A 144,179-nucleotide genomic window follows, 5' to 3' on the forward strand; every position below is an offset into this window, starting at 1 on the left:
TGATTTTCTTTGGCCAAATGAATGTTTGTGGACTTCTAAAAAGTATATTAACTTAATCCAGAACTTTAGTTTTTCCCTATTTATATGTTTTTTCTTCTGGCTTTGCTAACTTCTAATTTTTGTGTGTAGACCTGGCTTGTTAATTATGATGACACTATATAGTCTCTTGGGGAGGGCGAGAAATTGCCATTCCCTCCCATTTCCATAGAATAGGGAGTCTGATCCCCTCCTCATGAATGATCGTTGTTGGAGGGTAGGCTTCCTGTTTCTCTCTATTCCCTGATATTTGTGACTCCTAAAAGAAGGAAGGTATAATCTGATATTTTGGAGATCTCATAACCATCACATAATCACATCTCTTTCCCAAGAGAAGAAAAGATCTTTGTGCGCCTTTGCTAGAAAAGAACATATATAGAAGAGGTAAGAACATATACCTTACAGAATCTTATGCTGAACGCTTTGAAAGTTTCCTTGCTTCTTTTGTTTCCAATGGGTACTAGAGAAGGAGGACCCCTTAGCTCTATGTCATGAATACACAGTTACTTCCCAAAGGGACAGTAAATAGTAAGATCAGATTACTTTCTACCCATTTCCTTCCTCAAAAGCAAGAACAAATGCCAAGTTGTTCCTATAAAGGTTAGCTGTGAGCCCTGAGCAGACATAGACACAGAGTCCATCCTATACCTATCTACTCCATGACCAAGAGCGCTGCTCAGCTCAGATGTCCAAAGGAACCTTGCCTTCCATATAGATCTGGAAGCAGGCAACAACTAAATAGAAATAAACTGATATTTTAAAAAACCCTTTGGCTAATCTGTATACCAAAGAAGAATAAAGTGACATTTTAAAAAATCCTTTTGGCTCACCGTTGGAGTCTTGACTCTCAGTTTACTACATTGAAAGGGGGTTTAAGTAAGCTTTAGCCAAGTGAAGGAAGGCAGTTTCAACACAGGCTGGTTCTAAGGCGTGGCTGGACTGGTCACAGTCTGACATTCACTGGGCTGTGTTTTCCTAGTGGGTAGAGTTACATGCCACAAAGGCAGAACTGGTCAGACTGTTTATTTTTTCATTTTTTCATTCAGGTATGACAAGCTATTCTTTGCTTCCTGTCCCTAGGTGGTAGTCACCCATGGGCACAGCCCACAGCTTGCTTTGGAAGGCCTTCACCATCCTCTCTCATTTTTTCTCTGACTAAATTTGAAATATTTTCAACAAATGTAGAAGTATGCTAAAAAGTTTCGTTCCTGTGACAGAAAAAATGAAGAACATATTATTACAAACACAGGGTAAATTTATTTTGGCCTATAAATGAATAGCTACAATGGCATTAGTACCTGCAACATCAAACTGCTTTTTTTGGAGGTAGAAATACAATTTAATGACTTTGACTAACCTTCTTTGGGTGATCAGTATAGAAAATTCCGTGTTCTGCTACAATCTGTTATTTAAATTTTTCTGTATGGTTTAGAGATATTTGGTTCTTATTTTTCTAAGATCTTGAGGAGGGAACTTTGGTTATTGATTGGAGATAGTTCCTCTTTCATATTGTATACATTTAGCTATAAACTTTTCTCTTAGCATTGATGTAGCTGTGTCTCACAATTTTTGACCTTTTATATTTTCATATTCATTCAGTTCAATGTGTGTGTGCGTGTATTTAAATTTCCCTTAAGACTTCTTTGATCCATGAGTTATTGGAAGCATGTTGTTTAGTTTCCTAGTATTTGGAAAATTTTCTGTTACCTTTACGTTTTGACTTCTAGTTTGAACCGATTGTGGTTGGAGAACATATTCTGTGCAATTTCAGTTCTTTTAAATTTGTTGAGTTTTGTTTATGGCTCAGGATATGGTTTATATGTCCCATGGACATTTGAAAATAACAAAATGAATGTGCATTCTGTTGTTGGGTAGAATGTTCTATATTATTGATAAATCCTGTTGATGGTATTGCTGAGTTCCTTTAAATCCTAGCTGATTTTCTCTCTAGTTATTCTGTCAACTGTTGAGAAAGGGGAGTTGACATCTCTAACTATGACTATGTGTTTGTCTATTTATTCTTTGAGTTCTAGGAGTTCTTTCTTTACAGAAACTCAGCTTTATTACTAGGACATACACATTTAGAATTACTATGTGTTTTTGGTGATTGGCTATTTAATCATTATATAACACCTCTGGTGATTTCCCTTGCTCCAAATTCTCCTTTATCTGGTGTTAATATATCCACTTCTGCATTCTTTTGCTTAACATTTACATGATATATTTTTCCCATTATTTTACTTTCAATGTGCCTATATCATTATATTTGAAATGATTTTTAGACAGCCTGTAGTCCTACAGTTGGGGTGGATTTGTACCATGTCAACTTTCTCTAAGCTGGAATCATAATTCCTAGGACTCCCTTTCTTGCACATGGGAGCTAGGGTTTCCCGTAAGGGTGTGAGGGAAACAGAGAAGTCAAAGATAATTCCAACGTTTTTGGTCTAATCACCTGGAATAATGGAGCTGTCACCAAATGACATGAGGAAGACTATGTGGGGGGAGGTGGTATTTGGAGCTCAGTTTTGGAAAGGCTAAAATGGTGGTGCATATTGAACATTTATGTAGAGAAGTTGCATAGGCAGATGGACATGCTGGTGTGGACTTCAGTGGAGAGGTCTAGGGAAAAATAAATTTGGGAATTATCAGTTCTGCATAGACATCTACTGAATGATTAAATATTTCATAAATAAGCAATTGGCTAAATTTGGAAATCTGGAAAGAATGTCTTAAACTCCTTATCTAAAGTGATTTGCTAAAGCTGTCACATATTGTATTAAAGACTTCAGTTCTGTACTTCAGAGAACTGTAAGTCAGCATATGTTTTTAATTTTTATTTTTTTAAAAGATTTTATTTATTTATCTGACAGACAGAGGTCACAAGTAGGCAGAGAGGCAGGCAGAGAGGGAGAGAGGAGGAAGCCGGCTTACCCCGGAGCAGAGAGCCCGATGGGGGCCTAGATCCCAGGACGTTGAGATCATGACCTGAGCTGAAGGCAGAGGCCTCAACCCATTGAGCCATCCAGGCGCCCCAATCAGCGTTATTTTTAAAGAGTATGCTCTGCATTATCCTTGGACACGGTACATAAAATAGCTTCTTTAGTACTTTCCTCATGTAAATCCTGCATGCAATCAATAATAGCAAAGGACTATTAATTTTCGTTATTCTGATTAAAGTTCCTATAGTCTAATTAATTTCTGTATATTCTAAGTGGTTAGAGACTGCTACCTAAAATTACCTAAAACAAACTACAATACCAGCTCACCGCTAATAACAGGATGACGCTGGACAAATCTGTTTCCAAGTATGTGTGATGGGAGTTGTACAGCTCTTCATAGTTTAGAAGATTGGGAATGGGGATTGATTAAAAAAAAAAGTGAACTCGTTTTTAGGTGAGAAGCTACAATAAACAAGAGCTATAATGTTGCTATGGTCAACTGACTAATGGCGACTGACTAAACATATGGTTGAAAAGATTCTAAAAAGTCTAATTTTGTCTCAAACCCTTTGGCGAGAAAGAAGCCGCAAAGGCAAAACGGTCATGCGCAAAGAATTACCTCCGCGAAGAAGGCCAGGCTGGAAAGGAGATGCGGGGCGGAGCTCCGCTCCGGCTTTTCCTTCTAGCTCCGCCCCTTGGACTGTGCGTGACGTCACGTAAAGCCCGGACTTCCGCTTCCGGTCACTCACGTTTCTCTTTTTTCCTGTCTGGCTGGAAAGATGGCGTCCCGCAAGGAAGGCACCGGCTCTGCTGCCACTTCTTCCAGCTCCACCACCGGTCCGGCGGGGAAAGGCAAAGGCAAAGGCGGGTCCGGAGATTCGGCTGTGAAGCAAGTGCAGATAGATGGCTTGGTGAGTGGGGTTCCGTTTCCCCAGGCCCACGTGGGGAGCTCAGTCCTTAGTTCAGTCCCGCCAGAAGCGCTGCTTGGCAGCCTCCCCCTGGGCCGGGGACAAGACTGGGACAAGGTTTTCTCCTAAAATCTCTCTCTTTCATCTTCACTTTTTGCTGGGAGGCACAGCAGCTTTCTCTACCACCTGTTGGTGGTGGTGGGGGGGTTGAGGGCTGAGACAGGGAACAGAGGCTAGGGGTGTGTGACAGATTCCTGGGGTCTTGTTTTGAGATGTCTGTATTTGGAGAAAGACTCTTCAGGAGGACAAATAGGTGAAGGAGATGTCGAGAAGGATCTGCGAATCTAGGGCTTTTGGAAGGTGGGTAAACTTCATTGCTTCTCAGCTGGGACCTGACATCCTTAACTTCCCAAGTGGAGATTTACTTTATAGCCACTTCGGAGTCTGCTGGTTCAGCGTTTATCTGAAACTACGTAGTGGGAATAAACCTCTCTTATATGGGCTTCTCCTTTCCCTCTCTGGGAATGTTGGAATGCCTCGAGATTTGGGTTTAGGCATCCTTCTATCAGGTCTCTGCTTTACATGGTATACCAAAAGTAGGTAAAAGCACACTGCTGGAGCCAGGCTGCTTGGGTTTGAGTCCTATCTCTAAAATTAGCTGAATGACATTAGTTAAGTTAATCTTTTTATACTTATGTTAGTTGTTTTGAGGATTGAAATTGGCTGCATATGTGTCAATAACTAGAACAGTGTTTGAGTCATAGTAAGTTACCATTTAATCTTAATTGCTTCAGTGTTATTATTGGTGTTACAAGAAGTTACAGTAGTAGATCCTCAGGTTCCTTTCTTATGGCTTTAAATGTTATTTATATTCTGATAATCTTTAGTTTTTATTTCTTGCCAGACTTGGTTTTCGCTTGCAATTCTTAAGTACCCCTGCCTTCCTGACATCACTGTTTGGGTATCTTATAGGCATCTCAAATTTAACTTGACCAAAATAAGATTATTGCCATCTTCCCTTTCTTCCTCTCTCCCCATCCTTGGTGTTACCTTAGGCTCTCCTGTCTTAGTAAATGGAACTACCATCTAACCATTTGAACAAGTTAGAAAACCTAGGCAGTAACCTACATTTTCCCCCTCAGCAAATCCTGTTGTTTCCACCTCCGAAATATATCAGATTCATCTGCTTCTCATCTATCTGTGTGCGATCAACCATATCCACTTGGAATAAAATACAGACTTCTTACCATCTTCTTAAGGTCCTGGGACTCTTGTCTCTTTCTCCAGACTCACCTCCTGCTTCATTCTAGGCTTCATTCACAAGTATTTTAGTTGTTTCCTCTTTTTGAAATACTCACGTATTCTTCCTACTTGGTGGCTTCTTTTGATTCTTTAGGTCCTTGGCTTAAATGCTCCATGTTAAGAAAGGCTTTGCCTACCAGCCCTGTTTAATGTAGCGCACTCCCCATCATCCTCCATCATAACACTCTGTTTCATAGCATTTTCCACTGACTGTAACTGTCTTATTTGTTTTTTTGTTTGACTCCACACCAGAATGTAAGCTACTGATGGCAGGCAAGGGACTGTGCTTTTTCACGTGTTATGTTTTCAATGCAGAACCTTTTAACTGATACATAGAAGAAATATAGAATATATAGAATAAATATACAATAGATGAATGAACAAAACATTTTGTTTTATTTTTTTAAATATTTATTTATTTATTTTGGGGGGATGTGAGCAGGGTGTGGGGGAGGGCGGGAGGAGAGGGAGAGAAGGAGACTCCCCAGTGAGTGTAAGCCAGCCATGGGGCTTGATCCCATGACCTCAAGATAATGACCTGAGCCGAAATCAAGAGTTGGACCCTTAATCCACCTAGGTGCCCTTCATTTTTGTACTGCTCCTACTTCCATGTCCTGATATTTTTTATAGATTGTTCTAATGGTGTCTTGATTTGTTCTGTTAGCCCTGTTCAGTCTATTAATCATTCTTCAGTTAAAACATTTCACTTACTGTGAAGGTTTAGATCTTGTTAACTTCCTTCCTGAAATGTTTACAGTGATATTGCAATGAATTCAAGGCCTACCAAGATTTTAACTTCCTGCTATTTCCAAGCCTCATAGGAAGTATACGTTTCAGCAACACAGGACTATTTGGTTAGTCTGATGTTTAATCACATTTGTTCCTGGCATCTTATTAGTGGCCGAGACCTGTTTTTCTTCTTGTATCGAACCTTTCCTTTCCTACCTTTGGTTCTGCTTCACCAAATCTTTTGTATCTTTAATATCATCTTCTGCTTAACATGTGAACATTGTCAGGACTTTACCATATTACGATGTTTAGTTCTCTTTTTCACTTAATAGCTCTGTGTTCCATTCTTAGTTGCCACTTTTTTCCTCTTGAAGTTAACGGTTAAAGAATTATCTGTAATTATGGTTTTCCATTATTTATTCAACTCACTGTTGTTAGAATCTCCATCACCAATAATTCCCTGATTTAGGTTTTAGAAAAATTATTGATAGCATTAGCAAAGAACTATACAGAATATTAGAATATATCACATATGCAAAATAGTATCTATGATACATAATTTAAGTAATCACAAAATAAACGAGTTACCTGCCATTCAGCGTGAGAAATAGAACATTGTGAGTATCTTTGAAACCGCTTCCCCTCTTTCATCCTTTCCTCCTATCCCTAATCTGCACCCTGTAATCACTATTGTGAGCCTTAGTTCAGAGATTGGGTTTTCTTTATAGTTTGACCATACAGAGTATTTCTAAATAATTTGTTTTGTTTTGCCTGTTTATATTAATAGTATGAATGAAATATGAATTAAATTGTAGTACATGTTCTCCTGTGTCTTGAGTCATAAATGCATATCTCACATTGTTTTCAAGATTAGTCCCTTCTAGACTGTAGCTATCATTCATTCCTTTTCATTACTATAGAGTGCCTCATTGTATGAATATGGCATAATAGTCCTCATCTGACCATTAATGGACAATTAGATGGCTTGTTTTTCCTGTGTGAAATGGTATTTCCCCAGAATCTTTTAATTGTCTCTTCCATTAGACTTGCCAATGAGATTTTTACTCCTGTGTGGAGTCAGTGCTCAGTGTATCTGTCCTCTTGGAATGGAGGAGTGGCTCTTTTTTTTTTTTAATTTTTTTTTTTTTTTTTTTAGGAGTGGCTCTTCTTAGCACTCAGGTGATCTCATTGTTCCTAGAAAAGAGCAAACTAATCTTTCCTGTTGAACTTTTCATGTAAAACCCATGTCATAAAAAAAAAAAAAAAACAAATAACCAAAACCATGTCAACAGGGGAGCGCTGAGACTTGAGCCAGACACAAGGCTTGATCTCTACCCAGAGACCACGACGTGAGCCAAAACCAAGAGTTAGATGCTTAACCCACTGTGCTACCCAAGTGCCCCAAATTGTAAAATACTTGTCTCTTTCATAGTTCAGTGCTTAAAACTGATTACCATCGAATTTTTTTCCTTTTAAATTTTGTTTTTCCCTTTATGTAAAAAGTTATCTTAAAGTTTACAATTGTTAGCTACCTCATTCTTCCTTTATTGGATTTAAGGTAAAGTATGTTATTAATAAGTGAAAAAGTCAGAGTTCTATATACTTTGTCATTTAGGTGTGATTCACATGTTACCTCACAAGTACTTTCCAACTGCTCATTGACTCTTTTATCACCCAGTCAGGCCCTTGTTACTGTTGAAATTCTCTTACTTATTTGTTGCTTGTCTTCTCACACTAAAACTTCAACTTCCTGAGAGCAGGACCAATGTCAGGTCTGTTCACTGCAATATTAACAGTGACTGACACATCGAAAGCACTCAGATACTGTGAATGATTTAATACAATTCTTGGTACAAGAAATTTCCTTGAAAATGAATCATGAGGAAACTGTGTCAGTAAATGCTTTGTAGAAATGGTGTGTTGGTGAGAAACACAAGAAGTGAGGCTGGGAGACCAGTGAGCTTTATAAATTCGCTCAAATTTTTTCCTTTTTTTTTTTTTAAAGCATCAGTGTCTGTTCTATAAGAAAAATCACTAACGTTAATTGAGCACCTGCTGTTTACAAGACCCTGTGAAGGAAAGTTTGGTTAGATTATGTCTGATTCTTACAACAGCTCTAAAGGTAGATGTTATCTGCCTTACCTCGTGATTATTCTGAGCTGATGAGAAAATACTGGTGGAAGTGCTTTGTGAACTGAAAGGAATAATTCAAATTTGTGAAGGGCTTATACTATGCTATGACCTATATCACTGTGTATTTTGTGTGTGTGTGTGAGAGAGAGAGAGAGAGAACACGAAGTTCTAGAGACTGTATAGTAGCTTATGGAATGGAAGCCCTCATCTAAAATCCCAAGTTTCAAGTAGAATACAGTTTGGCCTTTTATTGTTTAAACAACAAAAAAATTATGTGGCTCTTGGCTCCCTCTTTCAGCTTTCTGACTTCAATAGAGAGTTGCTTCACATGTGTGGGTGTTTCAGTCAGATAGCTTGAAATTCTTTCAAGCACCAAAATTTTTACATTTTAGCCATTTTAATTGTAAATCTTTCTGAAGTGTGTTATGTAAATTACTGCCTGTTTAGTCGGAGAACATTGGACACAGATTTAGCCATGTTTTGAAGCTGTAGTATTATCTTTAAGAACATAATTTATTGCCCCATATTGGACAGTAGTCCTGGAGAATCTCTTTGGGTGTTTACATCTGTTTATTTCTATAATGTCACCTGTCTTCGAGGTACCTTGAGTAATTTGTCTTTCTAGTTGGCTTTTTTTCCTGCTGTTTTGTTGTTAAACTTTTATAGGTCTTTTATCCCTTTTATTTCCAGCCTCTCATTTGCTATGGTTGGTAAACCAGATAAGCAATCTTGTTAGCATTATTTTTAACATGAGGCTAATTTTTAATATGAAGCTAAGTATACTCTGAATGAGGATTAAATTGAGTATGCAGTCTCAATTTTTTTTTTTTAAGATTTTATTTATTTATTTGTCAGAGAGAGAGAGAGTACACGCAGAGTGGCAGGCAGAGTCAGAGGGAGAGGCAGGCTCCCTGCGGGGCAAGGAGCCCGATGTGGGACTCGATCCCAGGACGCTGGGATCATGACCTGAGCCGAAGGCAGCTGCTTAACCAACTGAGCCACCCAGGCGTCCCTGCAGTCTCAATTTTGACCACTTAGTTATATTTTTGTTTTGACAAGTAAGTTGTTACCAATTGTAAGTAGTAGTTTTTTAAAGTAGATAAAAACATTTGACATATGTTATTATATCCTAGGAACTCCAGAAGCTGATAGAACTGGATTATTAGCTGGATTATATGTATGATTCAGTCACTCCTAGAAGATGAGTGGCTTTTCAGGGGCATAACGTGAATTTATTCTAGAGTTCGGACTCAGATCACAAATTGCTGTCTTTGATTCATTTTGCTTTCTATTACTGTAACTGCTTCATACATTGTAAGGACTCAGTAGATGTTAGCTCTTACTATGTGCCAGGTACTATTCAAAATACTTTATATGTATTATAGCACTGAAGCTATATAACAACTCTGATTAGGGAACCATTATTATCCCCCATTTTACAAATGGGAAAGCTCATATACATATAGATTATGTGATTTGATGAATGTCAGGATAAGGGAAATAGAAGTAGTGTTCACAAAAGCATTAATCCAGTGTTTCTTGTTCAAGCATCAGAAAGTGTATTTTCCAAAGCTTAGCTCTCTTACAGACTTAAAACTTTAAAATGTGCAAGTAAGCAAATATGTCAGAATCTTTATATTTAACAATCTGTCATATTTGAGAAGAAGATTTGTAGTTAATAGAAATCAATTTAGTAAATATTTTCGTTTGGAAAAGGACAACTTTTAGCTACTGGGTTGCACAGATATAAGATATTGGGGAATCAACATTGAAGAAAATAGGAGGTAAGCTAAAGAGAATTGAGGAGTACCGGTAGGTATTCTTAAGTAAGTCAGTTTACTTGCCTTACTTGCCTGTCTGTCTCACTTCTCAGGATGCTTTTAAGATTCTTATAACCCTGGAGACATCCTGGACTTTGTTCCTTTTCCTTAAGGTCAGAGGTCTTGTTGAAATCTGTTGCCTTTTTGAGAAAGCTTTCTGATTGTGCTTCCTGTGTTTATGGCATATACATCAGTGATGACGAACTGTATTAATGTTGTTTCTTGTAGCTATCTTGGGATAACTTAAGGAGCATAGCATATGTGGTATTTCTCATGGGGGAGATGATTTAATAAGTCAGTTAGCATCTCTGGGCCTTAGTTTCTTCTTTAGTAGGAGGATAATGCATGCCCTTCCTGCTATAATAAATAGAAGTTTAATATACATTATTTTTATTGATGTTTAATTATTGTAGTAACAGGTTTAGTAGTTGGTATTGATTTTAATAGTGACAGGGGGATTCCAAACTCAATGCTTTACCAAGTAAATGGAAGATAGTGAAAAATCTTAACTTCAGTTGTAGCTTATCTGGCCCAGATGAAATGGCACATGTACTCTTCACATGCCTATTTTGATATTAAAGGGTATGGGTGCACAGTATTTACAGGTTTCTTTTCTTGTCACCTTTGGGTTCAGCTAGCTCCTATGTATTATAGATTCTGATCTTCAGTTTAATATCCGAGATTTCCAGAGTTTTGCTGAGTAACACCAGGGATCTTAAGTCTTCCTAGCATTTTTCTGGACTTTTAGGTCAGTCCTAGCTTTGATACTGGGGAAACAAGCTTCTACAAAGCATTAGCCTTTGTTTGGGGTCTTTGCCAGGTCTTATTTTGTGGTCAAATACTCTCACTTGTACTTCACCATGTCTGCCATAGTTCCTTAGATGAAAGCTTCTGATTTCAGCACTTACACGAAAGCTTGGTTGCATTTGCTTTTCTCTTGGAGATTAGTTCATAATTTTTCTTTTGTAAAATACTGAAATTATGGTACTTGGATATTATTTCCTTTGGTAATGAATGAGGAAATATACCTCAGAGAAAGTAACTTTATTTTTTCCCATAAACTGTTTGTAGAAGATCATTTTGTAAAATGGTTGTATCTTGTAAAGGTTAGATTTAAGAGCAAAAAGTACAGTGTAATGTACCTCTCCATCTATATGGTGACAAAGTGTTCTTGTTTTGTTAAAACTGAAAGAGCCGAAATGGACACTAGCGTATGCAAGAGCAGTACCCTGTATTTTTGCTAATGTTGGCACCAAGCCCAAAAATAGAGGAGAAAAAATTGATTCAGCAAAAGAGTGGTAACTCAGTATTAACTTAGTCAAAATATAGAACTTTTTTACTCTTTGAGTCTGAATTCGTCAGCTGTATTTTGACATAATATTTTAAGGCTTTTGTTTTACTCCAAATAATACTTAAACACCACAAATATTCATTGTATCCTGATGATTAATAATGAATGTTGTTTTCTTAGTGTCTTCTATACCTTTATACCTGTCCCCAGCTAGTTTCATATGGGACTATAGTAATGTGCTAAAATACAATTTTTTAAAACAAAAACCGTATGTATTCATTGTAAGGAAAGTTTGGAGAAATTGAGCACGGATGCACGTGGTCTCTCTCTCTCTCTTTCACACACACACACACCAACCAGAAAGAAAATAACTTGGTTTATAAACTCATAACATGAGGGTGGGTAGGATAGCACCATTAAAATTTGGGGGTTTACTTTTCTAGTGTTTTTCCTGTGCTTTAATAAATACCTATAGTTGAAGTTAATGGCTTCAAGGTTATGCATGGTTTTAAGCATGTTGCCAAATTGCTCTCCAGAATAGTTTATAATAGTTTATTTTCTCGGTTACAGAATATTAGAGTGCTGCTTCTTGGCACCATTGCCAAAACAGTAATGATCTTTAAAAATCTTAGTCTTTATTTTTAAAATTAATGGTGTCTGTTAGTATGCTAACATACTTGTTGCAATGATTCAAGTCAGTACAGAATTTCTTGTCCTTTGTTAGTGATACCGTATCTATCCAAGTCACCCAGACTTCTGGTATCATCTTTGATTGTTCTGTAGGGTTTCCCTTGGATTCTCTTAGGATCACTTACATATTTTGTGAGTCTATAATTGTGTTGTCTGCACTATTCATTTCTCACTCTCCTTCTGAATTATTGCAGAAGTCTCATGTGGCAGGTCTTACAGATTCTGTTTTGTATTTGGCCATCACACACAATGATGCTGAGTAAATAGTTATTTTATAGGACAGCTGTAGTCCTAGAATACAGAAACCCTTTGGAAAATCCCCATTATACAAAATCAAATCAAACTTGATAAACTGACTGTTTTTAGCCTCCAAATGAAGGCTTGTAGGTAACTGTTTCCAAGTTTGGTTTAAGGATAGCCTTTAAAACAATTAAAACCAAAATATTTTCCTTTGAATAGAAGAAACCCCCTGTTTTACATTTTGTGCAGAAATGTATAATCTTCAGTTCGATTCTGAGAGACCTCTTGAGAAAGAAAGTGAATAATCACCTTCCTCTGGTGTTACTGTGGTGTGCTTTATAAAAACTGAAGTCTTTTTAATATAATAACCTTATTTAATTAAACAGCTATTTGGGTACCCAAGGTACATAAATCAAAAAGCAAAAAAGAGTATGTAGTGAAAAGCTCTCACTTTTCATCCCTGTCTTTCACCACCCTCTTTCCAGAGGCAGTCACAGTTACTCTTTTTAATGTTTCCTTCTGGACTTGTTTTAGCAAGCACTGTCTCCTGTGAAGGAAGCAGAAACAGACTATAATTGAAGTGCCCCCAAATCACCTAAAGGCTTTCTAATTAAGCAGTAGTCCATGCTTCTCAATATAATAGACTTGAAACATGTTAGGAGTAGATAGCTCATAACAGTTTTGAAATTTTTTGGTTTGTTTTGTAAGAGAGAGGAAATTAATTTTGTCTCAGCAGAGTTTTTTTTTTTTTTTTTATCACTCATTTTAATTTGGAAAAACTACTTTCCAGCTGTATGTGGGAAAATTTGCAGATGGGTTATGTGTATTGAGTTGGTAAAGTAAAAACTTAATGTTAAGAATAAAACATCATCATCACTTAACATTTAATTCTGATTATACATTTGTATATTTGATTACATCATTGAACCATCATTGAACTATCTCATGACGAATTTTTATAAGGAGAATTTCTTGAATTTCTTGAGACTTTGCCCTTTTCCTCCATTTCCCAACAATTATTAGTTGATTTAACTTTAAAATTTTGGACCATTGATGAGCATTAGATCCAAGAGAATAATAATAAAATATGCTCTTTCAACTGAAATATTATAGATGTGATATTGATTAAGTGTTTTGGAGCATTGCAACTAATCCCATATGTGTCAGGAGCAAAATATCTTTTTTTTTTCCTTTTTTGCTATTGAAGTTACTTAAATTTCTTTCACATCAAAACTGAACAGCAGTGATTTAAATCCTATTTATTATTTGACTCAGCCAGTTATGAAATGGAACCCCTATCCCACTTGAGCCATAAAATGTGTTAAATTTAAGACTAATGCTGCTTTCTGCTTTTTGAATTTACATTTTGGCAGTAACTACCTTCTTTGTTCAGTGTTAGAAAAAAAATCATCTAGGCTTAACCAAATAAGAAAACTGCCAAGTTCACAGATCAGTCAGTGAAAGAAGCCAGAATTAAATGAAAGTCTAGTTATTGACTTTACAGAATATGCTAAGGGGAGATTCTGTGGCATTACAGTTTCTTTGAGACTAAAATTCTTCTATGGTAATAGCTGTTCTTTGACAGTGATTGATGTGAGAAATTCAGGCTGTGGACCTTACCTCCCAGAATCTACAAAAATGGAATGAAGCCAGCCTAGGAGTCATGCATCCTGCCTGACCTCTTCTCCAAATGGCCAGCAGACTTTTAAGACACTGTTGAAGTGGATCTAGTCTTTATTTTTAGCAGGATAATGATGTTTTTAAGAGAACCTGCATACATAAACACATGTATACACCACTATTCTGAATAAAGACCATTTACTCTCAACTTTGACTTTTTGATGCAGATTTTAAAAATCTTGTTCTGAAATCCTGTGGTATTGGCTGTCATAAGAAATAGCTCTAGATCCACATGACTGATAAGTCTAAACAAAACTGGAAGTTTTTGGTGTCAGGTGGTTGATTTTTCGTAAGTTATACTTACATCTTAGACTGAAAAAGATCTCTGAAGAATAAATTGAAGATTCTGGGAAGGCAAGTGTGTCAATGCCATGAAGATACGTGGCATATTCTAGCCACTCACTAAATATTTGTTGGATAGGTGGATGGATGAGCCAATGGATTAGGTGAAATATTTATTATAATAGCCCAATGTGTTACTGAGAATTTATTAGGCACTGTGTTCTAGATACTTTGGGTGGATTAACTTTTAATCCTTGTGATAGTGTTGTGAGATAGGCACTTACTGACTTAATCTCTAAGGAGATAGGTGAGGCTAGGATTGTTAAGACACCTTATGTAAGACCACAGAACTGGCAAACTTTATTTTGGATTCCAGTGCTCCAGCCTCTAAAACTATGCCATACGATTTTCCTGTTTGTACAGACCAGAGGTTCACATTTGTGTGTACAGTCAGAATTAATTTTTAAGGTTTTATACTAAAGCTTTCTTTCTCACTTGAACATTATTTTTTTCACAAAGAAATAAAGGTTAGTTCTAGAGTTATCATGTACAACAAATGGAAGACAGCAAATCAACATTTGAATGTTGGTACTTCAGCTGGGCTCACTCACTGGATAAATAATTCCCTTTCTTACTTCTGTCTTACAGAGCTTGGGATTTAAAGTGGGGTCCTGTTGGGGCGCCTGGGCAGCTCAGTGGGTTAAAGCCTCTGCCTTCCGCTCAGGTCATGATCCCAGGGTCCTGGGTCGAGCCCCACATCGGCTCTCTGCTCAGCGGGGAGCCTACTTCCCTTCCTCTCTCTCTCTGCCTGCCTCTCTGCCTACTTGTGATCTCCGTCTGTCAAATAAATAAATAAAATCTTTAAAAAAACAAAGTGGGGTCCTGTTGCTGAAATAAGTTTTTTACCTCTCTTAAAAATAGAATGTTCAGATTGGAATCAGAGCTAAGAGAATAGCGGTTTGACCTCCTCTGTGGAGTATGCCTGTCCTCTCCTGTAGAAGCAGCATAGGGTGGTAGAGGAACTGTAGCCACACAGTTTGGAGTTCACATCTATTGAAATATTGTCATATTTTGAAAGAATTCATATCAGTAATGTAAATTAAGAAGTGTTTGATTATAAAATATGAATGTTCAACTTTTGGACTTAGGAAAGAATGGTCTACCTGCTTAATGTTACAGCTTCTGTAAACCAGTGCTACCTAAGTATGGATAAGGTTTGTGAACTGTTCATTGTCTGTATGAGATAAGCACAGGATTGTGACTGAGTGTTTAGACACTTTTATAGCAGTATGATATTGCTGTGATAGCCAAGAGCGTGATCCCAAAGCTTGTATTTTCTCTTTTTTAAAAAAGTCACTTTTCTTGTAAGTTATTTTTTTACTGTAATACTGGTCTGTGAGGGACTGGAAGAAAATGAGTTCTTCACCACGGATAGTCCGAGAAGCCCTGTTACAAACTATTTGCATACCTGTTTTAGCTAATGGCGTCTTCCTGTAACCAGAGTCTAATAATATTTAATAGAACCGTATATAAAATACTACTGTGATTATTAAGTACCACTAGATTTACCTTTTTATTATTGGCTTTAGTAGTAAAACATCTAAATACTTTCAATATTTCTTTTTATCTATGAGCTGTTTAAAAAAGATGAATAAGTGGATTTAGTGTTTTCTTACTCTTGGTGCACAGCACTGGTTGCAACCTCTGAACATTCCCTACAAATTTGGCTTTATATAAGAAGGTTAAAAATGGTGGTGTATTTCCAACAGTTTAAAACTACGTATGTCCCTAATTTTAACTGGGATTTCTTTCAACAGATCCTTTTTATGTCTACTACAGGGACAGTAGGAAACCTGTTGCTTTTCTTGGTGAAGATTTATTGCTGTTAGTTTGCTCAAAGTTTGAATTGATGTTTTTGCTCATTTATAATTGGCTTATGTTAGGCTTCTCTTAAACAGATCTCTCTGCTTGTTGAAAACCAGTCTGTCTATCCAGAAGTTACCTCTTTGACCTTGGCGGTGTGTACATATGAATATTGTCTAGTCATTTGTGTATATGAATGCAGTGATATCTGTGAATAGAGGTGAAGAGTAACCATATCAACAAGAGGTTAGAATTTAAAGTCAGCAGGTGCTCAGGCTTATAGTTGTATTGTTTCATTTTCTCCTCCTTTCAAAGCCACTTATTCACCCCCCCCCCTTTTAACATACCTAAAAGAACATGCTAAAGTCAAGATACGTCCTCATCATTTTGTCAACTCACTGATGTTGTCAAAAAGAAATTAGTGGTTTTTTTTTTTTTTTTTTTTTTTTTGGCGAAACTTGATGTGGTAAATTGTTGTAATTGCTGGGTTTTAAAATCTTTTGACTTTTTCTTAACTTTTGATATTTTTTGAATTGAAAACAAGTACATGCTTATTATAACTAAATAATAACAAAGATTCGTAATAGATATGTCCTTCCATACCATTCTTGTTCGTGCAAACATAAAAGCATAACTGCATGTATGTAATAAATTTTTATTACTATTAAGTTTCAAAACTGTAACCCTTTGTGTGTTGCGGCTCTTTGGGACTCTGACAAATGCCACAGACCTTTCTTCCAGGAAAATGCCTTTAATTATATAGAAATTATCAGTAAAATACCTAGTTAGTCCCATGAAATTCCAGAATATTTTAAAATAATGGCAAAATTCTAAATCTTATACTCTTTTGGCTCCTAAAACAGTACAGTTTAATTTATTCTTGATTGCCTAGTCTTATTAAAAATATGAGTTATTATAAATTTGAGTTTATATATAGTTATATAAAACATATGTTATACATAATGCAGGGATATAGCAGTGGGTTTTTACTTAGTTCCTTATAAGCATTTTAGGAGATCTTTGAACTCTGAATTGAGAAAAATTGGTTGTGGGTTTATATATATGAATTGTTTCTGCTGCTTTTCAGAAATGAGTATAGGTTTTTAAAATTAAGGTATTATTTATACAGAAGAAAATCCACCTATTTTAAATGCATCATATGATGATCTTTTGTAGTTGTAAACAACTGTACAGTTGCCGCCACATCAAAGTGTAAAATAGTTGCTTCACCTTGTAGAGTGTGCTGATCTGCAGTCAGAATCATCCTCCTTACCTTGACCCCAGGCAGCGACTTAGGAGTTTTGTTTTTCCTTTTCTAAAATTCCATATAAGTGAAACCAGATAGCATATAGCATTTTGTTTGATTTCTTTTTGTTAGTATTAATGTTTTTGAAATTCCTCTCTGTTGTACTGGTATTTCGTTCCTTTTTATAGCTGAGTAATAAATAGTAGATAGAATGGACATACTACAATTTGTTTATCTATGTTTGGTGGCCTTTGGGTTGCTTTCAGTTTTTAGCTGCTCTGAATAATGCTGTTCTGAGCAATGGTGGACATACATTTGTGTGGGTGTATTTTCATTTCTCCTGCTGAATTCCTAGGAGTAGGAACTTGGGTCATGTAGTAAGTTTGTATTTAACCAAAAGATGCTGCAATTACTGTTTTCTACCTTTCCACCAACACTTTTCACGAGATTCTAAGTTTTTGGAAAGGTGTCAGGTTCCCCTTTCCTGACTCAGAAATTCAGGACACCATCTTTTGATTCAGGACGGAGAATGGATTGCAATCCAGCGCATAGCTCTTGGGTTTTTTTTTTTTTTTTTTTTTAAAGATTTTATTTATTTATTTGACAGAGAGAAATCACAAGTAGATGGAGAGGCAGGTAGAGAGAGAGAGAGAGGGAAGCAGGCTCTCCGCTGAGCAGAGAGCCCGATGCGGGACTCGATCCCAGGACTCCGAGATCATGACCTGAGCCGAAGGCAGTGGCTTAACCCACTGAGCCACCCAGGCGCCCCAGCTCTTGGGTTTTATATCTAGGTCTGTTGTACTTGTGGGTAATGCCGTGTTAACTCTCAAGGTTAATACTCTGGTTGTTGGTTTCCTTGTCTTTTTTTTTTTTTTTAATAATTTTTGTTTATTTATTTGACAGAGATCACAAGTAGCCAGAGAGACAGGCAGAGGGAGAGAGGAGGAAGCAGTCTCCCTGCTGAGCAGAGAGCCCGATGTGGGGCTCAATTCCAGGACCTTGGGATCATGACCTGAGCCGAAGGCAGAGGTTAACCCACTGAGCCATGCAGGCACCCCTGGTTTACTTGTCTTGATCAGTTATTTAAACTTTTTAGAAATGCAGTGTATTCAGCATTTCCATATGTCTGCCGGAGAAGAGGGGATTCAGGTACTTCAAGTTGGCATATTACAAGGCTGGCCCCAAAATTCCAGATATATTTCTTAAATAGTTTACTTTTTAGCCCTGAACCTTATTAGAGTTGTTTTAATAGAGGAATTTTGTCTGGTATCTTCATAGACTTTATTTTACCAGGTAAAGATTGGTTTTGACACTGGTATTAAAAACATTTCTGATTAAAAGTCATTGTACTATTTCCTGAAAGGATTTTGTTGATACATTGTATTTTATAAATCACCAACAAAAATTATATGAAATTGCTCACCTTCAATTAATGTAATGGTATCTTAAGACATAGCTATTTCTGTGAATAGATTGGATTTATTATTTATATGCCAGCGCTTTTGGTAAAAGCGTGAAAGTCCAGTGCCCCTTCCATCCTAGTGTTAATACATCTCTAGGCCTTTTAGTTCTGCTCATGTATGACTTGTGTACTTCATGAAAAGTAAATATTAGCATTTTAATTGGAAATCCATAGCTGGTATTCTCTTCGCCCAAGCTGACTGCTTGATCTTCACTCATCTGCTCAGGTGTCATCTCAGAGAGGAACCTTTCTTGGGTCGTGCCAGTTAAGGTTACCTCCCTGTTTATTTTCTTCAGAGTGTGCTTCACTATCTATAATTTTCATTCACTTTTTTAACTATCATTCTGGAATAGTGGTTCATAAAGGGGGAGAATCCCCAGCACTTTTTTAGAGGGTCTCTGAGGTCAAAACTATTTTCATAGTAAGATTTAACATTATTTGTCATTTTTTTTTAAGATTTTATTTATTTATTTGAGAGAGAGAGAGACAGTGAGATAGAGCATGAGCGAGGAGAATGTCAGAGAGAGAAGCAGACGCCCAGTGGAGCTGGGAGCCCGATGTGGGACTCGATCCTGGGACTCCAGGATCAAGACCTGAGCCGAAGGCAATCGTCCAACCAACCGAGCCACCGAGGCATCCCTATTTGTCATTTTTACTCTCATTCTTTATGAGTGTTTAATGGAGGTTTCTAGATGCTACATGCTGTGTGATATTAAAAGATTGAATGTAGAAGCAAATAGAATCCAGTTGCCTTTTATTAAACTAGATATTAATAGGAGTCACGAAAAATGTGAAAGTGTCATTCTTTTTTTTTTTTTCAAATATTTATTTATTAGAGAAAGAGCCCATGTGTGTGAGTGTGTTTGAACACAGAGGGAGAAGGAGACTCCCTGCTGAGCAGGAACCTGGGATCATGACCTGAGCCAAAGGCAGATGCTTAACTGCTGGGGCCACCTAGGCGCTCCACAATGTTATTCTTCTATCCGGATTAAAATTTTTCTGAAAATGTAAATTTTTTTAAAAGTCACCCTATGCCTAATTTTATGTTATTTTTTTAAGATTTTATTTATTTGTTCGATGGAGGTCACAAGTAGGTAGAGAAGCAGGAAGAGAGAGAGAGAAGCAGGCTCCCCGCTGAGCAGAGAGACCCAATGCAGGGCTCAGCCCCAGGACTCTGAGATCATGACCTGAGCTGAAGGCAGAGGCTCAACCCTCTGAGCCACCCAGGTGCCCCAATTTTATTTTATTATTTTAAGATTTAAATTTTTTTATTTTAAGATTTTATTTATTTATTTGAGGGAGAGAGAAAACATGAGAGGGGAGAAGGTCAGAAGGAGAAACAGACACCCCATGGAGCTGGGAGCCCAGTGTGGGACTCGATCCCAGGATTCTGGGATCATGACCTGAGCTGAAGAGTGCTTAACCAGCTGAGCCACCCAGGGGCCCTGAAAATGTAAATGTTTTTTAAAAATGTGAAACAGTGTCATTTTTTGTATCCTGATTTTTATTTTGAAAAATAATTTTTCATAACTAATTTATGATAGCATGTAATATATTTGTTATTGTTTTTAAGTGAATAAATATTTTGAACATTTTTCAATTTGAATTTCTAATATGTAAATATCAATATAATAATTTGGGGGCATCCTTAGTAATTTTTAAGAGTGTTAAAAGGGTCTCAGGATCAAAAACTTTTGAGACTTCGTATTTTAAAATATAAACCTCATGAAAGTAAAGACCTTTGTGTTTTAGTTTTCATTTTCCCAGTAGGCCTGTCAGAAGTAATTGGCCTGTAGAAGTCACTCAAAACATACCTAAGTGAATGAATTAATGAGTGAATGAAGGAAGCCAAAAATAACAGACTTTTGGTGATTCTGTGCACAGCTTTCAAATCTTTCTGTAGTAACTGGTCTTGGCGGGCATCATATTTAGTAGAAAATTACTCTGATTCATCAGAGTGCATAATCTTTGTTTAATTGTTCCCTTGTATGGAGTTGAAAGTTTTTGATAGGTTTTTGATAGAGAGGTCTTAGAGATTCTGCTAAATGTTCTATTTTAAGGGGGATGGAACATTTTATTCATCCAGTTTATTAACTGAAATTTTAGGTTTGTTGACTTCTGGTATAATGAATTTATTTGGTATTTTAGATTGTTATTCAATAGTCCTGTAGTACTGAGAGTACTTTGTGTCTTCGAAGTTAAAATACCGTGTTGTGTTTAGCCTTTTAGTCAGGGTTAGGTTTTCATTTTGTAAAAAGTCACTTTTAAAAAATAGCATTGTGCTCATTAGAGATTATAAAATGGTCTGCTTTGCTCTTTCAAATTGCACTGAATAATAAACAGTAGTAGAAAAAGTGGTTCCCCTAGGGTAATTCAGCAGACCGGACATATGTTTACTATTCTTTACTAAGATCCACCCAACTTGAGAGTGTGCAAATCTCAGAAAGCTGGGAGACTGTTTTAGAGATAGTTGATGTATTCAGAGACCAGTACTGACTGTGCAGGGCAAATCAACTATGTTAATAAACACTCAGACCCGGAGTATGACAAGGTTCGGGGGGCATTGTTTGGAAGAATTTGGTAATTTAGGATTCTACTGGCCAGTTTGTTTCCCTCCTTTAGGCATAATATGTAGGAAAATCATGATTTACCCATGAATTTACAGGATAAACAAACCTGGTCATTGGTTATAAGCAGTCTTAAATATGGGGTCAAGCTATGAAGCCTGTCATAAAGGACATGATGCTTCTCAGATGGATTGCTGGCATCATTTCCCTCTCACCTCTATGCTCTAGAGATTCTTCCCAGTAGGGTTTGAGTTTTCTTACTAGAGGGTGATATTTATGCTAAATAAAATGTTCACTTTTTGGGTCTGTGTTTCTCAGTGTACTCACTTTTCATCAACACAGGGAGTCTTAAAACAGAGGAAAGGAAACTTAATTTTAACCAGCTATGTGCACTGTAGTCCTCTGGGGAGTTAAAACAGAAAAAGTAAGGGTGGTCCATACTTACTTATTAGAAGTTAAAATGAAGTAGGATGTTAGAATCACCTGGAGAATCGAAAACGAAAATGAAAAGAAATAAAATGCCCACCAACACCAATATAGGATTCATAGCCCAGATAAATTAACTCTGAATTTTAGAGGTTGGATTTAGGCGATTAGATTTTATATTTTTTGTTTGTTTTTTCCTTTTGTTTTTTTAAACACTGATGGCTCTAATATGTAGCCAGGTTGAAGACCTCTCTTTTTTTTATTTAAAAAAGCTCTGCAGGGGGCGCCTGAGGGTTAAAGCGCTCAGAGGGTTAAAGCCTCCACCTTCAGCTCAGGTCATGATCTCAGGGTCCAGGCTCTCTGCTCAGCAGGGAGCCTGCTTCCTCCTCTCTGCCTACTTGTGATCTCTGTCTGTCAAATAAATAAATAAAATCTTTAAAAAATATATAAAAGCTCTGCAGGCCATTTTGATAAGCTGAGAACAAGTAATGTAGAGCTCTTGAGCATGTGGAATCACTTGTGACACTTATAAACAAAATACAGGAGTATGTTTTTGTTTTGGAGACTATTGAGCTTCATGTATGTCTTTTTTTTTTTTTAAGATTTTATTTATTTATTTGTCAGAAAGAGTGTGCACAGGCAGACAGAGTGGCAGGCAGAGGCAGAGGGAGAAGCAGGCTCCCTGCTGAGCAAGGACACCCCCCCCCCCATGGAGTCCCACACTCCCCCCATGTGGGACTCCATCCCAGGACACTGGGATCATGACCTGAGCAGAAGGCAGCCGCTTAACCAACTGAGCCACCCAGGTGTCCCCATATATGTCTTTTTAAAAGGAAGAGGAAGCATGATGTAAATAAACAGGATTGATTAAAAATATATCAGCACTGTTTTAGGGACAGAGGCATATGGTTGGAGGGAGAGAAAATGAAAGGGGATGAGCTTGACTGAAACAGGACTTTTGTGGTGGAACATTCCCAACTTGTGGCCTGTGCGAATAGTGCTTGTCAAGACTAGAATCTGTATTGCATTGTAGCAACAAGGGGCAGTTTCCTGTTGATGCTACTTGATTCTGGTGATTCAGGGCACAAAAATTTTGACCTCTAGCACCATCCCCTTAGTGTCTTTTGCTTCCTGACCCTGTAACCTTACACTGAACTTTTCTACTTTATGCATGAAACCTTGCTTCTGTAGCCTAGCTATAGCTGCTTCTTCCAGAGCCGTTGCCCTTGCATTCTTTCTGTTTCAGCCATGTTATTACAAAGTTACTCAGTTATTTTGAAGTAATTACAAGTACCTTGAAGTCCAAAGCCATATCTCACCTCCCTTATTTAATAATTTTGTGTCAGATTGTTTCCTCACCTGGCAAATAAATGAGGAAATATTATTTCTCATTTAATGTATTTGTGGGATTGAACGAGTCTTGCATGTAAGGCACTGTGGAGTGCTTGATGTAAGTGATCCATAAATGTTTAATGTTTACTCCTTCGACAAATAGATTCTGAGTGTCTTTTAAGTGCCAGAACCTGTGTTGGGTATTGGAGATATGAATAACACATCTCTTCCTTTCTAGGAGAATGTTTAAGAGAGGAGACCGTGAGCAGAACACGGATTTTTGTCTTGTAAATATAAAACATCCATGGAATGTTTTTATTTATAAATTCTTAGTTATTTCTGTAAGATAGCAAAAACTTGCATGTGAATTTGTTACTTCTGATTGGGAATTTTCTTTTGACATCTTTAAAGTTTGAATTGCAAGCCCATTACTTTACTTTTTGAGCAAAAGAATTGAGATTTTAGTATGTATGTAGGAAATAAGGTCGTAAGATATCAAACTGAAGAATGAGTTAGCTTGGTTTTGATAATTTTTTTTTCATATTTTTGGATGCTTTATCGGACTATATTATAATGGCAAGATTGTAAATGTTGGAAAATTATTTTAGTGATCACTAAAATCTTTTTATTTGGGGCAGCCTTAAATGCTAGAGAGAATTTATCCACAAAATTTAAGCCTTCTTTCCTGAGACTACACCTGGAGTCCTTAGGTTGCCTTTCAAAGTAAGGCACATCCTCTAGTGCCTCACTTTTTAGAAAGTGTGCTTCCTGGTGGTCTTTACTCTAGAGAGAGCTTTGAATTCATTGAACTAGTTGTCATCACAGGGTTTTAAGCTTTCTCTCTTAGCACTATCCCTTTCTTTGTATACTTACTTATGTTGATTGTTTCTAGCAGATGGTTAAATCACCATTATTCTCCCATCTCTCAGTTGGATACTGTTCTTGTAAATTTTCTCTCTGGTCATTCCCAGAGAACTGAAAAGAACAGGTCAGTGATGCTGAAAAGAGTGAGACAATAATTTCTCTGACTTGGAGCACGGTGCTTCTGTTGATGCTGTATGAAGTTGCATTGATTCTTTGGCCAGACAGGTCAAGCTGCCGGGCTTTTTGGTTACATTGCGCTCCTACCCCCAGCTCTTTACAAATTTTTTTTTTTTTTTTTTTTTTTTTAGAGTTAAGACTGCATTTCATTAGAAGTTACTTACTGTAATAACTCATTTTTAAATATAATAATTTATTTAAAATTCAGTTTTCTTTGTAAAAGGAAATGAGGTTATTTTGGCCTGGCTTCTTTGTGAAACTGCTGGGTCTTAGTCATCAACACTTCTTTTTGCACACATAAGCACCTGCTGTTTAGAAATTAGTTCTAGAGTTTGTCTGAAGGTCTACATTAAGCTCCTCTGTCTTTTAGGATCTCATTTACTTTGACTTCAACATGACTCAGTGATTTCATTAAAGGGTTAAGTGTCTCAGAACCTAGGCAACTTAGACAAGCTGGTAGGTGTGTTTGTAACGACTTTTAATTAGTTCTTTTTATCCCTTCTAAGTCACTCATGTTTCTTTTTTAAATATGCAGTAATTGCACTTTGCAGAGAGATAAGCTGAATAGAAGTTAAATAGTTCTGCTTTTTATAATCAATAATATTTTATTGAACATTATTGCATGTCAGACCCTATGTGAAGTATTTAACATACATTGTCTCATATCTGATAGTGTTGGTATTGCTTTGGAATAACTCCATGATGCAAATTAGAAATCAAAGACTTAGGAAGAACAAATAGCTTCCCTAGGGACACAGCTAGTAAAAAAATGTTGGAGCTGGAACTCTTACCCAAAGCCGCATGACTCTTAATTTTGTGCCTTTCAAAAGTGGAAAGGTCTTTTATATAAGGATGTATAATATGGTGCACTTCATACATTTCACAGTGCTGAAGGTCTTAATTGGTTGGTTTTCTTCCACATGAAGGTCTTTTCCCTGCTAACTCCGTGCTGTCATTTGGATCTTACTTGTTTGAAATCTTCTTGGGGTCTGTTTATCACGAAGTCTGCAACTAACTTTTTAATTATTTATTGAATTATTAACGTGAAAATAGTTTTCCATGTTATTAAAGTTAAAATATTCACACAGCTTTAGAACTTGACTTGGTTTAAATCTTGGCTCTTCCACTTCCTGATTGTGTGACCTTTAGCTGTTTACTTTCTCTCTGCTTTTGTTTTGTTTTTAAAGATTTGTTTATAAAGATGAAAATCAAAAAAGATTTTATAAAAAGAATTGATAAGAAGTTGGTTGAAAAAGTAAAGAAATTTAAAAAAAGGAATGTATCAGGCGGGACACTAAAACAAAGCATTGTATTTTTGCAGGTGTAACCACCACCATGTAAAGATACAGAAAAATTCCACCATCCATGAAAGTTTCCTTGTTCCCGTCTACTCTTGACCCTAGGCAACCACTAGTCTGATTTCTTTTATTTTCTAGAATTGCATATGAATGGAATCATACAGTATTTACTGACCTGAAGATACCTAGTATCATAATGTAGTTTATCACCAGAAATATCAGAAGTTCAAGCAGATATATTGGAGCAAATTACAGCAGAGAACTTCCCTAATTTGGGGAAGGACACAGGCATAAAAATCCAGGAGGCACAGAGAACCCCTCCCACCCCTGCCCAGTCAATAAAAATAGGTCAATACCCCATCATCTAGTAGTAAAACTCACAAGTCTGTCTTTCTTTCTTTCTTTCTTTCTTTCTTTCTTTCTTTCTTTGACAGACAGAGATCACAAGTAGGCAGAGAGGCAGGCAGAGAGAGAGAAGGGAAGCAGGCTCCGTGGTGAGCCGTTAGCCCGATGCAGGGCTCAATCCCAGGACCCTGGGATCATGACATGAACCAAAGGAAGAGGCTTTAACCTACTGAGCCACCCAGCACCCTGAAAACTCACAAGTCTTAATGTCTTTAAGAGACTCATTTGACCCGGAGACCCCTCCAGATTCAAAGTGAGGGGGTGGAAAACGACTTACCATGCTAATGGACATCAGAAGAAAGCTGGGGTGGCAATCCTTATATGAGATAAATTAGATTTTAAGCCAAAGACTTTAAGAAGAGATGAGGAAGGACACTGTATCATACTTAAAGGGTATGTCCAACAAGATCTAACAGTCTTAAATATCTGTCCCCTAACATGGGAGTAGCCAATTATATAAATCAGTAACAAAATCAAAGTAACGCAGCCACAAATATACAATAATGGTAGGGGACTTTAACACCCCTACCACTAAAATGGACAGATCATCTAAGCCAAAGATCAACAAGGAAATAAAGGCTTTAAATGACACACTGGACTAAATGGACATCGCAGATAAATTCAGAACATTCCATCCCAAAGCAACAGAATACACATTCTTCTCTAGTGCAGATGGAACATTCTCCAGAATAGATCACATCCTGGGTCACAAATCAGGTCTTAGTGGTACCAAAAGATTGGGATCATTCCCTGCATATTTTGAGACAACAATGCTTTGAAACTAGAACTCAACCCCAACAGGAAAGTTGGAAGGAGCTCCAAATACATGGAAACTAAAGAGCATCCTACTAAAGAATGCATGGGTCAACCAGGAAATTAAAGAAGAATTTAAAAATTTATGGAAACAAATGAAACACAACTGTTCAAAATATTTGCAATGCAGCAAGGGCGGTTCTAAGAGGAAAGTATATAGCAATATGAGCCTTTCTCAAGAAACAAGAAAGATCTCAAATACACAACCTAACCCTACACCTAAAGGAGCTGGAGAAAGAATAGCAAATAAAGCTTAAACCTAGCAGGAGAAGAGAAATAAAGAACAGAGCAGAAATCAGTGAAATAGAAACCAAAAGAACAGTGAACAGATCAATGAAACTAGGAGCTGGTTCTTTGAAAGAATTAAGAAGATTGATAAACTCCTGGTCAGACTTAACAAAAAGAAAAGAGAAAGGACCCAAATTAGTAAAACTATGAATGAAAGAGGAGAGATCACAACCAACACCAAAGAAATACAAACAATTATAAGAACATATCATGAGCAACTGTATGCCAGCAAATTTGACAATCTGGAAGAAATGGTTGCATTCCTGGAGACGTATAAACTACCAAAACTGAACCAGGAAGAAATAGAAAACCTGAACAGATGCATAACCAGTAAGGAGATTGAAGCAGTCATCAAAAATCTCCCAACAAACAAGACGGTTTCCCAGGGGAATTCTGCTAAGCATTTAAAGAAGAATTAACACCTGTTTTCCTGAAACTGTTTCCAAAAAATAGAAATGGAGGGAAAACTTCCAAAATCATTTTATGAGGCCAGCATTACCTTGATTCTAAAACCAGACAGAGACTGAGGAAGATTACTGAGCAATATCGCTGATGAACATGGATGTAAAAATTGTCACCAAAACACTAGCCAAAAGGATCCAACAGTACATAAAAAGGGTTATTCACCACGACCAAGTGGGATTTATTCCTGGGCTGCAAGGTTGGTTCAAGGTTGGTTCAACATCGGCAAATCAATGTCATACATTAGTTAAAAAAAAAAAAAAGCTGAGAGAGCATTGGACAAAGTACAGCATCCTTTCTTGATCGAAACTTTTCACAGTGTAGGGATAGAAGGTACATACCTCAGTATCATCAAAACCATCTATGAAAAACCCACAGCAAATATCATTTTCAGTGGGGAAAAACTGAGAGCTTAAGTTCAGGAACTTGGCAGGGATGTCCACTATTGCCACTGTTATACAACATAGTACTGGAAGTCCTAGCCTCAGCAGTCAGACAACAAAAAGCAATAAAAGTCACCCTAATTGGCAAAGAAGTCAAACTCTTACTCTTTTGCAGATGATGTGATACTTTATGTGGAGAACCCAAATGACTCCACTCGAAAATTGGTAGAACTCAATACAGGAATTCAGTAAAGTGTCAGGATATAAAATTAACGCACAGAAATGAGTTGCATATCTATACACCAACAAGAAGACAGAAGAAAGAGAAATTAAGGAGTTGATTCCATTTACAGTTGCACTCAAAACCAAAGATACCTAGGAGTAAACCAAACCAAAGAGGCAAAGAATTTATACTCAGAAAACTACAGAATACTCATGAAAAGAAATTGAGGAAGACCCGTGAAGACACATGGAGAAATGTTCCATGCTCCTGGATTGTAAGAACAAATATTGTGAAAATGTCTATGCTGCCTAGGGTAATCTACACATTTAATGCAATCCCTATCAAAATCCCATCAACTTTTTGCAAAGAAATGGAACAAATAATTATAAAATTTATATGGAACCAGAAAAGACCCCAAATACCCAGAGGAATGCTGAAAAAGAAAACCAGAGTTGGCGGGATCACAATCCAGACATCAAGCTCTGTTGCAAAGCTGTAATCATCAAGACAGTAATGGTACTGGCACAAAGACAGATGCAAAGATCAATGGAACAGAATAGAGAGCCCAGAAATGGACCCTCAGCTCTATGGTCAACTAATCTTTGACAAAGCAGGAAAGAATGTCCGATGGAAAAAAGATAGTCTCTTCAACAAATTATGTTGTGAAAATTGGACAGCCACATGCAGAAGAATGAAACTGGACCATTTTCTTACACCACACACACAAAATAGACTCAGAATGGATGAAAGACCTTCAGTGTTTGACCGGAGTCCATCAAAATTTGAGGAGAACACAGGCAGCAACCTCTTCAACCCCAGTTGCTGCAGCTTCATCCTAGAAACATCACCAAGGCAAGGGAAGTAAGGGCATAAATGAACTATTGGGATTTCATGAAGATCAAAAGCTTTTGCACAGCATAGGAAACAAGAAAACCAAAATAAAACAGAATGGAAGAAGGTATTTGCAAATGACATATCAGATACTAGATCAGACTAGTATCCAAAATCTGTAAAGAACTTATCAAACTCAACATCCAAAGAACACATAATCTGATCAAGAAATGGGCAGAAAATATGAACAGACCTTTCTGCAAAGAAGACATTGAAAAGGCCAACACATGCATGAAAAAGTGCTCAATATCACCCAGCATCAGGGAAATACAAATCAAAACTACAGTGAGATTCCACCTCACACCAGTCACAATGGCTGAATTTGCCAATCAGGAAGCGCCAGGTGTTGACGAGAGGATGCAGAGAAAGGGGAACCCTCCTACACTGCTGGTGGGAATGCAAGCTGGTACAGCCACTCTGGAAAACAGTATGGAGGTTCCTCAGAAAATTGAAAATAGAGCTATCCTACAACCCAGCCATTGCACTGCTGGGCATTTGCCGTAAAGGTGCAAATGTAGTGATCTGAACCAGGGCACATGCACCCCAGTGTTTATAGCAGCAATGTCCACAATAGCCAGACTATGGAAAGAGCCCGGATGTCCATCATTAGATGAATGGATCAGATGAATGGATCAAGATGTCTCTCTCTCTCTCTCTCTCTCTCCCGGATGTCCATCATTAGATGAATGGATCAGATGAATGGATAAAGATGTGTCTCTCTCTCTCTCTCTCTCTCTCTCTCTCTCTCTCTCTCTCACACCTCTCTCTCTCTCTCTCTCTCTCACACACACACACACAGGAATATTATGCAGCCATAAAACCCCCGAAATCTTGCCATTTGCAATGATGTGGATGGAACTAGAGGGTATTATGTTAAGCAAAGTCAGTCAGTCAGAGGAAGACAATTATCTTATGGTCTCTCTGTGAGGAATTTGGGAAACAAGACAGAGCATCATAGGGGAAGGGAGGGAAAAATGAAACAAGATAATACCAGAGAGGGAGATAAACCATAACAGACTTAATCTTAGGAAACAAACTGAGGGTTGCTGGGGGGGGGGGAGGCTGGGTGAGGTGTGGTGGCTGGGTGATGGATTTGGGGAGGGTATGTGCCATGGTGAGTGCTGTGAATTGTGTTAAGACTGGTGAATCATAGACTTGTACCCCTGAATCAAATAATACATTGTATGTTAATAAAAAAATAAATAGAAAGTGAAGTTAAAAAATATTTATTTTAGAAAAGTGAGAGAGGGGAGGGGGAAAGGGGAGGAGAGATACAGTCTTAAAGCTGACTCCTCGCTGAACATGGAGCCACATATGGGGCTTGATCCCATGAGCCCGAGATCTCAACCTGAGCTAAAACCAAGAGCAGATGCTCAGCTGACTGTGCCACTCAGGTGTCCCACTGCTTTCGTTGTCTTACTTGTAGAATGATTATATTCCTTTCTTTTAACATAGTTCTGAGAATTACATGATTGGGTGATACACATGAAATAATTAGAATGTTGCCTAGCACATAATGTTCACTGATTGTAACCTTTTAGTTAACTGGTTATTGGTGATTAATTTTTGTCAAAATGTGTTTTAAGTAAAACACTAATCAAGAAATACTAATTAGCATTTTTTTGTTAGACTTATTTTTCCTTCTGAGGACTTATGTATTTTAGATCGTGTTGCCCTTTAGTCTTCAGGCCATGTGTTTATACTAAATACTGTTACTACTACTGTTCCTAAATACTGTGTGCCAAGTGCCATTCAAAGCACTTAATATATTAAAAACCTTATTTTCTAGGAGTTATAACTAATGATTATTGGTATTGTGAACTTTTAAAGTATTCCAGCCTTAGAGTGTTACCACTTTATCTTTATGGAAATGTTAAAGGACAGAGTAATGTAAGAGCCAGTTTTCCATTAGAGGTTATGTGGTGTATCTTGGTTGAGGAAAATCAGGTGGTGCTAGAGTCTTTGTTTTGTTTTCTTTGTTACCAAACGTTTCCATTGTTGCTTATTTGGAATAATGAGATACTCTGTTCAGGAACCATGTTGAGGTATTGAGAAGTTGTCAAGGGAACAGTCTGCTTTCAGGTTTTCAGGTAATTGAGTTTTTTATCTCTGTGTGTTATTGATGGTTTTATTATCTCTGTCAGGAAATTATCATGCTGTTAACAGACACTAATAGGAGCACTTCCTCTGTAATAACTTTGGATTGAGGTAATACTGTTTGAAGGAGCTCCTGGATGCCAGACCTTTTGGAAGCCTTGACCTGAAGGTCATGAGTGGTGTACGTGGACATTTTTGACATATCTTCAAACTCCAGAAGTTACAGATATATATTTAGATTATGTGAGTTTTTTTGTTTGTATCAGAGTAAAGGAATTGATTCATAAGAAACTTAGTTCTATTATATAATTTTATGATTTTTGCAGACCCATAGTATGGTTCATTTTTTCCTTTGAAATGAAATACAAACTGTAAGGATGGTTGTTAAGCTCACTTCTGTTATTTTCTTTTAGGTAGTATTAAAAATAATAAAACATTATCAGGAAGAAGGACAAGGAACTGAAGTGGTTCAAGGAGTGCTTTTGGGCTTGGTTGTAGAAGATCGTCTTGAAATTACCAACTGCTTTCCTTTCCCACAACACACAGAAGATGATGCGGACTTTGATGAAGGTAAGGGTATTCCTTTCATGTGTCTTTGCAATGCATACAAAAGGTTTTTATTTTAAATTTATTTCTTTGAGATATTTTATTTATTTTTATTTTGGAGTGGGAGAGAATGCATGCGAGTGAGCAGAGGCACAGTGGGGAGGAGTAAGAGAGTCTGAAGCAGACTTTGTGCCAGATGCACAAAGTTGGGTTTGATCCCATGACCCTGAGAATGCTGAAATCAAGAGTTGGATGGTTAATGGACTGAAATACCTGGACGCCACCCCCATAAATGGTTTTTAATATAGTTCTCACCATAACCTTCGATTATTTCTTACTGGGAGTCACGCCAGCCTAGTTCACTTGATTACTGAGTTTCTTGAAAAAATTATGCAAATTCTTTGAAATGAAGATTTATATTAAAAAAACTTCATTAGTTTGGCCTTATGTGGAATTTGAGATTCTGATTTTAATAATTTAGATAGGAGCTGTGCTTTTCTTAACTTTACCACGATGAAACCAGCTTTCAAATAACTTAAACTGTAAAGGGTAGGGATCAGCATTATGTGTCCAGCATTCATTTTTTTCTGTAGTATTTTGACTTGACTTTTAAGATGAGTTTAACTATCGATTTCAGAAACAAGACACTGAGAATTTCAGGAGGTCTTTGTGTGTTTGTGTGCATGTGTATGGCACACTGCAGGTATAATTGCTTTGCCAACAAAGGCCGTTACTAGTTAAAGTTCACACCAAAGGCTAAGGTCAATAACTTGAGAGATTTTTTAAAAAATCTAGTTAAAAATAATTTCCCACTTGTCTGAACACTGAAGGGTCATTTTCTGTATAATGTTTTTTATTATAGTAAGAACAAGTAGTATAATTTATCATTCTAAACCATTTTTGAGTGTAAGGTATAGAGTGTTAACTGTACGCAGGTTGTTTTGGAACAGATCTCTAAAAGTTTTTCATCTTGAAAAAACTGAAACTCTACATCCTTTGACCAATTCCTCCTCTTTTCTCCCTTGCCAGCCTTTGGCTACCACCATTCTGTTTATTTGCTTCCTTCCTTCCTTCCTTTTTGTTTTTTGAAAAGATTTTATATTTAAGTAATCTCTATACCCAAAGTATAGAATTCAGAACCCGTGACCCTGAGATCAAGAATCACACACTCCACTGACTAAGCCAGCCAGGTGTCCCATCTGCTTTCTGTTTCTAAAAGTTTGACTCTTTTAAATACTTCATAAAAGTGAAATCATGCAATATTTGTCTTTTTAGAGACTGGCTTATTTCACTTAGTTTAGCTTAATGTTCTCAAGGTTCATCCATGTTATAGCATTTGACAGAATATCCTTTCTTTAAGGCTGAATAATATTCAGTGGTATATATATACCACTTTATCCATTTGTCTGTTGATAAATATTTAGTTTATTTCTATCTCTTGGCTCTTTTGAGTAATGTTGCAGATACCTTTCTTAGGTCCTGTTTTCAGTTCTCTTGGAGATATATATATATATATATATACACACACACACACACACACACACACACACAGAGAAATGGGATTTCCTGGATCATATAGTAATTATATATATATATATTATAATATATATAATTATATATTATATATAGTAATTATATATAATTAATTTATATAATTTTGTGAAGAACTTCATACTTAATTTTTAATTAAGTATTTAATTTTGTGAAGAACTTCATACTGTTTTTCAGAGAGGTTACACCAATTTACATTCCCTACCAGCATGTGCAGGAGTTCTGATTTCTTCATATCCTCTCCAAAATTTTTTATTTTCTGGTTATTTATTTTTTTGATAGTGATCCTTCTAACAGGTGTGAGGTAGCATCTCACTGTTGATTTTGATTTCCATTTGCCTGATAGATAATGATGTTGAGCATCTTTTCAAGTTGTCTGTATTTGAAGAAATGTCTGTTAAGGTCCTTTGCCGGTTTTTAGGATTGTTGATGAGTTGAAGAAGGTCTTTGTATCTTCTGGATATTAACACCTTATCATATGTGTGGTTTGCAGATATTTTCTCCCATTCTGTAGGTTACTTTTTTACTCTGCTGAGTGTTTCCTTTGCTGAATCTTTTTAGTTTGATGTAATCAATATTGTCAGTTTTTGCTTTTGTAGTTAGTGCTTTTGGTGTAATGTGCAAGGAATTATTGCCATGACCAATGATAGGAAACATCTTCCATTTTCCTCTGGTACCATACTGCTTTGATTACTGTTGCTTTGTAGTATATTTTGAAATCAAGAAGTGTGAGGCACACGGCTTTGTTTTTCTTTCTCAAGATTTTGGCTCTCTAGGGTTCTTTGAAATTCCATATGAATTTTAGGATTTTTTTCCCCTATTTCCATAAAAATGCCATTGGGATTTTGATAGGGACTACATTGAATTTGTAGGTCACTTTGGGTAATACGGACATTTTAACAATATTAAATCTTCCGTCTATAAACACAGGTGTTTTTACTTTCTTCTAGCTGTTTGCTAGTTTTCAGCATACAAGTTATATTCCCAGGTGTTTTATTCATTTTGGTGCTATTGAATATTTCTTTTTGTGATTTGTTTTCTATGCAGTTTTTAATTGTTGACTTTTCACTTGGATAAAATGTTACTTATGTAATTTGATTTCACATACTCATAGTACCTTGAAGATATAATAGATACAAAACATGTTCTTGCTAAGGTTAGTACCTTGATATTGCAGTTTGGTCTACAAAAATAATTTTTTCCTTAAAGTAATATCTTTAGAAACTAACCAAAGCTATTTTATTCTAGGCACTTGAGTATTTATATTTTTCTTTTTTTTTTTTTTAAGATTTTATTTATTCATTTGACAGACAGAGATCACAAGTAGACGGAGAGGCAGGCAGAGAGGGAGAGAGGAGGAAGCAGGCTCACTGCTGAGCAGAGAGCCTGATGCAGGGCTTGATCCCAGGGCCCTGAGATCACGACCTGAGCTGAAGGCAGAGGCTTTAACCCACTGAGCCACCCAGGCTCACTTTCAGTATTTATATTTTTAAAAACTTTTGTGCAATATTTACCTCTTTGTTTTTAAGCCGGCCAAGCTCTCCACTGTAATATTTCATCTGAACTACTGTAATGCTATCAGATTACGATTGGGATTTCTCTACACTCCGTTCTGGCAGTGTTAGGATATCTAAGTTCCTTTCTTTACTAGCATATATGGAAAGGCTTAATTATGTTGCAGTAATAACTCTTAGAGCTAGAAGACTGAAGAAGACAAGGGATTGCTAACATAGCTTTTTTGGTTTGGGAGTGATGAGTCTGAGGGGTTCACTTGAAGTGGCTTACTCAGTGTGTTAGTGGCATAGTTGGGAGTGGAATCCTTTCTGGAACAGTTTATATTGTCACATAGTTACCTCAAATAATTACTTTTGTCTTATAAAAATCTCAATTTAGAATTTGTGTAAGCAGAATGTATTATTAATTTTAGATGTTGATCACTGGATGCTGACTTATCTTACAGGCTTTCAGGTAATTGACTAGTATGCTATTTTATGAACACGTACTTTAAGAAGCTCATTAAAAAGTTTTAACAATATGGGCATAAGAAATTTCAATTTAGTGTTAAATAATAAAATTGCTGGACATTGCGTGCTGTGTACTATGTGTACATTGCCTATAATTAGTTGTTATTCTGCACATTTGAAGGTTTTATCAGTCCCATTTTCCATATTAGCAAACTGATCCTCAATAAGACAAATAACTTGTCAAAAATCATTTAACTGGGAATTTATAGAACAGGGCTTGAAATCTTTCTCTGCCTGATTCCAAGTCTCATGACTTTCCTGTTACTGCTTTTGGACACTTAGTGAAGTGAAAGCCAGTGTTTAAAGGATATAGAATGGGGAGCATCATATTTTGTAAGTGAAATCTGCTCTTTGGGTAAAACAACTGAATTTGTTTTTCTTGATTTATCTTTAGAAGCGAGTAGGATTTGCCATTTTTCTTATGCATGTGAAAAATCTGCGATATTATTATTTCTTCCTACCCTTATTTAGTCAGTCTGGAATTTTAGGTTCTCTCACATTATTTATTTATTTACCTGAATAGCCTTTACTATGTAGTCACCATTAGATTTTTATCAAACCTAGGTAAAAGCTAAATTTTCTCATTATATGGATATATCTTGGAATAGAAGAGCCCTGCATGTTGATTATTTTAAATCATTCTAAACACCCATTGTTTTACATACTCCTTTTCTGTTATTTATGCCTACTAAAACTAGTATTTGTTTAGGGAGAGAACCTTTTTCACCTTTCACCTTATGGAAGTAAAGTTCTCACTAAATATTTTGTAATTTTAATGATTACATATTTTGAGTTGCTTAGGTGTTTATTTCTTTGTTTTTGTTTTGGTGCCTCATGTAAAGTGGAGATTTTTAAATCTGTGGCCCCTGAGTGAAATGTTTTAAATTAAGGGCTGACAAGCCACAATCTGTGGGGCTGCTTCTGCATGTAAAGTTTTATTGGAACGCTGCCATGCCCATTCATTTATGTATTTTCTGTGGCTGTGTTCCTGCTACAGTGGCATAGCTGGCTAGTTGTGACAGAGACCATATGGGCAACAAACCTGAATTATTTTTTTAACTGTCCAGCCCATTAAGAAAGTTTGACCAGTTTGTGTGTGTGTGTGTGTGTGTGTGTGTATAATGTTATTTTTCCTCTCCCTTCAGGTTAAAGAGGAAGGTAATTGGTTGTCTCTTTCTATCATAAATAGATGACTTTTTGTTTGTTGGTTATCCCTTCTAACTGTTGTCCTTAACATGGACTGTGAGTCCAGAAAGTATTATGGTCATTGTAATAAAAACACTGTATTAATGGGTATATGTTTTACTGGTGCATCTGGAAAGTATCAGAAGATGTAGCTTTTTCCTTTTTTTTAATCAATTTTTCTTTTATCCCCCCAACCCCCCATTGAGTTGTTAATGAACTTTTCCTTTACCTTACCCCAACCCCCACTGAGTTGTTGATGTTTGGGGAACTCTCTATAGATATTAGGGAAGAAAAACATTTAATTCAGTTGCAGACTTGTGAGTCAGGTACAGGTTTGTGTGACAGTAGAGTGTTTTTTTTTTTTTTTAAGATTTTATTTATTTATTTGACAGAGAGAAATCACAAGTAATCGGAGAGGCAGGCAGAGAGAGAGAGAGAGGGAAGCAGGCTCCCTGCTGAGCAGAGAGCCCGATGCGGAACTCGATCCCGGGACCCTGAGATCGTGACCTGAGCCGAAGGCAGCGGCTTAACCCACTGAGCCACCCAGGCGCCCGACAGTAGAGTGTTTTTATGAAACCTTTGTCACAAAGCGAAGAAGCAGTTACCGTTAATTTATATGGAAAAACATTTGAGCATTCCCAGACCCAAAAAATAACTTCTGTTAGGCTTTTCTTGTACCTTAGTACACATCTTGCTAATGGATGCACAAGATAATTCAAGATAAAAAGCACAGATGCTCACAGGCACAGTTCAGAACTAGGGTGGCTTGCTGCTGGGGAGGATTGTCAGGGCCACTCTCGCTGCTTGGCATGTGTGCTGCCTCTAACAGCTCACCACAAAACAAATGCCGAATGTTATTTTCGCTTTTTGTCTTTTTTTTTTTTTTTTAAGTGAAAATTCTCTTTGGATTTCTTTCAGTAGGTCTTTCAGAAAAATGAAGTGGTATACCGCAAACTTCCAAAAGCAGGGTATGCCTGTATTATGGAAAGGTAATGAATGGTATGAGGCCAAAAAACTTGGGTGGGAATCCCAGCTCTATACTTAGACCTGTGTGACATTGAATGACTTCAGTTCTGAACTAGTTTTTTCCTGACTCTGTACTACCTTTCATTTAGCACATGTTAATTGCTCACTTACTCAGTACTAGAAACATAGCTGAAGGATAATTTCTTTATGAGATCAGTGCCGCCTTGGATTATGTTACAATAGGGTGATTGAAAACCAAGGAAACTGTTGTGGCTTGAATTTTTTTATGTTTCTCTCCATGAATTCACTTTTTGTTTTTTCCCATGTGATAACTCTCCTTTAAGTAGCTTAAATCGTGATATACTTATATTACAGGATTTACTTTGTAGTTAAAAGCAAGATAACTTGCTCATATTAGAGAATATATGCTTTTTTAAAAACTGAGTAGAAAGACTCATATTAAAATTCCCATTAGGGGGCACTATTATCAAGCTTAGGAGAACTGGAGACTAATTTGTTTTCTCAGACATGCAACCCGAGGCTTGCTAAAAGGGAAAAATATTTTCATCTGATAAGATTCAGATACTGTTTTATACAACTGAATTCCTTAAATATGTTATAAAGTGCACTGAATTAAACACAGATCCAATAACTCACTGTCTTATTTTTCAGCAGACTAAATCAATTTAATATTGCAGGTGATATAAGAAGCTTACTTTATTCAGCATTGGAGCCAAATCCATAATTTTCATATTTGGAATGGACAGATTTTTTATTCTGTTCTCTTTAAGTCAGTCCAAAGGATGATCCTGAGACTTCAAATAAGTTTTCTTCAAAAACGAAGCATGAAGACTATATTGTACTGCTAAAATGCAGTTAGGGGAATGAAATGATGCCTCACTTACTCAGACAGTATGAACGTGTGTGGCATGTAGAATTTCTGGAGTTATTCTACACATTGACGTGATATAGACAAACAGATAGCTTTTGGCTTTTTTGTTCATTTTCAGGTACTTGAAAGTTATTTTATATTTAAGTTTGGCATTAGGATAAGAGATACTACTTTAGACTGTTAAATATAATTATTTTGTTATCATTAAACTTCCAAAAGAAAAGCAGTCATGTAGAGTATTAAACATACTTTTCAAAGGTTAAATACGAATTGGCAAAACCAGAATTTACCTTAAGATGTACTGGGAGTAATTTTTCACTGCATAGGTGTTATATTTTTCTATCACTGGCTTCAGAGAGAGTAGGTTTTATCTAACTACCTTATTTGGAACACTCTCCATGTAAGTAAGCCATAGTTTGCATTGGGGAAAATCTCTGCTTAATCACTTGCTTCCTGAACTCTCACTTTCCTTCTCTTTCTTCTTGGTTTGCCTGTAGTCCACACCCAGGGCAGAACTGCTTGAAATCTCCCCAATAATTACAGTTTCGGCTTTGTATTGCTTATGGGTTCCAGGAAGAGTTGAATCAGGATAGAGAAAGCTTTCGTATTTTTTTTTAAACGCAGATAGGGACATTTTGTGACAGGATATGATGTTTACTTATTATTTTGTATTATTTTCTATCTGTGAATAATCAGTGATCATTGTGATCTGTTCGACAGATTCACTTCTTAAAAAAATCCTGTTATGCACTTTTCTCAAAGAGCTTTTCTTGGTGCAAATGTTAGAAATATATACAGACCGTTTGGAGTGTGTTTTGAACCTTATTGGAGAAGTAGGAGGGTGTTTACTTTGTGACCTCAGATCATTAAGAGGTATGATAAAAAGTTTCAGATATCTCAGAAAAAAATTAATTCTTAGTAATTCATTTTGACATTTATTCAGCAAATTACATGAATGGGTGGTGGAAAAGATCCAAAGATAGGAAATCCTGGTTACTGCTTTGAACGATTTTAAGTGGGAGAGATGTGTAAAGAATTGTGAAACCGACTTGATAGAAGTCTAGAGTGAGGGAGGACAAAAAGTGAGGGGAACACTCCGGTACCAGCTCCTAATTCCTTTTGGCTATGACTTCGTAAGAGAGGTGAAGTTTGACTTTGTAAGTGGGTGTTGTTTGTATTTTAAGTGATTTTTAAGGAAATTGTATCGTGTGAGTTTGTTGGAATTATTCACATTTCTGGGCCCTCATGAATAACAAGCATCTCTAGAGACAAAGAACAAATTATTTAATATATATTCAACTTGGCACCTTTATTGTTCAGTGATAATTATGTTCCTTGACAATATTTTTCAAATTTTGTTGTTGATTTCATATCCAGGTAGGGAAGCTGTTTTTGCTTTCTAGGCTGTTTTGATACATAAAGGATTCCTGACAATAATTTAGTGCCATGTTTATAGAAACCTAGGACGCATGCTGCACTTAGCTCTATTTAAAATATTTAATAAATATTTAAATACAATATTTAATGAATTGTAAATATTTAATAAAACATTTCATATATATTTCATTTTAAATGAAACAGTGTGTAGGTAGGTAACTAGAGAGAATCTGTACACTGAATTATATAATTCTCCTGGGTACTGATCTCTTTTTTGATATTCATAGTAGTATTTTGAAAATGTTAAACCATTCGTATTTAATGGCTTATCACTGAATATTCAGGGCAATGAACTTTAGATTATTGCTTACTTAAATTATTTTGATTGCTCAGAAAGCCTGTGGTTTGCGATTTGAAACTAACTCAAGAGTCTTACTTTATATGTTTAATCTTTCGTTTATTAAGGTGATTAGAATATGAGACACAATCCAAATGTGAAGCATCAATCCCAATGTTTTTATGTCTTTTTTGTTCCTTTACTTTGGGTGTCTTAAGATATTAAATACAAAAGTAGGAATAAAGTCTAGCTTTTAAAAGTTTGAAGAAATATGTTGCGTTTATTTAATGTTTTAAAATACAGGTTTTTTTCCCTTTTAAATGAGTTGAGGAATTCCTGTGCATGGAAGGATATATACTATTGAAAATGTGGTCAAGGTAAAAGATTTTTATGCTTAAAGAAATTAAAGCGCTTTACACTATACCCTCCCTTGGTCCCTAAAGTGTAAGTGCTATGGTTTGGAAAGAAGCCAAGTAAAACGTGTTCAAATTTTGTGCAGACTTAAAGTAATACTTTAAGATTTGAAAATTACAGGTGGATCCAGTACTTAAATAGTATTTAAAATTCCTAAGTTTCCCAAGTCTAAAAGTGTAATCCTTAAATTACTATTCCCAGTGGTTTACATTTTAATTAAATAAAAATTGTCTTACTTTTGAACCACAACAACTTTAGGTTTAGATATTTGAGTTTATTACTGAACTTTAAGGTAATAACCATTAAAAATGAACTGTTTGGCATTAATTAAAATGTCGAAAAACCACAGTTACACTGTGTAACCAAAGATCCTTGCTGTTTCTGTTTTTCCAAAAATTGTCCTAAGCAACACAGTTCAGCTTGCTTCCTATCTTGCCCAGAAGTGCTAACCAGCTTATCTCACTAGGTGAAATTTTCATAAAGCTTGAAACTTTTATCCATTTTCAATTATTCTTCACGACTTACCTATTACCACTTCCTGAGTGGTGGTTTCATACCTTTATCTCTTTCCACCTTGGGGGTTATATGCTGCTTTTACTTTGGGTAGTAATTTTTACCCAGTGCATTTTAGATGCTTTCTAGTATACTTGAAAACAAAGGGAACCTTTATTTTGGTGTAAGTAACAATATAATAGTTACTTAATGCATTATAATGCAACCCTACATCTTCCCACTACCCTCAGCCCCATACACAATCACCCTTTATTTTCTCTAACATTGAACCTGGAGACATTTTAATACAGACGACCTTTCTTCCCCACTTGATTGGTAAGAAGATCACAGAATTATTCCAGTGGTGTTTGCAGAAATATATCTGTCTACTGACTGTTTTCTAGAATTTGATGGTACTGACTTAATAGAGATCATTTTTGATGGCAGGTTACTAATCCCACAACTAGCAACTGGCTATGGGAGTCCATCAGCAGAGTCCTGTGTGGGGCTCTTTGGACTTGCAGCAGCTCTTAACCCCAGCAGGCAGCAGAGCAGCAGCAGCCTTCAAGCCACTGTGGCTTCCAAGCTTATCTGCTCTCTCTTTACCTTCCCCTTTCCTTTTCTTTATTCCTTTGTTATTCATTTCATCAAATCAGTATTTCAGTGGGAACCAGGTGCCAGGCATTTCTACTGGCTGTTGTGTAAATGTATTTATTTCTACTAAGGATGTTTTCTGAAGTGTTTATTATTTAAAGAACTTAGCTATTCTAAGCATATATTTGACTTGAAACATGGGAAGATTTGTTAGCACTTTATTTTAGTGAATTAGATTATGAATATAAAGTAAAGATTAAGTTGCTCTTCAGGTGAAAGTGTCTAGAAAATATTTTTGTGTGGTTGAAGAATCATTTGAGTTTGTAAGTGTATAGTGGCAAATCTGTATCTCCAGGTTTGCAATTCGGAGTGTTCCTGTAGTTTTGTTAAAGTAATTTTGTTCCTAAAAATTTATACATCATCATGTATTCTTTACTTTCATAGTGAAAATATTTTTACTTTTGATCTCATTTAGTAGCAACTCCAGAATTTTAGATGAAGCTTTTCTGTCAGTAATTTATTCTGTAAATAATTGTACTTGGTTTAAAAAGTCTATTATCAAGACTCTTTTGGTAATGTGAATTATTTTCCTTAGATTTAAAATTTCTTCGTCACTCCCATCACCACTCCTGCTCTGAAAACATAGTCAAGATAAAACACTAAAAATATTTAGTACCGGAAGAGAATGAAAGGTTTTATGAAGAGTGCTGACATAATACTTTGATGGGTTTTAGCCATTTTCTCTGGTGGTCGCATGAGGAATGGGTTGGTATGGTCATAATATGAAATACTAAGATCACTGTAAACCGTATCTGGGTTATTTTCATGTTCCTTTAGGAGATATTTGACATAACTATAACTAGCAGTGAGACACTGATATTTTGTCAGAATCCAGGCTTGAATTTCTTTCTAATTGTCTCTTTATTCTCTGGGCAGCCTGATAAAAAATAGTAGCCAATTTCACATACGTGGAAATGACGTGTGTACACGTAAATACTATTATAGTCCTAGTTAATTCCTAAAATCATTCATAGATCTTGCAGACTTTTTTGAAAGGCATACAGGGAAGGTCATTTAGACTGAGTTCTGGCTAAAGTTCAGGTAAAGTTATGGCTTACTACTAATTGAAATCATGGGTCTCTCCAGCCTCAGTTTTCACATTCGCAGAGTAGATCATAACAAGAACTTCTGTAATTCTTTTAATAGATGGGAGACTGGGGCTCAGAGAAGCCCAAGTTTTAAATTAGTAGTAAATTCAGAACTAGAAACTCCAACATGAAAAAGTATAATCCACTACTGTTTAGGAAGATTGTTAATAATCCCGGTATTTTGTCAAAATCACTGTGAGTGATATGGATGCCTGCAATTGTAACTTGTAGGCATGATGTATGTTTTTTTTTTTTAAGATTTTATTTAATTATTTGACAGAGAGAGGGAGAGCACAAGCAAGGGGAGCAGCAGGCAGAGGGAGAGGGAGAAGCAGGCTCCCTGTTTAACAGAGAGTCCCATGTGGGGATGTATTTATATTTACTTTAAAGTTTACTTGTTAGTGTTATCAGTTACTGTCAGCACTACTGAAATCAAATGACTGTTTGAATTTAATGTTAAACTTTAGAAAGTTTCCCAAGTTTCTGTGTGTATACTAGCTATTAAATAAAAATAAAGGGCAATTCTAACCTTCAGGTCAACAGAATTTAATGATGGTTGAATATATATATTTAGCTCAGGCAATAGAAACCCATTTAAATACTGAAAGCATAGCTTCTAATATTTTGCTAAGTGGAATGAAGAAAGTAATTACAGATTAATCTAGGTAGATTAAGGGAGGAAAATAGTTCATATTAAATGCCACTGAATGCTATCACAAACAATAGGTTAAATAGATGATTTAATTTAACTTAGAAAATCAGTGTTGACTGACACAGGAAGACTTTCTAGAATGCATTGCAGATGACTTAGTAGTGATAAAGACTGTCATGTGAATTTCCGTCTTTACTGAGTACACAGCATTGTTAAGTAGTGTGTTGTGCACTGTTTCCAATCTGCTGTGACTGCCATCTGCACAAGCGAAATGAAAGAGAAGAGAGCATGGAGAGGAAATGGATCGTTAGTTAGTTGTAAGGAATCCATGTGAACGCTGGGTGCCACTAACGAAACACGGAGCAGTTAGTGGTTTTCCTTTGTGACCAGTACAACTAGCTGCCTGTAAACTGGAGGTGTGCAACATGTACACATCTCACAGTTTACCTTTTGGATGTCATGATGTGTACCTATGGTTGAGACCGACTAGGAAATCTGGGGACTGTAACTATGATTGTGCTATCCTTTTCTTATTCTTCTCTATCTTTGGTTATAATCTTTTTGCTGCTTTGTGTTTGGCACCAGTATTGAGGTCGATGTAATATTCCTAGCATGTTTACTGTGCCTAAATAGAATCTTTCTGGAAACAAATTATGCTATAAAAGTTTCTTGAGAACGACTAAAGTACTTCTGAAAAAAGTCAGTAAGACCTATAGATAGGAAAATTGCTTCAAAATCTTACAAATTGTAACCAACAGAGCATCATATGAGTGATGGAAAAGTTTTGTGTGGGTGAGAGCAACTGACTGTTTTTCTAACCTGTGTACCTTTGTCAGTGGATAAATCTCTTTATTTGAATCTGAGGTTTATAACTAATAGACAGTTCCTTTTATGTGCATATGGTTACCTTTTTGATGTAAACATGTGAGCCCTTATAAAACTGTGTTAACCATGAGTCATCTGGTACCTTCTTTGGAATTAACATACACTTATATAGATGACTAATAATACAAAGCCACCGTGGTTTCTGTGGCTTTTCCCACCATAGCTCCAGTTCTAAAACATTTAAAAGGAGACCCGCTCTCTCTTTTTAAAATTTTTTGGATGAAGAGTTGTCTTATCAGAAAACTGCAGTAACTTAAGCAGATCCATAACTGGGGGGAATTAATAACAGAAAGTTTTTGTTGACACCAGGAAGTAGATTAAATAGTGCAATTGTGGTAATGAGTACCATATATGATAAGCCTGAGCCACCTGGGTTTTATTAGGCTGCTTGATACTTTGATCACAATATTATTTCAAGGCTTGTCTATTTAAATTGCTAAGGTTTCTTGTCATCTTTGTGATTTAGACCATAATTTTTTTCACTTTGAAGAGATCTTTGTTTTTAAAGAAAGATTATGTCCAAGCCAAAATTCTAGGGAGGTGCAAGTTCAACAGCTAAATGAACCATAGAATTAGAAAACCTGTTAAATACAAAATTAAAAGCTTGAAAATAGAGCAGTTGAATATCAAGCTTGTCTGACCTTGCTTCTCTTTAGTTTTTTGTGTAGATCATAATTACACTTTTTTTTTTTTTTTTAAAGATTTTATTTATTTATTTGTTAGAGAGAGTGTGTGCACAAGCAGGGGGAGTGGCAGGCAGAGGAAGAGAGGGAAGCAGGCTGTCGGCTGAGCAAGGAACCTGATGCAGGCCCAACTCAGTCCCAGGATCCAGGGATCATGGAAGGCAGCAGAAGGCAGACGCTTAACCTACTGAGCCACCCAGGCCTCCCTATGCTTTTTATCATATGGTAGTGAAGTACTATAAGGATATTTGACACAATTGAATTAATTATTGTTAGATATAAATATGTGCATTTAAAATATGGGTTTTATGCTTTGAGAATATAGTACTGGTATCGGTTTTCTTTATGCTGTTATTAAGCGGTTTTGATGAACATTTTTGAGGATTCATGGAAAGATTTGAACTATATTACCCAAATGAATGAATTGTATACCAATCACAGAATTTATTTAATTTGTTTGATAAATTGTCTTTGTCTTTGAACTTGAAATTTTAAACTTTTTGTCTGGTGTAAATAAATGAAATTTTTAGTGATCAAAATCAATAGACTGTCCATTGTTTTTCTTTACTATATAGTCTTTCACAGGTGTTTAAGGGCATCGTTGTTATGTATTTAAGCAAATATTTTGGGTTGGGAAAATAAATACTCATTTTGACTAGTAAGGGAGGAGAACAGAGATAATTTAATAATTGAAGGTATCATTGTCCTTACCATAATATATAATAATCATTGTGAAGTATCATTTTGAAAAATCACATTTAAAATGCTTTGTATGTGTATCCATGTGCTCATTAATTTTTACTGTTTCTATTTTTGAGAACTCCTATAGCTGTTGTAATTTGGCCTGAAGTTTCCGTGTCCAGTGTAACTTTTAAGCCTAGTTACAGGCACTTAAAAATGTAATGGTTTTCTTTTAATATATCTTATTTGCCCTTGGCAGTGAAACAATGGCAATTAATAGCCTTTTCTCCTTCCTGATAAGACAAGGGAGAAAAGTATTAAAAATAGGAAACCATGTGAACTTGGGAAATTTCTTACTGGGAGTTTGTAACATTCTTATTATGGTAGATAGGGAAGTACTTGTAAATTTAGGGATATGTGACTCATTGATTCAGGAAAGATGAAATCATAAAAAGCAGAGAAGCACAGATTCAGGAACAAGCATGCAATACAGGCAGAGAAAAATGAGAAGATGGGTCAGTTAGAACAAAAGCTTGGTTCGGGGGAATGGTCTGACAGGTAGGGTCAAATTATGGAAGGCTTTAAACACTTGAAAAAGAAGCATGGGCATGAAGCAGCTGTGAATCATTCTGGGTTCCCCAGCAGAGGTGTGGTAGTATAAAATCAGTATTTTGTGGCTAGAGGCAGGAAAACTAGGTGGATAAAGAGGGTTTGAATGAAGTGTAGGCATAGCAATAAGAATGAAAGAGTGAGTACTAAAGAGATGCAAGAAATGCCAAATGATTTGAGATCAAGGGTATACACACATTTTGAGGGTTTGACTTCCAATATCAAATAACTTTAATATCTGAAATATTCTAGAAGAATTAAATTTGTCATCCCTTTCCCTCTTGAATAGTTTGTGAAAAGCACCTATTCTGTGATGATGGTACATATTACACAGCAGATGGGTATAGTAAATGTAAGCTGTTGATAACCAGCAGGGGGATTCCTGCACTTACAATACCAGTATTATTAAAATACTAAATATTTTAAGATTTTTCAATTCATGGAGTTATTCAGTCCATTTTGAAAATACATACATTGTTTGGAATTGTTGATGTGGTATAGATGTGAAATGATATTCTTAGTTGTGTCTGTTTTTTTTGTTTTGTTTTGTTTTTAAGATTTTATTCATTCATTTGATAGTCAAGTAGGCAGAGAGAGAGGGGAGGAGGCAGGCTCCGTGCTGAACAGAGAGTCTGATGCAGGGCTTTAACCCAGGCGCCCCTCTTAGTTGTGTCTTAATGTAACCCAACCAACATGAGTTTGCTCCTTGATGAGTCACAGGTAGAAACTATACCAGGGGAATTGTTGCACAAAGGAAACTACTTGTAGCAAATAAAGAGATCACAGGGAATAACTTCCAAAGCCATGACTTCTTGAGCAAGGGAAATGGATTCTTTTTATTTAGGATTAGGATGAAGGTTTAGAGAGGGAAGCCTTGTCCGCTATGTAGAGGTGGATATACGGCTGTACATACACCTTAAAATGTGACTCTACATACATAGCTTGCTATGTAGATGAGGCTTGTGCTCCTCTTTGGGCAGAAATTTTAGTATTGTAATGAGGTAAAAGTAGTTGTCAGTTATTCTGGAGGTCTCTTCATGGTCCATCTGTGCATGAGTTCAGGTTATGCTCAGAGTGGTCTGAGTGGTTTGGGTTCGTGGTAGGTCTTGTTAGGGCAGTGGCTATCACTTGAAGGGTAATTTCGGTTTCCATTTGCCTGTTTTAAGAGATTAGCCAGAAAGAAGAGTTTAAGGAAAAATGTGGGACAGAGGTCAGTGTGGTAAAGCAGGTAAGCAGTAAAGGTCAGGTCTTGGGGTCTAGTGTAGTTGGTGACATTGAGAGGATTAATCTTTATTTATTATAAACATCCTAAGATCTAAAAATTGGAATAAAAGGAAATCTTCTTCACTCTTTGAATGGAATAGTCCATTCATGGGAAGGATTCTGTAGACAGTTATGTCCTTTCTTAGTGATAACTTTTGCAACTTACTGGATTTATTAATTTAACAGATATTGGGGCACCTGCATGGCTCAGTTGGTTTAGCCTCAAGTCTTGGATTGGCTCAGGTTATGATCTCAGGGGTTGTGGGATTGAGCCTCGTGTAGGGCTCCCTATTCAGCAGAGTCTGCTGGAGAGTCTCTCTCCCTCTCCCTTTGTACCCCCTTCCCCTGCACTCTTGTGTGCACGCTCTCTTCCTCAAATAAATAATCTTTTTAAAAAAAATAACAGTTATTTACTGTGTGCTAGCTATCTCAGGAACTTAGCCAGATACTGAGGGATAACAAAATGAACAAGTAGTGGAGAAAGATGTTAGACAGTTAACCAAATTATCACAAGTTGCGTTAAGAACCTTGGGAGAAATAAGCAGATGCTTTAATGGGTGGTGCCCTACCTTAAGCAGGTCCCTTCAAAGAGTCTCTGACATGGAGGTATATTTGACTAAAGGGTAAGGTATATTCAGTTGAGTTGAAAGATAAGAAGAGGGAAGATAGGCTGGGTGAAGAGCCAGGAGTAGAAGAAAGCCAAGTGCAAAGGCCACCCCTGAGGTGGGAATGAGTTTAGGATTGTTTAGCAATTCTCAGAGAGCTAGTGTGTGTCTGAGTAAGTCTTGCTGAATGAGAAGCGAGGAACTATGGCATTAAGAGCCTTGTAGGAGTTTGGGTTTTATTAACTCAGCAGCAAGAGGCTGTTGAATTGAAGATTTTTAAGTATATGTAGTGATCTAACGGAATTGATGATTATCATGTTCTTTATAATTGTGTGACCTAATCAGGACTTTTTCTGTTACATTTGAAATATTTATGGAAACTCAGCTTGGTAATTGGATTCATTCGGGATAGTGTTTACTCCAAGAATGTTTATCCATGACTGCTAGATAACCTTCATACACATAAAACATAAAGTTTGTCTCTAGTCTTTATTTTTTATTTTATTTTGGGAACACTTGGGTGTCTCAGTCCATTAAGCATCTGCTTTCGGCCAGGTCATGATCCTGGGGTCCTGGGATCTAGCCCCCAAGTTGGGCTCCCTACTCAGTAGGGGCAGCCTGCTTCCCTTTCTCTTGTCTATCTTCCCCTTGTTTATGTGCATGTGTGCATGCTCTCTCGCTCTTAAATGAATAAATAAAAACTTTAAAAATTTTTCATTTTGGAATCATTTTAGGTATACTAAAAAGTTACAAAGATAATACAGACAGTTCCTCTGTAGCCCTCAACCAGGCTTCCCCTAATGTGATCATCTTACATTACCATGGTACATTTATCTAATTAAAAAATCAAGGTACATAAGGTACATTACTGTTAATGGAACTCCAGACTTTATCTGTATTGCACCATTTTTTTCCCATGAATGTCCTTTATTTTTCTGGGATCCAGTTCATAATCCCACACTGCATATAGTCATGTCCTGTTAGCACCCTCTGGTCTGTGATCATTTCTCAAGTCTTTCCTCATTTTTCATAATCTGAGTAGCTTTTGGATAAGTGTTCTCTAGAATGTCCCTCAGTTTGAGTTCGTTGATTTTTTTTATGGTTAGATGAGAGTTAAAGTTTTTGAGGGAAAACCTCACAGTGATGAAGTAGCCTTCTCATTACATTCTGTTAGAGGGTAGAATGGTGCCCTCATGACACCATTAGGGATGCTAACGTTGATCTTTTGGTAAGGTGGTGGTTGCTATCCTTTTTGAATTATACTATCTTAGGAATCATTATAACTTAGGGAACCCTTAAGACACAAATGTTTTGGTTGAAAAATCTCTCTTGGAGAAAAGTTTGAATAATTATCCTCCTTATACTGTATTCCTAATAGTTTAATATTTAAACAGCATGGGTAAATGTTACGTTATGTGCCTTACTGTGTAACTTCTCACACAGATGAGGTAATACTTTTGCTTTTGCTTATATACTGTATACCGTCTTGGAGATACTGTTGGGCGTCTGACTTCATATAGGTGAGTTAGGATCCACCTCTGATGGAATCTGAATTAGATGTTGGAGAACATTCCTTGTAGCTTATCAGCACTTCAATATCAGAAATATTTGATGACAGTAATTAACATTCCCATGTGTGATGCTACACAGTGTTATCGGCATAGTTTATTTCCACAACACAGTGCCTTTTTAAAAAAATTTTTATTTTTATTAACATATAATGTATTGCTTGCCCCAGAGGTACAGGTCTGTGAATCATCAGGCTTACACATTTCACAGCAGTCCTCATAGCACATACTCTCCCCAATGTCCGTAACTCAACCACCCTATCCCTACCCCCTAGCAGCCCTCAGTTTGTTTTGTGAGATTAAGAGTCCTTACGGTTTGTCTCTCTCCCGATCTCATCTTGTTTCATTTTTTTCTTTCTCTACCCCACAACCCCCTACCCTGCCTCTCAAATTCCTCATATCAGAGAGATCATATGATAATTGTCTTTCTCTGATTGACTTATTTCGCTCAGTATAATACCCTCTAGTTCCATCCACATTGTTGCAAATGGCAAGATTTCATTTCTTTTGATGGCTGACAGTGTTTTTTATACAAAGGAACACTTCCTCTAATATTAACATCTTATATAACTGTGATGTACTTTTCAAAACTAAAAATTTGGTATAAAACTGCAGATTTTTTGGGGTGCCTGGGTGGCTCAGGGGGTTAAAGCCTCTGCCTTCGGCTCAGGTCATGATCCCAGGGTCCTGGGATCGAGCCCCACATCGGGCTCTCTGCTCAACAGGGAGCCTGCTTCCTCCTCTCTCTGCTTGCCTCTGATCTCTGTCAAATAAATAAAAAATCTAAAAAACAAAACTGCAGATTTTATTTTATCTCTCTCCAGTTTTCCTACTTGTGTTTTCTGTTTTAGGATTCGACCAAAGATAACCATGAGCCTTTAGTTGTCATATCTTGTTAGTCTCCTCCATTTTATATCTTTCCTTGTTTTTCCTGACTTTGACATTTTTGAAAAGTACTCTTAGCTATTAGGCCTGTTGTCTGTCATTTTGAATTTGACATTTTCTCATGTTCAGATTAAGGTTATGGGTTTTGAGGAAGAATACAAGTGAAGTGCCTTTCTTATCACTTTATTAGGGGCTACTTTAACTCAACATGGTGATAGTAACTTTGGTTACTTGGTTTAGATGGCACCCACCAGGTTTCTCCGCTGAATAGTGACTGTTTTCCTAGAAGTGAGTCATAAGTCCTGCCCATTCTCAAGAAGCGGGGAGCTACATTCCAGTTCCCGGTGGGAGGAGTGTCGGAGAATTTCTGAAGTATGTAAAAAAACACCTCAGTAGTTAATAAATATTATGAGGACTATTGGGCTATATCTAATAGTGAGTGGAGCAGTTTAAGAGTGTTTGAATGATATGATAAATTTGTTTTAGTTTCCTTTGTTTTAGTTTTGTTTGTGATTAGGGAATGTATTCTTTCCTAATTTTAACATATTTAGAAAAAAAGTATTTTTTCTTGATAGCTTTGAAGGAATACTGATGAAAGCAATTTAACAAAATACATTTAGACCAGAAGTCTTATTTTATGATTAAAGTACCAGTTGAATGTTTCGAGCATACCCTATGTTTAGAAGGGTGGACTTAACTTGGGAAAGTGTATAATTTCTAAGTAAATTAGCAGTGATAGAAAAATCCCTTGCCATTTCTCAAAAAAGGTGTTGAAAAATACCAATGTTATGTTTAACCTAGCTTTTGCATTAAAAATGGACTCTGAGCCCCAAGCATGCTAAATTTAACTTACATATTGGATGGCAGTTTTACTAATGGATGCCTTTCTGAGTTCCTTTGAAACTCTCTTAGATCTTTCTTTTTTTCATGTTTTTTAAAAGAATGTTGTTTGATCCACTAGAAAGGAACAGTCAGCCGTGCTTGCATTTGACCATTGGTGTTTTTGCTAAACAGTAGCTAAGAAATGAAGAGGTTTCTTCATGAAGAACTTGAAGGCTTTAGGAGATTGATAATTGACTTTAATCTTCTGTTTCAGCTGCTGTGACCACCACCCTACAAGGGTATTCTCACCTGCTTTTTTCTCTAGGCAGCTCAGCTTGCTCCAGGGCCAGATTATCAGTGGCTACTTAAGATTGTTAAAATACTATCTCCCACTTCATTATTTCCATTTTAAAAAATCCTACATTGTCATTTGTGATCGATCTTCAGGGCCTTTATCTTTAAAAGAGAATAATCAGAGGCGTACCTGGGTGGCACAGTTGGTTAAGCATTCAACTCTTGGTTTCATCTTGGGTCCTGATCTCAGGGTTGTAAGATCTTACCCCTCGGGGGCTCCACACTCAGTGGGGAGTCTGCTTGAGCCTCTCCCTCTCTTTCTACGCCTCATCCCAAAAATAAATTTAAATCTTTAAAAATCCATCCTTCCCTCCTTTCCTCCCTCTCTCTTCCTCCCTCCTTTCCTTTCCTTCCATCCTTCCTTAAAGATTTTATTTGAGAGAGAGCGCGCGAGCGAGAGAGAGCGAGCATAAGTATGGGAGAAGGAGAACCAGGATCCCCGCAGAGCAGGGAGCCCAAAGCAGGATCTCAGAACCCTAGGATCATGACCTGAGCCAAAGGCAGATGCTTAACTGACTGAGCCACCCAGGTGCCCCTAAAATATATATGTATTTTTAAAAGAGAATAATCAGAGTGCATGTGTGTTCATTTAAATTAGCAGTTTTGGTGAAATTTAAGGAAAAAAATTTATGGAGTTTAGAGACTTCAAATGTCCAATGTTACTGATGACAAAAATTATTGGGAAGTAGAACTGTGAAATGGGTGGAAATGGAAATAAACATCATCAAATAAATACTAATTTTTGTAATTTCTAAGTCGACACAGTTGGGTGACTTAGGAATGGTGGACCTATATAACTCATTTACAACATATAACTCATTTATATAACATAAATGTGTGTATGTAAAATATATATCTAAATTCTTAACAGCCACTCTTCTGTTACTGATACAAAAAATGTCTTGCATCTCTCAGTGGAAATTATTGAACAATGAAATTTAGGGGTAGGCAACATTGAAGAGGTAGGAATTGACATGAGAGATTAGGATTTTTCAAAATAGGGGGGTCAGGGAAGAGACTGGTAGTGGGGGAGACATTTAGAAATAAAGGCTGTTGGGTGACTGAAGGCACTAAGAGATGCCTTAAGAGATGCCTAATAGTCTTTTAGTTTCAGTTTACTCATTTGTAAAATGAAGACAATTGACTTACAATATAGTGTCTCTTACAATATAGTGTCTTAGTTGTGACCATTTTGTTAAACAGTTTGGCATTTTTAACATTGACAGTGAGCAACTATGAAAGCTTTTTGTGAGTAGTTTGATAATGTTCAGTTCTATTTTTAGAAAAAATGTTAGACAAGACCAATGGAGTATTGGTAATGAGAATGAAGAGAAGGGGTAGATAAGAGACATTTGATGTCTTCTGAGTAAAGGGGTGGTTCGCATAAGTGAGTGACAGCTAACTTACAGGCTAGGCTTATGAGCATCTGGAAATTGTGGCTTAAACTCCTTTCAAATGACATGTGTATGGTTTATTTCTTTAAATAATCAGCTTTTGTCACATTTATTTTATATCAGGTTGATCAGTTTATTAAAGCTGTAGTAAAAAGTAAAAACTAGGGTCGCCTGGGTAGCTCAGTCAGTTAAGTGCCTGACTCTTGATTCCCACTCAGGTCATGATCTTGGGGTCCTTAAATTGAGTCCCCTGTCAGGCTCTGTGCTGAATGTGGAGCCCGCTTGAGATTTTCTCTCTCCTCCTCTCCCCTACCACTTCTCCCCATATTGTCTCTCACTCTTTCAAAAAAAAAAAAAAAATGGATAAAGCTATGGTAAAAATAGCTGCTGTTAGAATTACTTGTTAAGTGAAATCAGAGCTACCCGATGGCCATGGTTGTGGCCATCTGGTGTAGTGGTCAAGGCAGTGGCTCTGATGTTAAACAGACTTCACTGTATTTGAATCTGATCTGATTTGTGAGTGTGATAACACCATTTACCATTCAGGGTTGTTCTGGAGATTAAGTGAAAATGCATGTAAAACGGTAAGGTGCAGTGCCTGACTCATGGTAAACACTCAGTGAGCAGTAGATGTTATTTTTCACAATTTTGGGTACATTTGGGGTACGATTTTGGGTTCATTGTGTGCCTGGAGCCATATGAAATATACAGGATCTGCCTTCCACCATAGCATAATTTAATTTAATCAGTTGAGATTGTGCTTATCAGATTTCAAGATCAAGCCTTATTGAGTAGACTAATTTGCATTGTATAATACAAAGTAATCAGGGCAAGTTGAAATTTAGATTTTTAAACAGTATGCTATTTAATAGGAACAAATAAAGGTTTAGGCCTTGAGGCAAGAAACATAAACCATTACGAATTCAGTGTGAGGAGGACAGACTTAGCTAGAGGTTTCTGGTAAAGGGGGCAAAAAAATAAGTTTGTAATATAATGCAGTCGGAACCTCACTCTTTGTAGTGGTTTTAAGGAACCTCCTTATAATGCCAGTTTAATTCACAAGCTCACTGGTGGAGTGGTCATCCTTATAATGTCAGTTTAATTTGCAAGCTTACTGGTGAAGTGAACTCCAGTTTGTTCCCAATGTGTAGGAACTTATTAGTACTCGAACAGAAGAGGAAAGGGAGCAAATCTGTCAGCATTGGTGAAGATGGGTGAAGGCAACAACAGGTCTTCAGTATCCCTTTTATTTTTATTTTTATTTTTTGGAAAGGGGTGTCCATGCATTTTTGAAAATTAAACTTTTCTAAAAACCTAAAAATCTGTCATTTTTAAAAACTTTAATATAGGCCCAGTATTTCCCGTGAGGGGGATCTGCAGCCTGTTGGAAAAGCCCCAGTGAGACTACCACTTCTGTGCCCTTATTGCACGAATGTGTTATAATATGGGGAGGGTTGGTGTCCTGGGCTTTTTTGTTTGACCTCAGGTACTGCCTTAACTATGTTTGTTTTCCTTTTTTTCCTTTTACACAATTTCTGTTCATGGCATCGGGGCAGCTCAGTTGTTAGGCATCTGTCTTTGGCTCAGGTCATGAACCCAGGGTCCTGGGACCGAGCCCCACATTGGGCTCCTTGGTTGGAGGGGAGCCTACTTCTCCCTCTCCCACTGTCCTTGCTTGTGTTCCTCTCTCATTGTATCTTTCTCTGTCAAATAAATAAATAAAAATCTTGAAAAAAAATTTCTGGTCTCTGTGCCTTTCATTCTGTTCTTAGAGGTAGGCTGTTCTTCCTGTACATTTTGTAGTCAGATTTACACATCATCAATTTTACCCTCACAAATTACTTTGGTAATGATACAAGGATTAAATACAATACATCACAAGGTAATGATACAAGGATTAAATATATAAGTATATAATAGAGATTCAGTATCATGCTAACAACAACACGAACAACAACAACAAACTGAATTGTAAATATTCTGAAGCCCTAGTTTTGGAATCTATATTTTAGGTGGCAGTAACAGATTATTTCAGAAACAATTTCTGTAGTGCCTTGGAATCTGATCCTTGTTATAGTTATGAAATTTGCTTATCTTCTGTCAATCGCTATTCGCTATTTCTAATTATGAATTATAGTAGAGCTAGGAGATTTTTGCATAATGTCAGCAAGAATCATTTATGAGTATTTGGCCGGGGGGGGGGCGGGGGTAGGGGGGGTATTTAGAAACTTTGTAAGCATCCTGTTTAAAAACTTGATTTAATCATGCGCCTATAGCTATATATATTCATGATTTCCTTTATTTAATGGGTTATATTATAGGTTACTATTTGTTTTGATGTTCATTTTATTCCCAGTTTGATCAGTAGGATCCCATTCAAGGTAGCTGTGACCTTTTACAATGTCCTCATCAATTATTTGAGCATCATTTCCTTGCTCTCTGACATAACATGATATTCCATACTCATTTTATACTTTTCTGTCACAGTTCTACATTCAGTCACTTCTCAGGAGCCCTTACTGTCCTTGAGAAGAATGGTATTTAGAAGATGAGAACTGGGCACTGAGTGTGCTCATTGCTGAGGAGTATCACTTTTTCTGGGTCTTTTAAACTGACAGAGTTAGGGAATGTTTGTATTTAAGGTGTTGCCTAAATGGGGTGTCTCTTGATTGAATGAGGGCCCTCAAACGTGGGGCAGCGACCTGGTGGAAGCTGGTGGCACTGGTGGTGAAAGAATTCATCCAAGGCAGAACAAAGGAGATAGAAGTTTATTGAATACAACACAGGGAAGCAGTGGGTAGGTCAGCAAAGCAGAGACTGCCTGTGGGAAGGTGGTAGGGGTTGGGAGGTTTGTAGTTAAAGGGAGAAGGCAAGGAGGTGTGGGAACATACGGAATTGTCCTTTTTTGGTACATGTGTCGTGGTGTAAGTAACCCATTGATCAGCTAGGGCTTATGGGTATTTTCAGGCAGGTTGTATATGAGCCTCCTTGTATTCAGCCAGAGGATAGGGAGTCACTGTGAGAGTAACACACTGTGAGAGTTAAGTGTAAAGACTTAACTCGGGTTTCCATCACTGAATTTGGTTCCCTTTAAAGTGGCCTCTACACCATCCGTGGATTGCCTTACCTTCCTTACCCTGCTCAGGTGCTGACTTTTCAGCTGACTTTTTCATCGGTCTTCCACCTCCTACCATCCTCACTTTCCTGAGTCTCTGACTCCCCATGCTGGCCATCCTCTTGTGGGGCTGCCTCTCTTACCCTGTTTTAGGTTTGGACACCTACCTCACCTGCTTGGACTGTAACACTGTGCTTTGGGCCATTGTACAACTGTCTGTCCCCCAAGGTGTGGACTTTTTCTTTAGAAAAAATGTACCGTGCATATTAAGCACAACAATTTGTGAGTTGATCCTAGTTTTTAAGGTCTGCATTAGATGGGATTTTCTTATTCTTGTTTAAAGATGGTCTGGGCATGATCATGGGATGAATAAAGGAAGTATGGAGAGAAACTTATTTTTTCATTCCCTGTTACTATGTTGGAATACACCTCCATGAATTAATTTGAGCTCCTTTGAATGATTAAGGCTATCTGCATCACATTGTATCTCTAGCTCATCTGAACATAATTTAGTTTTAGAAAAAATTATAGGGAGAGGCAACAGAGGTAACTTCTCAAGAATAATTTACATATAGGCCAAAGATTTCAGTGTAATAAGAACAAAACAAAAAAGAAAATCATGAAAGAACTGAAGAAAATAATAGTGAGTTTATATAATATGCAGTCTCAGATTAGGATAAGCTCTTTCAGTGTAAGACACAGAACCCAGAAGGCATAAAATACATAGCTGATAATTAAAAAAATAATAATTAAAACATCTGCATGGCAAAGTGAAAGAACAATTTATAGTTCAGCTCTGACAAAAAGCTGATTTCTTAATTATGTATAAATCACTTTTATAAATCAGATGGGGGGAAAAGAAAACAAGTAGACCACTGGAAACAGTGGGCCAAAGATGATTCAGACAGTTCACAGGAAAAGATCTGCAAATAGGTCAACCTTATTCATGATATAAGAGATGCAATTTTAAAATTAGAACAAAATTTGTCACCCTTTAGAATTGCAAAGATTAGAAAGTTTTGTAGTGCACTGAATTTGACAAACACTTTGTTGGAAAACAGGGCCACTCTTAGATTGCTGATGGGGGCTTAAGTTGGTACCAAGTATATGAAGTTTTGCAATAAAGTTCTTCCCTCTTTCCAAAAGTAGAGTGTTTCTATGAACCCCCCCCCTTTTTTTTTTAAATCTATGAAACCCTTTTTAAGCAGAAATGATATGAAGTGGAAAAAGTAATTACCATTAATTTATATGGAGAAATTTTTTGAGTGTTCCCAGACCCAAAAACTAGTCTCTTAGGCTGTTTTGATACTTTAGGACACATCTTTCTTAATGGATGCACAAAGTTAAGATAAAGCACAGATGCTCACAGACACAGTTCAGTTCAGAGCTATGGCGGCTTGATGCTGGGATGCCAAATGTAGGTCCTGGGGAAGGAGCTTGGAGATGTCACTCTCACCGCTTGAGGTACTGGTTGCAAAACAACTATTGAGCAGTTTTTACTTTTTGCCTTTTTTTGGTAAAAGTGAAAATTTTGTTTGAATTTCTTTTAGTAGGTGTTTTGTAAAAGCGCAGTGGTGATCTTTTGAGAACATGAACTTTTGAGAAGTAGGGGGATACCAGTGTCAAAAATGGAAATATTTGGGGGCGCCTGGGTGGTTCAGTGGGTTAAGCCTCTGCCATCGGCTCAGGTCATGATCTCAGGGTCCTGGGATCAAACCCTGCATCGGGCTCTCTGCTCAGCAGGGAGCCTGCTTCCTCCTCTCTCTCTCTCTGCCTGCCTCTCTGCCTACTTGTGATCTCTGTGTGTCAAATAAATAAGTAAAATTTAAAAAAAATGGAAATATTTGTTCACAGTTCTTTATCTTGAAATTTCCCTTAAAGGAACTTGGTTTACATATTTTCTTATACATATGTGAAGTGATGTACATACAAGAATATTTATTATAAGAATGTATAATATCAGAAGATTGAAAAAACTTTAATGTCCACCAGTAGGAGAATGATTAAAATATTTTATATCCATTCACTGGGATGCTACACATCTGTACAGTAATATAAAAAACTTTATGAACAGGTGTGGAAAATCTCTGAGACATATTTTTAAGGAAATAGTTTTAGGGGGGCTCTCTTTGGTATGCTATCATTTGTATTGAAAATACATCAATTTTTGTATCCTTATAGGTAATAGGCTTGTATAAATATAAATTGCTTCTTAAAGGATAGATATACTAGAAAGAGGGTTAAGTCTGAATGAGGGGCATAGGAGTCTGACGAGAATCTACTTTAAATTTTGCACCTACTGAATTTTGAAACATGGACATGTTAACTTGGAGGAATTCTTTTTTTTTTTTTTTAAGATTTTTATTTATTTATTTGACAGACAGAGATCACAAGTAGGCAGAGAAGCAGGCAGAGAGGGAGGAGGAAGCAGGCTCCCTGCTGAGCAGAGAGCCCGATGCGGGGCTTGAGCCCAGGACCCTGGGATCATGACCTGAGCCGAAGGCAGAGGCTTTAACCCACTGAGCCACCAAGGTACCCTTCTTGGGGCAATTCTTATTGAATTAATTTAAGTAGGCAAAGAATTTTACGTTGACCTACTCTGATGTTGATGGATCAAGCTGTTGCCTTGGTTACTGCTTAGTGTCTATCTTAAGCATGAATGATTTTCCATTTGTTGGTTGAAACTGTATTTTTTGAGTGTGTGTCTTGGGAGGAGAGATTTAATAGATAAAACAAATTTTATGTAAGAAAATATAAATTTCTATTTAAACTGTACTGCAGTGGACTCTTGATATTCACAGATTTGTAATTCTTCTGTCCTGAGTTCAAAGTGATTTAGTGAATTGTCCTAGCAGGCTGCCCAGTTTTTTATTCAACATCCACTTACCAATGCAGCAGTGTGATTCTCTGTTCATTATCATGTCGTGGGTAATGCCATTTGAAAAGCATTAAAACTTTATTTATTTCTGGGAAAATGGTCCTGAAAATAGCCACCCCTTACTTGTAGGGAGGCTGTTCTGTTAAGCTATCACTTATCACTAAAATTCATTGATAAAACTGATGCTAATATACTTAAAAGATTATTAAAAATGTACTTTTCCACAAATTGAACATTCAGTATATTTTTGGATATACTTTACTTCTATTTGGTAATGTAACAGCGAAATTTGTCAGGAGACATAACGTTTTTGTTTAATTGCATGCTTTTCTAGACATGAACTTTGGATATTTAAAGATATGGGCCTTAAAAAATCTTTTTTACAAAGTTAGTTACTTTGGCAAATAAATTAATTTCACCTTATTCCCAAGTAGAAACAGGTACGCAGGAATTGACATGAAGATAAAATTAATTTAAGCTTTATGCCAGGTAGAAGAACTTGGGATTTATTAAGAAGACACAGTGGATTATAGAATTCAAATTGAAGACTTGCTATTTTCTTAGTGTCTCTTAAATTTGATATTGAACTATTTTTAATACTTTACCTTGGAGAACATACTCAGTAAGCATATTATTGTGAACAGTATTTCTAAACAGATGTCATAGTATAAAATGAAAATGCAGTGAGAGTGTCAGGGGAAGGGTTTCTTTTTTGATGGACAAGAATATTATTTTTTTTGGAATGCTTAATTGTGCTTGTGGAACCCTGGTTTAATTCTTACTGTTGTAGCAGAACATTCTCTAAATGTTTTGACTAAGTTCCAGTTAGGTTAGATTGAAAACTATATTTACTTTTAGTCAAAGGTAATAAGCTAGGGGGTCTTTTCTATGAACTAATGGATGTAGCTGGTCTTTATAGCTGTACTGATGCCCCCCCATATTTATACATACATACATATATAATATTATATATATAATATATAAGCATTTTATATAAAATAATTTATTATAACATATATAGAGTCATGTATTATAGCATATATATATATTTTTTTCAAGGTCCCAATAAACGTAGTTTGTACTTTTGTAAGTCTCATGGTCTTCTAAAATGTACTGAGAATTTGCCATTAAGAGGAATTTTGGGAGGGCACCTGGGTGGCTCAGTGGGTTAAAGCCTCTGCCTTCGGCTCAGGTCATGATCCCAGGGTCCTGGGTCGAGCCCCACATCCGCTCTCTGCTCAGCGGGGAGCCTGCTTCCCTTCCTCTCTCTCTCTGCCTGCCTCTCTGCCTACTTGTGATCTCTGTCAAATAAATAAGTAAAATCTTAAAAAAAAAAAAAAAAAGAAAATGTACACATAAAATCAGTAGGATAGGTAAGACTAGAACAATTCTGTTAACCAGATGGTGCTATGTAGACACAATGGAATATTACTCAGCCATGTAAGTGAATGAGCTTTTGGCATTTGCAATAACATGGATGAATCTGTGGAGAGTAATGGTAAGTGAAATAAGGCAGTCAGAGAAAGACAACACGTGATCTCATTCATGTGGAATTTAAGAAAAAGAAATGAAGAAAAAGAGATATAAACCAAAAACCAGACCCTTAATTATAAGGACTGATTGTTACCAGAGGGAAAGTGGGTCAGGGAGATGGGTGAAATAGGTCAAGGAATTAAGAGTACACTTAATGAACACTGAGTAATGTATAGAATTTTTGAATCACTATATTGTACACCTGAAATAATATAACACTGTATGTTAATTATACTGGATTTAAAATAAAAGCAAAATAAAAAGTTATTGTGTCTAATCTATCAAACCTTAAAATTGAAAATAGAAACTTTTTACACCCCTTCGCCCCCATTTTTAATTATTGGCATTTTTAATTATTTAATTATTGGCATTTTTTTGTAGGATTCATTTTTAAAAAGTTGATGTTTTTAGTAGGTAGAGCTTATTGGTAGTGGTGTTTTGAGGCAAAATTCGAACAGTTGAAGAATATAATATGGTATGCAGGAAATACAGATTTAGTAATGTTGAGCACCAAAAAAGTACATGTGAGAACACATATATTTTAAGTGTCCTCAGAGCTTTTTAAGTACATCTTCCCTCTACTGAAAGCCCAGGCTTGTAGAGAATGGGGAGTGGGTCAGAACTAAAAGGTGGCATTTTGGTGTTGAACTGGAGTCCATATTAGCAGCATTTCATTAAATGTATTTGTGTGTGTGTGTGTGTGTGTGTGTGTATCATAGATAAACTGTGCAAATGGGTTGTTATTTATAAATGGAAAATGAAAGTTGTTCTTACATTTCCTAATTTAATTTAACCAAATGTTTGATCTCATTGTGACTGGCCATCTAGGACTATTACTCCTTGAAGTAAGAATGCTGGGAAACAGCAGTTTACCTGAATAATAAGCATTAGGGTTGAATATATGCTCTGAGACACAACATTATCCCTAATTTTGATCAAAATTACTATGGACTTAGCTATGATACATATTTATATTGCTCATATTTTATTTGCTTCACAGAGCCTTTAATATATGGAGAATAATGGGTTTTGTATGCACTTGCTTAATGTAGCAAGTATCCTTAAAATATTTTGTATCTATGTTTTCACTTTTATTTAAGGCGAATGCAGAGAGCAGAACTAATCTTCGAGTATTTGCTTATCTAATTATATTAGACATTTTTATTCTGTACACTGAAAATTTGAAGAAAAATAGGTTATAATTAAATCCCAGTGTAAATCAGTCCAGGTATGGTAGTTAGGATGAGAGTAATGTTTCAGCAATCTGGAAGAGTTAATAAATGTAGTACTCCCTTTCCTAGGCTTATTAAATGTCTGCTATAGCAACCTTCAGTAAGTTTCCTCAGCTCAGGATTTCTTTTCAAACTTCTTGTTTTTTCTTTTTTTTTGCCCCCTGGTATATTTCCAATAAGTGCTGTTATTAGTGAGGTTGGGGGATAAAGGAAGAGAGGAGCTGTGTTTCCTTTTGATTGTTTAATTTTGAAATTTATGGTCATTTAAAAATATAATTTGAGTTACTCACCATGTGTATTATGACTTTGAAACAGAGGAGGCTAGAAAAACTGTTTTCATCTGTATTAATGAATTTTACACCTTATTGTTGCTTTTTTTCAAGAGCGGTAGAGAGAGTGAGTGAGAGAGGGTGGGGAGGGGCAGAGGGTGGGAGAGAGAATCTTAAGCAGACTCCACGCCCAGCATGAAGCCCAAGCAGGTCTCAATCCCACAACCCTGAGATCATGACCGGAGCCACCCAGGACCCTTTCACAACTATTTGGGGGCATGATTCCTGTATCATACAATTCCTCCATTTTAAGTGTACAATTCATTGTTTTTAGTATATCCGCAGATAAGTGCAGCATCACAGCAGTCAATTTTAGAACATTTTCATTACCTTACAAGGAAATCTTGTACCATTAGCTATCATCTCCTTGGTCCCCTACCCTCTACCTCTAGTCTTAAGTAACCGCTGCTCTACTTTCTGTTTCTATATATGCCCCTGTTTTGTACATTTCATATGAATAGAATTATATATTGTGTGGTCTTTGTGATTGACCTCTTCCACTTAGCATGTTTTTAAGGTTCATCTCTGTTGTAGCATGTGTTAGTACTTCTTTTTTTTTTTTTTTGGTATACAAATTTTTAAATTGTAAAGTATACATATAACAAACTTATCATTTAAATAGTTTTTTTTTCATTTAAATAATTTTTAAATGTGCAGTTAAGTGGCATTGATTATGGTCACTATCGTTACTCCAAACAGACTCTGTGCCTATTTAGCAATAATTTCTCATTCCTTTTCCCTATAACCTTTGATAACTTTTAATCTGCTTTCTGTTTGTGTGAATTTGATTTTTCTAGCTACCTTCTATAAGTAGATTCACACAGTATTTGTCCATTTGTGTCTGCTTATTTCCTTCAGCATTTTGTCATGTTCATTCATATAGTAGCATTTATCAGAACCTCTTTGTTGTGGCTGAGTAATAGTCCATATTTTGTTTAAGTATTTTTTGTTTATGTATTAGTGGTTGGCCATTGGGCTATAATGCTGCTGTAAGCGTTTGCATACAGGTTTCTGTATATACCTAATTTCTCTTAGGTATATACTTTGGAGGGAATTGCTGGGTTGTATGGTAACTATGTCTAATCAATTAAGGAAGTACCAGACATTTCTAAAGTGACTGAACCATTTGCACATTGTTTTGAAAATCAAGGTACTCATTAATTTTGAGCTTTTTGCCTCATTTAAAAAAAAAAAGCACTACTTCCCATATTCCATTTAAAAGCGTGCTTATTGCATAATATATTTACAGGAGAGGTACATAAAACAAATGTGATTTGATGAATAATTATAAAGCCATCATCCACATAACCACTACTTTGGTCAATAAATAGAACATGGATTGCACACTGAATCTCCCTTAGTGTTAGTGCCTGATCACATCTTCCTTGTGTTTCTGTCTGGAAGCAGCTAGTTTTCTGACATATCTGGACTTCATCTTTTCTAGTTTTGCCAGCTCTGTATCTATTATGAATTGAGTTTTGTTTGATTTTGTACTTTATAAATGTAATGATAGTATATATTTTCTTTTATTCAGCATTATATTTGTGAGTTTCATCCTCTGCAGTTGATTCATTTTCCACTGCTGCATTCTATTGTGTGAATAGATCCGATTTTATGCATTTGTTCTTTCCTCACTGGGCATTTGAATTGTTTCCAGTTTTTATGTGAAATTTCTACATTTTTAAAAACACTGCACATATCAAGACATTTTGTGTGCTAAAGTTGACCAATTACAACCCTTATTTAAAGTATGAATACCAGAGAGATTAGACACCATTCTGTGTTTAGAGCTAGTACTTGAGCATACTCAGAAGAAGGCATTTCACTACTGTCTAATATGTTTACAGTGAGTTTGACAGTAGTTGTTTGTTACAAAACTTTTGGAAGTTTTCGATTGTTACTCAAATATTTCTTTAGTTTTCCCCAATAATGTGAATATCATAGATAAAAGTGAGGGAAATAAAGAGTTAAATTGGACTAAATATGGTATTTATTTTTTTATTTCTATGGACTGAATATTTTGTTATTATATATTTATATATTTATATATATTTTGTTATCTTGCATTTAAGCTGCGGTCAGAATGTGTCTCTTGACCTTTTGAAGTACATTAACTATCCTTAACTTGTATTATAAGTATATACAGGTAAGTGTCTTGGGCATTGTAGGTTTCTTATGTGAATGAATGATTGTTTTTGTGACCAAGTTTCTATTATTAATAACTTTAAAAGGAATCATGAAGTATATACATAATTTAGCAACCCTCATTAATAGAGGTTTTTAAAACTTAGGTGGTTTTCAGTAGATTTGAAAATTATTCCAGAAAGGAAAGCAGCCGTGGGAAAAACAGTTTGGAAATGGTGCAGTTTTAAAAACCTATAAAAATGCTCCAGATTAAACAAAGGTCTCTTGGCCCTTCTAACTTAAAAAAAATTAAAGCCAAGTAGAAAACACTTCATAAAGTCTTTCAGATGGCTGCATTAATTTTTCTTGAATTCCTACACCTATTTCTTTAGATGATATAGTAACAAAATAATGTAATTATAAATTGTAGCAGCCATTTGTTTGAGAACTTGCTGGTTGCATTGTTGATTTGTGGATTTTATGGTACCAGTTTGTGATTTGCGTCTCTTGCTGGGGCTCCAAGGATGGGGCAAGCAGGATGTGGATTTCTAGTCCTCTTCTTGAATGTCAACTTTGTTGATTCTTATGAGATTAAAATTGTTTTGAGATGATTTATTAATATGTATACAACCTAAAGTGCTTTTTGGAATTTTGATATTTTCTTGATGGCAAACTTACTTACGCATGAGCCCCCTTTAAAGGTATCAAGTAAAGTTGTTGAGCATATTCCATTTCTTGTGTTAACTGCTCAGGCTGTCCACATACCTGACTTCAGGCCTTTCTTATCATCTCTGGCCTGAATACTACCATAGCCCCTTAATAGATTTCCCTGCCCAAGTCTTTCCCTTTTTAGTCCATCTTCCACTCCAAAAAGATGTCCTAAAACAGAAGTCTGACAGTCATTCCCTCTCTTTTCCCTTAAAACCCTTCTCTGGCACCTCTTGCCTACACAGTAAAAGGCCAATTCTCCCTGGTCTGTGGCCCTTTGAGATTTGGCTCTGGCCTATGTTTCTGCCCTATTTCTTGTTTTTTCTCCTGCGCCCATGATGGAGTATGAAATTGTTCATAGATTTCCCTGAAAATTCTGTCTTTCACACTTCTCTGCCTTTGCATAGTGGTTTTCTCAGGCCAGAATACTGCTCTCACTTTTTCTGCCTGGCAAGCTCTTCCCAGCCTTCAGAAACTTGCATAGGTTTTGAAACTCTGTAAAGTCTTTTCTGTTGCTCCTGTTCCCATAGTCCCGTATGTGTTAATTCTGCACCCTGTGTATCTATTGAATTTATCACAGGGTATTGTTAATATGACTTTCTTACCTACTGTGAACTGCTTGAAGGCAAGAACTGTCTGGCTGTCAGCTTTTCCCATGAAACCTAGAACTAGAGATGAATTCTCAGGAAATGCTGTGGAAGTCATCTGGAATTGGGAGTTGGAATTCACTTTGTAATGATTTTGATTATCTTTTCACATTCTCCTGCTTTTAATGTAAAATGGATGATTTGAGCCCGTTTGGTCACTCATTTTTTATTTTCCAGGATATGTAGACTGTGGTAGTCTCTCTGGTTAGTAGGTAGTCAGGATACTCAGTGAATCATCACACGTAAACATAATTCACTCCACAGGGCTTATCATTGACTTCAGACTTGGTGTAAAATCAATTCCTGATATGCTAAATGTCTTATATTTTAAGTAATTTGATTTTAATCTAGAATATGGAACCCAAAATAAGTTTTGTAAATGACATTTGTAATCTATCCCCTAAGGCTTTTGTGATTGGTTCTTTAGTCCAGTAGTTAAGCAGCAGAAATGGGAAGTTAAGTATTCATTCTCTTCATTGATAACTTCCCGTGTTTAATAGTAGGATTAGTCTGTAATTGTGTTCTCTTTTCTACTGTCAGTAAAGTTTATTGTATTAAAATATTGGGCAAAACGCAGTGTCTCTTTCATGAGTACTAATGGAAGGAGCTGATAGTGTGAGGTGATGGAAACATTTTATTTCTAAACACTTTTCAGTTTGCAGTTGATTTCTGTTACTCTAGGGGACTGATCCTTCACAGCTGTTAGAAAATCTAAGTGGGTTCCTCTCCTGCTGTGCAGATCTTTCCTTGTTTGGGAACCTTTGATGGCACAGTAGGGGCTTTTAAAAGTGTCACAAATGTAAGGCAATTTATACTGCAGTAAGCGTAGAATTTTGTTGTTGCTGTTTATGGCAGAAAATTGAAAGTTAAAAGTAAATGGAGGAGAAAGGCTGTTGAGCATGGTGTGCTTATGAAAGCAGCCTTTTTTTGAGTTAATAATGCCATCCCTTCTGATTATCTGGACTTGTTGGTTTTCCTTTCCTGTTTCTTCTACTCCAGATTCTCTTACTGGTGAATTGAAAATAAAAGCAGAATAGATTGATGACTCACAGACAAGAAATAGCATACATCCTGTCTTGATTAATGCCTAGGTTAATGTACTTGGGGAGGGATGTAATCAGCAGTCACGTGGTAGATGGGAGTCTATTAAATAGGTATGTGTTTTGAGCTAAAGTGTATACTTATTACAGAAATATTTCTCCGAGTGCTCTGTGAGGAGGCCTAGTTGTTAGCACATTGCTGAGAAAAAGAAAGTACTCTGTGGCTGAAGAAGGTTCTTTAATACCTTTTTATTCTCATTATGCCTGTACCACTTAGCATGGAGATTACCGCTATCATATTTGAATACTAACCTTAGCAGCAGATGTGATCCTGAAGCACGTTACACATTTCACCAGATGTTCTGGTTCTCTTAAGGGCAAACTTATGCTTAGTTTCTTGTATCAAACACTCAAAGAAATCAGAATTTGAAGTTTATTTTAGACAAACTATAGTTGTTTATAAATAAGAGAGATGAAAGGCACAGCCTTTTATAACCTTAAAGATGGGGTGATTTGCATAATATCAAATAAGTTGTGCTGCAGCTACATTTTATAAATATTTTTCTAGTCCATATTGCATTTGCAGTCTGTATGAAAAGTTTGGAAAACACATATATTTCAAGAAGTATCTCTTATGAAATAAGGAGTAAAGTAGTATTCTTTGTTGATTGTGCTGCATATACTTATGATTTGTGTATTCCTTCCAAAAGAGCATTTGAAGTAGATATGAGTTCTTGCTAATTTGACAATTTAAAACAATTTATAATTGAACAAATTGTGGATATTCTTAATCATAACATCTGCAGGATGTTGATTTATAAACACTGTAAAATGCTGTGTTGTTTTCATGCTATGCATACTTCCTGTAGTGTATGCTTACAGTTCAAAAGAATTATTTTCTTATCTATTTCCTTCAATCTTTGAATTTTAGCACTAGTCATAATTTTGAGTCTGGAGAAGATTTCATGATATTCTAAATTTCTGTGTTTTTCCTTCCCATCAATAATGGTCTAGCAGTTTTATGTAACATTAAGGAGTGTGTTTCGTAAAAATCGCAGTAGTATCTAAGGAGAAACACATCGTCTTGTTTCTTTGGAATAGTAGAATAGCCACAAAGTAATTTTAAAATGTGTATTAATTGAGAAAAGGGAAAAATCACACTGACTTTTCTTTTGGAAACTTTATTTGTGTACATTCTATATCTTCACTTTAGGGGAGATTGAGTAAGAATAGTTTTAAAGTAGATGTATTATTTCAGAAGATAACACTTTCTGTTCTTTCTACTTTGAATTGAATATTTTGGAAAAAAACCCTCCTGTCTGCAAGACTTCCATCTGGTGAGAACTTGATCCTTTCCGCCCAGTTTCATCTTGGCTCTCTCCAGTGGTTTTAGCATAATAGCTTCTCTTTGCGATTAAAACAGAACAAAGACAGGCTCTTTTTTTTATTAATAATCAAATGAAATTTACAGATTTGTGATTAGTTCTTTTTCCAGATAGGGAATGACTTAAAAAAAATTTCAATTTATTTATTTTTAAGGATTTTATTTATTTATTAGGGAGAGAAAGGAAGCGTGAGTGAGCACACAAGCAGGGGCAAGGGCAGAAGAAAAAGGAGAAGCAGACTCTTCACTGAGCAGGGAGCCCGATGCAGGGCTCCATCGCAGGACCCTGGGATCATGACCTGAGCCAAAGGCAGATGTTTAACTGGCTGAGCCACCTAGGTGCCCCTCCAGATAGGGAATTATTAGAGACAGGTCATATTTTATTTCTTTAAACTCTGTATTTTAAAACTGTACTGCTGTAATGGACAATGCTTACACTTTCCTTGTTTGTAAAATGGGAATAATAACAGTACTCATGTCATAGAACTGTTGGAAGGCTTATCACAAATACATGAGAGGTGTATGAGCTACCAATCAGTGGAGGCTATTATAGGTCATCTTGTGGCTTTTAAAAAATAAAGATAGCTATAATTAAAAACAATTCAACATATGTAACCTGCATGGTTATATAAATCACTCAGTGGTGGTACGAGCTTAGCATTTATAAAACAGCAACTTAATTATAGCTAGAGATTGTGTTTTTTGCTTTTGCCCAATTTTTTTTAGTCTTTTCTGTAATATTTTGATATTAACTATTTTTTATTAAAAAACTTCATGACCTAAACATGTTTAGATATGTCATTCATCCCTATGCATACACACCGTTGCCAAATTGAGAAAGTTAAATAGAAATTGTTATGGGCTGACAAATTTTGTTTGTTGTTTGTGTCCTTCAAATTTTATATGTTGAAACCCTAACCTCCAATGTGATGGTACTTGGAGATAGGGCCATTGGAAGGTAACTAGAGTTAGTTGTAATGCTGAAGCTTGGGCCATAGTCTGTTATGATTTGGTCCTTACAAGAAGAAACACTGGAGAACCTGTGCATTCATTCTCTATGTCATGTGAGGACACAGGGAGAAGTAGGGAAAGCCAGGAAGAGGGCTCTTACCAGGAACTGAAGGAGCCAGCACTTTGATCTTGGACTTCCCAGCCTCCAGAACTGTGAGAAAATAAAGTTCTATTATTTAAGCCACTCAGTCTATGGTATTTTGTTATGGCTGCCCAAACAGAGTAATATATAAACAAGCGAAGCTCAAAATTGGCGGTAACAGTCAGGTATGAAGTAGGCTAATCTCTCATACTAAGGAGATACATAGGGCACTAGGTGCCCTATGATGAAAAGGTGTTCTGTTTACTGTGCCCTATGATGAAAAGGTGTTCTGTTTACTGTGTGGTATATGGCTTTACCTGCTTTTATTTCTGATAGGAGAGTAGATATCGAAGTTATTTGTTTTATGATGCCATCTGTAAAATGTTATTGTTTAGTAGATGGTAGGTACTGTGAGATGTTTTGACCTTAAATATTCATGCAAGTTTAGTTAATTTCTCTGGACAGGCATTTAATGTACTAGTCATAATTCAGTGCCAGATGATTATCATCAGAGCAGAGGTCTCCTTGGAAAAGTTCATGCATCACAACTATAGCAAACAACATACCACAGCATTTCATTTTTTATAGATTCTCTTGATTAGGTTGTCGAATAGAAGTAACAGACAATTAGAAGGTAAGACTTTTATTCCCAAGACATCAAGTATTTCCTGCTCGAGTGGTTTCATTCCACTTGGCATATCTCTAGTAAAATTCCATTTTAATTTTGTAGGGAAGGTAAATTTATTAGTTACAGACCAATCACTTAGAGTACTTTTTACTATTTACTTGATGTGAACAATTTAGCCAGAGACGTACCTTCTGCTGTCTTCAGATGTGACGTGTGAAGTGCCTTGTGAGGGCATTTGAACTGTGCTGGCTCTGGAGACAGGAATATCTTCTTAAAGAATTTTTTAAATCTGGTTTTGAGAAGTTCTTGGAGAAAGTGTCTGTAACATTGCCTAATCTGTGTAAAAGTAAAACAGGAGAGAGATGCATAGAAAGAAGGACATGGTGGCAGTGAAATCAAAGTAGATATTTGGTGATTATTGTTAGTAACTTTTTACTGCCTCAGATGAGGCACTGTTCACTTAAATTATGCTTTTGACCTCTCTGTTTCAGCCTGATTGCTAAACTCCTTTCTCCAATGGAATGCTTGAAGGAGCACTCTTCTCGTCTTTCCGGTACTTTCTTACTCAACAACCTTCAACTGATTTTAATTTTGCATATTGCTGAGAGCTTAGTGTGGCTTGATCCCTTCCATGTAATGGACCGTTCTGTAGTAAATGGACCCTACTTTATGCTCTTTGATCTGAATATAGCCTTTGACATTATGAATTTCTGTCTCTTAGACCCTCTGCTGCAATTCCATAGGAACATCTGGTTTACCTCTTGAAATGCTTCTGTTACTGAATTCCTCAATTTCTTGCATCTCTTTTTGCTTTTTCTCTCCCTATCTTATCTGTATCTTTAAACTTAACTATCACTTTTGTGAGCATGTGAATTTTTTTATGAATTGAAGAACAGAATGTACTCTGTTTGAACTTGTAGCTCTTGCTATGTCTTTTTTAAATGTTTTTGAATTATAAAAAGTTAATAGAATAATATTTTAGAGTATTTGGAAAACAGGAAAAGTTATTCATCTTATATCTTTAACAGTGATTGTTAATAATTTCGTATATTTCCTTCAATTTAGAATGCTTTTTTAAAATTTAAAATACCTAAAAATTTTAATTTTAGTGTTTTCACTATTTGTATCTGCCTCACATTATAGTTCATATTGTGTTATTAAATGATCTTCACCATCACGTTAAAGCTGTATTGTAAACACTTGAAGGCATGAACGTAACATAGTTAATTAAATCTTCCTGCTGCTAGATGTATTAGGTAGTGTCTAATTTCTGATGACCACTTTTAATTAATGTAACTCTTTTTCTTACTGAATTTGAATTATAATCTTGCTGCTGATTTTTAGCAGAAGAATCAGTTATAGGACATAAACATTTTCATGGTCTATTGAAAAGAAGGTGGGCTAGCTTTGAGTCCTGGTGGTTACTTCTTTTATGAGCAAGTTACTCATATGACAAATAGAAAAACTAATACCTACCTTAATGTGAAATATGGGAAGTATCTGATTTATTGATTGAAATATAATAGGTGCTCAGTAAGTAATTAGGAATTACTCTGGCACAATTATTATTACTATGACTTCCACAAAGTAGGTTCTATTGACTTCTTGAGTCATTTTCCCCTTGCCCCCAAAGTTTGGTCATTTATGAAACTTTTTCAAGTAGTGGCATAATGCCATCAAAACATTGTGTATTTAAAAATAAACTACAGTGACTTTTTTCTTTTTTGTAAATCAATAAAGTTTTTTCCAGGAAAAATGTAAAATAATACTTTCCAAAGAATTATTTCCAAAAATACTGAATTGTATAGCTAAAAATGTTCAAGTCCAGACTATCAGAGCATCATTTATAGCAGCACTTTTTTTTTTTTTTTAAAGCACAAACAAGCAGAAGTCACACTATTGCAGTGAACCTTGTAAAACAGCTGTAGAGTTAATGACAAATACTGTTTGGGGAGATCTCAAGAGTAGCTGTGTTGTTTCTTTTACAAAATGACTGTTAAATAATATTGCCTAATATCAGCTGCATACAGAATGTAAATGCATTTACCGTTAAATGTGTCCATGTTACTAGATATTCCTTCAGCTTTGCAATCAATGTGCAGAGAAGCATTCCTTCTTTAGCATATATGTTATTCTTATATAACAGAGAAGTGCTAGGTGATTTTCTTGTTCATCATGGAAAATCCATGGTTAAAGAGGAGAGAGTTTTAATTAAACAATTATTTTGTGAGCTATGATATAGACTGGAAAAAATGTGTTAGGATCAGTACGGATAGAGTACGATTGTGTTTTTAGCAGGAAAAGGGCATTGCTACCACAGTGCTCACCCATACATCTTTGTTTACAGGGAAGAGCTTCATTGGATCTAGAATTTTCCTTTCATTTCCTCCTTTCTTTTACCTGAACATCTATGAAAGTGGGTTGCACTTTTTAATCCATGGTGTCTTACAATTAAAATTGCCAGCCTTCTTTCCTTCTTTTTCTACACTCACTGGAATTTTAGATTTCATGAAATAATGTTAATTCCTTTCTAATCTTAATTTGGTATGGAGGAAAATAGTGAAAATAATAAAATTAAAATTTCAGCCTCTGAGTGTTTGTCTTGAGAATATGCTGAATGAAAAATCTGACCCTGCTTTTTCAATACTGCCTATAAGGAGAAGGATGTCTGCAATGAATCTTTGACTTCAGAGAAGAAATTACACTTTATGCCTTCTTTTGGACACAGTGCCAATAAAAGCTGTTTCCATTCCTCCAAATTATTTGCTAAAAGTAGTGTGTTTTAGCTAAACATGTAATATTCTAAGTAGCTTTATAGTATTACTTGTAAATAAAAAAAATCACAATTTTTAACATTGAAATTGTGATACTGGGATGAATGAAGTGTTCCCACTTTACTAAGCCTTGATAATTTTAATTTATTTGAGGAAGAAGTTGATGAGATTGCTGTGCATATTTTCAAAACTACATCTAAATATGTCAGTAGGACATGAATAGTTCCAGAGCTTATAAAATCAAGGGTTAAAATCTAGTTTCCAGAATTCCCCTAATTGAAATACTAAGTTTTATTTATGATGTATTCTTGGACAGAGATTTATATATATAAACATATATATGTAAGATCATCTGATAGTAACAAAATGCTTGTTGCATTTTTTTCAACCTGTAAGTCTGCTTAAGGAACTTCTAATTTAGCACACTTAGAATGAGAAAAGCAGCCTCTTGGCTGCTGTCTATAACCCACATCATCTGTAGTCCACATCTTCTATCTCTAGGTTGTGTGTTTGAACTCTGGGCCTCATGCACAGCTTCTCTATCACAGATACACACAAATAATTAAGTTAATTAGGATAACAGTTTTTTTAAGATTGAAATTAGTGGTTTTCACGAGGTCATATGTCCATTAAGTGGTCTTCAGATGATTATAAGTTTGAGAGACACTGTTCCAGTTCTTATTTGTCTGAAATAAAGTAAGTGTTCAGAAGAAAATCTGATGACTCTTTGGAAACTCCATCTTCTTCAGGGTTAGCCCAAGGCCCTTTTTTCTGTATGGGGAACCCACATATACTCGTTAGTCTAGAACTCCTGTCACTTCTTAGGTTGTGATCCTTGTTACTGGTCCCGTTCTTCTGACCACACTTGTCCTTAGAGTTTCTAGACCGTATTTTTTTAGTGAGACAGACTGTTTTTCATTTATCTCTGTGGAATATTAGCATCTAAAAGCACTATAGAGATAATTGATTCCAACTTCAAAGCTTAGCAAAGAAACCAATGAAATTTTACTTAGGAGGATATTTATCTGATCCTTGTGTTAAAACTCTTTGTCATCATTACCACGTGATAAGCATTAAGCCAAATCAATTTTTTCATTTGAGATAAAGTCTAGATGGATTTAAAACTCTATCTTTAAGGGCAGTTTGGTTATTTGGAGGCTTTCCCCTGCTTTATTTTATTGTATTGACTGGCAAAGCCAAAATAGCAATTCAGGTGTCTTCTTAGCCAGTGACTGTGCTCCTGCACTGCATTATTTGGCAGGGTAAGAAGCCAGGTCTTTGACTCCCAAACTGGATTTCCTGATTGTTATTAACAGAGGAAGTTTGTTAATTTTAAATGTGTAGAAAACGATTTGGGATTGCCCATTTATTTTCTTTAGGGAATATTTAGGCATTTGTGTAGAGCCAGGAATGCTGGCTGTCACTTTGTGTGTTGTATCTGCTCTTCTTACCAGAATGTCAGCTGTGGAAACCTTTTCTGTCTTCCTCACCCAGTGCTGGACAGCACCTAAAACCCCCTGGCACATTATGATTCAATATGTGTTTGTATGAATATATGAAGGGATGAATGCATGAATTTGCTGTTAAAGATTTTTCTTCCCCAGAATATGAGGAGGACGCATCTGTAAGCCATTTGTAATGCCTTTATCTAACTGACTATTGTAATCTTTTCTGCAAGGAAAAAAATATCTATCTATCCATCTATCCTTGGGAGATAAAGGAGAGTTGTTGTTGTTATTAAGTTGTTGTTAAGGTGATACTACGTGGTTTGAAAACGCTTTGAAACATTGTAAATACTCTGATTAAACTCAGCATTTTAAGGAGACACTGTTTGGTTTGCTTTTGGCACAATTTCAAAAGCCTTGGCATTAAGCTGTTGGCTCTCATTATCTGTGGACATTGGTGGAAGGGACAAAATTTTTTATTTTTTTGTATTTTTTGGTGGGTTGGGAGAAATAATCTATCTGAAGTAAATTCAGGGAAAGTAAAACAAAGAAAGCCCTTCTTGGGTAGTTATTTATGCTTCCCTAGATATTTATTTATTTATAGTTATGCAGTTTATTTCTATCAGTGTAGCCCATAGAGGTTAATTCTATTTCAAACATCTGGCAGGATCTTGCCTGCCAATTGCGGAAGAGAATTATTTGGTCTGTTTTGTAGCCTTCCAACATCTTTCTGTAGTAATTTTCTTGCCTTTCAATGATTTTTTACTTCTCCCTACACACTGTATTTCATCTTCTTCCCTAATCCAAGAGGCCATCCCTAGAAAAACATCTTTAGGAGCTTCAGATTACTTAGTGACAGCTGATTAGACATGTTTCAGTAATGGCATGGAGAGATCTCTGTGTAAAAACGCTAAAAGATAACAGGAGTACTGAGTTGCTCGAGGATAGTGTTAGTGTGTGTCTGTAGAGCTGTATACCTCCAGGGTATATTTGTAACATAACAGAATACGATTTGTGCTAAACGTGTTTTAATAATGTAGTATGTTCGGTAGAGACCAACCTTTCCCCAAAATATTTCTTCTTCTCAAATAGGGAAGGCTTATCTCTCTGTTATGATCACAGCTCCGTCCCTGCCTTTAGAACAGTCTTACTAGCTTATAAGCCCTAGCCACTGTCACTGTGTGGATAAGGGCACGTGTTTTTTCTTGTCCATTTTGGGAATTACTAGTCTTGCTCACAGAGTAGTTTAGGTGAAGCCTCCATCTGACTTTCTCCATGATGGACTTCCTGGTCTTGGTAGGACAAGGGTAAGAGTGACATTGTTGGGTATCTTGCTGAAAGCTAGGGTTTTCTCTGGTCCTTTGGCCTGTCATTCTAACTGTTCTGGATAGTGTTATTTTTAGTGATCTCAGTGCTGTCTGTCTGTATTGTTTGGCTCCCCCCTGAATTGAATTGATTATTGCTTCACACCTAGCCTCTCCTCTCACCCCGTACGTACAGAGAAATGGGAATCCCTAAGTGGGACCGTATTTGGCTAGTTTTCTACTACACCTCAGTACTTGTTACTCATCTTTTGGATTTGAGTCCCTTTGAGAACTTGATGAAAGTTTTACATCTACTCTCCACAAAAGTGCATATGCATGTGGTTTTGGGAAAACGAGTGTGTAACAGGAAAGGTAACATGGCCTCCTTAAAAGTAAGCCACAGGTTTACTAACCTCAGATTTATTGTGGCTGCCATAAGAATTTCTGCTTGATCATTTTCTCAGCATAGAACTCTGTATTCCTTACCCTATGAAAATAAATTTGGATGAAGTAGAGCATAGAGAGAAATAGGTGGGGGACAAAAAAGGGGTAAATGGAAAGTGTGGCTATAAGGACTTCTTTTTCTCTGATTTAAGTAATGCCTAGGAAATGTTTGCCCTTCCTAATGTTTTCTTTAACTCTGGTCATTTGCCATTCTTGCCAGATTTCCCTTTAATTTGTAGTTAAGGATATTCTAAAAAGGGTATGTCCCTTAGAGCTTCTTCTTATGGCATATTTAATACTGATTGTCTAGTCCGGATTGTCCTGACGTTGGAAGGTAAAGGAAACCATGTTTGGAAAGTTGAGGCTGCTGGAGTGGGTCATCTCCCCTAGCAGTAGAGGGATACTGTACAGCTGTTTACTGTATCTGGTTGAATTTACTGTTTTCCTTGGGGTGGCAGTGTTTCTAGTAGCTTTTACCTAGTCCCCGTGTAAGCTGGCATTAATGCTCACTTCTCCGTCCAACCCAACCTCATTCTCAGGGTTGTTTTTAAAGTGACCTGTTGGGAGGGGCGGAGAGCTTATTTTCCTTCTTTGGAAGAGTTATAAATGGAATCAGGAGATAGAAACTTATATAGTACAATGCAATTATATTGTTATATGCACAGTAATAATAGAACACCCAAGATTACCTTTTCTTGAAATCTAATTTCTGTAGCTTGTCTCTTTCTTTATTGAATCTGTTCTTTATTGTACAGAATATAATTAGCTTATAGTTTTAGTATCTAAGAAGTATATATTTTTTTGCTTTGTAATCCTTTTTCATGGTAGATTGTTTTTTTATATTCATATTCGTACGTATAAATTTGGTTTCATGAAATGGATGTTACAGATTCGTAGATTTTATTTTTGTAGTCACACATACAACCTCTAATCCCCTTCTGTTTTCCTGATTCCCCCCTACTCCTGATATGGAGATGAGCAAAGGAGGGCTTGCTTATACAATACTTGGAGACCAAGTTAATCAAGTCCAGTTTTCCAAAAACATTTCCTTTGCTCGAGATAAGTGCCATGACTTCTCAATTCTCCATAGCACTTCTGAATAATAGGTGATGGTGAAGATGTATTGAATTCTTCTTGAGGTTATTTAGTACATCACACCCTTGCTGTGAAGGACTTCTTTTAATCTTCTTTTAACTACTTTCTGAAGTAGGTATTGTTTTTTCCTCTTAATTTACAACAGAGGAGACCTGGACCAAAATAATTTTGTTGTAGGTTACACAACTAATGTGTGTTAACGATGGTATCTTGGCTTGGTCTGCCATAACAAGCAGAGTAGACTGGGTGATTTAAACAACAGGAATTTATTTCTCACAGTTTTGGAGACTGAAAGACCAAGATAGCGTGCCAACAGGGTTGGCATTATTCACTGTGACTTCACATGGCCCCAGTCCTGCCTGTGGATGGATATGGGGAGAGAGGGAGGGACGGGAGGAAGGAATCAAACTCCATGGTGTCTCTTCTTAGTGGTGTCTAAAGGGCACTGATCCCATTGTGAGGATCCCACTTTCATGACCTCAACTGAACCTGATTGCTTTCGAAAGACCCTGTCTCTAAATACCGTCAACTTGGGGTATTCGGGCTTTAACATAAGAACTTGGTATGGGTCTGTAGCAGATGGTATTTAGACCAGGTTGGCTACTTCAGATTCTGAGTAGTCTGGTACCCTGTTCTCTTCCTGCTCCCACAGTTTAGGAGTGTGTAGTACGCAGGTCATTTGATGACCATGGTAAATGTAGGCAAGTTAGCCAGCAGTAGAAAGTTCTGTTGATAATGTATGCACACACACCTTTCGTGTCATATATATTGCACACTTTTGTCAAATAACATAGAAAATAAGGGCAAGAATAAGTAAAAACAAAAGTCATATATGATATCACTCCCTGGAAAACTACTGCCATTACCATTTTAGCACGTTTCTTTCTAGTCTTTCTCCTTTCAAGGAGGGAGCAACCCCGGTTGGTTACATACTGGCATTTATATGGTTTATAGTTTTATATTCTTTGTTTCCTAGTATCATCTCATAAACATATTCCCATGCCATTTGTAAATTTTTTAGAAACATTCTAAATGCCTTGGAGAAAACAAATTTGAGACCAGTTCAGAAGGTGAGTGGCTATATGAGCTGAGTGTGGTCAAGATTGATGACTCAAAATACCCTTAGTGGGGGGCAAAACACAGAAGTAGTAGGGTTTGTAGGTGGGACAGATAAAGTCAGTATGTAGGTTTATAATCTGTAGTATCTCTGAGACTTGCCCCTGAAAATGGCTCAGTAAGCACAAAGCCATGTGGACTGGAGATAAATTTTTTAAATTGCTATTATCATACTGTTGGAAGTGGAAATCACCATTTTCCAGCTGCAGAAATTAAAGCTCAGAGAGATATATGCATTAACTACCACCAGCTTGTTGGGCAGTCATATTGAAGAGGGTACATTTTAGAAAATGGTGTCACTATAATTTTATGAGGCTCCCAGCACAGGTGGTGCTCAGTAAATGGTTTCAGTACAGTTTGTTTGTACTTTACCAACAATACCCTCCCCCAAAGTGATAATTTGTTCTCTATATTGATTATTGCCTGCTCACTGCTAAAGCATCTCTTTCTACTGGGGTTTGAACTGATAGGGGTTGAACCCCCCCCCCCCAGATTTATTTATTAGAGAGAGAGAGAGAGTGCCCGTGCGAGGTGGAGGGGCAGAGAGGGAGGGAGAGAGAGAGAGAGAGAGAGAGAGAGACTCTAAGCAGACTGTGCTGAGCACAGAGCCCAACGAGGAGCTTGATCCCAAGACCCTAAGATCATGATCTGAATGGAAACCAAGAGTCAGACACCCAACAAATTGTGCCACCCACGCGCCCCGGAGATGAAACTATTAATTCATTTTGGCAGCCATTTATTATTTTTTTCTTCTTCTTCCTCCTCCCTCTCCCCTCTTCTTCTTCTTTTCTTTGAATTCTTCTTGTTTCATAACTTGTATAGACTATTTTGTGTGTTATAACAAGTACTCATGAGGCCATTCTTTCCTTGTTTTACATTAAAAACTTAAGATTTATAGGAAAGGTGAATCAAGTGTGATTATTCTATTAGAGAAATGTCTTCTGTTTCTCAAAAAATTGCATACTAGTTTTGCTTTGAAACCCCACAAGAAAATTTTATATTAGGGTTAAGTACTGGGGGAAGTCTTACTGACTTTGAGGTCTGATGTTTTTCATACCCTTTGGATAATGTAAATGACCAGGGTTCCCTTAATGCTCTGATTGCCAGAATGCCTAGAGCCAAATTTGTGTATTTTAATAAAAATATCTGTGGTTTACTTTGTTTTGTTCAGGTCTCTGGCTCACCTGCAATTTCTGCTTTATGTATTCTAATTTATTCTTTACCTGATCTTGATTTCTGATGTTTTTTTGTGTGTTTTAAAGGAAGCTAATTCATGTCCTTTGTGGACATAGTAACATGGAGATACATACATATATTTATAAAATTACACACACACACACACACACACACACGTATGTAATTTACTAGTAATTGTGACTTTTCTAGTACATTAACAACAATCATGTTTTTGAATATTCTGTTTCTTTTTTTTTTTTAAGATTTTATTTATTTATTTGACAGAGATCACAAGCAGGTAGAGAAGCAGGCAGAGAGAGAGAGAGGAGGAAGCAGGCTCCCTGCTGAGAAGAGAGCCCGATGCGGGACTCGATCCCAGGACCCTGAGATCATGACCTGAGCCGAAGGCAGAGGCTTAACCCTCTGAGCCACCCAGGCACCCTCTTTTTTTTTTTTTTTTTTTTTTTTCGTGAATACTTTCAGTACTTAATTTTTGGCCAGTATTAACCTAGTACCTGATACATATAGCTGTAAATGTGACAGAGGTATTACTTGTCCTCAGGAAAGAGCCTGTAACCAAGTATGAAATAATGATATTTCTAAATCCAGAGGTTCTCCTTTGATCTTCTAACATATCATCCTCTTAATTGTCCTTTGATCTTCTAACATATCATCCTCTTAATTGTAGCAAGAGGTAGCAGTGCTCAGTAGGCTGCTCTTCAGGAGAGAGTTCTTAAGGTGATGGTTACAGAGGTCTCTAGCCTTTGGTCCTGTCCAGGTAGATTCACTTTGTTTAAACAGATTTCATATGACCTATAGTTAACTTATTAGTTACTGTCTAACTAATACATGTCTTACCTGCATGTGTTTTCATGACCAAGGGCATTAATGTTACATACATTTTAAATCTCATAACCTCAAAAGAAATAGGATCTCTTGGCTATGTTTCATGATTTGGTTGAGAAGATAACAATATGAATTTGTTACAGGATATACATATTATTTTCTGTAAAGAATCCAGTTATTTCATAAAATACTTTTTGAGAAACATTAAAACCTCAAAAAACCTGATTTCCCCTAATTTTCAAACTCTTACTAGTTTTAAAAGATAGAGTCGTTGCTCCCCACCCCCATTTCCTTATCTTCAGCTTGGCATTCAGAAGAAATTTGTCAAAATTCATAAACACTTTAAAGAAGAAATTAAACCACTCAGGACAAATGAACTATTAAAAAATATTTTTGTAAGATTAAGGAAGGCAGTATTTTTCTTATTTCTTTTAAAATAAAACAAATTAGTTTTTAGGTAGAGTAGAATATATATCAGCCACTTAATGTGAAAAATGAACTGTTACCAAAATCCTTAAGCATTCACAGGGGTGGCCTTAATAACAGATGTATTAATTGGAAAAAAGAATGAATATATTGTACAGACCGGGTAAAGAAAATATAGAAGTTTTAAAAAATGTGTATTCCATAGTTCTCTCCACCCAAAGTAGACTCTTATTTAAGTCTTTTTTCAAATGCACATTCTGTTTGCTTAAATCTACATCTGCTACTAGCTTTGAACACTGCCTGAAACGTATGTGCAGCTTGGCAGAAAGTCTGATATGAAGAGGAAAGCACAGAATAGTTGTCTTGTTAAATAATGAGGCAAAGCCTTCACAGTTCATAGCCTGTCAGTGTTCACTGGTGTCCCACGGTGCTGCTGGGAAGGAGGCTTATAATTATTTACTTAAAAGTCTTACTTAGGATAGCCCTCGAGCTGAAACAGGAGATTTTGATATATTCCACTTGCCTGTCATATTGGTTGAAATCTTTGATTTGTTTCAGAGTTGTCGGTTTTGTTTGTTTGTTTGCTTTTAAAACCGTTTGCATCTCTTGATTGAACTTAGTAGGTTTCTTTGCTGCAAAGAGCCTCTGCTAGATCTGGTGTCTGTTCCCTTGATGTGTTTGTGCAAGTCATCTGTGATCTAAACCAGTTCTTAGTTACAAAGTAGTATTGGCATAAGTTTCAAATAGTAACATAGCAGTGTTGTAGGAGTTTGATTACATATTTGTGATAACTATGCACTTCAGCATTTACAAATCTTTTAAGGTAGCTTTATCACTTAAACTGTTACTGGTATTGCTAAATTATTGGTTGATTTAGTGGTCTGACATGTACAAGCTGTGTTATGTCAAAACCTAGAAATTGTGTATTTCTGTTGTGTTGTGTGCTATGCTATATTGGCTCAGAAATAATTTACACTCTACTAGTAAGAAGAGGTGAAATTCTTTAAGTGGGTAGTTGCCTAGGCTTTGGGGTCAGAGTGTCTGAAGTCAGATTGCGTCCTGCCACTTTACAAACTGTGGTAAACAGTTTTTCTAAGTGGATTTCAGTAACAGTGATTAGCTCATTGGAGTTATTGTGAGAAATAGTCAGATAACATATGTAGACCACTTCGCAGGAAGTCTGACATAATAAGTGCTCATTAAGTGCTAGCTTCTCTCCTGGTGTTTAGCTCTACTCTTTCTCTCTAGGCTATATATATATGTATATTTTTTATATAATTTTGTCATAATTTATTTTAAAATAATTTGGATTTATTTGATACAGTATTGTTATTAAATGAAACCATATGTCTATTAAATTGCCTTTAATTTCTAAAATTTAAATTGGGTTGCTTTGTCTTTTTAAAAGTTCCCGAATACATCTATAAAACACTTTTCCCTCCTTTAATCTGACAGACATTATCTCGGGATTTCGACTATGCTACAGCTTTAACTTTCTGCCTTCAGCTCATCTCAGCCTAGCCAACTGTGGTAATTCCTTGTTGTTGTTTTTCACTGAGAAATTCTGTTTCAGTAAGGCTCACTTAATAAAATAAAAAAGATGATTTTAAAGATGAGGGTAAGGAATTGAAGAAGAAATAATGCTGGTTAATCATTCTACTAAACTAAAAAGCTTCTAATTTCTTGTCCTTCTCAGCGATCTTCAGGAGAACTCAGCTCTTAAGCCTTTTTTGTTGTTTGCCAGTGTAACTCCAGATACAGTATTTAAATATAAAACAACATATTATTTTCAGTGTTTTCATATTTGGAGATAAAAACAAGGGAAAACCTAACAAATTGTGGTGGATTTTTGAAAGGAATAGTTATTGGGCAGGCTGCCTCAGTTAAGACAGTTTTAGCTCTAGGCAATTTAAAATTGACTGTTTTGCAAAGAGGATATCTGGAAAAAGTGAATATGAATATACCGGTGCCAAACTTTGAACAGTTATTCAGTGTTGTAAAGCAGCCTCTCCTTTGCTTGGGAGAGGCTTAACCAATGAAGACAATTGTCGAGCTTGAAGAGATTTATGAAACTTCAGCTCATTTTTATAATCCTTCCTAATTTTGTAGCACCACCTCAGCTGCATGTTAAGTATTGCTTTTGTGTTAGTAATTGGAGTTGGCTTAATAGTAACTACCAGTTTGTTCCTGATACTGATTTGCTGTGCACTGTTTCTCCTCAGTCAGTAGCATGTTTGCTTTTTAGACTAAGAATGCTTAAAAATTAGAAAGTTATTCCCTGAAATTTTCACTGTACAGTTCTGAGCTGAGCCCCCCTGTTGGATATGACCATGATTTAAAAATAGTCCCCCTCCAAAACAGTTTTCCTCTTGCTATTTATCCTTGGGAACTCCCCCAGGAATATTTGGTTATTAATTCAGAAATGAATATCGTTGGTTGAAATTGCTGCTTTTGGGCTTCTTTTTGTTAAATATGGGAACTTTAGAATAAAAGTAAAGTGTGCCTAACCCTGAACCAACTCTACAAAGATGCCAGGAAATGCTTGCTTCTTACTTCATTGACCTGCATTAACTCAACAGTAGGGAACTGTGGTATTTCATATCAAGGAGCCTTATTTTTTCTTTTCCTTCTCTTTTTTTCCTTTTGTTTCTTTTGCTGTGATTCTCGTGAGTTTTGAGGTGCGAGGCACTCCCTAGACAAGGGTGATGCCTAGGCACATCTTCTGTGATGTCCTGTTGAAACTCCAGCCCATTCAAGTGAGTCCAGCTGAGCAGGAGAAGCAAATATGGCTCTACCTCCCACTCACCCAGAACCTACGGACTGGGACAAGGCATCCTCAATCCTCATAGCTACTTCCAGAAAGCATGAGCTTCCCCACCTCCCCTGTTACGTTAATCTTGTAGCTAAATTGGGTCTCTTGTGTGTGCCTGAAGTGCCCACCCCCAGTATAACTCCTGAGAAAAACTGGCATAGCCACAAAAGCAATGGCATTCACCTGGGAGATTAGAATCTGCAGTGGTTTGTTCTTTATTTCCTCGGTAAAATTTACTGGGACATCGTCATTTCTTGATTTTTTCCTTTTGTCTTCCATAGGCCAGAGGGTAAATAAGTAGGTGTGGCTGGTGTGGCAGCTCAGATCATTTGATTGGTGGTAGCTGCCAGCATGTGGTTTTGAGACCGTTTTAATAGGATAGTCTGCGGTGCATTTCTTATCCTTACTTAGATTTGTGAGGACACCTTTGCAGGGTTTGATTTTGTTTTTCTTTTTCTTTTTTTCTTTTAAAAATTTTACTTATGTATTTGGCAGACAGAGATCACAAGTAGGCAGAGAGGCAGGTGGCAGGGGTTGGGGGAAGGGAAGCAGGCTCCCTGCTGAGCAGAGAGCCAGATGAGGGGCTCCATGAACTGAGCCGAAGGCAGAGGCTTACCCCACTGAGCCACCCAGGTGCCCCTGGTTTTGTGTTTTTTGGAAACTTGGGAGGAGGAAGAAAGGAAACACTGTGTGGGTGAAGGGAGATAAAAGTCACACATATTTGTCACTATTAAAAGGGAAGACACAGACCGAAAAGTTTACAGAGAAAGCAATTTATTTGGTAGGCTGTGAGGTTTTATTTTTCTTCCTCAGCATATATATAATAGAAAAACATATCACTTTTTTTTGTTTTGTTTTGTTGTTGTTGTTGTTGTTGTTACTGAATTAAACTTAACTCTTCAAACTGTGCACTTACTGGAGGCTCATATGAATAGTCCTGGTGAGGACTGGGTCTCAGTGCACCCCAGCTTTACTTTGAAGCTCATCTTTTAACAGGTCACTTGCAATCCTTTTATTTTTTATTTTTTAAAGATAAATTGATTTGTTTTAGAGAGAGCATGAGCGGGAAGGGCAGAGGGAAAGGAAGAGAGACTCTTAAGCAGACACTGTGCTAAGTGGGGAGCCCTATATGGAACTCCACATAGCAGCTGACATGGGGCCTGACGTGATGACATGAGCTCGATCTCAGGACCCTGAGGTCACTACCTGAAGTGAAACCAAACAGTTGGATGGTCAACCGACTGCACTACCCAGGCTCCCTATCACTTGCAATCCTTTAAGATCCTTCCTTTTTGTGTGTGATACCTCCGAGAGGACATTCGTTAAGTTGTGTTTTTGAATTTTTTAAAGTTGGGGTGGTAAGTCCAAACCAAAACAGAGAAGATCTGGACATTTCACATAGAATAGGCCCAGACTATAATTTTTGTGTAATAGTGAAATTCCAGTGCCTTACAGATTTTTTAGAAGCAATTTATCTACTTAGCTGTCTTATTCCTGCCCCTTACATTTTAAGTATTTATTTGCCATATTTAGGTCATATGAAAACTCTTATAACCTTAAGAATAAATTTTTATTAAAGGCTTTCAAGCTTACCTCTCTACTTCTCAGTTCTTAAGAAGTAAATACATTGGAGCAGTAGTATTTCCCATAGAGTGACAAGCCTCCTATCCCTTAGCCTCTTTCTAGCTGAGAGGAATACTTCATTTTCATTCTTATCTAAGGGGCTGTAAAATAGAAAAGATTCTGGGTAAAGAAGGAATTTGTTTGCTACAATAATTTTTCATATAATTATATAAATTATAATTATATAACATAATTATATAATTATAAGAAATAAGTTTGTGACAATAGATTTTATAATAGCATTTTCATAGAGTTTGTTTTACCTCTTGCCTCCTGAAAATGCTATTATAAAATCTATTGTGTTCAGGCAGTTTGGGGAGAGACATAGTAAGATTGCAGTCTTTTTCCCAGAGAAATGCATTTTTTAAGTATTAATGCATGCTAGAGTCTCTACTTTAGCCTCTAGAAAAATTATTACTTATAATTAGCATATTTAATCAACGCTGTGGAGTCACAGCATTTTGACTGTGATGTTCTCTCTGGTCTTTCTGGAGATGGGAAGGCTGAGCATCAGAAAAGGATCATTAACTGGACAGCAAGATTCCTCATGGGGAAAATCTTAAGCGCTAGTATGAGAACCTAGATCTCAAGATTCCAAGTCTTCTTTTTTTTCTACTGTTGCAAATTGAATCTAACTTATGCTTATATTATACCTAAATTGTACATTGGCAGATAGTTTGGAAATACTGATTTTAAAAAAAAAATCATTCTGTAAAATCATGTTTGTACTGTCAGTTGCTTGGTAATCTCTCCCCATCTCCTTCTCCCTATTCCTTTAAAATGAATCGTGCTAGATCGTACTAGCTCCTTTTTCACTTGTGATATTGGAACTTTTTGTAAGTTAAATTTGATTAAATTCCATTAGTCAAATGAGTGATTTTACTAAAAGAGGGAATTTTAAAGCAGAAAGAGGCCATAGCAATGGTTTTAAACTATATTTATGTGGTTGATATGTAGGAATCTGTTAAGCTAGGTGGGAAGGAGGTCTGTTATGTCCTAGAGAGACAAAAATTCAAGATAAAAGGTAATTGATAAAAGATTATCATACTATTTTTCTACTGCTGCTTCTTGAGGCCATCATATTGTATATAAGAAGAAAAACTAAAAAAAACCAAATTCTTAAGTATCTGAAAAGTTGGCTATCACATTTATTATGATAAATATAACCTTCCTTGGAATAAGCAGATTTATAATATTTTTGCCTAGTAACAAATGTTTAAAAATAAGATTGTGACCATTTGAGTGAGGTTCTTTTGTGCTTTATGATCCTGAATCTTGTTTGCTTTATAAAACCATAGTGCTATAACCAACCAAGGAAAACGACAGGCATATAACTTTACTTTTGCTAAAACCTGATCAAGAGTTTTAAAAAGGGAAGGTTAGATTCCAAGTTAAGCAAATATATTCACTCCACATAATTGTACATTCATTATAATAGAAATAATTTGGATATTATGTTGACTATGAATTTTCTCCTCTGTTACATATTTGCTACTCATTATTGGGCTGTATTGCTTTTTAAAATCTTTTACTTATCATAGTCTCAGTTTGCACCCATTCTAGTAATATTGCTTTAAGTTAATATACATTATAGTCATTAACTTGATGAAAGTAAAAGTCTTTCAACCTTTTCATGGTGATTAACCTATAACTCCAGTGAAAAATTAATATCTGTTACTTAACAGAAAAGAGCACACAAACAAGAAAAAAGAACTCTTTTTAAAATTTAGCATATGCAGCAGGGGGCACCAGATGAAGGCAAAAATGAATTCTTAAGTTTTAAATCAGCTACAGCTTATATTCTGTTCATATTTAAATAATGTGGTAGTTAATTGTTTTCCTATTCATTTTCTTGGTGATTTTAACTTCTCAGTTCTAAAAACTGTTGATGAAAACATTGATAAGTATTCTTACTTTTTTAATTCAAATGAAATGTCTAAAAGCAACTAGTTTAGCAATTATATAAATTTTTTCTTAAACACTTACTATTTTTAAGAGTATAAAGAAGGGAGGGTAACCACATTCAATAAATAATTTCTTATTTAGAACAGGGATTATTACTGTGTTTTTAGTAACTTTTCTACAGTATGTTACTTCATTAATGAATAAAGGAAAGTTTCAGTGATTTGAAATGATTTGAAAGCTTAAATTCGTTTTCAGTACATGTGAACTGAATGAATTTTAAATTTGGAAACCTCTTCCCTTTAGCTAATAAATAGTTGTGTAAAAAGTTGTTTCCCAAAAGGCTCGCTTTTACTATTTGTGGCATCATTGAATAGTTTTTTTTTTACCCCCTCCTCCCTGTCATCTAGTTCAATATCAGATGGAAATGATGCGCAGCCTCCGCCATGTCAACATCGACCACCTCCACGTGGGCTGGTACCAGTCCACGTACTATGGCTCGTTCGTCACCCGAGCCCTCCTGGATTCTCAGTTCAGTTACCAGCATGCCATTGAAGAATCTGTCGTTCTCATTTACGGTTAGTAGGAGTTTCCTTTATTATTCTTTTCTTCCTTTAATGTTATTACTACTATTTTTGCTTTCTGTCTTTTTGCCTCTACGAGCGGCCTGGCAGGCCTTTCCAAGTAAATACCAACCCTGTTTCTGCAGCAGCCTCCGCAGCAGCTACGTCTAGACAGGGTTTCCTTCTTTCTGTTTATTTTTCTTGCTATCAGAGCCCTGATGTGTACATTTTGGAATGCTGGAGTAGCTGCTTCATTTTTATTCCTCCATCTCCCCTCCCTCATTTGAAGGGGCTGGTGGAACTAGACCAGATGTCTAACAAACCCCAATTGCTAGAGTGTCTGGCTCTGTACGTGACTGACCAATCATAACACAGTGTGCCAAGTTTTTTTTTGTACCTCTGACAGCAGCGTACAAAACCTGGACTGTTTCTTAGCACAAAGATTTTTTTCTTTTCGGCCTGTTTAATGGTGTTTCCTCAAGCTCTCCAGACCAGATGTTCTGTGCTGTATCAGAACTGTAGGCAATTTAACAGCTTTATAGCCTTCCCCCTCCCCAAACACTCACAGTTTGCCATATCTGGCAGACTCGCATATAGTTTCCAGCTGAGAAGTAAATGTAACGTCCTGAGTATCTGTCAGAAAAAATACTAATGAATACGATCAATCTTATGAGCTGCCCCAAAATTGTTTCAGTATGTTAACAATTGGATTACAGTAAAGAACAAGTTGTTAAAGTGTACTTATATTGGCTGGAAACATTGCATCATCAGACCTTGATGAATTTTCCACTTGCTTCAATCTATTTTGGTTTTCATTTTATCACCTATTGCTAAAAGTTTCACTGTGTTAAGTTTCAGACAACATGAATGTTAACACAGGTTTTAGGCGAGTATTGGCACGCCGGAGCCGTTATCATGCCGCGAGTGCTGAGCTCCCTTACTCATGGAGTGTGTAAGCAGCTAGTTTTGACAAAATGAATTTCTCTGAAACGAAAAAGACACTTTTGTGATAGCTCTTTTTAGTCATTTCGTTTGTAGAAGCCGTTTTAACTAAAAAGTTTGGACAGTGATTACTAGGATGGGTAAATTTTGTTTGCAGGGCTATTTATTTAAATTAGCTGACTGAACTACACAAATGCATGCAGTGTATTTTCACATTTAATATTCATTAGTATTTTTTTTCTAATTATACAAGATGAATATAAGGTGTTTAGAACATACGAGATATTTAATTTTCATCAAGATTTCTGGTTCAGGCTGACAAATAGATTTGAAAATAACTGCATTTTGAATCTTCTTTTTTTATGTTAGGGAGGAAGTTATTCTATCAATTTCGAATAGGGTGATAGGGTTCCTACATTTTCACTTAACTATATGCTGTACTGGTTTTAATCTGCTTCAAATTGAGTTCTGATCTTTTATTTTGATCTTCATTTTGTAACGATTGTATGGTAAGTGTCAGTATGCCTAGAACCAGTCTCATTCAAGCAAAGTATGGGCAGTAACCAAATTGTTAGTAAATTCTTTCTCTTTTTTCTTTATTTGAGATCCCATAAAAACTGCTCAAGGGTCTCTCTCGCTGAAAGCATACAGACTGACTCCTAAACTGATGGAAGTTTGTAAAGAGAAAGATTTTTCTCCTGAAGCGTAAGTGTTTGGGGGCCTATGAGGCGTATGGTAATGCATTGACTGTTTTCCTTTTAAGATTTTAGTTTGCCACATTTATTGAATCCTTGGTGCTGGTGGTGTAGTAATGCTTTTGCCATGTGGACGGTAGAAGTCTTTCGCATGGCTGAGTGCCACTTGATTTCTCCCTTTCCATGTTTAAACTGTTCTTTATGGAATGTCTCATCTGTTGTTCTCACTAGGGTTGAATTCAGTTGGAGTGGGAATTAATTAGCTGCTGAATTTGAGGGGGAAAAAAATGATCAGATAGAGGGAGGTGGGATGAGTGACCGGCGGCTGTCAGACTGAAAGAGCTCTGTGTCAGGATGATTGTGAGCTGTATGTCTGTCTTTCTGAGCGCCTGTTTCATGGGGGTGGGGATGGGAAGGAGGTAAACCTTTTAAGGTATCAGTAAGGAATGTGGCATTTTGGAAATTTTATGGGTGATAGGTATGCAGAGAATTAATTGGTAAAGCTGTTTTATGATCTTACATGATGGCATTGGAATATTTACATTAAATTTTTAAAAGTTCAGAATTCTTTCATTTTCTGTTAATTATGGGAATTTTGATTTCTTATTAAATTAAAGTTATTGGCTTTGGTGTTGGTAGGGCAGACAGTTTTTTGCTAGTTTCCCAATAGCTTCTAAAGAAATTAAGGTGCAAAAGATTTTAAATGCTAACTCATGAACAATTCCTGGGTATGATAGTTACAACTAAATTAACGAGAAATTGCATTCTTGCTGTCTTCCGAACCATTGTATATAGGATATCCTGTGAGTGTTCTGCTAGTTGTTAATTTCTTTCATTTGGTAGACTTTTAAAATGAATTTTCCAAGAATCGAAGTACATCTCTGTTATAGCTCTTTACTTTAAATGTTTTAGAAATAGATTATATAGCATAACTTCCCACGACATTTACATTTTAGTATCAGGGAAATATTGAAGATACCTGATTAGAAAGGAAGAATAGTTTCTTCTGCCAAGAATCTTGTTTTCTGGGCTTTATAGCTCAAACTTGGATTGTTTTCAGTATTATTCAAATCATTCGACTTATGCTTGACTCTGTAAAACTAGTTTCTTTCTCTTTTTTAAAGAGTGCTACTGAAACAAAGATCCTGGAGAGGGCCTGTAATTAGGGAAAATGTATGAAATAGTCCATTTAACACTTATTTCTGACCACCAGACTAAAGTATTTTTAACATGCTTCACAGATTGAAAAAGGGAAATATCACCTTTGAGCACATGTTTGAAGAAGTGCCGATTGTAATTAAAAATTCACATCTGATCAACGTCCTAATGTGGGAGCTTGAGAAGAAGTCAGCTGTCGCAGATAAACATGAATTGCTCAGTCTTGCTAGCAGGTAAGTGGCCCTAATGTAAAGTCCTTTTTAAATCACTCTCTGCAAAAGATTCTTTCACTTAGAATTTAACCCATAGATCAAGAAAAGAATTACCCAAGTACATTTTTAGGTTCTTTAGACATACATAATGACATGTAGTATTTGTCCAGCCCTGCTAAGATCCCAGGAAAAAGACCAGACTGACAAAGTGGAACAGTATTTGAATACTAATAATTCCTGTTATAAGAACCCTCTGATGTCTTTGCTGTATTATTTTTTGCTTTGATAGGGCAAATGCCCATGGAGGAGGGTTTTTTCATGGGGGGCTTAGCTTTATTTATTGTATACTGTCCCTGGAAGCTTTATAGTATCATGTCCGGATATTTAGTAATGCTCAGGAAAAATACGAAAATGCTTCTTTGTTTTACTGGTGGCATTTGCCTTGTTCAGGTGCAGATTCTATTAGTAGTGAATTTCCAGCGTGGATTTTTAACTGAAATCAGAATTTTCTGAACCTGACACTGGCTTTTGCTATCTTAGACAGGGCTGACATAACTTAGTCCATTGTGACTGCTTTAGCTATCTTGTTGCTGGGTATTATTTACTGTATTGGTAAAGTGACTGAGGTGTTCCAAACAGATCATTTCCTTTATGGAATTAATGTTTCCTTTCCTAGCATTTATTTCTCTTAATAAAAATGTAGGCAGAATCGTCTGTATAGCTCTTCTTAAGTGCCCTTTAAGCTTGATCTTAGTGATTGCTTTGTAGTGGGAGAGTGCTAGCAGCAGACCTATAGAATGAAGTAGGTAGTCAGTCTATATGCATTTTTTGGATGACTGAAAAAAACAAGGTATATTTTCTTATGCAACCAGTTTGGAATAGAGGCTCAGTTGTTTATCAGATTTCTTTAAATGCAGAGAGAAGCTTGCACAAAAGAACATACAGACTTTGTACTTCTTTGTTATAAGACAAGTAGGGTAAACCCAGGAAGACCAGAGAGCCCAGTATTGTTCTCCCTGCTCTGGGATGGGTAGGACCGTGCTTGAAGTGCCCCTTTGTATTGCATGACTCCATCATAGGGCCACTGGAAAGTCTGTGCAGAGGAAGGAGACGGAAGCTGCATGGTAAGCAGAGTGCTAAGTGATATAGCCAGCTTGCGAGGCTAATTTGGCACTGAAGAGTGTACTGTTGACTGCAAACATATATTCATAATAGTCCTTTAATTTGTCTCTTAGAAGGTCATACTTTTCTTTATTGCTTTTACAAACACTCAGCACACCTGTATTTAAAGCATTGCACTAAGAACATTCTTTAGCACGCAAGGTTACAATTTGATATATTAAGTATATATAGTTATACAATAATTTTAAATTTACTACCTGAAAGCATTTGCTTATATAATTTATGCCTTCAGCTTTTCCCAGGCTTATTGAGCATACAAAACAAGTGTAGCCCTTTTGTGCTTTCAGTTACCAGTGAGCTGGTCTGTAGTGTCTGTTTGTCCAAAACATCATTTATAATAACCACGAAGATGTTCCCAGTTTGCGATAGCAATTAAGATTTAGACAAATATTTTATTACGGTTTTTATATTCTTCTGTATTTTCTGTGAAACAGAAAGAGGGGCCCTTTCTTTTTCATGTGAAATTTAAAAGGTAAATTTGTGTTCCTGCTGGAAGGAAAAAAATGCAGCAGCCCCTGAAGCAGTACGCATACTGAAGGGCTGTTACATTCATCCAGACTGATAGCCCTCGTCTAAAAGATGGAAATATCACCTTTGTACATCTCAAATTTTAATTAATTTTTAAGATTTATTTATTTGTTAGCGAGCGTGCGAGCATGCAAGCGGGGGAGGGGGCTAAGGAAGCAGGGGAGGGAGAGAACCTCAGGCAGACTCCCCACTGAGGGTGGAGCCTGACGCAGGGCTCCATCTCATTGATGGTGGGATCATGACTCAAGCCGGAGGCAGACGCTTAACCCACTGAACCACCCAGGCGCACTTCAGATTTTAAATTCTTACATCAATAGCATGATGGTAGTCAGGCCTGGCGCCATAAAATTTTTTCTAAGCAGCCACATCAGAAACCATGCCCAAGAAGCTCCTCAAGTTTTGCTTGGTTTTACTTCTTATAACCCGTATGTGGATACCACTTTTTTGGTTTACCTGATATATTTGTTCTAGGCTGTGAATAAAACATACTACATTTCCTTTCATTTAAAAAAATTTTTAATTTTTAGTTTTAATTTTATTGAATGGAAGTTCTAAGCGATGGCTGTTTCATAACAGCTTTATCAATTTTTTAAAGTGTTTTATCCAAGCCTTCAGCTTTTCACACATGAAGAAACAATTCCTTTTTATTTCCTCTCTAAACAAGTAAACTGAGGGTGGGCATTCTACATTAAGGATAAATTGATACTGCAGCCAGAGCAGACTTCTCACTGCATGTCTTGATTCACATCTGTATTAGTGAGCTGCTTTTCAGTTCTTTGTTTCCTTGACAATAAAAGAAAAGGCTGTGTTATTGAGACTCCTAATAGTAACTCCCTAGTTCAGAATTCTGACTGAATTGGCACTGAAAAGATCCCCATAAGGTTGGTCCATTTATGAATCTTATCTCTGAAATAGGTATTATTTTAATTCCTTTTGCCCTTCAAGATCTGTTGTACAAATTTTTGAGTATTCCTTATTGGGTATATTTTTGAAGAACTTTGTAGTAATAAAAATGTTACAAAATGTTTAAAGGCCACCTATCTTGTGCTTGTGTTCTTTCACTAATTACATATATTTAATAATATATAACGATAGTACTATATATTAAGGACATTTTGGGTATAGATCGACAGGGTCTATTCTAGTAGGCCTTTCTCATTGCTGTCATCATTGTAGTCAGTCTCTAGGAGTTAAGGTGTGGGACCAAATAATAGATCGATCTCTCTTTGTGTATGGAGTAACTAACTCTCCTTTGTGATTTTTCTCCAGTGTCACTACCTTCCCCTCTCCCCAACCCAATCGTGCATTTATAGGGTTTGTGGTGATCTTTCTCTTCTCTGAATTCCTTCTGCACTTAAGCATATAAATGACTTATTTAACAAGTAATTGCTTAGTAATGATAGCATTTCTTGCTTGCTCTCTGGGCCTCAGTTCTTCCATTGGTAGAAATGAAAGGGTCGGTGCCCCTCCTTAAGACTGTCCCTTTCCTGTCCATCATGCCATCTTAGGATACAGCTGGCTTCTTCTACACTCTCTTTCCTAAGATACCTTCATTTGCTCTCCATACTGGTTCTTTTCTTTCAGGTTTTTGGACTCGTTTTTCCCGTTAAAAAAAAAAAATGAAAATGTTCAACTCCTCAGAAAGGTTGAAAGAGAATAATCTGATGAACACACATAAACCTCTTGCCTAGATTCACCAGTGGTCTGTCTTGCCACGTTTGTACCTGCTCTCTAACTTTGCACATAAGTGCGTAACTTTTTTTTTTTTCCCTGAAGCATTTGAAAGTAAATTCCTGACATGACTTTTAACCCCTAAATATTTGAACACCCATCTCTCAAGAATGAGGATGTTTAAATGTAAGTCTCCCTCATCTTAAAAAACAAAGTTACCAAAAAAGGCACTTTTTGACCTCATGCCATTATTATCCATTTCCTCTCACCTTTTTCGTTCATATTCACTTTTTTTTTTTTTTAAAGATTCATTTATTTATTTGAGAGAGAGAGAGAGAGTGCATGCGAGTGAGTGTGGCGTGGGGTTATGGAGCAGAGGAAGAAGGAGAGAGAGTCTTAAGCAGACTTTACTGAGGGCAGAGCGTGATGCAGCACCCAGTCAGTCTCACAACCCCGAGATCCATGACCTGAGCAGAAATCAAGTGTTGGGTGGCTAACCGACTGAGCCTTGTAGGCACCCTGCATTTATCTGTTTTTATAGTCAGGCTTCCTAGTGTTTCATCTACTCTGTGTTGTTAGAGAGCTCTCACTGAAGTCACAAAGGATGACTTTATCACTGTGTTACTGGGTATTGTAGACACTTAAACATTTGTTATGTTGATGACTCTTTTTCTGAAATATCTTGTTTTGGAGTCTGTGCAACTGCAACTCTGTTAGGTTCCTCTTTGCTCTTTGCTCATCCCTGAAGATCAGTGTTCCTCAGTGTCTGTCTTCTCATGTGTACATTTCTGGGGTGATTTCATTTTATTTCTGTGTCTTTTGGTACCTTAGGGCAAGGGCTTCATTATTTATATTCCTGATTACTTTCACAGTCTCCTTACTTCCTGCTTTTAACCTTTTCCTCTTTCGTTATAGTGATCTTGCTAAATGCAAATTGTATGATCATATTACTCCTTTGCTTAACTTTTTGGCCGGTTCCCCGTTGGCCTTAGAATAGAATCCAAACTTCTAGACCTGGCTTCCAGGATTCTCTGTGCTATGACTGTTGTCTGCCTCTTAGTTTCACTGCTCTCTTTTTTCCCAGTCCTGCCCTTCTGTGCAATTCTTCAAAGGCATTATGCTTTTCATGCCAAAGTGTCCAAACACACTGCCTTCACCCAGTGTCTGGCAATGTCCCTCCTACCTTCCCTGTCTCTAGCTTCTCTTCAGAAACTCTAAATTCAGCAGTCAGATAATCTGGAAACTCATCTGGCTCTGCCACATTATATTTCATGCTTCCATTCTGTTAGAGCAGTGACACCATTGTGTGGTGTTGATCTGTGTGCATTCCTGTCTTCTCACTAGGACGGGTGGAGTGCAGCAATGTCTCACATAGTTTAATCCTTAGTGTCAGACGCAGTGACTAGCAAAGTACGTATGTACTCAATAGAGTGTATTGAAAGAGTGCATTTAGACCACAGAGTATTGTTAAATGTTAATGTAGAAGGTGTTTAGAACACAGTGTCACTATATAATCAGTGGATCTGGACATTTGACTAGCTACTTGGTAGAAAGAATCGTTTTATTTGCTTACCTTTACCATAGGCCCAGACACTTAATTAGAGGTGAGTTAAAATCAAGCTGTTAAGAAATTAGGAGGGAAAAAAAAAAAGAAATTAGAAGAAAACGGAAACAATACTTAATCTTGTTTCCAAAGAAAAAGAAATATTTCGAAGTTAAAAAATGATTCACAAAATTAAAATGGAATAAGAAAAATATGAAAACTGAATTTGAAGTGAAACATTTGAAGAAAAGATTAAAATTAGGCCAAATCACTGGGCCAAGGTTATAAAGATAGTGCCAGACCTGAGGTTAGGGGGTACATTTATTTACACACATACCCCATTTCTGTATCTTCTGCTAGTTAAGAAAGAGCCAAAACTTGCTAATTTTCTCCAGGTTACAGATACTGTCTGTATAGGATCATACTTAACTGGATTTACTTTCATTATTCCCAACGTTCCCAGTCTGTTCCTTCCTCAGCCTGTCCCTTCTCTGTAAATGCCAGAACCAACTTCTGGCATGCTCAAGCCAGGAAAGTGGGAGTCAGCCTTGATTTCTGTCTCCTTTCTGCCCGTTTTTCTCGTGCTTTCCCATGCTGACTGCCACCGTCCTCATCCAAGCCACCGCTGTTCTCTCTGTAGTACCACAGCAGATTCCGTGTGCTTGGGAATGTGTGTGTGTCTGTAGTTTTTAAAGTAGAGCTAAAATTTACATAATATAAAGTCTACCATCTTAACCGTTATTTCACATTCCCACTACAGTGTCTGGGTGTTCAGTTTCTCCACATCCTTGCCAGCACTTACAGTAGACTCTTAACTAATCCCCTGGTTTCTGTTCTCCAGTCTGTTCTGTGCGTAGCAGCCAGAGTGGTCATTTTTTTAAAATTTAAGACAAAATATATCACAAACACATACAACTCAAAGACACCATTTATGTTGGAGTTGAGGGATCTCATTCACACTGTTATTGGGGCATTTTGTGGTGTAGCTAATGGTTTGCCATCTGTGTTTGTCTGACTTCTGTGACCTATCACTGTGCTCCAGCCATACCGGACGTTTTCTTTTTATCTTACCCATCTCAGACATTCAATGCTGATGCTGATCCTGTCTTCTGCCTAGAATACTTTTTTGCTTGGCTGATTTCTTCTAATTATTTGCATTCAGCCTGTCCTCTCCATAAGGGAAAGAGATAGGGCAGCTGTACTACCTAAAGTGTTTCTACCTTTTTTCTCCTCCCCACTCCCAATCTTTTTTTATTTTAAGATTTTATTTACTTATTTATTCAACACAGAGAGAGAGATCACAAGTAGGCAGAGAGGCAAGCAGAGAGAGAGGGAGAAGCAGGCTCCCTGCTGAACAGAGAGCCCGATGCAGGACTCGATCCCAGGACCCTGAGATCATGACCTGAGCCGAAGGCAGGGACTTAACCCACTGAGCCACCCAGGTGCCCCACTCCTGATCATTTGTAAGCTCAGTGAAGATAGAGGCTATGAATGTCTCATTCATTATTGTTTCTCTGTTTGCTAATCACTAAAGTCAGAACATAAGAGGTGCTTAATACTTACTTGAAATGAATGAGTGAATACTGTTTGTTTACTAGTTCTTTTTAGAGTACATATTTGTAGTAGCAGGTTTGACCATGGTAGGAGATAGTTGCAGGCAGAAATCAATGAATATGGTGGTCATTGCACTACCTGTGAACATCCCTTTATAAAATGATTTTGGTAAATGAGTTGCAAGAGAAATTTCTGGAGAGGAAAAGACGTGTGAATGACTGTACTGTAGATTCTAGGAAGGGCAAGAGGAAAGGAGATTTTTTAATTTTCTCTTTTTCTTCATTTGACTTTGCAGAAAAAATGCTATTATTATTCTTTTAGAAACTGCTGGATAGAGGAATCAGGTACCAGAAGTCTTAGTGTCTTTGCATGGTTCCTCCTTTCCGAGGCTCCTGATTTAAATACTCTGGAGCACAGCTGGGGAGGGGATGGTGCTAAGGACAAGGGTGCAGGAGTACCGAGCTTGGATTAAACTTCGTTGTTGAGAAAATACACATTACAGAAAACCTGCTAGATATGTTTAACAGCTTCTACTCCGATATATGTGTGCTCTGATAATAAGAAGCTCAGCTCTTTTGGATACTCTGGTGGCTACAGGTGTGGGTTCAGAATGAAAAGTTTGATAACAAGCTGACTCACATTCGTTCCTGTCCCCTTGCATTTATGTGGATCGTGTGCTCCCATTCTTGTAGCCAATGGCAAATCAGTTTAATATCTCAGAAGAGTTTAGAGCAGTGGCAGATCTATAGCTTTAAAGTATGACATGTCAGTATATTTACTTTACATTTCAGCAACCATTTGGGGAAGAATCTACAGTTGCTGATGGACAGAGTGGATGAAATGAGCCAAGATATAGTTAAATATAACACATACATGAGGAACACGAGTAAACAGCAGCAGCAGAAACATCAGGTTTGTGTTACCAGAAAATTTGTCAGAGAATTCATTTCTAAGTATGGTGCTTCTAGAGTTTTCTTCAAAATGATCAAAGTCCTATTTGATAAAGCATTGACTGTTAACTAGTAACTCTATCGTATTTATTACCACATATTCTTTCTAAGTTGTACTTAAAAATACCTTTTTTAAAGAGAGCCAGTATATTAAGCTCAGATTGCGATGGCAGTGTTATGCAAATAAGAGATACATTTATTGAGAAAATCAGGGGCAAAAGAGATTCTGGAGTGTCACAGCTCATTTCTTTACTAACTATAATTGGTTTGGTAGTGGCTCATTGCAGCGTAGTTAGCAATCTTCAGTTCATTTGAAAAACTGAGCAATTGTGATTAAGAGCAAGCAATTTTGATAGGAAATAATAGACCAACTGCTGTGAAATAGATAGTATAATACAGATAAAAACCCTAGAACTACCTGAATATTCTCATAGGCACATATATATGGCTGTGGCCATTTAACCTTTTCTTTATTCATGTTTCTTGAAGGCCACATGATTTTCACAGTTCCTGGAATATTGTTTTTGGACTGCATTGCTCTAAAGTGTTCTTCCAGCATTTGATTCATAGATAGGTTGATTCCAGAATGTTTACCTGTGAAAGCATTTGTATATGACTACTGTGTGTTCATGAAAATGTACTTTAAAGTAGGTGGTGTTAACTCTACAGTTCTCAGTGTAACTACAATTTAAGCGGCTCTGAGACTATTATATCTAAACTTTTTTTAAAATATCAATGTTCATCATTTAGAATACTTCGTTGTTACCATACTTAGGATTTAAAAAACACATATAGATCTATAAAGTATATACTTTTTAACTGAAAAGAGCATGGGTGGTAAAGATGGCAATAATGAAAGACTTAAAAAGGATGGTGGGGGAAAGGACAGAAGGACCTTGCTTGATTCCATTTTCCTGCTGGTTCTTCCCATAGGGAAAGGGTGCAGCCTGGAGTAGCAAATTGAAAATCTGTCACCTGTGAGACATTTGTTTCTGGAAACTAGTGTTACATGTCTCAAAATTTTGCATTTGATGTTTATATGTACCAACACCATTTATAACCCTTTTTAGATATGTCCAGCTTCTACCCTCAAACCCTATAATGCGTATAGAGATCTTTGCAAAAAGCAAGGTAATCTCCTTCTTTAGGAACCCAAGGACTTAAATTTTTTACAGCCTACTTTGGCATCTCATTACCTGACTTTTTAAGGCTCTGTGTGTGGTATTTTCCCTCTGCCGTTGTAAGCGACCCATAAGTGTTACCTCTTGATTGTAATTTGCTCAGTAAGTTTGTAGTTGATCCATACCTATGGATGTATCCCCACCTTTTCTTCTGAGAATCCTAGGAAGCCACAGTTTGACAGTTTTTGAAGCATTATCTAAGCTAATATTCATTCTTAGCTATAGAGCTAATAGCACTGCTGATTAGAAGTATTTACTACTATAATAATGATAGTGATGATGATGTTGATGATGTTACAATATCAACATGATCAGCATTATTGTCATTTTGGTCAGTAGGGATAAAGTTGAAAAAATTCACCAGTGTGGTGGTTAATTACTTCCTTACTACAGTTCAGGTGAGTCATACTTGTAATGTTGTCATCTACCCTGTTGTCATAAATGGTAAAATCATCCCTTTCACTCACTAATCAGGAGCTTCTTTGCCCTTTAAACCCTCAGTTTCCCACATAACCAGTTTGCTTTTTTCGTATCTTAGAGCTCAGAGTGACACTGAGTTTCCAACAAAGAAAGGGTTTTTGTTGCCATATTTATTAACTTCTTAGAAGGAGGAGTTACGTGGGTTACCATTTATAAAATTGTTGGAATAAAATTGTTGGAATTCAGGGCAGTGGGGTTTTGCTGATTGCGTAATTGATGGAGGTCTTGTTTTTTCTCTTCAGGTAGGGAAAAATAACCAAATCATTTCTTCTCTGAATCTTAGTATCAGCAGCGTCGCCAGCAGGAGAACATGCAGCGCCAGAGTCGAGGGGAGCCCCCGCTGCCCGAGGAGGATCTGTCCAAACTTTTCAAACCCCCTCAGCCTCCTGCCAGGATGGATTCTCTGCTCATTGCAGGTATCTTTGGCCAGTGCGAGTGTGGCTAGTTTCCTCTGTTCCGTAGGAAGCAGAAGACAAGGAGAGATTCATAAACAGAAAAATACATCATAAAAGCTAGTGTATTTAAAATGGTTGAATGATGAATTTGAATCTAGCACCTGTAATTTTGAAATTTAAGAATTTGTCAGTCTTTGTTATTTCTAAGGTCCTTTCAGTGCTTCTTCACTCTGTGTTTATCTAAACATTTTTGAGATGGCATCATAAACTTTCTAAAGTGGGAAGGTTTTATTCGAGTCATCTTTCAGAGAAGCCCGGGAGAAATGTTTACGTTCCATAATGCAGAAGATCATTCAGCTCAAGCTGCGTACTTTTCGTGTTCCAGCCCAGCACTGAGCCCACGTCTGTATGTGGGTGTTGGAATTGAACTGGGTTTTCTGACTGGAGGAAAAGGATTTCCCTTACTTTGACTTCTATTGTAGCAATAGGGATGCAGTTCTGGATATACTTTGTCTGGGAGTATCTGCCATTTAACACTGCCTTTCAGTGGTGGAGTCTTGTTTCCTATGCTAGGACTTGATTTTGCTCTTATTTAGCTGTGATAACCTTATTTCTTTATAAATGTTAAATACTGTTTGATTAAATCAGCTGGTTGCCTGTGAGAGATTTTTTAGAATGAAAATCCCACTCAAACAAAAGGTAATATTCCATCATTTCTCAATTCTATTTACACATTTTCAGTGTGTGTGTGTGTGTTGTGTGAATGGGCGGGGAGAGGGGTCAGATTCCAAATTCTTAACACAAATTCTAGAACATATCAATTACATTTGGGTAACCGAGACATATTCCTTACTTAAGGTCCAATTCAAGCAGAATTGTATTATATATACAAAATACCTTGCATAAATGTTGCATCAGGTTAGATCATTAGTTTTAAGACTTAAAAAGCAGTGATGGATGCCATTCTTCATGGGGACTCTCTGCCTCTGCTCTGTCTTGGGTCAGAAAAGGAACCGGAACATTTAATATCTCCAGAGCACAGCGTGAAAACTACTGGGCGGTGCACATCAGGGTCAAGTGGGTCATTTTGTTTGCAGTTCTTTGATTTGGTTATCTCCTTTGTACCTGGCTGAAGAGAGCCAGCACTGCTTCTCACTTAGTACGGCGTGTGTCAGAGCTCCACGGCCAGTACCTTTTGATTGATAGCTAATACGTAATTATCTGCTATTGTTTTTCTTCTGTCTCCATGTATCCAAGAGCGAAAGATAGCTTATTTTCCAAAGAATTTGCATTCTTTATTATAAGGGTATGGATAACAGAATTGACTCCTATAAACTCTTGATTCAAAACAAAAGAAAATAAAATTCTGGTGAATGTGTATTATGCGGATTTTCTTGCTTGCCTAATGTTCTAGGTCATTTTATAATTTGTGGAACATTGTGACTCTCTTTCTCACTTTCCCAAATGCACAGGCCAGATTAACACTTACTGCCAGAACATCAAGGAGTTCACTGCCCAAAACTTAGGCAAACTCTTCATGGCCCAGGCTCTTCAGGAATACAACAACTGAGAAAAGGAAGTTTCCAGAAAGGAGTTAACATGGACTTTTGAGATCACAGTGGGGCAATTCTTGGAAGAAACACTTGCCAATTGGAAAGTCTTTCTAGCTAATAATGAAATAAAAATAAAACAACCTTGACTGCTTGCTCATTTGATTTTATACATATTGTGTCTAGCTTTTTATTTTTGTTTTGCTTATACTGTTTACCTACAAAAGATTAAACAGATTTGACCAGAAGCTACATCAGACCTACAGGTTCCATCACCTTTGTTGCTCCCTGTGAGGCACCGCATTTTTCAGCATACAGTCCTGCTTGTCCTAACCCTGGATCGAATGGCCCTGGCACCTACAGGGAATTCTTCACTTCATTGCTCCCAGATTAGTGCCCGCGGAAACCCAAGTTTCATGCACTTGCCCAGGCAGCCCTCATCCCAGGCCTGGAATCATGTAACATGCTCCTTGTCTGCCTTTTTGTTTCCACAGGTGATGGTCAGCCAGTCCCCAAGCTCATAGGTCATTAATCAGCCACTAGAATTTTAAAAAAAATTTTTTTCATCAAAAAGGCCATATTTTATTTGAAAATGAAATTGTGTGTGTGTGTGTGTGTGTGTGTCTTTTAATTTAGAACTTCTAGTTTATCTTTTCCATACATTGAAATACAATTCTGACATCAAGTTTTGTAACTAGGGAAAGAACAGTTTAAGAGCAGTGCTACACTGAAGGGAGAAAAACCTTTTTAATTTTTCGTATTTGAAAGGCAGTCAAGGGGCCCCTGGGTGGCCCAGTTGTTTGAGCATCTGCCTTTAGCTCAGGTCTTGATCCCAGGGTTCTGGGACCGAGCCCTGTGTATGTCTGCTTAGTGCAGAATCTGCTTCTTCCCTTCTTGTGTTCTCTCTCTTGGTCTCTGCCTCAAATAAATAAAATCTTTAAAAAGTTAATGAAAAATCCTGCTCTTTGTGACACCAGAATCAGTGAGATCTGTAGCTGTGGATTATGGCTGTGAGACTTTTATTTTGTGATTTTTACCTTAAAGACATGGCCCATAGGAAGATCAGAAGGAATGGATAAGGGGTGTGGGGAGTTGAGAAATCCCCCCCCCCACCCCATACACACCTTGTTTTGGAAGTATTACAGGGGCTCTGGGATCAGGGTTCTGGATTGAAACCTGACTCTTTTCCCTCTAGGGTATCCTTAAACTAGTTGCTTAACCTCCCTGTGCTTCACTTCCGTCTTCCAAATGAGATGGGAAAAGGGGACAAGTGTATTATCCTGTAGGGTGGGTATGAGTGTTGCAGTTTATTGAAGATTGGGGTAAAGCACTAGAACAGTGGTTGATATGTAACGTACTACGGTGAGAGGTTCACTCTTGAGTTCTTATTCAGGATATTGGGTTGTTAGTAGGGTTTGCTTTTAAAAAGCTGTGGCTTTTGACCATTCTAGAATTCAGGTACTCACTCACATGAATTAATTTTTCTAGGATAAATTCCTAGAAATAGAAGTCAAAGAGTATATAAAGTTCTAAGGCTTTTTACCATTATTGCTAAGTTGCCTTCAAGGTTACACTGATTTGCACTCCCATTCATAGTGCTTCCTTATTTGAGTCAACACAAATTTGAGTGTGACTATGTTACACCGATGAGATGTATTGATAAACAGAACCAGTCTTGGTCTCTGTCCTTGTGGATTGTATACTCTGTTGGTTTATTTCCTTGCATTCTAATTGCCTGGATTTGGAATTCTATTGTGAGTTAAACAAAACACCATTGAAGTATCAAAGAGCAAAATAGAAAGGAAATCAGTTCAAACATCATTGCTATTTCCTCATGGTGTGTAAGATGAATATAACAGGATTCAATTATATTTTTTAAAGTGGTGGTTACTTATTAAGTTCCATATGACTGTTGAGGTACCCGTAATTCAGAGTAAGATGCGAGTGCACACTTAATGGAAGATTTCAGGAGTTTTGGGGTTAGGAATTACTGTAGTGGGAAAAACTGTTTAGGGAAACATGTCAATGGAAATTAAATGCACAGTATGTAGTGTTAGGGAATAGCTTCTGTTCGGCATTTGATTTGAGTGCTATATTCTGACATTTTTCAGGAACAAATATGTATGGTTCATCTTCTATAAATATTTGCAGTTTCTTCAAGTTGAAATGAGAAAAGCTCATAAACTGAGTACTGGGTCTAATAAATCATTCACTTATCCAAGAACAAAAACACAGAAAAAGCTAACATGTTAATCTAATGGAAAATGAAATGTGACAAACTGGACCAGTAAAACATACTTGAAATTGACCCCGTAATCACTAGTAATGCTTTATAAGGTTCTGGACGACATAGCATTATTCTTAATTGAAAATACCTGAGAGAATCTGTAGGCTGCTCCAGATAATCTGATTTTTAAATACTGAGGTAAACTAAAAGAACTTTTTTCTCCATTTTTAGAAGCTTGGAAATTGAGATGTGGTTATCTAATATTAACTTACTTACTTTGAAATTTCCAATTTTAGTGTCTTCTAAAATGTTGCTACATTATTCACACTGTATTTTTGTAACAGTCTTTGAAAAACCCAAGTGAATCCTTCACTTCCAAACCTTGTAGGCATTGAACTCTGGTGTGTTATGAAAGAACTATTTGATTTTTAAACTCCATTTTTATAGTAAACATTTCTCATTCATGTTAAGTATATGACATTTATTAATTTTTCCCCTAATCTTCTCATTGGCAACTTTTTCTGTGATAGTCCAGGCATAGAAATGGGCCAAGGGTATTTAAAGAGGTAATACTAAACTTGGGTCCAGTCAAAGGCCTTTGGGTTCTCTTTTAGCAAATGATTCAAGTGCCCATCTGCAGAGAGCTGATCGAGTCCCTTGTGTCTTGGACATAGCTTTGGTCTGTCCTAACCGAGGATTCCTTCTGTTGTGACAGCAGTTAGTAGATAAATAATGAGGGGAGGGATGAAGATCCTGAGTTGCTTAAGTGTTTACAAAGAGGAGAGAAGCAGTGGGTGGTTTCTGCATCGCATAGCCAAGACTGCAGCGGAGGACTTAGAGCTGGCTTACCGTGTGGTGACTCCCAAATTAGAGTCTGAACCTCTTTGCATGGTTGGGAACTCGGATTGATCTGGCGCCAGATTACTTGAGACAGGGAGGGAGGGGCTGGGGAGCCAGAGCTACTGGGAATTTATTGTTTGCGAGAGCAAACAGCTGTGACCTAATACCCATTGCCTTGAGCTTTCTTTTTATGTAGAAAAAAGACTCTAATGTACCTTAAGCCTGGTTGGCCCTAGAGTAGAACCCACAATGGCTATACTGAAGCCTCAGTAGTGATTTTAGGGATAAAATCCATAGATGCAGAGATGGTTCTCGGGAGCCACCGTCCCCAGCTTGGGAAGTTTGGGCCGATCCATAGGGCTTTGGTCTGTCCCAGAGAATTCTTTGATAACCGGCGTTGTTCTCAGAGGCTGCTAGGCCCTCAGATCCGTCACCATATGGTCAGTTTATCGGAGTCAGTTTGATTCCATAGGATTGATGTTGACATCAGTTGCGTTTTCTTAGAACTGTGACTTGGGCAACCCATTTTCAGTTCTTTAATTGAAAAAATTGGATGTCGTCTCAGGGTCGTATTAACTCAAGTATTCCCTGGAGCCTTCATGAGGTGAGGGCCTAGGGGACAGGGTACTGACTGAGTCCGAGCTTATTGTAGGACTTGCTGGAAGCCTTTTTCAATAGGTTGCAGATACATCTTTAGTCTTTCTATAGGTATCTTCCCTTCGGTGGGGTGGGGGGGGAACTATAAAAAAAATCCTAATCCACTAGTGTTATACTTCAAAGAAAGGTAAAAATGGCTTTCTCTTCTTCTAATCCCCAATTTATTATTTTTGCATTTGGACAAACGTGAAGGACTCTACCACTTCTTCCTCAGACCTGTAACAGTACAGGGCGGCCCATTTCCCCTTATTTAAAGTTTATTTGATTGCAGTAGGAAAATACCGCTTCTGGCATTTGTGTCAACCTCAGGACATAAACTGAGGTGTCACTTCTGTTTCCTTCAGTAATATTCTTTTTCATTGACCTTTCTCCAGGGCACAGCCATTTCTGGCATCTTCTGTCTTCCTTTGTGGACATGGAGGCAAAGGATTTGTTTAACTTTTCAGCAGTGTTTACCGCTTCTGACGGTAAATGGTCCTTGCCTTTTCTACTTGGACCATAGTCTCTCTTGCCAGTGTTTTACTTTGTGTGTATTGGAAACAGCTTGTATTTTGTCAGATCCCCCGAGTAATCTTTCCCCACCTTTGTTTATCTTGTCATTTGGCTTCCACTTGCTTAACTCATTCCTAGATTCAATCTGCCTGTGATTTTTTTTAGTTTTGATTGTTGCCCTTCTCCAGTTTGAGGTTTTTTAAATTGCATTTTATTTTTTTAAACAGTCACAAAGATTTGAATTTTTCCTTGATCTGATCATGCATCTCAATGTCATAATTCTCCAATCAGGCAGGCAAGTGTCCCAGTAACCTCATCTCCTAGATCACAATGGTGAGGGTCTATTTTTCTCTTTGATGCGTGCAGCTCCCATTATTGCTAATGAAAGGTCTTCATGTGCATTAAGGGGAAACTAGACCTCTAATGAGATACAGAGAGGAATTGCAGCTGATGATTTCCACTTCTAGCCCACTGTACTATAACAGAAATGCACTCTGAAGAGGCAATGGGCCAAAGAAATACAGAATGCATGTGTTGCCTACATAAAATATCTAGTCTGGTCTTAATGGCCGGGTGGTATTGTTTTGGCTTATAGTCTCTGGTATTCCGTACCTGCTGAGGGGACCTTTATTATGGAGGCAAAAGACCCAGATACTTGAAACAAGTGAGTAGACTAGTTATAATGCACTTGAATCCGCTTTTAAGAATGATCTCCTACATTCATATATTATTTTACAAATCCTTGCTCGTATATTTTCTCATTTAGAACGGGAAGGAGGACAAATACATTACGAAGCCAGAGTGCTTGGTACTAAGAATACTAAGGGAGTGAGAAACATGTCATTCCTGCTCAAAGATGATGAAACGAGACTTCAAGAAGGTGATTGATGAAAGCAAACATATTCCTAGGTGGCTGGACGTGGACTGGAGCTCAAGTCTTGAGTCCTCTTACCAGGACTTGGCACAACTTCCCTTTCACAACACAGCAGCTCGAGGAAAATAGTTCTTATTTAAATGTAGATTCGGGGCGCTTGGGGGGCTCAGTGGGTCAAGTCTCTGCCTTAGGCTCAGGTCATGATCTCAGGGTCCATGGATCGAGCCCTGCATCAGGCTCTCTGCTTGATGGAGAGCCTGCTCCTACCCCCCCACTCTGCCTACCTCTCTGCCTACTTATGATTTCTCTCTCTCTGTCAAATAAGTAAAATCCTTAAAAAAAAAAAAAAGCCACACCACACAGATTCCCATTGTATCTTCTCTGTGGTGAGCCACTCTCTCCTGTCCCTCACCAATTTCGGAATCACTTCACCCTCTTCATTGCAGTGATTGACTGCAGCCTCTAAATTCATAGGCTCCCAGGGTCTGTGTCATGGGGCCCTTTGCTGATTGATGCACAAGAATGAGATTCAGGGGTGCTAGTGTCCATTCAGGCTCATATCTTGAGTAGAGAATGAATATCTAACCTCGTAACCATTTGCACTAACAGGGCTGAGTAGCGCAGCGGAGAACAGGGGAAGAAGCAGAGAAAAGGAAAGCCTGCATCCAGGTTCTTTACACTGGATTTTCCATTTCTAGTCCCACTCTGTCCATTTCTCTTCCTGCCTTTGGTTCTCATAAAAGCATATTTGAATTTTCTTAATAACACTTTTTTTTTTCCCCTTCAGCACCATTGAGTTGGTTTCTGTTGCTTTCGACCTCAAAAATACCTAACCCAACTCGTGCATATTCCAAGGCTTATTTGCTATGAGGCCTAACAGATTTGAGAAGGTGCAGCCTTAAGAGGTAATAGGAGAAGAAAGGTTACTTTGCAAATACTTTAATAGAATTTTAGAGCAGGAGGGACCTAGCCAGATTTCTTGGCCACTACAAACCTCCCCTTCACAGATGTGGAAACAGGCACGAAGAGTGTTAAATATGGTTTCCAAAATAGCCTAGATTGTGCGCTCTTTTTTAGTAGTATTCTGTGTCTTGGTATTTCTTTTTCTTTTTATTGATTTGATATTTGTATGTATGGCCAGATGATCAAAATGAGTAAGTCTAGTTAACATTTGTCACCATACATAGTTAGAAAATTCTTCTCTTGTGGTGAGAACTTTTAAGATCTGTTCTCTCCGCATCTTTGAAATATGCAATATAGTATGAACTCTAGCCTCCGTGCGGTATGGGACATCCCCGTGGCTTATTTTATAACTGGAAGTTTGTACCTTTTGACCCCTTATGCCCATTTTGCTCACGTGCACCCCCCCATCGGCATTTCATAAAGAGCTCACATGCTGCGCAGGAGATGCTGACTCTTTCCGTTAGGGAAATGCTCTCTGATGCAGTGAGGCGCTGATGTGTGTTTCTGCAATGTTTGGAGCACAAAGGTTGCACACTGTCCAGAAGGAGTTAGGGGTTGATTAAACACCTCTTGGATATCTGGGTCACCTTGACTGTGTCATCTGGGAAGTGGATGGAAGAGAGGTGAATTCTTGTTTCTTTGCTGGAGATTGGTGGTGTAAACAGGTGGTAGGGTATTCTAAATTTGGTCTGAGATGAAAACATTTCAAGCAAATGAAAACTAAGCTAGATTCTTTTGACAGTAAAGGATTTCTTTAGAGATGCAGATGTCAGTTTTACCCGAGTACAAAGCTGCATTGCATAAGTTGAGGGTGTGTGTATGTGTGTGTAAGAGCTACTATTCCTAACAAAACAGTTGGAGAAGTAGAACTCACTTTGCCTTTGCCTTCTGAACTTAGGATGAAATGCTGTGTGGAGTCCATTCCCTCCCACTCCAGAACTTAGGGAAGGAGGGAAGATAGAGCAGTTTGTTAGGAACAAAGACATTTGCATTTGTGATGTTCACGTCGTTCTGTTCATGCTTCTGTGAATTCACAAACGTACGGAAACTCAGAATTCATCTGGGGTAGGAGAGGGAGAAAGGGAAGGTGTCGATTTTGTATTTTCATGAGACCCTGATGTGGCAAATCTCAGATGACAATCTCTCATCTTGTGTCAACGGACTGTGGCAGTCGTGGGGCTCTCTGCTGAAGGTGATTAGAGGCTGGCCATGCACGTCCTCCATGGATTCTGAATAAATTCAGTGTTAGCAGTAGATCATTGCTTCCGATTTAAAGCACACTTGGACAAAATGATTATTTTCTCCTGATGATCTCATGTACTAGATGCTTGCCTCTCATTACCTCTCAGAAGAAAAGTCAACCAACCTACCAGCCCGCCAATAGGAGTGGCTTTTCTCCTTAAAGAGAACCGAGTGTTGCTTACCCTGACCAGTTAGCACCTTTGAGTCTCTATGTATGTCTAAATTGGCAGCTGGGTTTTAGCTCTGCAAGTGGAGCATCATTGTGGGATGAAAGTAGAATCATTGACTTAACCCTTAAAAAATGGTGACCTGGGGCGCCTGGGTGGCTCAGTGGGTTAAGCCTCTGCCTTCAGCTCAGGTCATGATCTCAGGGTCCTGGGATCGAGCCCCGCCTCAGGCTCTCTGCTCAGCAGTGAGCCTGCTTCCCCTTCTCTCTGCCTGCTTGTGATCTCTCTCTCTCTCTCTCTCTGTGAAATAAATAAATAAATAATCTTAAAAAAAAAAAAACAAGGTGACCTCCCTGGGTTTTCCTGTGTTCTGTATTAATGTTAGAGCAGCTTCCGGCATTCATTCAGACAAATGAGCCGGATACTCATCCGGCGCTGGGAATGATAGGGTCCTATGCGTCCTGCCCCTCAGGGGGCTTACCCAAGGGCAAGGGGTTCTCTAAGTGTGGCCCCTGAAGGAGCATCACCCAGAGCTTGTCCAAAATGCACCTTCTTGTGCCTCAAACCTGCACTTTCCCAGCCACCCTGGGTCATCCGGGGCTTGCTGGAGTTTGCTGTGGAACAGGGGTTCCTGAATCTGACTTCGTGTCATAAATGCCCACAGGGTTTTATAAAAGTCGGGTCCTGAAATAAGGCCTGGGAATCTTTGTTTATTTTTCTGTTTTGTTTTTTCAAGTTGCCAGAGATGATTTGGGGAAAACGTTGCAATAAAGCAGAGAGTAGCCCCTTCTGTTGGAATTGAAGGGTAATGGGCCAGGTCACGGAGAAGGAAGAGGATGCCAGGCAGAAAGAACTCAGGCCTGAGGGGGAGGAGACAAAGGCTGGAAGGAGTCACAGGTCCTGAGACTTGCGAGCTGTGCCTGGGGACCTTCCTTGAGAGTCACCAGCATTGGAAACCACAAGGACCCTGCTACATTAGCAGGGCTTTGTTTACCCAACGGTGATCCCAGGGGCCACCTGCACGTGGCTGTGTCATGTGCGACAGCAAAAAGGACAGCAAGTGTGTTCTGCTCCACAGCCCCGTGCCCAGCAAAGCTGCAGTGACATGAAATCTGGGTTGAATCTTGGCAGCGGGAGGGAGAGGTACTGTGACAGTCTGCCTCCTGGGTTCACCCTCGGTTTCCCCTAATTAGGATCAAAGAGCCCGATTTTTTCAAAAAGAAACAAAATTCAAATAGGTATGAATTATTTTTTTTTTCAAAAATGTAATTGTTAGACCCAAATCCCGTAATTTATGATGAAAGCATGTTGATGTTGGAAGAAAAAATAATCACACTGTTCTCTGCGTTTGTGTTCAGTCAAAATCACATGCAATTTTGTTTGCCCTGATATCGCCAAAACATGACCCATTTAATCTTGGGAGAAATTTCTTGGGTATTTGAGCACCATTGGTAGTGTTACACCAGAGTATGCAAAATATTCAGCATTCAGTGAAAGGATTTCTTAAGCACTTACAGAACTGGCAGGGGAAAGTGCATTTTTAGCAAACTGCAAAGTCTCAGCCCAAGAGCCTATTCAGAATGGAGGCTTCGTGGACCACCTGGGGGAAGGCGTAGCCACATACCTAGAGGCGATTGAAACAAATCACTGAAGACATTAAAAATAGAGTTCTCTCTCTTGCTGCCAATATCCCTTTCTTCTCTCCACTTCAACTTTTTTTTGTAGTGTTTTCTGAAACTGTCTTTTTTTTTTTTTTCCCCCTTAAGGAGCATATAGAAATTTAGATTTAATTTGTTACAGCTTGCATTTAAAACTCTGGAAAAATGAGAAATAATTGGAAGATAACGGTAGCAGCTGCCTAACCAGTTGTTTCAAAATATGGCAATAAAATATTAAACTTGAGACTTGCTATTTTTGTGCATGGATGTCTGTCATTGGTTATGATAGATTTCCAAGCTCCCTACCAAGTTAATATTTTAGGAGGGGGTAGGGGAGGATGCTTATGATAAGTTATGGACTTAAATATTTTTCCTGGATAAAATTTGTAATAAATTAGGCCCTGCCTGTAAACTTTACATATACTAGCAATTACTCTCTTTTAAAAAAGTGGGGGGAAAACAGCCAAGCACATTGTTTAATTGACCTGGACTAAAAGGCAGCCTCGGATTTTGGATACTACCTTTGGAAAAAAGCCTGCGACTGATTCGGCACATAAATCCTAAGAACTTGGACTTAGAGGGAGAGTGAGCAGTTCTGATGGAAGATGCAGTTTATTTGCATTACAAATGGGAGGTATGGGATGGGTAAAATGTATTAAATGAGCATCCGAAGCCACACAAGGATGGAGTTTCATTATTCCTGTAAATGGAATTAGCCTGCAGCAACAGAATGGACTATTCAGGTTATTTTAGTGAAAATAGAGTTCCATTTGCCCGTGGAGCAAGGTGCAGTGTGTCTCAAATCGGGCATGCCCAGAGCACTTGTGTGGGCGTGCTGAAGGGGGCAGGAGATGGTGGCATTGGGTGTTGGGGCGGGGGGGGGGGGGACCGCAGTGCCTGTGAAATGTTGCAGCCTCTTAGATGGGGATGTTGGGACTGGAGGTATTTCCCTAATGTGTCCCAAGGAAGATTAGTTTTGTGGGATATTTATAGGTGCTACCTGGGGCGGAAATCCTGAGAACTTTTCTGGTTACGTTAACTTGGGAAGGGCTTGCTTAAACAGCATTAGATTGGGTTCTTCAGGATTTGCACAACGTTTAATACAAAAAGTGAAGTGTAAAGTTTCAAGAAGCAGCAGTATAGCTCGCGGCTGCCCGAGGTGCAGAGCTGGTTAGCATCTGAGTACTTTCACTTAACTGTGCCGATGTTTTCATATCTTCAAAATGGAAATTGCTAGGATCCAACCAACAAAATATGGCAATTTCACCTGATTCAGCCCAGTTCTGTTTGCCCACTGTGTATGTGTGTTGTGATGCCCAGCTTACAAGATTGTTGGGAGAATGACACAGGGTTTTGGGTGTAAAGCTCTTCATGCTCACAGCAGCAAGCATTCGTGGACTGGTGGTGTGTGGACTCTGGGGCCAAACAGAGTGACCAGGCAGCCCTAGTCTCTAGCAGTAGCCGCAAGGATGGCTGTGGTTTCCAGGGAGGGTTTCTAGAGAGCTGGGGTCGCCATGCTTTCTATAAAGAACCTCGTAGTAAATATTTTAGGCTTTGTGGGCCAGAAGGTCTCTATGGCAACGACTCATTTCTGCTGTCGTAGTGGGAAAACAGCCGTATGCAAGAAGATGGGTGTGGCTGTGTTCCAGTAAAACTTTATTTATAAAAATCAGGCGATGGTCTGTATTTGGCCCCCGATCTACAGTTTTCTGACCCTGACTTTAGGCAAAGGAAAGCAGTGACTTGTGAAGATAAGACTGAATTGGGTGCTTGGAGACCTATGTTTTGTTTCTGAATCTGCTACTGCCTGTCAGGTTGACTTCTTTGAGCCTTACCTGGTTTATCAAGTGATTTTGTATTTTCTTCCCTAATAGTCATAAACAAAGGAGATCATGGGAGGAGAAGCCAGAAACCTGTGCACTAAAACCTGTACAGTAGTTTTCTAGGGCTGTTATCGATTCACTTATTCATTTGTCCAGAAGTTCTTTTTTAGCACCCTCGATGGACCAGGGCTTTGTGGAGATGTTTGCGAATGAGATATTGCCCTTACCCATACAGAGCACGTGTTCTCTTGGGCTATTTATTTTTAGAGTGTAGTTATGATTTAAATGGAAAATGGTGCTATAAGAAGTATTGACTCTTCACTTGTTACAGAAAATCCTTTGTCCTGAGAAGAACAGAGCAAGGAAAATGAGAAAGTGAGTTCTTCAACTATAGTGTTAGTCTAGAGAAGGGACTGGCTTTTCCCAAGATACTGACTGAATGGGACTTAGGATGAAGTCAGGCTTAGTTGGTATTTGAGCTCTAGCTGCAGTCTTGTGTATAAGAATACTATATTCTGTTTATATAGCAGACTCTGCCTCTAGCCACAGATGTTTCCGGCACCTGGTTAATTTATCCCGGAAAGGCCAATGCTCATTAAGGCTCCCGAGTCCCAGAGCTAAGTTTTATGGGTAGGGAAACTGAGGTACTGAAATTGGTTATGGGATTGGCTCAGATCACAATTCGCTGGATGTAGGACTCTGGCCAACACAACTGGTGGGTCCTAGGAATGGGACCAAGGTCTCCCTCCCTGGGACTCCCTGACTCTCAAGAATGGCTGAGGCTTCTCAGACCCCCCGTCTCCAATTAGGCTTAAGAAATATTAGAGGGACTAGAGACCCTGCCGGGAGAGAACCCGTTTTGACAAAGACAGGCTTGAATCAGGAAACCAGATGTTGCTTCAGGCCGCAAGAGCCCCGGCACCGTCAGAGCCGTGAGTCCCGGGCTGCAGTCTGTCAGGGACGAGTGGACGTGCAGAAACGGGGTCTCTCTTCTTCCTTCGGCTAGCTGGTTTCTAATGTCCCTTGAGTGGCCCATATCGAGGTTGCCTCTCAGTGGAGACAGATCCTGAAACCAAAGCAGATTCCTGCCTAGATGGCTGTGATATCATTTGTCACACTCAGTCTCACTAAGCCCATCCTGAGGTGGAGCAAAATATCCCACCATTTCGCCCCAGTCTGTGGTGGTGGTCGTCAACCAGGAGGGCACGTCAGAACCTCCCGAAGGGGCCCTGGGATAGGGGGCGGGGGAGTTGGGAGTATACGGTATAGTTTAAACAAGCTTGTGTAATAGTATAGTTTACTTTTGTACATTGGACATTATAAGAAGAATCTGTTGGTTTTGTGATTTGCCCATTTGGCATTTACCTCAGTGAACTACCAAAAGTGAAGCTCACTCAAAAGTTTTTGGCCACTTGGGATAACCAGTCGTTCTAAAAATTGTTGGGAGACTGGGATATTTTAATGTTTATTAAGAGGGAAAAAAAGAAGAAGAAGAAGACTGAAATAAAAATAGACTCTTTTCTAGTTGCCTGGTTGAAACAACAGTCCAGAACTGGGGATCGTGGACACAGTCACAGCAATACCGTGAAGACTAAAAATGATGAAATGCCATGTCTTGAAAGGGCTGTTCCAGCTTTCAGCAGGGACAAGAGTGGTTAGTGAGTGGGCCTTGCGTTGCGTTTGGAAAGCCTGCTGCTCTGTGTTGGCAGACCTGGTGAGAGCAGGGAGTGTCAGAGCAGGTCTGTTGCTAGGACCTCAGGTCTCCGAAACTTAACTCCAGCAAGGAGGTTAGAGATGTTCCTGGGTGACCGAGGTCCAAGTGAAGCAGGGCCTTACCAACTGAGGATGGAGAGGTCCCATGTAGCACCTAGTGCTGTTCACAAGTTTTTTTTTGTTTGTTTTTTTGTTTTTTTACTTTGAAAGGTTAGCAGGAGGTGGAGAACTCCTATTTACATACAATAGTTTAAAGCCACCAAGACTTGGGGTTTGTTGTCATGACAGCAAAACTTAAGCTGCTCTGATTTACTAATCCTCAGTTTTCTCATCTGCAAAATGGGAGTAAGAGGAACCTCATATGGCTGTTGTGAGACTTCAATGAATTAATGTTTATAAATTGTGTAGTCAGGGCCTTCTGTGTACAGGAGGCTCAATAAAAGGTAGCCATGTTGATACTGTGCTGATACCATGTTACAGTGTCGAAAACAGCTTTTTCTTTCAGCCATTGGTATGGTCACTTGCGAAAGCTCTAAAGAAGGGGGCATTTTGTTTCGATTCCGTAGGGCGTTGAATTCCCAGGGGAAGAGTTAGATTTGCTCTAATTAATCCACACTCTCTCAACCAGGCTTCACCGTGTCTGCAAGCATATATTCCCTTTATCCATCTTAACTGAGGACCTCTTCCACTCCAGGCCTTGTGACGGGCCCAGGAAAAACTGGGGGAATAAGTGGGAATTACTGGCTGCATCACTGTGAGTCCTCTGGGTGCTCAGGGAAGCAGATGCCCTTTGAGAGAAGCAGGGGCGGGACGGGGAGGGACGCAGAGAGCCTGCAGAGAGCCCTGTGAAGGAGAGAGAGCAGGAAGGACCATGGGTCGAAGAGGCCCAGACGGCTGCCCAGTTCTAAGGCCGTTTTGGCCTGGCAGTGGAGTCCCGCATGTGGCAGGAACGACCTGCTTCCCCTGCTTGCTAAGTCAGTGGCTGGGGGTAGCCTGCGGGAAGGGAGGCCGTGGCACACCTTGGCCAATTTGAAGCACAGCAGCTGGGGCCGTGGGAGACCTGAGGGGCCCATTTGTAGGGCTGCCCCACTGTCTTCATGGACTTTATAGTTGAGGGAGATAGGCCTTAAATAGTCGCAGAAACAATGCATGATTTGCAATTGTGGTTAGAACCACGGAAGAGAAGCCCAGGAGACCATGAGATGGTTTCACAGAGAGCCTGGTCTTATGAAAGGTTGGGAGGACTTCCTGGAGGAAGGGGTTTCCTGGAGCTGAGGTTAGAAAGACAAGCAGAAGTTGGCCAGGTGAAGAGGGGCTGGAGACAGATTCCAGAGAGAGTAAGAGGCATTCCGGGAAGACAATAGAATTGATGCTTGACAAACTGTCCTAGAAATTCTGGGGGCTTAAAAAAGGATCCTTTCTCTGCTTTCCTAATGTTCTTTCCTTTGGGATTTAACGGTGGCATTTTTTCCTGGGAAAAAGAACAGTCCTCTTCCCCACCCAGCAAACATGGTTGTTATATACATACAATATCTCAGAAGTCTGGGTTTATCCACTTCTTGGGGGACTGGGACATGCTGGCCTTACGGATGAGGAATTTACCAGGCCGCTGTTAGCAGGAAGCTCTTGCTGTTGAGGAGAGACCCCAGTCCTCTCCCCTGTACTGAAAAATGATGAAGTGCAGAAATAGGTTATAAAATGAGTCCTGTGAGTGTGTCTCAAGGACACAATATGTCACTTTAATGTTTGACGACGGACGGCAAGAGTCTAAGCATGAGGTTGATGGTGTCCTGTCCACCCGACCCCACGCGGCCTCCCAGCCACAGGCTCTGTCGGGTCCTCCCTGTGTGGGGGGCTCTGCACAGGTCACGGAGGTGACAGAGAGTGGCTCGTGTGCACCAACCCAGGTTCACGCAGGCGGGTGTTTGTGAGAGGGGCCGGGAGAGGCGGAGATGTCCCGACTTTGCTGTGAGCCCTTCTCTGAAAGCCTTGGCTTTTCTTGAGCCCTAGAAAGCTTAGCTGATTTCTAAAATAGGCTGGTTCTCTTAAAACCTGTTTCCTTCACCTAAACACCCCACCCAGACCCTCTGACCTGGATGTCAAAGACTCTGGTCCTAAGAGAGTCCCAGATGATTCCGGGCCCTTCGGGACAGGAGGTCCGACCTTGAGTCCTCACACTCAAGGTGTGTGCCCTGTGCCCCTGCGGGGGACCGTTGTCTTTTCCTCTCTTGCCTTAAATCTATTAGCAATCTGGATAAATCTCAGCAGCCTTCTTTCGTAGGAGACTAACATTTTTAATATCACTTAAAAGACATCAGCTCTGTGTGACGAAGCATTCGGTTCGGTTTTCCGCCCGCCCGTGCACCTGAGGAATGATCCTTACTAGATCAGAACCTGTCTCGGGCCGTGCTAGCGACTAGTGCGTTGTCCGCTCTCGCCGGTGAGAGAGGCCCACTCCCTCCCACGCAGCCTCCAGGGCGCGTCTCCAAGGCTGCGCGCCTCTTGGTGCATCTGCTGTTGCTTTCCCCGGGCCTGAGGAGCCGCTGACAGTGATTGGCAGGAGAGTGTTTCCAAGAATATTTTAAAAAAGAAAAAAGAATGAAGGGGAAGAGGAAAGAAAGGGAGAAAAGCACTGCAAGTAAGAGAGAGGGAGAGAGAAGTTTTGTTGAAGAATGACAGGGACCAAGTCGGCCTCTGCCTGCTGCGTGTGACTGACTGGCCAGACCAGGACGCCGGCCTTCTGAGTTACACGCTGCCGGCTGGCGCTCGCTGCATCACCTATTTGACACCCGCATTTGGAACAGAGAAAGTCTGTATTTAAAGTGCTGACTGCGGGGTTTCTGGCTTGCATTTTCTCAGTCCCTGCTTGGTTTCGAAGCACAAGAATCTGGGGCTTGAAAGGGGGCCGGGGGTGGGCATGGGGACGCCTGCGTTGCTGTGGCGTGCCCCGCCATGGGAACGGTGGCTCAGACACAGTGTAGATCCAGAGAGGGTGGGAAGGCCAGCTCTCCCCTCTGCTCACTTTGTTGTCTCTTTTCTCCCTCCCGCTACCATTCCTTCTGGGAGAGAAGTCTCAGCTGGTGTCTATACAGCATTAGAGAAGCCGTGGAAAATGGAAGCCCCACAGAATAATTCTCCAGGTGGTATAGGTAGATGCCTTTTATGACATGACCTTTCTGAGATGGAGCCTTCAAAATGGCCCTCCTCCTGCTGAAGACATTGTGTTGTCTTCCCCACTGCCGCCTGGATACGCCCCACTTTGAGCTCTGACATTGCCCCCTGCAATCTGAGGTGCAGGGAACACGTGAACTGCCCCCCTGGGGTGCCATTCACCATCCTCTGGTGCCGCCTCCCCTCACCGCACACCTCCTGTGCCATATGAGGGCTCGAGCGGGGTCCAACCAGCGGAATCGGAGCTCTGTGGGTTCTAACAACAGGAGGCGTTGAATACAGGGAATTCGTCAGGTAAAGGAGGGCTGAGGCACCAACAGGAGGATGACGTGGCTCTCAAGAGATTCGCAAACAGAAAGGGACTAAGGTCACAGATGGGGCCTTGGTCACCTGGCAGAGGTCGGAACCACGTAAGTAAGCCTGTCCAGCTGAAGTCTCTGATGGGACAGAGCTGCCTGAGTCAGGGAAGGGGAGAGAGAGAGAGAGAGAGAGAGAGAGATTGATTCTGGCTTTTTCTTTCTTCCTGTGTCGATTAGCTCAGGTTGCCATAACAGAATATCACAGACAAGGTGGCTTACACAACACATGTTTATTTTCTCACAGTGCTAGAGATTGGATGTCCAAGACCACATGGCCTTTCCCCCGTGTGTGCACAGAGAGAGACAGAGAGAGAATGAATGCTCTGGTGTTTCTAACTCCTATAAGAACACCAGTCCTTTCAGATTAAGGCCTCACTGCTCTATCTTAAGGTCCTATCTCCAGATACAATCACACTGGGGGTTAGGGCTTCAACGTCTGAATTTTGAGGGGAACACTCCAGTCCATAACACTTCCTGTCTCCTCCCCGGACCTCCCATGGGTCAAACCAATGGTTGATACAGGAAGCTGGGAAATGGAGCCCCCAGAGGTCAGGATCTGTGTGATAAAGATAAAGCATGGGGTCATTGTTGGGTTGAGTTGCGTTGGGTACGTGTGTACAAGAGTGTGTTCATGTTCACAATTGGCCTTCTGCTAGAAGGGGCGGTGGGGAAATGGACAGTGGTTGGGCAACCAAAAGTGTCCACCTCAGAATGATGCTGAATCTCTTTCTGTCTTTGGAACTAACCATGTTTCTTGAATGTTCATGTTTTCTCTTGGCCTGTGGCCCTCCCCACCCCCTTTTCCTCTTTACCATCCTTTTGCCTGGCTGAGTTCTCGTCAATGCCATCATATCTGTAGGTTAGTTTCTTTCGTTTTAACTGCCAGGCACTGTTTTAGGCTCTGATGACATAGAGCCAGCCAAGTACCTACCTTCATGGAACTTACATTCCAGCTGGGGAGATAGGGGTCAACAATAAATAAATGAGCAAATAATAGTACTGCAGGTAGGGATGTAAAAAAGTGCAGAAAATAAATCAAGGAGGGGAAGATAGGGAGTGCCAGAGGAATGGGTGGTGTGTCTGTATTTTATGCTAGTTTGGCCCAAAGGCCTCAGAAATAAGTAGTGTCTAGGCAGAGATTTTAAGGACAGGAGTCATGGTGGTTGCTGCACACCGAATACTGGCCCCCCAAATGTGTCCACATCCCAATCGCCACAACCTGTGACTATTACCTTACATCATAAAGGGACTTTGCAGATGTGATTAGATGAAAGATTCGAGATGGTCAGATTATTTTGGATTCTCTTTGATGGACCCAGGGTCATCACAAGAGTGTTTATAAGAGGAAAACAAAAGAGTCAGAGTCAGAGGTAGGACATGTGACCAAAGTAAGAAGTTGAAGTGATGTGAGGACCAGCCAGGAGTCAAGGACTATAGATGGCCGCTAGGGGCTGGTAAAGCGACTATAGGAAGCCCATACATACCCAGGTAATGGGGGAGGATATTTCAGACAGAGGAATAGCTGGTATAAATATTACATAGTAGGAGGTGCTTAGTACGTTGATTCCATTTACCGAGCATGTATATGATTGGCACTTTTTGCCTCTCTCCACACTCAACACGCAGGGCTTACCTCACTATTAAAATTGCTTATTGGTTTGTGTTTCACCCCCTTTGACTATAAACCCCTTGATAGCAGGGACCTAGAGGTTTTCATTGCTTTGCCCCCGGTGCAGAATAAATAGCTTAACAAAATGCTGTGTCTTAGAAGTTGAAGACTCTCTAGGAAACTCCATCTCTCTATATAAACTCATGGGACCACGTGATGGCCTGTAGAGTGGTCTTTTGGGGTATTTGTCTGCCTAGTGCCAATCTGGATTATGGACTGGGCAAAGGAAGATGTGATGGCGGGCACAGACGGACTGTCCTCCCTGTTTTGCGAGAACAGAGCCCAGGTAATGATGTAATTGATCAGGCTCCCTCGTCATCCATGATGCAGGAGGTCCTGTCCTTTGCGTGGAGGGTCTTGGTGAGGGTCACTCATTAACGGTGATGGGATCAAGAGATCACTGTTGTGGTTAGGGGAGACCTAGGTCCTCACGGTCACCACCTCATTAAAGAATCTGCTGCTTAGTTCCTGTGTAGTCCTTTCCGAGCCCAGCTGCCATGGTAACTGGGAAGTTTCCAGAAGCCTTCTGCAGGTCTGAGGACGCACTTTCCTGCCGTGCATCTCCCTGGGGTGGTCTCTGGCTCTTGTCTACCTCCCAGCTCGAGCACAAGCCTCAGCAGCTGGGGAGAGGCGGCTTTCATCAGAACCCTTGGAAGCTGTTCAGGGGGCTTATACGCTGATTTTTAGGCTGTCTGCTCACCAGCGTCTTCATTATTTCACACTCCAAATACTTGAAACTGCCACTGGGTCATCCTCAGCTCCCTGCAATTAACCGTTGGCTTTGAAAATCCAGCTGTGCTCAGCATTTCACTGATGATTACAGATGCAGGGAAGGAGGTCGAGGCTCTCAAGTCAGACAGTTGTTGCCGGAGGAGGGAGGAAGGGAAGGCGTCAGAAGGAAGAGGAGAGTCCGGGTGTGCTGGCAAAGAGAGAGAAGGTGCACAGCTGTAGAGGCAGATAGGGATGGCCTGAGCCCTGGTCATTAGGACAGGACAGGACAGGCAAGAAAGGGCTCACAGGGAAAGGGAGGGGCTGTGAGAACTGGGAGAGGGTAGGCCTGTGTGCACGTGTGCACATGGGTGTGTGTGTTGGGGGGGCACTTAGGGATGGAGAAAGGTCGAGGGGATGTTTCCAGAGCACCAGAGCCAGAGCAAGGGCCTCTCCCTTTGTTAACTCTATTAGACTTCACCTCCAATGTGTATGTGCTCGGCATTGTTCCTCTCATTTTTATACACAAGAAAATGAAGGCGCACAGCTGGCCAAGGTGGTGCAGGGCAAGGATGGCAAGGTCAGGACTCCGACCCAGCTAAACCTGACGGTAGAGCCTGGGCCACTCTAGTGTTTAGCAGAAATTAGAAAGATGACTGACCAAAGTCGGGCAGTGGATCGGCCTGTTGGGGTTTCGGAGCTCTGAATAGTCTATGCTCCAGTGCATAGTCATGCTCCAGTGACGAATGACCCCGTCACAGGAGCCAGTGGCTTCTCTTGTCGTCACGCTTCGTGTTCCTTGTGGGCGGCATCACTCCATGACCCAGGCTGATGGGACAGCTTTGACCTTGAAAGTTGTGTTGCTTGTACGGTGAACTCTAAGCTGGCTTTTCTGCTTGGAAATGTCACACATCAATAATCTCTTCCTCCCCGGGTTGTTGAGGATCAAGGGCGATGTTACATACACAACAGTCGATAAACGGTATGTTGCTTCCCCTCCTCCCAAATCAGAGCTCTACTTTTCTCAATTTTCAGAACAGATATTCAATTTGGATAAAACTGTTAAGAGAAATGATCTAGTTATGAACTGGAGCTCTGTTCCATTAAAAACAAAACAAAACTTTTTAAAAAATAACCACAAGGTGGGGTGCCTGGGTGGCTTCGTCAGTTCAGTGTCTAACTCTTGGTTTCAGCTGGGGTCACAGTCTCAGGGTCGTGGGATCCATTCTACATCGGGCTCCATGCTCAGCAGGGCATCTGCTGGACATTCTGTCCCTCTCCTTCTCCTTCTACCCGTCCTCCTGCTCTCTCTCTCTCTCTCTCTCTCTCACTGTCTCTCAAATAGATAAATAAATCTTTAAAGAGAAAAACACACAAGGTGAAAATAAGCTCTTACGTTTCTTCATTGCACCTTTCCTTAGTTACAGGTTTGCTTAGCTGGAATGCTGTCAGCTGTGCCCAAGTGTTTTTCAGCAGAAAAGAATTGAGGATTATATAGTTCCTTGGTGCAGAGTTATTTCATTTGTATTTTGGAGCAGACATGGTGGGAGAGTGTTTAAGCTGTTATTGGGATGTGGTTGAAAAACCATTGTCCCAAGCAGAATAATTATGTGTCAAAACTTCCTTTGAAAATGAATTAGATGAGGGTTTCCCTACATGGGTTCCACATAAGGTAATCTGTAGGTATTAGGCCCATCTGTAGGTGTGGCGTGACACGGTGGGGGGTGAACATGGCCGTCATTCTTTGCTCCTCCCCATAGCATGTCCTTTGCAATGTGACTTGGCAGCTTCTCCCATCAAGAGATGAGATGTATTTTTCCTCCTTTGCTTTGGTCCCTAAGAATGGAGAAATGACATTGTCCCACTCCTGAATTACGTCTCAAGAGTAGACCTTGCACACTCCCACTTGCTCTACGGAACCCTGCCCAACCACCGGCACTCGCTTGCCAGGAGATGAGAGACCACATGGAACAAAGGGAAGTTGTTCCCACCAAGGTCATCCTAGAGCAGTCAGCCACCTGCCCACCTGGCAGGTAACCCAGACTCATGAACAAGCTCAGCTGAGACAGGAACTGTTCACGTGAGCCCAGCCCAAATTATTAATGTGCAGATTCATCCACCAAATCAATAGTTATTGTTTAAAAATCTCACTTCGGGGATGCTATGTTATGCATCAAAAGCTAACTGGCATTCAAGGGAAGAAGAGTTCCCTGGACAAGTAAAATGCTGGATTAGATAAAGCAAAACCTATTTCTTTTCTCTAACCCTTTTCGTGGGCTTTTTATGCTAACCTGTACTGAGAATTTCCAGGATGTTTATAAATATGTTTTCCATGGAAAAATCTATCTTTCCACCATGTTCATGTATTTGGATTTCAGGAAATATTTGGGGGAGTGTAGATTTTAAAAATACATTTGGTTCATAGAAGGCTTTTAATCTTTTTTTTATTTAGTTATCAATATTTAAAAATCAGGAACGAGACAAAACTCCCAGCTCTCTGAGGGCAGAGATCATCTGTACACTGCCACATTCCTAGTTTCTAAAATCCAGCATGCAGTAGTTGCTCAGTAAATACTGAGTAAAATAGAAAGTGTGAGGAAAATGGGACTGTGAACAAAGGCAAATAAAATCACTGGCGTTTGCTGGGAAGGGCTGTATGCCCCGGGACAGAGGACCGCTACTCAATCACAAGTTGCTAACCAGTACAGATGTATGCTAAAAATTTTTTCCAGCTTTACTGAGGTATAATTGACAAAGTTGTAAGCTATTTAAAGCATACATTGTGGTGATTTGATATACATATATATTATAAAAGGATTCCCTCCCTCTAGTTAAGTAACCCATCTGTCATCTCACAGATTTATTTTTTTTTCCAGATGTGTGTTATTTGATCCCCAAAATACGTTTAAACTTTCTGACCTCGTCACACATACGTAAACATCCGGAGTTGGCCCATAAACGTGGCTTCTCTTGAAGCAGCAGGATACGACACCATCGGACCGGGAGACTTTCCTGGCAGTGATGAGTGGGAGGTGAGTGGGAGCTGCCTTCTCCGGGCGGGCACCCACTCGCCCGCTTGCTGTCTTGGTCCTCGTCCGTCCTGTTGCTCGGCGGCCTGTTTCCTTCCAGGCCCCGGCAGGCCTCTGAGTTGGAGACACAGCACACGTGGTCCATCCAGGAGCAGCTAGAGCAGGGGGGGTGATGATTTGTCTCAAAAAGAGAAGACTGTGCTTGGGTGGGTCAGCTGTCATCACATCAGCGTGGCCTGTCATACCTCAAAGGGGCCCGACGCGGTCTGTTTCCCCAGGAGGCCGGTGGGGCCAGCCCAAGTGCGGGGCAGGGGGAGAGGCTGCACGAGGCTCAAAATAACCAGCGGTCGTGAACGATTCCCTGCAAACCGACCACATACCAGGCGAGGAGCTCGGGAAATGGAGATGAGTAAGACCCTCCCTGAAGTCTCCCTAGAAAGAGCACAGTTTTTAGGAGCTGGGATGAATGCAGATCCTAGCACGCATTTCGGTGGCACTCAGCCTGTGCCCGGCCCTGTTCGGAGCTCTGCACATAGAGGGACCTTTATTTCTTACAACCCTGTGAGGTGGGCATTATTGCTCTGCTGGGTCCAGCGGGCTTTAACGCTCTTTGGCTTGGTCATCGATATTTACAATGAATTAGACAAATGAAGAAACTGAGCCAAACGGGAGGGCAATGACCTGCCCCTGGCCACATAGCAGGTCAGTCGCAGGGCTGGGGTTCAACCCAGGAGCTTGAGCCAAGAAAATGTTGATGCTCAGCCACCGTTCAGTGCTCAGTAAGGACTTCTCCGGGGAGGCTTGGGTGGCCCTTGGGAGGTGCAGGCGTGTGGCAGATGTGCCAGTGACTGGAAGCCTGGACAGGCAAGGATGCAAAACGGAAAGGGATCAAGGATTCACGTCTTCCCAGCAGGGGAGTCTGCGGCACCCTGGGTGTTTGTCAGTGGCCATGCTGATGGTGCGGGGCTTCCTCCGACAGGCTCTTTAGACCTGGTGATGGCGCACCTGCCCATACTTGCAGGGACAGACATGCACGCAGGACTGGTGAATGGACAGCCTGGGACTGGGGGTTGACGGTGGAGGCCTCTTTTAAACTGTCACTTTTGCGAGAACAACCTTGAAGCAGAAATAAAGCCGCAAGGGACAGGGGGAGCTTGTCTGCGAATTCCTAACTCAGAGGAGAGCGCCGGGGTCCACTTTAGTTTGCACGGCAGTGGGGTGTCCCTGCGTCACAAGCCCCTCATCCTGGGCACATACCCATCTGGCAGTTCCGTGGAGTTTCCTTCACAGAACCTTTGAATTCTGGATTTGCACAGAGACTCAAACTTTATGAGAAGCAAGAGCCCGAGTTGCTTTGCTGGTATTTTGCAAACCGTAGTGACATACTTCCCGGCGCTAGCATAGCTTTCTGGCATGCATTGTCCAAGAGCTGTGAGTACCCTGCATAACGCCACCATCCTGGAAGGCCCTCTCGGATGCTGTCACCACGAGGTCTGCCCACCACCTGTTACCAGATGTTTTCTCTCTTGAGCCTGTGGGACATTTTATCTGGACTTTGCGGAGGGTAAACTTGAAGAAGCTGTTTACTCTCTTTTTCTTCTTTCTTTACAAAAAGAACATCATTAATAGTAGCAGGGCTGTCGCAAGGCTGAAATGAGACCATCTGTAAGTTCTCAGCCCGGTGTCTGGCACAGAGGGGACCCCAGGTAACTGCTGCTTCTCCCTCTTCCTCCTTCCTATCCCCCTCCCCTCTCTCCATTATTTCTCTGCCTCTTCTTCTCCTTTCCCTCCTCCTGTTCTTTTTTTCCTTAGAATTATTTATTCGTGGAGTTTGGTCGACATTACCCTTATATCAAGCCTCTTTGTGGTTTCCTCTCAGCTCTAAACAGGACATGTATCAATCAGGGTCTCAGCAAGAAATAGAGGGCATTGTCAAGGCTTCTTTAATAAAGGAGCTTTTGATAAAGCCTTAAGAACCTAGAGGAAGCAGATGCCAGTAATGTCCCTAGATCTGAAGGGGAGATGAGGGCATATGGGTTGATTTTTGCTGTGATAATTGCAATATCTCAGTGGCTTATGGCAACGGACATGCATTTCCCGTGCCTACTTGTCCTGTGTTTCTACTTGACTCTGCTGGGCTCAGCTGGTTCAGTTGGGCTCAAGTGGGCTTAGCCAGGTACGGTGGACGTGGCTACGCAGCACATACCTTCTCGTTGGAGAACCCAGGCCCACCACTGTTTCTCATGGAGACATGCTGTTCTCACGATGGAGGGCAGAAGAAGAGGGCCAGAACCCAAGTGTGCAAGAGCTCTCAGAAGAGAGCAGCCCACCTGCCTGTGTTCCAGTGGTCAAAGCAAGTCCAACAGCCAAGTCCAAAATCGGTGGGGTGGAGGGTTATAATCTGCCTGGAGAGAGAAAATGGGAATCAGTGAACACATGATACAAAAGAGAGGGAGTGGTTCCTGGAACCCAGAGACAGAGCTGTGAGGCGAGGGCTGCCTGGCAGGACACGCCACCTTGCATCCGGGGTACAGCCAGCCATGGAGCATGGAGGAGGGATTTGGGGGAATAAATGCCTCAAGCCCAGATCTTCCCAACTTTCAGCATCTGGCCACTTCTCCCGGGGCCTGTATCCACCTGGATACCAAGGAAGCATGGAAGCCGAGGTCAAGAGAGCTGCTTCTGTGTATTTCCAGGTCAGTTTCTTGGACCAGGAAGCAAGATGGAAAATGTCATAGAGTGAAGCTGGAGGGGAAAAGGAGGATGGTTTGGTCCCTACTCAAGGGCATCATAATCTGGTTCATAAGAAGGATACTCACATCGTAGAAAATGTACCACAAGCATTCTTAAAATCCAGTGACTCCTCATTCTTAAATAACTTAGGAGGAATTCCAGGCTGACGGTTCACAAAGCTAAAATGGGGAAAAAAATTAAGTTGGCAATAAATCTTCCTTGAGACCATGCTATAAATCTAGGGGAAAACCCTTTTGGGTGACATAAGGCATAACCTTTAACAGCTAATAGTCGAGAAGCTGTTTGTGACTGACCGTTCTGAGGCCCTAAGTGGTTTCCATTCCAACATTGTCATTTATCTTGTGATATTTACTTTACTGTGGTAAGTTGCGATTTTTTTTTTTCCTCACTGAGTCTGTGATAAAATAAACTCACAAGATTAAGATGAATGCCAACTTATTAACAAGTGTCACTTCGAAGGGAATAGAACTAAGCTGGCTAGACAAGAGGCAATAGAGTTCTGCATCCCTTCGCATCAGTCCGGAGGAGACGCTCATCGGTGCGTTCATGTGTTGGTACGACCATGTTGATGGAAGGGCTCTGCCTTCTGAAGTACTCTTGAGCCGATAGTGAAGGAGGGCAAGGGATCTCTGCAGTGCCCTGCATCTTCCTGTTACCTCTTCTCCCCTCAAATTCTTCCCCACTTCTTTCAGGACATGGTACCCTCATGTTTCCCCCCTGCTGGTTAGATACCCTGGACTCGAGGACCTGGATCTCCCCATCAGTCCTACTCTTTTTGGTGAGAGAACAAAATCTTGAGTGGCCAAAATCTATTCTCATAGGTGGCCAAACTAGTCCTAAATGATATCACTTCTCACTGGCCCACCAATGATTTTAACTTACAGTTGGCCTACCCTAGGGTCTTCGTGAGGGCCATGTGCTAAGTGTTTGGAGAGAGTCTGATGCGGGGTTCTGGGACTCAGAAGGGGGCACATCTCACCTCTCCCTGAGGTGGGTAGACTCTCTTCAAGCTCAGAAACGTCCCTTTAAGCTGAGTACCATATGAAGGTTCCATTTGCAAGATGCGCTCCTAGGCACACAACAACTTTGTCTACAAAATGTGTATTGCACTTAGTTCTCTAGGAGGGCACAGCCCAACACTACCTGCTGAGGGCCTGGCCACCTTTAGTTTTCTCTTGGTCAAGGGCAGTGTGTGGAAATGTGACTCCTCATCTGAGATGTCACCCTGTTGGGAGACACTCTCCTCAGATGCTAGAAACACTGTGGTCATAAATGGCTGGACAGGAGCTATGGAATCCAAGGTGTTGAAGTCAGGAGAGGATTTAGAGCTATAGAATCCAGCGAATTCTTTTTGGCAGATGAGGAAATGACACAGCTAGGAAGAAATAGGGCTGGGACAAGATCTGGGTCTCCTACTCGCCAGTTTGGTGTTATTTCTTGAACATGGTGCCTGATGTTGCCTGGTAGTTTAGTCCAGATTCCCCAAGAAGTCGATGCTAAGACAGGATTAAATGTGCTAGAATTTTTCTAGGAGAAATGCCTGTTAGAGAAAATGGGGAGGGAGCTGGAAGAGCTTGGGAGAGTTGGCAGACCATGATGCAAGTCCGACTCCAAGTGAAGGAGAAAGGAGGGAAAGGTTGGGTCAAAATGTCGTGGACTGCTGAGCGACCTCAGGAGTCCCTAGCAAGGCCCGTGGTGAGTCTTTGATAGTTAGTCCTCAAAGATATGTTGACTTTAATGTCCTTGACATGAGAGCAGCCCATGGGAAGCGTAGCCTTAGCCCAGATGCAGCGATGGGTTTCAGAGTTATGATTTCTGTAGTTAGTGGTCTTAGTCTCGGGCCTGCTATCCCGGCAACTCCTCCTCTGCCAACACTTTTATATTTGTAATATAATGCACATTTGTGTGCAGCCAATTAAGTGTCTTTATGGACAAGCACAGATAGGTACATTCTTTGTGTGGGAACTGATGTGACTGAGTCTTCCATTTCTTATGACTTAACAGTGGATTTTCACATGCAGTTGAAGCAGTTGAGCTGCCTTTGGATGGGGAGAGGTCCAGTCTCTGAACCTGATAAACACAGCCCTAAATGTAAACCATGGGAACAAAGCAATTACAGTATCTTTCTTTTCCACATTTGTCTGTCAACGAGATTGCTGGTTAAGCTCACAGACATTTTCTAGAAAATTGTATTGAAGCCTCACACAAGTTCCAACTATAGACATTTGGCTAATTTTTCATCATTGGATTTCCATATGTTTCTCTGCTTGCTCCTTTAAGCCAGGGCTGCAAGGCAGACAGGGGGACATAAATATGTGTTGTATACTGAGAACTCTTGACCCTCATATGTAATCCAGAGAGCACTGCACACACCTGGAAAGACCTGGAGGCTCAAGTTCAAAGGGACTACAAGCATTTCTTCTGCTTAGTGACTACTCAGCGCTCTCCAGAACCAGAAATCCTAAAGGTTGAGCGTGCGTGCCCTACAGAGTGGTAAGGGCTTTTGGGACTGGTCCACGTGGCAAGAAGCAAAGTCTGTAAGAGCAGGTGCTGCCTACCTAACTCCCTGTTTTCTGTGCTCTCATGCTGGTGCTCACATTGCCAGAAGGAGACATTCATTTACTTTACCTTCAATAAACATTTATAGCATACCACTTATATGGGGCCACAGAGACGAATACAGCACAGTTTTCATCTTCAGGTAGCTCCCAATGTGGTAGGTTGATGGTCTCCTGGACAGAATTAAATCCAGTGTGATGGGGCAATGTAAGCATAATGAGAACAAGAGCCAGTGAGAGGAGAAAAAGTGGCCCCAGAAACCAGAGGAAGAGCAGCTGCTCAGCCTGGAAGAAGCAATATCTAAATCTTACAAGAAAAGCCGAAGTTCACCAGTAAAGGATGCAAGGGGTGGGGGGGAACCCCCAGCCTTGTGAACAGCAGCACTGTGTGTGGAGTAAATCATGGGCAGTTTGTGTTGCTTGAACAATAACTCTCAAAGTGTGGTCCTATGGCCACGGGGGGTTCCCAAGATCTTTTCAAGAGGGTCAGGAGGTCTCATTCTCTCATGGTTTTACCACAGAGTTTTCCAAATGCTATATTAAGTGTGATATTACTACAGATTAAATACAGAAGCAGATAGGTAAGAGATTTATGAACATGTAAAACAATGTCACTCTTTTCACTCCCTTTGTTTTTTTTTTGTTTTGAAAAACAGAGTTACTTTTCATGAAATATGTTATTCTGTTTAACATGTCATGTGTTCTATTAGTTTAAATAAATTAATAAAATGTTTTAAAAAGTTTTAAAGTTCTAATACATAGATATGAATAGATAGATATAATTCATATAAATAGTAGGTCTTTGGAATCCTTAACTTTTTTTTTTTAAGATGATAGAGCGGTTGCATTACATTGCAAGAAGGACTTTGTGTGATTAAGGATGGTGAGATGGAGATATTATCCTGGATTTTCTGTGAGGGCCCAAGGTAGTCATAAGGGTTCTTATTAGAGGGAAGCTAGAGGGTCAAACTCAGAGAGAAGAAATGCGATGATGGAAACAGATCAGAGTGGTGGTCTTTGCAGAAGGAGGAATAGACACAAGGCAAGGAAATTCGTTCTTCTTGGAGACTCCAAAAAGAATGCAGCCCTGTTGCCATCTTGATTTTCAAATTTTTGACCTCCAGAACTGTAAGGTAATAAATTCGTGTGGTTTAAAGGCTCGAAATGTGTGGTAATTTGTTACAGCAATGATAGGGAACTAATACACCCATATCCTAACTCTGTCAACTCTGACAGCCTCAAATCGCCCTCTAGAATAACCTTAGATCTGAGCTCAGTTTCTCTAGAGGATGCCTACTAGTCTGTCTCTGCTTATTAATAGTTACCTCTTCGCGAAATCTAGTAGGTGAGATCTCTTTGTGTTGCAAGTGTGTATTCAGTGTGGTAACCAAAGGTAGGCAGTTTGGAGCCCTGTGTCCTCTCAGATTTTACTCCATTACCCAGAGTTGTTTACATTTCTATCTTGTATTAGTTCATCTTAATAATAAAGTGATAAGTACTGAGAACATTTGTAGATTAATTTATGCATTTATCTAACACTATTTATTAAGTTTCTACTATACCCCAGGTACTGTTCTAGACCCTGGGGATGGAACAATGCAGACAGCTGTGGCTCCTGCCCTCCTGGGGTTTCATTCTATTAGGGAGGAGAGCCAGTCAGCCATGAAAGGAGACATAAACCACAACAAGTCAGATGGTGATTATGTTCTGTGAAAGAAATGAGTCTAATGGGTGGTAGAGAGTGACCTGAGATGTCATCATGTTGACTAAGGTAACCAGGGAAGGCCTCCCTGAGCATCAGTCACGGCCTGATGGCTGAAAAAGAGTCAATTACTTGAGGAGCTGGAGATCTAGTATCAGTCTTCCAGGCAGAGGAGACAGCAAGTGCAAAAAGCCACAAGCGAGAAGGAGCCTAGGATGTTGGAGAGATAGAAAGGAGACCAAGTAGCTACAGAGGCTAGGGCTACTGCAAAAGCAGGACAGTGGGTGCGAGAGAGAAGCAAGCGGCAGGTCAGTGTCGGGGCTTAGAGGATACAGAGGCAGAACGAGGAGCTTGAACTCTATTTCAAGTGCAGTGGGAAGCCACTGGGATATTTTACACAGGGGAGTGAGAGGATCTGAGTTTTGTTTTAAAATATTGCACTGGCTGCTCTGTGGAGAGTGGATCATGGGAAGGCAAGAATGGGAGCAGGGAGACCCATCCTGCTAGTTTATCGTAGTCCAGGGAAAAGATAATGGTGGTCTGGATAGAAGAGTGTCCAGAGAGATGGATATAAATTATCCAACCCTTGACCTGTTTTGGAGAATGCGCCTGTGGGTCTAGGTGACAAATTGGATGTGTGTATGCAAAGGGCAGGGAGGGGGAGAGAAAAGGAGTGATTGGGGATGTCTCTTTGGTTTTTTGGATGGATGGTATTTCCTTTTACTGGGATGAAGGAGGGGCCTGTTTTGGAAGCAGAGCAGGAAATCATGAGCTTTCTTTTGGAAATGCAGAAGTTGGTGTTGCCTGCAAGAGACCCAAGCCAAGCTCTCATCAGGTAGGCAATTCTATCTATGACTGTCTAGCTCCGAGGAGAGGTCAGGGCTAGACAGAAAATTGGGGCAGCATGAAGACCTGGGGGCCATTTAGAGCCCAGACCTGGATGGGATCACCAGTGAAGAGACAGTGTAGGCAAAGAGGTGAGGCTGTGCCAGAGCTGGCTGTGCTGACTTTTGGAGTGGAGACAAGCATGTTGAAAGTGCACCAGGCCATGGGCTGGTGCTTGACCATGTATCATTTTATTCGACCACTTAGTCTCAGTTTGTTCCAGAGTATTACTGGTCGTTGCTATGCTTTGCTTCTCAAATCTGACCAAAATTGGATAATCTAGTCCACATGGCACTAGGAGTAATAACTGTTGGCTGAATTGGACCCAGGACGAATCCCTCTGACTGTGAGTTCTCACACAAGAGAGGTGCTTCCTGGAACTTACTGTAAGAAGAAAGAAACAAGACGGTCAGCTGGGGGAGGAGAGGGAGGGTGGCATCCGACTAAGAGGTCTCCTCACCCTACCCGACATTAGTGCTCGCCCATGAACCCAGCTCTGTGAATAAATGAAAGCCAGGAATACTGTTGCTGCCAGGAATATTAGGGACAGGCTGCCTTGTTCTGAAATTTTGACCAATCCAGTCACTGGTCTTATACCAGTGTAGAGACAAAAGATCGCAGCAACATGGTGTGGCAGTTACAAAGGTGGAGGAATTTTGTCTTTCCTCATCTTACCTCCACTTTCTGCCTGCCCCCTCACCCCCAGAATCAATATCATGCCTGTGGATATAAATGCATAACTCTGCCCTAGGCTAATTCCATAGATCAGAAATTGTGGAGCAAATCACCTTGGAGTCTTAGGGGTGTAGGTTAGTAGTGAGGTTGGCAATTTTCCCTGTAAGAGACCTACACAGTAATCACTCCAGCACATGAGATACATGAGTCATCCTTTTTGGTACAACCAGAGTGGTCATGTGCTGACATCAGTAGGATGTTAGAGGATAGGCATTGACACTCGCTTTCTGTCTCTTTTAAGAACATGCTTAAGTGTAGATGGAGAGCTGCTGGTAATAAATACTGGGCTTCCCCTCTACCCTGCTTTCTTTTCTTATCTAAACCCTTAAAATATTTATATTTGTATATATTTAGCCATGTAAACAGGAAGATACATGTGTTCTATGTTTTAGATCAAGGGTTCTCTGAATCCTGCATATTTTCCATTTTTTTTTTTAAAGATCCCAACAAATTCTAGACTCATCAGTAGGTGACTTGGGTTCTAGCCTTTTCTCTCTTGCTCTCTGATGATCTTGGGCAAGTCATTTAGCTTTACTGAGTCTCGGGTTCTTCATCAGTAAAAACAGCAGGGGACAGATGAAGTTTGAGGTGAAGATTAGTGAATATTCTAGAAGGAGCAATCCTGGGAGGGCTCTGTGAAATCTGTGTGCACAAATGAGTAGACAGGGGACGTTTATAAGGAATGTGGATAAACACCTGGAGCATGCACATATCAGGCTGTCCTGGAGCTCGTCAGACAAAATACCCCATCAGCAAGTTGGGTTAGGTTGCAAGCTCTAATTATCTTTATAAACAACAAATGAGACGCCCCCAAACCAAATCTTTTAATCAAAATAACAGAGAAACAGCAAATTTTGCAAAAGGGCAGGAGTTCGAGTTATTTCTGCAGTCAAATCTAGAGTCAGCTAATATTATATTTGCACGTGTTCTCTGGGACGCCAGGCAGATTGACATATTCGGAGCACATAGTCCGCAAACACTTACTGAGCACTTATTATGCACCACTGTGCTCGGCACTAGAGATCAGAGCAGACATCAGAAGCTGCACGATGTCCCTGCCTCATAGAGAAAATAGTCTAATGGGAGGTACAGACAGGGCAGGAGAGTCACCATGCAGTGTGGGAAGTGCTTCCAGAGAGGAAATGCAGAAGAGGGAGCCTAGTACCGATGTGGAGGCGAGCATGTCCAGGGAGGTATCTTAGTCCGTTTGGGCTGCCGTAACTAAATACCAGAGCCAGGTGGCTTAAACAGCAGGAGTGTATTTTCTCACAGTTCTGGAAGCACGAAGTCCCAGATAAAGGTGCTGGCCCCTTGGGTTCCTGGTGAGAGCCTTCTTCCTGGCTTGTGGAAGGCTGCCTTCTCACTGTGTCCTCACGTGGCAAAGAGCGAGAGAGTGGGCAAGGTCTCAGGTGTCTCCCCTTAGAAGGGCGCTAATCCCAATACGAGGGCCCCACCCTCATGCGCGAATCTCAAAAGACCGTCACATGGCAGCTTAGGGCTTCCACATATGCCTTTTGGGGGGACCCAGTTCAGTCCGTAGCAGAGGCTTCCTGGAAGAGGTGAGATCTAAGCTCAGATCTCCTGAAGGAGTTTTTTTGGAGTGGGGGGAGCATAGATTGGCTTAAGGAAAAATGGAGGCAGGAGTAGAGAAATGTTCCAGCTGAGTACCCCAGATTACTTCCTATTTTCTTAATTCCTGGGTTTTTAAGCAGCATTTTCTCATACCTGGAGGTTCCCATCCCCCGTGCCCTGCCTGATGACCTTGTACCTGTGCCTGTGCACCCCGAGCCCTTCCCCACCTCAGGCATAGTTCATCTCATCATCCTCTGCACTCTCAAAGCAGATGTGGTGCGTCTCCGGAGAGCTTATTTGCGTCCATCCTGTCTCCTATTTCTAGCTGTATATGTACTCCTATAAGCACACAGAGCTGTACGTGTGTAATTAGGAGATAAGACAGACCCAAGTAAGCAAAGGCAAGGTCTTAATTTTTGGTGCCTCTCCAAAAGTGTCTAGCGCTGTGCCCACATATAAACCATCCCCAAAACTTAGTGGCTTAAAACAATAAAGCTCATGTTTAGTTTGTGTTTCTGTGGGTTGTCTGGCTGGTTCCTCTGGTTTAGGCAAGGGCAGGTGATCTTTGCTGGGCTCTCTCGAATGTCCGCGGACAGCAGGCAGGCAGACTGACAACTGGTGATCTGGGATGGCAACACATGCGTTGGCTACTGGCCATCTGTAAAAGGGGGCACCTTGGTTTTTCTCAGTATAGTCCTCATGATCTGGCCTCTTTACCTTTTCAGTATTTTGTCCATGAATCCTGTCGGCCACTCATCCTCATCTGTCTGTTCCCCTCAGAAGGCAGGGACGGTGCCTGTTGCACTCAGTGCCATTCAAGTCCTACCAGATGAATGAATGAGGAAACTTCGTGTGGCTGCCCAGAATAAGCAACCCTTTTTGCTGGGGGTGAGATTGAAGATTCTGCCATGCCGTCTCACACCTCGGCCGTGAAGGTTCTCTGGAGCCCCACTCCTCCTACAAAGCTCTGTCTGGACATCATCTCCTTGGAAGCTTTTCATTATTTCGTAGCCAGATTCATCAGGCTGTCTTCGGTGCTTCCACAGCCCCCTGGATAGACTTTTCCTGGAGCATGAGTCCTATCTTACTGCTTGTCGGGTCTCTTTCGCAACTAAGCTGGGAGGTCCTTGAGGTGGTGCGGTAGGAGAGATCTGCTTGTAGCGTGTCTTCAGCGTGTCTGCATTTTGAATCCTGAGCTCCGTTATTTACCATCATGTGACTTTGTATAAAATGGGGTCCATTCAATAACACTTGTTCTACAAATATTTACAGAGCTTCTCCTGTCTGCCAGGCACAACGCTGGCATGAGGGTTGAAGCAGAGTTCCCACTGGGAACTCACTGAGGGTGAACAAACAGGCAAGCACACAACTGCGTCCCTATTTATGCAACTGTGGTATGTGATGTGAGAGGGAATAACAGGGGGACCCACTGGCCTCTCCTAGGAGGTGGTTTCCAACCCGAGACTGAAGACCAAGGGAGGCCAACCACGTGAAAGTTGGATGTAGTGTTTTAAGCATTGAGAGTGATGAATCCAGAGCCCTAGTGAAAGAAAGAGCTGAAGGAAAGCTAATATGATAAGGCAGAGAGCAAGAAGAAGCATGGAGAGATGTATGTGGGGACATGCCCGTCTTGTAAATAGCGGAACCCTCTTTGTGTCAGGCATATAATAGGTGCCTAATAAGTACTCGTTGAATGAAGGAATGAATGAATGCATAATTGGAGGATTGGAATTGGTCCTGGGTCTCAACTAAGAGCTGGGCAATGACAGGGTGAGAATTCCCCGTGGTACTTTTCTTTGGCTTCTTACCCCTGTCCAGCAGACTGTGGCACACAGACCTAGTCTAATGGGCTGGGCGACGTGGAGAACACCCCACAGATGAGTTTTGTTGGCTCGCCTCACTCCACCCCAGTTCCCTGTGCTGGGGGCTTGCTTCCCCGGGACGGGGCTGCCACATCACGGGACACCATTACTCTTGCTGCCCCCTCTCAACACCACCATAACTGCCAGTCTGGTTTGTCTCTCTTGCCCAATGGCAGGACCAATGCCCTGGGGTCTCCAGGGACCCAAATTGCCTTCTTCCATGAGTAACAATTCTGCCTATGTCTGGCCACCACTTACATAAAGCTCCTCTTAGTTTCTCTGCACAACAACTTTTCTGAGGTAGAAGGTGGAAACAAATGTGAGTGACAGAACCCCCAGTACTTCACTCAGAACAGCATCTGTTTCCTGGTGACTAAGGCTTTGTCACAGGTCCAAGCTTCTCTGCTGACCCCCTTCCCAGTTAGGGTGATAGCCGTCTCAGAAGGCTTCTCAGTCCCTTATGCAAATGTCCTGCTGGCAGCCCCGCTCCACCAGCTCATTAAATATGTTTAGCCATACAGGAATCCCAGAGGTAGACACAGCTTAGCCTCAGGCTGGGATCCCCGGTAGGTCTGAGGCTGCCTTCTCTTCTCCTCCTCCTTCCTCAAAAGCCTTAACTGTCTTTTCCCTCTTGAGGAAAAGTCTGGTGAAGGCATTTGAGATATGGGTTGTTGATGCAACATGATGTTTCACGTCTGCTAGAGGCCAAGCGGAAATTCGAGAGAGTCACTCCTGACATGGAGGGAGGTGTTTTTGAAATCACGTAACAGGGGCATCCCTCTGTCTTGTCCTTGCTTACAGCTGTTCTTTCAGGGTATTGTGCTTGGTGCTGCCTACCGCAGGGGAACGGCCGTGGCTGTGCTCAGTGAGCAACAATGCTGTGAGTCACTCTCAAGCTGAAAGGAGTTTGGTTTGCTCTGTCAATTAACCATCACAACAAGACTCGGGCGTTGGAGCCGGCATACTTGGTGAGAATCCCACTTGATCACTTACAGGGTTGATGAACCTGGATCACATTGTCTCCCTGTGCCTTGCTTTCCTCATCTGTGAAATGGGTGCAGCAATAGGAGCACTGACCTCAGTCAGCCTCCATCCCTTACTATGTGAACTTCAGCAAGTTATCTTATCTCTCTGGGCCTCAGTTTCCCGACAGTCAGGACACCTGCCTTATCAGGCTGTCATAGGCGTCCCCCAGGAAGCCCTTAGAACAGTGTCTGGTGCAGAGTAAGCGCTGCACGACTCTCGGCCATTCTTGGGGATGTCATCGCTGCCAGCGCCGACCACACAGGCTGAATGAGGTAGAAAGCCGGGAGAGAGCCCGCCCGGCCCCGAGTGCATCTCGGCCAGGGCTTTTACTGGGGTAACAACAACGCGGCGCCCTCAGTGTGTGCGGCGCCTGTGCTCAACTCTGCATGAACTCCTTGACGTGACATTTACAAGTATAGGAGAGGGAGGGAGACTTGTTTTTCACTTCCACACACTCCCTCCAACGACCCAGTTTTCTCCAGCATCTTCCGTGAGGAATGGCAAAAGCTTTCATGCGTGGAGGAGCTGTCTTTCGTCACTGATAAGGGAAGGAACGAGAGAGAGGAACACGGCCGCACCATACTAGAGCATGGTGGGTTTACGGTGTCACGTTAGGGGTGTTCTGATTTCTCTGCTCTATAAAACACCCCATATAAACTATAAAATAAAATATTTACATTTTTACATACCTAGAAGTACTGGGTGGGTAGACTGAAGTGACTTGGTAGATTTCCAAATCCACGGAGCTTGGGGGATTCTGGTTTTGCTTCACCTGATGCAAACCGATACTCCCTGGGTTCTCCGGAAAGCACGTTTTTTCTGCTTAAGTGATTCTTAGTGGGGGGGCTGGAGACCCTATCGGCTGCAGAAGAGAGCCCGAATCGAGGCTGCTGCGGTACTTGAATGAACAGTCACTCAAGTTTTTGATAAGTGGGAACATTGATATATATGTAAATATATAATTAAATTTTCTGTTTACATGCAAAGGAATTTTAAAGACATGCAATCTAAAAATTTTGACTTACAGCTGGTTAGTTTTCTGAGCCACCACGGAGACAGAGCTAACACCCTGCCAAAGTTTAATCATAAACTGATAGCTGTAGCTTGGGCAGGGGTTGGGGGGGGGATCCGATTTAATAAGACGACAGATAAGTCAAACGCCCACAAATGGTAATTTATGGCTGCAAAGGGCAGTGTTTTAAAATCACCCCAGTGAATTATATGTTTCTGAAAAAGTAACTATGTATCTGAAAAATTATGTTCTTCGGTAATACTGTAGACAATATTTTTTTGGCCGTGTTGCCTCACTAAGGTTATAAATAACCTAGCCCTTTCTACTTTTATTTCCCTAGATTAGCTAGTTGCCACCAGCTCCGGTTTCCTGGCTGTAATTGAACAGAATTCCATTCTGTTCAGCTGCAAGCGCTGTCATTCCTCCTCACTGTCACCTCAAGGAGATGTGTGGGGCACGGGTTCCCGCCGCCCCTGTGGGAGCCGAGTGCCTTGGGGAGCCTTCGTTCCGATCCAGGTTGCCCTTGCTGCTTTCCCGTATCTACTCCAGAGGCCACGCTGTTGGGAGGAAAGCACAGGTGTTTCTTGGCCCTTCCTTCACTCAGTTATCCGCTTGCCCCCGAAGGCCTCCTACCTGCAGAGCGTTGTGCTAGGAGGGAGGCTGGAGAGCCCGAAGATGAGTCCAGAGGGGGCTCCCCTAGGTGTGCATCGAGGGGGAGCAGAATACACCAGCCCCAAATGGGCCGCGTTGGCCTGTGGGTTCTTTGGAGCTGAAGACAGTCATGGCCCAGCAGACTCCGGAGGGGCTGTTTGTTTTCCTTCCCCGCTAGGGCCTGGCATGTGGCAAGGGCTGCGTGACTGTTTGCTCTTATTGTTGATACTGTTACTGTGAGTGCCCGCCTCACGGGTCATGTGAGAAGGAATGAGATAAAAATCGTGTAAAGGGCTTAATTGCTTTGAAAGAGTGTAGATACCGGGCCTGCCCCTGGAGAGAACTAATACCACAGTAGCTTTTTATCACAGAGTTGTCTGCATGGTACGGCAAACATTTGTCTCCCAAACATTTGCTCTTCTCATCCTCCTGTGAACGATCTTCCATCCCTTCCAAGCCTCAAATGCATACCCCCTTGTCCTCAGCTCGGGACGGCATCTGAGCCTCAAGGGCCTGTCTTTGGGCCTCGTGTCTTTGGGGCTCCTGCATGTCTGAAATTGGTTTTTCTCCCGTTACTCTGTCTTATGTCAATTTAATTACTAGACCAGTCAGAGAAACCAGAAGGGAAAAGAGAAAAGGTTTCCTTCCCCACAGCATCCACCTGGAAGAAAGGGCACCTTTGTCTCAGGTACACAGAGGAGCTTCCTCAGCTACTGAAGAGCCTGGTTAGGAGCCCTGAGCACCCTCGGGAGAGATTTTGTCTCAGGGAACAGCTGCGTCTCGCTGCCATTTAGCCATCAGATGCTGTGCGGGTGGGGCCTAGGGCCTGAGGGGTTTTGTGCATCTTCTGATCTTAGTCTCGCTAAGCAGGGATTCTTGAGAATGATGCTAGCAGCATCAGTGGGGTCAAGGGACAGCGGCCGACTGTATTTTCTGGAGGTGACCGCGGGAATATCTTCACCCCCCCCAACCCCATTCTTCTAAAACGTGAACTTGCCACTTCTCAGCAGAAGATGGAGTCCACTTCTCTACTCCCTTGGGTCCCATGAGTGCTTTGACCAGTAGAGGGTGGTTGAGGTGACACCGGCATTTCCCTAGCCCCTCCACGTCCTGGTGGCCCCCACTCTCAGCCTTGCAGAGGCCGGCATCCACGGAGACCTTGAGACTCCCCCGTGACCACCAGGTTGTGAGAAACCCACGTGGGGAGGCAGGAGAGGAAGGTGCAGGCACCTTGTGAAGGAGCCGTCTCAGAGACCCGGTGAGCCCTCAAATGACCCCCCTGTCCTAGCTGTCATCCGGCTGCAGCCACACAAAAGCTCCCAAACTAGACGACATGCTCAGCTGTGTCCAGTCAGGCCACACAGAATCATGAGTGGCGAGGACACTCCTATTGTAAACCACTGAGTTTTGGGGCACGTTGTTGTATAGCAGTGATACCCAAAATACCCTCCCCGGATCCTGCCACGTACGTCGAGAACAAAATCCCATGTTTTCAAACTGAACGTTCTTTCGCTTCTTGCAACTTCATTGCCAGGAACTAGGGCCGTTGAGGAGACGAAGAATGTAGGCTGTGATAGAAATGTCATTGTAATAGATTCCTGGTGTGCGGTGTTCACGTTTCTCACGAGCTGGTTTTTGCTTTGTATTTCCTCACTTCTCATTTTACCTTGTTTCCGCCTGTCCTGCTCTTTGACGGAAGATGCATGAGAACCTATGAACTTCGTGTATTCATGTATTTATTTCAGTCATTTGGTCACGGAGGGGACAGTTACTGAGAGCCCAGGACTGCTGGCCATGGCGGGGGTCAAAGAAAAGGAAGCACTTTCCCTGCCCCTGTGAGACGCGCCACTAGTCAGGGAGACACGCAGAGGAACAGTGAGTGATACCACACAGGAATGCCTCAGGAAAGGTAGCTATGAAGTCCTTCAAAGGAAAGGAAACTGCCACCATCCCTCTCCTAAGGCCACACGCAAGAGAAATCTTGAGGGGATTTAACGGGGCTGAGTCCACGCCACCACACTCTGTGCCTGGGACGCTGCTCTCTGTGAGGCCGGGGCCTGCTCTGTGGCCTCTGAAGATGGTCAGTAGAGCAGCTGGCTGCCGTCTGCTTGTTTGCGCTGCCGCACTGGTGACCGGCTTCCACTCTGACCATTTGAAACCATTCTCTTTCCCACTCCGCACAAACAGTTCCAGGTTCAAGCTCCAGGGGCACTGAATCATCTTCCTTCCTTGGTTTTCTTTGCCTTTTATCGCTCACTGTCTCCTCTGTGCCCGTTCGACTTTCTTCAGGGGGCTGGATGTTTCTTGAAGGTCTTCTTCTTCTCTTTCATTCCTGGTATGGGTGGTATGGGGCACCTCGAACTCAACACGCACTTCACAGTTGATTGATGAATACGGAACTGGGTTGACCAGATCCCCAAAATCAAATAAGTTGTTCAGGTACTGAGAGGAAGTCTTAGGAGTAGTAAGTCCTTTGTGGAACTCTTGGTACATGTCAGGCATGGGGCTCTAGACATTGACTTAGTCGGTTGTTACAACTCAGTAAGGTAGGTGACATCATTGTTAATTTGTAGCTGGGGAAACAGTCTTAGAGGGCCAGTTGCCCTGGTCAAGGTCATATGGTGAGTGAAGCCTGGGTTTCAAGTCCATGGGTCTTCAGCTCTGATGTTTGTGTCTCTACCCTGCTGCCCCCTTGCCTTGGCTTTGCAGTTCATTCCACCCACCAAGGGGCGGCTGCCCATCAGATAGAGTGCAGTTTTTATGTGTCTGGTTTCCCAATTTCCCCCTACTTTCCAGTTCTAAAGCTAATATGCTTGGGTTTAAATTTAGCCATCTCTCGTTCCCAGCCCCTAACTTAGTTTGGATATCATATCCAAAAATTTGGATCCAATGTGTATATTTCTTATGGAAGCAAAAAAAGTGCAAACCTTCCAGCATCTGTTACTTATAATTGCTCTGCATTAAATTACAATTTTGGATTTAAATTTGAAAAAGTACATTTCAGTACCAAGACTTTGATGTGGAAATGAACAAGGGTAGGAAGTAATGGATACCCTCCATATTTTTCTTTAATAGAGGAGATGTATAAAAAAATTCCAAGTCAAGGGAAGGTGCCCTGGTGTTTGTCCTTAGTCTTTGGAAGACATTGTAGAATGTCATACTCGTGCTGATGTTGAAGACCAGAACTGACGTCCCTAAATCTAGATTGGTTAGCCTTAAGATTTTACCCCAAGCACTTCCTGATTGCCATTCTCAGTCTACAGTGGCTGTAGCAGGCCCTTCTCCGTGGCATCGAGCCCAGGTCCTGGTTAGGAGAGCCACACAGAAGCTGATACCGCACGCGCTCAGAGTCCTTTGGTCAGGGCGTCTGTCCTTATGAATCCAACGAAGGTGGCATGGTTTGGTGGAACTCACAGAAATCAATCAGAAAAAGACTAATTGGATAGAAAGATGAAGAAAAGATCTAAATAGGGTATAATCATTTGCTAGGGCTGTCATAACAAAACACCATGAACTTGGGAGCTGAAACAACAGAAATTTATTGCTCAAAGTTCAGGAGGTTGGGAAGTCCAAGATCACAGTGCCAGCAGGGTTGGTCTAACCCTTCTCTTGGCTTGTAGTGGCTCCCACCTCCCTTGTGCTCATATGACTTCTCCTTTGCTTGAGTGCAGGGAGAGGGAGTGAGCCATCTTTCTAGTCTCTCTTATTAGGACACTAATCCTATTGGACTAAGGCTCCACCCTTCTGACCTCATTTAACCTTAATTACTTCCTTAGAGGCCTCAGATCAAATTCAGCCACACTGGAAGAAGGTTAGTGCTTCAACATATGAATTCTGGGGGGACACAGACATTCAGTCTATCACACAGGGCATTCACAAAAGCAGTAATACATGTGATCAGAATACAGGCATTATTGTACTTTCAACAACATTGGTGAGAGCTAATGTTAATGTGGAGATTACTGGATCCTAAATGTTGTTGTAAGCATTTGGTGTTCCTTCACTCATGGTATTCTTAGAAGACTTCATTGGCTTGGTAGTTTCCATTGCTATCTTATCTGACAGAAGAGGAGCCTAATGCACAGAGAGGTTGGGCAACTTGTCCAGGGTCACACAGCTAGAAAATGGCAGCAGTGGAACTCAAGCTCAAGATCTGGCTTCTGAACCCGTGCTTTTTTTTTTTTTTTTTTTTTTTTTTTAAAGATCTTATTTATTTATTTGGCACAGAGAAAGAGAGAGAGAGCCGGAGAGCGCAAGTGGGGGAATGGCAGAGGGAGAGGGAGAAGCAGGCTCCTTGCTGGGCTGAGAGCCTGATGCGGGGCTTCATCCTAGGATCCTGGGGTCAGGACCTGAACCGAAGGCAGACACTTCACTGACTGAGCCACCCAGGCACCCCTGAGCCCATGTTCCTGACAACTCTCTAAGATGCTCAGACTTACTCATAGATACAAACCGGAACAATACACTAACTTTAACCACTGGGTTGATACAAATCGAAAAGCAATTGAAATAGCCAATGCTGGCAAGAGGGTGGGGAAAATGACATCTTTACATACCTGGGGTGGAAGTGGAAACTTTTGAAAGGCAAGTTGACGATAACTATCTAAATTAAGTTTGTGTGCATTTATCCTTTGAACCAGTAATTCAACTTCTGGAAACTTACTTTATAGAGATGCTTACAAAATTATGACAAGATAGTGCAAGAATATTCACTGCTCCTTTGGTGTGAATTAGTCAAAAACCTGGAGTCAATGTAAATGTCAACCAGTGGGGCAGGGTTTAAATAAACTGTGATAATTCGATAAAATGTGGATCTGGGAGCACTGATATGGGTATATCACAAACATATACCAATAATTCGTAGAACTTCGTTAGCATTGCCACAATGAATTATTGCAGACTGGGTGGCATAAACAACAGAAATTAATTTTCTTATGGTTGTGGAGCCTTGAGGTCCTGGAGATCTCTCTCCTTGGCTTGTGGATGGCCCCCCTTTCACTGCCTCTTCTCGTGGTTTTCCTATGTGTGCAGCCCTCATGTCCCTTCATACGTCTTAATTTTCTCTTCTTATAAAGACATCAGTCATGTTGGATTACGGTCCATACTAAGGGCCCCTTTTACCTTCATTACCTCTTTAAAGATCCTATTTCTGGGTGCTTGGGTGGCTCAGTCAGTTAAGCATCTGCCTTCGGCTCGGGTCATGATCCCAGGATCCTGGGATCTAGTCCCACATGGGGCTCCCTGAACAGGGAGTCTGCTTCTCTCTCTGCCAGCTGCTCCCCCTGTTCGTGCTCTGTTTCCCTCTCTCTCTGACAAATAAAGTCTCTAAAAGGATAAAAAAAATAAATAAATATCTTCGAAAAATAAAGATTCCCCTATCTCCAAATATAGTCACATTAATGGGAGTTGGGACTCCAACAAGAATTTTAGGGGACACAATTCATCCATAAGATAAGTGAAAAAGAAAGACGGATAATCTTGTAATTAGTATAATCTTTTATGTGTAATTTAGACAGATACATAAAGGCTGTATACGCATTGACTTTTTTTTTTTTTTTTTTTTTTTTTGTAAAGCTCTCCAAGGAACTTGGAAGCAGTCTTACTTGGGGGGCAAAACACTACATGACCCTGGAGAGTGGTTGAGGGTAAATGCCTGTTTTACTTTTCTTTCTGTATCTAATATTCTCATCATGTGGAAGCATTGCTTTATTTACTGTTCCAGTGTCTCTTACGCGGAGAGACGGGTGATGCATCATTTTCATTTTTGTCAAAAAACTTCATAGATCTTATTAAAATAAAAAGTATATATTCTTAGAAAGGAAAAACAAGAAAACCAAGGGGGAAATGGGCAGAATGTAGGTGGAGAGATTACTGGTTTATCCTTCCTTCCATTGTTTTTAATGTGTTGTGATATATTGATGGACTTTGTTGTTGTGTTTTAAAGATTTTGTTTATTTATTCATGAGTGATACAGAGAGAGAGGTAGAGGGAGAAGCAGGCTCCCTGCTGAGGGACTCGATCCCAAGACCCTGGGATCATGAACCCAGCTGAAGGCAGATGCTTAACTGACTCAGCCACCCAGATTCCCTACTGATGGGCTCTGAAAGGAACTTCTATAAGGTTTCCTAACCCATGGTCCTCTCCCATTTTTCATATTATTTCAATTTATGAAGATTTCTTGAAGGTTAAGCTGTATTAGGAAAGTGTTGTGCCTTCTTTTCCCTGGAAACTGTCCAACAAGAAAAAAAGACATTACTATCAACTTTTGACTATCTCCATTCTATTGATCTGCTTTAAGGATTAAGCATAGCAAATTATTAATCATTGCCCACCTTCTGTTACCAGTAGGCTCCTGGGTCTCCTTCTCAGATCAGCAGTGTGTTCATTAAATGTCAAAGAATTTTACCGTTTGTTCAAAGGAAATGTGATTGGGAGGGAAGTGGGCCACAAAGCAGAAACTACACGACCTGTCTCCAAAGCGAAATCTCCGTAATGTTTCATCGCTTGCTGCTGGGTATTGACAGCTACTGCTTCCCTCTAATAGCTCAGAGCCTTTGAATGGGAATATTTTAACAGATTTGACCCATGGGGAAAGAGAAGAGGAAATGACTTTTATCAAGGGCCCACCCCGTACCAAATACTTTACATATATTTTCTCATTTGACCTTCACAGCTATGAAATGAGTATAATTACTTCCCATTTGCAGATGAGGAAACAGAATCAGAAGGTTAAGGAAGAATTTCAGAATCTAGCAACTGGGGTTTGGGTGGAACCAAA

At 39.4% G+C, this 144,179-nt stretch overlaps 1 protein-coding gene and 1 long non-coding RNA gene across 2 annotated transcripts in view; both read left to right on the forward strand.

Annotated features, from left to right (window-relative positions):
• Positions 1-3,620: 3,620 nt before the first annotated feature.
• On the forward strand, positions 3,621-101,201 carry EIF3H (eukaryotic translation initiation factor 3 subunit H). The gene is made up of 8 exons (XM_082720229.1): positions 3,621-3,886; positions 31,261-31,417; positions 86,859-87,026; positions 88,559-88,658; positions 89,890-90,039; positions 97,288-97,408; positions 99,391-99,523; positions 100,975-101,201. Exons 1-8 carry the CDS (start codon positions 3,755-3,757, stop codon positions 101,070-101,072), a joined length of 1,059 nt encoding a protein of 352 aa, XP_082576355.1. The 5' UTR covers positions 3,621-3,754; the 3' UTR covers positions 101,073-101,201.
• A 34,332-nt stretch (positions 101,202-135,533) lies between these two features.
• The window catches only part of LOC309859492, a 10,620-nt gene continuing 1,974 nt past the window's right edge, over positions 135,534-144,179 (forward strand). The window contains exon 1 of the long non-coding RNA XR_014308730.1: positions 135,534-135,680. This is a non-coding gene — a long non-coding RNA (uncharacterized lncRNA). The remainder of the gene's footprint in view (positions 135,681-144,179) is intronic.

This window comes from Mustela nivalis (assembly GCF_964662115.1).
Source record: "Mustela nivalis genome assembly, chromosome: 2".
In the NCBI taxonomy this organism is placed as follows: Eukaryota; Metazoa; Chordata; class Mammalia; order Carnivora; family Mustelidae; genus Mustela; species Mustela nivalis.

What these genes read in the sequence shown, in the direction of transcription:
- EIF3H (XM_082720229.1), top strand. Translation starts at nt 3,755, where the DNA reads ATGGCGTCCCGCAAGGAAGGCACCGGCTCTGCTGCCACTTCTTCCAGC. An exon ending in ATCTGTCGTTCTCATTTACG is followed by an intron (nt 87,027 to 88,558) that starts GTTAGTAGGAGT and finishes TCTTTATTTGAG; the next exon opens with ATCCCATAAAAACTGCTCAA. An exon ending in GGATTCTCTGCTCATTGCAG is followed by an intron (nt 99,524 to 100,974) that starts GTATCTTTGGCC and finishes CCAAATGCACAG; the next exon opens with GCCAGATTAACACTTACTGC.